Genomic DNA, 144,179 nt, shown 5'->3' on the forward strand with positions numbered 1-144,179 from the left:
ATATATGATATAGTACTACATATATAGTTAGATATATTCAATTCACCATAGACAAAGCAAAAACTGTGCAGTTTTAGAGATGTGTGTATAGATGATTTTAAACTACAAGGCAAAGTAACTGATTAGCCTATAATTCAGGATAGTGGGTATTTTTGGAGGAGAGGGGTTATGATAATTTAAGAATACACAGGGGTCTTCTGGGGGATAGAATATTTCTATTTCTATATTGAGGTATTATTAACATAGATTTTTGCTTTCAACTACTTTGACTATTGGAATGCACTTTAAAAATGAGACTCTATGTCAGGAAGGACTATGTGATCCAGATGTTTACGAGATGTCTGGAACCCAACTATCTTGGCAAATGTATCCTTAAAAAAATCAATGGGTCTTCAAGACCTGCCCAAGAATAAACCACCCTGAAACTAAGTTTTTTTAAGTCATAAGTCTGTTTCCTAAGACTGTATGTTAAAGAAGATAAAACCTCAGGCCTTAATATAAAGCTTATTCATGCAATCAAATTTAAGTTGTGATGTTTTGTTCAAAATATTGGTTTGCAATTGTCTTTTAACTAAGAATATCTTAAGGGATGTATGTACTACTTATACTGAGGTGGTCCTGCCTGTTGGTATGTGGCTGTCCAACTTCTAAATGTGGCTATTCCCACTAGGAGCTAGATCTGTGCCCTTGCTGGCTTATGTTGGGAGGGAAGGTGGCTTACTCTCTTGAATAGCTCAGGACTATAGCACACACACCTGGTCTGTGCCTCCTCTTCAGTTGCCCCTGCTGAAAAGCATTGACTTAAGCATTGGTTCTCCCTGGCTGGACAAGGAAAGGCCTTGCAGGCTATCAAAAAACCAAGATCTCATGACTTCCTTTTTTTCCATCAGCAATCATTAACCTTAACTAGACTCTTCAGAGACCATCACTTTAAACTGCTTTTTCTCTTCATTCATTTATTTGCTCATTCATTTATTCATTCAACACATATTTATCAAATACCTACATTGTCATAGAGCACTGATTTTAGAACTGGGGGTATATAGATGAGCAAAAAAAAAAAGAAAAAAGAGAAAGAGATAAAAATTCCTGCATCAATGGAGCTTATACTGTAGTCAAGGACCCTTCATGTTATTTCTCCATTGCATACAAAGGGGGCAGAAAGCAGTGTTAAAGTTTGCCTTGTAAGTCTATGTGAAAGTCTATCTTATTTAGAAACAAAGAAAGGAAAAAAAAAACAAAATAAACAAAACCTGCTTCTGATTCCATACTCCAAACTAGATAATTAGTTCTAAATGCATTAATACATGATTCCCATGTATTTTATATTATTCTTGGTTTTAATTATAAAATGTCTGACAGAAAGAAAAATGATCAGGTCATGAATGCTCACAATCAACAAGATGGCTAAATCATGGAATCTGGATAAATCATATTTATCTGGTTCTGAATAACTTGAATTTCAAGCCTTCCTCCACTCTTTATATCAGAGTCCATTTCAAAACATTTTTCAACTTCTTCATACCTTGGAAACTTGGAATCTTCAGTGTCCAGGACATAAGATTGCCCTGAGGAATAAACAAAATCGTGGAGGTAAAGTGTATAGTGCCCAGGGCACATGCTGTTGGTAGCCTCAACAGAATCTGTTCCCTGGATTCCCATTCCTAAGAGAGCCTCCATGGATTTCACAGTCACTCTGTTTTGAGAGGTTTGACATCCATCTCCCGGGGCAGAATCTGGCCCTGATTAGCTTAAGCCTCTTAATGCATCTTGTTTCTGTGGACAAGGAGATTGATTTAAAGATGGCACAGGATACAGTTTTGGACAGTGATACTCAAGAAGACATTTTCTGTGGGTTCTGTGAGCTTCAAGAATGAAGATTTCTTACTCTTCTGCATGAACTTCCCAGAGAGATACTCCTTCCCCCTGCTGGAGGTGAATGGGGAAGGTCAGGTGTTGCTGGCAGCCATTGTACAAGGAAGCTGATGACCTGAGAACTGGAGAGAAAGAATACAATTCAATTTTTGTCAATGTCATTGAGCTGCTAGACCAGATATCTTCTGTGAATATGTTAATTATATGAACCAATGCATTCTCTTTATTTATGCTGTTGATTTCATTTTTTATATCTGATAAAAAAAAAGCCTGAGTACCTCAATATATAATAGCTATTCATTAAATATAACAATTATATTTTGAGTCAAATGGCAAAATGTTTTTAATTTAACTGAGAAAATTATTCAAAATATCAATGAATTTTTAAAATATAATAGACATTCTGGTACCTGGTATTTTAGCATAGGGCCTGTAAAATTTTACTCAATGTTTTAATTTCTCTTCTGGAATGGACTATGAAAAAAGAAGACCTGGAAGGAAATACATGGATTTATATTCTCTAATTTACCATACAAATTAAAAATTTACACATCTAAGTTTAATCTTAGTAAAATTTAGCTACCTTGCCTACCTTCCTTCCTGCTGCCTTTTATTTTACTATAGCTTGCTCTTTCTTGCCCCCGGAAAATGCCTCTAAATTCCTGAACCTGTCAGGTTTCACAAGCGTGTAATTTTACTTTAGCTAAATTCTAAACACCAGCAAGAGGTGAATTTGACAAAGGAACTGTGAAAGAGTCTTATCTACAGTGACACAACTGCTACCACACTAATATCTATTAAGTAGTGCAGAATTATGGTGTAACTCTGAAATTGCTTGTGACATCTGCATGAATACCAAATAGATTTGTTATGTTCAGACTTATTACCAAAAGCACTTTCTGAATTTTAAATGATTAAGACTCTCACAAATTAAAAGTTATCCAGTGAGTTACTTTCTAGTGTGTGTGTGTATGTGTGTGTGCGTGTGTGTGTGTGTATTATTTCAAGATCACAGTTCACTTAAATGTAGGTAATGGCACATGACACAGTTTTGGACAATGAGACTCAAATACTATTTCCACTTACTAGCTAGTGTCACTTAGAGCACTATTCCTAATTTTGAAAGCTTTCAAATGGCATTATTTTAAGAAAAGTACACCCCTCACTTTAAGTGCTACCTGTCATTCATCCTGTCTCCCTGGGGATGAAGAAAAAATACAGAAGGGAGAAAATGATAAATGTCCATATTATGGGAAATTTGCCTTTTTGAAATCCCATTCCCCATTGCACTAGCTGGAATTTCATAGAGATGTAAATCACAAAGAAATAAGAAGCCTGTAATGAGATAGAAGTATATTTGAAATATGGATGCAAATTCTTGCCACCTGCTGAGCAAAAGCAGTCTGCAGAGACTGTCCTGGAAACCAAGGTGCTATTAGCATCTTGTAAGCTCTAAATTTGCAGCAGAAGAATAGAGGAATTATGCCTGTGAAATGCCAAAGGCTGCCCTGATTTATCTCTCAGCAGAATGTTTCAGCCATATCTACATAAATATTTTAACAGGAATTTAATTTTCATTTTAGTCACACAATAAATCTTTTTATTACACACCATCATTTTGTTGTAAATGAGTTGCCTTTTTCATGCAATTTGTGTTCATTCATTTTTTTCTGTTTGAAAAATATAATTTTAATATACAAAGGAACAATGGTTTTATTTACACAAGAGCTTTGCCATGGGCTGTTTAATCTTAGCCATGAATTCTATTTATTTTAATATGATTTATACAGCAGCTACCAATTGACTTATACATAACTTCGTCATTTGTTCTAGGGCCCTCAGGGCATTAGGAAAATAGGGGCTGTGAGGAGGTGTGGAGTTCAAGTAATGCTACAGGTGGATGTTCTGTTTGGATACAGGCTTAGATGCATTGGCTGTAAAAGTATACACACCACTCCATTTTCCGTCTTACTGTCAGTGTGTTTTATCAAGTAGAATGTGAGAATTGTGGGCAGTATGGGTTTGATGGAATCTCACCTTACTTAAGTTTCATGTGTCAAATTGTTTGCTTGACTGTGGTCACATTGTTAAGCAATAAAAGTGATGGTCAATCCTTTTGAACCCCCCAGGAGGAAAATAAAAGATATGGCCTTTCATATACTTGTTGAGAAAGCATATGGCACTAAGCAGACTCATCAATTTGATGCATACTGGATGTTTATCCTGGAACCAATTCTTCAACCAAGTCTGACAGTTGCAGTCAAGATATTAAAAGTGCTATTTGAAAATGGGTCAGTCAGCTGGTATTTTGAGCAATCATAGTCTCTGCTTATATCATCTCCTCTTAAATTTTGTTTGAAAATACTTTATGCCATAACTTTTTACCTTAAAAATGTAGACTGAACTGAGAGCTTAATTTTGAGAATGGGGAGTCTGAGAAAGCATGATACAAGTATAAAAGGACTACAAATCTTTATGTCTCTATCAGAACTTGTTGAAATTGAAATTAAGTCTAGGTGAGCAGGATGAAAGATAGATTTATATTTTTTAGGAAGAGGTAATATATTAAGAAGAATTTAGGATATATGCATCTTTTTTTAGCATTTCTATTTGTATAGGAGGAAAAGGTAGATATTTTTTCTGATTAACTCCTATTTACAATGAAAACAACTCAGTATAAATGATAAAAATTAAAATTAATTAATTTTTTCCCCAAGGCCCCACATATAATTTTTGCAAATATTTGCTTTTTTTTTTTCTTTTTCGTTTTTGTTAGTAGTTTATTCTATGGTCCTAAGATCTAACAAATATCTTTGTTGTCATCTGTATAACAAAAATGAGTGTCTCCCTGAAAATACATGGTGACAACACAGCAATGAAACTGTATAATTTTTAATAAATGGACATGGGATGAGTAAAATTGATCAGCTCAGGCTTATTGGTTCACTTATTACTTACAGATGGTACTCTGTAAGTACCCTTTTTAATTTTTATTTTATATCTTACTCTATTGTTTAAATTTTCTACAAAGAATGTCTGTTATCTTTGTATAAAGGAGAAATGTTTTCTATCATTTATATACAATAGCCTAGTAAACTCAGTCTTGTTTATACTCTTCATTCACTCCATTAGCTCTGAATATGCTCTTCTCTCTATTATACATGTGAATCCTAGCAACATATTGAGACCCAGTTAATGTACTACCTTTGATTGTTCACATTTTCATTCATGCATGTATTCATTCACCATTGCTTATGATGAACCATGCACACTTCTAGAAACTATGGATAAAGCTCTAAAGGACACATCTCTCTCTTCAACTTCTTGGAAACATCTCATGCTCTTTTTTTTTTTAGTATTTCATACTACATTGCAAGCGGTTCAAAGCACTAATCTGTATTTGATTTATCTTTTTATCTCTAACAATTTCCAAGAGAGTGCCTTATACACACTAAGCACTCATAAATGCTTATTCAATGGGTAAATAAATTACCTTGTACTCCCTGTGAGGAAATGGTTTGCTAAGCGCAAATAATCTTAGCACAAATCTTTTTTTTAAACTAAGTTAAATTAATAAAATAAAGATAAATTTGATTTAATTGTACACAGGAAGGTTGTGTTATTGGAAGTTACAATGTCACAAGCTTCCCTTTTGCATATGTATATCTTTATACACAATATTTAAGTTATCTTAAGGTACCTAGCATCCTGATTACAACCCAATTTGTCAGGTTTAATATTCACTGCAGTGTTTGGGGTGTCACATGATTCTACAGTGAGAATAAGGTAAATAGCCCTTCTTATGATCACATTCCCCATTATGTTCTTTTATACTAGAAAATAATAATCAAAAATATGTATCATTTGCTTTTGTTAAATCTGAGAAAACTACCTTTTCTATTTTTTGATTACCAAATCTTCTGTTTTCTTATTTCTTTTCCAAGAAGTTGAAAAAGATGTTGCTCTTTAACTAACAACGGGAAACCTGCATTGAGCTCCAAACAGGTCATATTCCTGGAGAAAGGTGGCTGGGAACAGTAACAATATTATTGAGAGTTTCTTAAATAAAAAGTATGATGGAAGTGTAAAAGGTTTTGCCAGCCTCTACCTTCAGCTCTCTATTGTAGTTAAGTGAGACTGAAAGCAAGTGTTTTCATCAAAGGAAAGGTTGCTGTGCACTGTTTTCATACTCTTCCTCTTTGGGTTGTGGTCTGACATCGGGTAAAGTCAGAGGAGGAAGACATGCATTATAGAGCAATTATTGACTCACTAAAAAGACTTTAGTTTCCAGAGAGAGCATTCAAGAGTTTGACTTTTGGTTTCCATTCTTTATTTCACTTTAAAATGTAAAGACATATATAAAAATGTAAAGCTAAAACCTTCAGTTGGTCGATGTTTGAATGGGTTGGATTTTATGAAGTATGTTTTGCCATCTCAATTAATTCCTGTTTACCCATGTTCCAGGGCCAGGATGCAGAAAAACTGGTCTCATCATTTAGAACAGTTTTTCAACTTTGACACTTTGACATTTCGGGTCAGATATTTAATAATCCTTTGTTCTGGCAGACTAACCTCTGCATTAAAGGATGTTTAGTGTCATCCCTGGCCTCTCTCCACTAGATTCCAGTAGCACCTCCTCAAAGCTGTGACAGCCAAAATTATCTCCAAATATTGTCAGATATCCCCTGGGGCATAATCACATCCGGTCAAGAACCACTGATTTAGAAAAATAATGAATCTACATTTAGTAAGTGCTAATTATATTCTAAACACTGGGCTTGGACCTTTACATTTAATTTTCATAACAGCCCTGAGAAGTAAGGGTTATTGCTTTCAGTTTTATGGATGAAGAAATGGAAATCCAGAGAGGTTAAGTAATTTTCCCAAGATTACACAGCTAGAATGATCAACTTTTTTTTTTCTTTACTATGTTGTCCTTTCTGATCCTTCTTTTGACATAGAGACAAATACTGAATCTTACATTCTCAGTTGTAACAATAGCAAATTATGAAAAAGGAAGAGGGATAAATAGATTTCATATAGTTCCAGTTTACGTTATAGAAAGAAAAAATATTTAAAATATTGTGGCCATTAGGAAGTATAAAATGAGAATGAACATGAAGGCTCCAAGATAGTATCACTAATTAATACTTAGTTCATTTCTGGGCTCTATGTTTGATAACCATTCCTTTCAAGACATCAAATTTCCTTCACTAAGTAGTTCTTTCATCATGCAGATTACAGAGACACAGGGGACATGAAAACTAAATTCAGTATGAGATCTTAGATTTGATCCTGGAGCAGAAAAAGACTGGTGGAAAAGCTGGTGATATCTGTGGTTTATTTCATAGTACTGTTCCAACATTCATTTCTTAGCTTGATAATTGTTATGTTATACAAGATGTTCATATTAGGGGATGATGGGTGAAACATATATGGGAACTTTCTATACTATTTTTGCAACTTATCCTTAAGTATAACATTTAAAAATGTTAAAAAATAATAAAAATACAGAAAATGTAATACATTACTAATGAAACCATATTACATTAAGAAGCAAGAGATCTGGGTTCTTACTGCTCTTCTACTTTCTACTAGCACTTTTACCTTGGGAAAATGGTTACAATCTATACATTTTAGTGTTCCAAATATGGAAAAATTATGGTCATAATAACCAATTCGAAGGTGTGGGACTGTTTACCAGATAACCTTGTAGGGTTGGTTGCTTCTCGCTCTGACAAATAATTATCTATCCATAATCTATTTATCTAATATGTAATATCTAATTACCTTTCTCTCTCTCTCTCTGGCTCCATCTAAAACACATACACACATGAACACACTCATAGAGCTTTCTGCTAAAAAAATTCAAATCCAATCTTAATTTTGGTTTTAAACTGTAAAGTGTGAAATGAGTATTTAAGAGCAGTGGGGGTCGATTTTCACTGGTCAAAAGGATTTAGTACCACATTACTCAGCCATCACATTACTACTGCGGGTTTCTTAGGCAGATGAAAGATTAGGAGGTTGGGTGTTCATCATGAGGATGAGACTATGTATCTAATGTTCTAGAACTGCCATTAGGAAATGCAAATATATCACTGTTCAATTCCGCTGAGGTATTTTCCCTTGTAACCATGTAGGAAACTTATCTATAGATGAACTTTATTTGAAAAGTTTAGGATTCCTTCCTTAGCACATCATCTATCCCTGAATGTCCCAGCATCTGTTCCCAAAGTTTACATTAGAGGTACTACTACACGATCAGCACAATACCGGATACATTTACGTAGTTTGACGCACTTAATATCTGAAAGGAGGTTTTAATGATAAAAAGACAGGTGTTAGGTGTCTGCAAATAGTGAATGTTGGTTTTAATTAATCGTGAGGCCATCTGGATCTTCTCACAAAGTTCCTTGGGAAAGCCCTTACTAAAAGGTTACTCAGTATTACATGTCATCATATAAAAACACGTTTAAAAATTGAATGTTATACTTTAGATTGTGGCCAATATCCTTATTTTAATTTAATTTAATTTTATTTTTATTTTTATTTTTTTTATTTCAGCTCATTATGGGGGTACAAAAGTTCAGGTTATATATATTGCCCATGCCCCCCATCCCTCCGAGTCTGAGCTTCAAGCGTGTCCATTCCCTAGACAGTGCACATCGCACTCATCATGTAGGTATGGACCCCTCCCCTCCCCCCACCCCATCCCCCCCAGTCAGAACTTCAAGCGTGTCCATTCCCCAGGCAGTGCGCATTGCACTCATCAAGTAGGTATACACCCATCCCTTCCCCCCAGTCCCTACCTCTGTCCGATACCCAATTGGTGTTATTCCCAAATGTGCACTCAGGGAAACCAGTTTGCTGGTGAGTACCTGTGGTGCTTATTTTTCCATTCTTGGGATACTTCACTTAATAGAATGGGTTCCAGCTCTCTCCAGAAGAACCAAAGAGATGCCATATCACCATTATTTCTAATAGCTGAGTAATATTCCATGGTATACATATACCACATTTTGCTAATCCACCCATCAATTGATGGGCATTTGGGTTGTTTCCACCATCTTTGCAGTTGTGAATTATGCTCCTATAAACATTTGGGTGCAGGTGTCTTTTTTATAGAATGACTTTTGTTCTTCTGGGTAGATGCCCAATAATGGGATTGCTGGATCGAATGGTAGGTCTACTTGAATCTGTTTAAGGTATCTCCACATTGCTTTCCACAGGGGTTGCACTAGTTTACAGTCCCACCAGCAGTGTGTGAGTGTTCCTGTCTCTCTGCATCCACGCCAACATGTATTGTTTTGGGACTTTTTGATAAAGGCCATTCTTACTGGAGTTAAGTGATATCTCATTGTGGTTTTGATTTGCATTTCCCTGATGATTAGAGATGTTGAACATTTTTTCATATGTTTGTTAGCCATTTTTATATCTTCTTTTGAAAAATTTCTATTCATGTCCTTTGCCCACTTTTTGATAGGGTTGTTCGATTTTTTCTTACTGATTTTCCTGAATTCTAAATAGATTCTTGTTATCAATCCTTTATCTGATGTGTAGTATGCGAAAATTTTTTCCCATTCTGTAGGTTGTCTGTTTACTCCTACAGACTGTTTCTTTCGCTGTGCAGAAGCTTTTTAATTTGATCAGGTCTCATTTATTTATTTTTGTTGTTGCTGTGATTGCCTTAGGAGTCGTCTTCATAAATTCTTTGCCTAGGCCAATGTCTGTAAGAGTCTTTCCTACGTTTTCTTCTAGAATTCTAATAGTTTCCGACCTAAGGTTTAAGTCTGTTATCCACCGTGATTTGATTTTTGTGAGAGGTGAAAGCTGTGTGTCCTGTATTAGTCTTCTACATGTGGCTATCCAGTTTTCCCAGCACCATTTATTAAATAAGGAATCTTTTCCCCAGAGTATGTTTTTGTCTGCTTTGTCAAAGATTAGATGGCTACATGAGGATGGTTTTATATTTGGATTTTCTGTTCTGTTCCACTGGTCTGTGTCCTTGCACTTGTGCCAATACCAAGCAGTTTTTATAATCACAGCCTTGTAGTATAGTTTAAAGTCTGGCAAATTAATGCCTCCCATTTTGTTTTTGTTGCTTAAAATTACTTTTGCTAAGCAGGGTCTTCTCTGGTTCCATACAAAGCGTAAAATTATTTTTTCTATATCTGTGAAAAATGATGTTGGTAATTTAATAGGGATTGCATTGAATCTGTAGATAACTTTGGGCAGTATAGACATTTTAACAATGTTGATTCTTCCGATCCATGAGCATGGTATGGTTTTCCACCTATTTACATGCTCTGCGATTTCCTTCCTCAGTGTTTCATAGTTCTCCCTATAGAGGTCCTTTACCTCCTTAGTTAAATATATTCCTAGGTATTTTATTTTCTTTATTGCTATTTTGAAGGGTATTGAGTCCTTAATTTGGTTCTCCGTTTGACTGTTATTGGCATATATGAATGCCTCTGATTTGTGTGTATTGATTTTGTATCCTAAGACTTTGCTGAATTCATTGATCAATTCCAGGAGTCTCTTGGTTGAATCCTTGGGGTTTTCTAGATATAACATCATATCATCAGCAAAGAGTGAGAGTTTGATCTCTTCTGTCCCTATTTGGACTCCCTTGATTCTGCTCTCTTGCCTGATAGCTCTCGCAAGGATTTCCAATACTATGTTGAAAAGTAATGGGGCCAGTGGGCAGCCTTGTCTGGTTCCAGTTTGAAGTGCGAAGGCTTTCAGTTTTTCCCCATTCAGTATGATGTTGGCTGTGGGTTTGTCGTATATGGCTTGTGTCATTTTTAGATAAGCCCCATCTATGCCTATTTTGTTAAGTGTTCTTATCATAAAAGGGTGTTGAATTTTGTCAGATGCTTTTTCTGCATCTATTGAGAGGATCATATGATCTTTATTTTTGCTTCTATTTATGTGGTGAATTACATTTATAGATTTGCGTATGTTAAACCATCCCTGCATCACTGGGATGAAGCCCACTTGCTTGTGATGGATTATTTTTTTGATAAGCACTTGGATTCGATTTGCTAGGATTTTATTGAGAATTTTTGCATCTATATTCATAAGGGATATTGGTCTGTAGTTTTCTTTTTTTGTTGCATCCTTTGCCGGTTTTGGTATCAAGATTATGTTGGCTTGGTAAAAAGTGTTGGGAGAATCCCATCCTTCTTGATATTGGAGAATAGTTTATGTAGGATGGGCACCAGTTCTTCTTTGTAGGTGTGGTAAAATTCAGGTGTGAACCCATCTGGTCCAGGGCTTTTCTTTTTGGGAAGGTTTTTTATTTCTGTTTCGATTTCAGATCTAGATATCAGTCTATTCAGGAATTCTATTTCTTCCTGGTTGAGCCTGGGAAGGCTGTGTGTTTCTAAAAATTTGTCCATTTCCTCCACATTTTCTAATTTGTGTGCATAAAGATTTTTGTAGAATTCATAGATGATATCATGTATCTCTTTGGCATCAGTTGTGATTTCTCCTTTCCTGTTCCTGATGGAGGGTATAAGAGTTTTTTCTTTTCTGCTCTTGGTTAGTCTAGCCAGAGGCGTGTCAATTTTGTTTATTTTTTCAAAAAACCAACTTTTTGTTTTATTAATCTCCCTTATGGTTTGTTTGTTGTCCTTTTCATTTAGTTCTGATTTAATCTTAATAATTTCTCTCCTTCTGCTGGGTTTGGGGTCGGTCTGTTCTTCCTTCTCCAGCTCTCTTATTTTAATTTTATTGATAGAGAAATTGCAAGGAGACAACCAGATACAGATACAAAATGAACAGTTAAGGCTTCTTTTGCAACAGCAGAGGGTATATTTCCATATGAATTGGCAATTGGTGATGATTTGTGCAGTTGTAGCCTTGATACTGTGAGCAATGAGGGATTTTTATATTTCATAAACATATTACTGTTTGCTGTGGCTCCTGAGATTGTGAGCAGTTTCATATTGATGAGGTGAGCTATTTCTCTACTCTTCCCCACAAAGCAAACATAAGAAATGTTGCCTGTATTGGAACAGTCATATTTTACCCATTAATTTACCACTAGGAGTAGGTGTTATCCTCCTTGGCACTGGCACTCCATTTTCCCTCTTAGCTTTGAAAAGATTTAATTTCTTCTTATAGTTCTTATGCTCACCTTCTCCCATAAATTTCTCCTTGGTATAATTCTAACATTTCTTCAGTTGAAATAAAAATTGATATTTTACTTTTCATAAGGAATCAGAGGAAAAAAAACAGATCAAAATCACTTAGTATTAGTTTAGGAGAAGAGCATCCCCAAAGAGCTTGTGATTTTCTTTTTCAACCAATATGAATGTATAATCCTCTTCCCCCACCTTGAGCCAATTTCCAGGTTATTTTCTCTTTGAAACAAACATAAGTCAAGAATGCAGAGCCTTTTACAAGTCTTTATAGGAGCCCTCCACCCACCCTATCTTTGTTTCTGGCTTTAGTACTACTAATAGAGTTTCAATATTCTGAATGAAACCAAAGGAACAAGTGAAACTGCCAAGACCCCCACTCCCACAATCAAGTTGTTATCCTATTTTTCCCAAATGGTCAGTCTAATGAGAGAGGCTTCTTAGGGAATGCATTAAGCAAGTGGGTTTTAAAGAGTTTAGAAGTGATCCTGAACCAAGGTGGGTGGGGATCTCCAAAAGTAGGTAGTCACAAGCACAAGGAACAAACAGGGTCTCAAGATTAGTGAGACATTTATTGATGGCACCATAAAACTACATCTTACAGCTTTCTGATGTGGTTATTCTGGTAGAAACCAGGTCTGAGCCACACCCCTGTGGATAAGAGATAGAGTCATCTCTGAAAAAAGGAGATATTTCTGATATCAGTAGTCCTGGGAAGAGGTGGGTCCTAAGATAGAAAATAGAGGTTTGGGAGGTAAGCTGCAAACAAGAGAGAGAGTGTGTACTTTCTCTTCATAGAGTGTTCTTTCTTATATTTGGATTCCAAAGATTTTATGATATGTTCAAGGGTGAGTTCAGGTGGTCGAGGAAAGACGGTTTTTGCTCAGTGTAGGTTGCTGCATGCTCAACCCAGCGTGAGTGGGCTAGGCCAGGTGGGCTTCTTGAAAGAGCTATATGTACTTGTCAGATTAATAAAGTATTTTTGCCTCTCTAGATTTGTCCCTGTTAGCCTCAATCATTAGTAAAGTCTGGTTTAAATTTAAAATCATTACCAACCGTACTGCTGAGATTTAAGAAAAGGATCATTTCATGCATGGAATGATCCTGGAACCATGAATATTGTGCCTAGCCAAGAGCAAGGATCATAAGATCTAGCTGCCCCTTGCTATGGGAGATTCTTTCTTACTTGCTATCTTTGGAGGAGAGAGGTTTGATTCTGTCCATGGTGCTTTAGGCTTCTCATAATGAATAACTCCAGAGAGAATTAGAAAACACCAGTTAGCACATCTGAGCCCCTTCTCAATATACACTAAGAGAACTCTTTCTTGTCTCTGTGATGAATTAGGACTCAAGTTCATCCCGTCAATTATTTATATTTCATTCTATATCTTGTAGCTTTTCTTGAAATAGCATTCTATTTCTTGTTAGGCTAGGTGAAGAATTAGGCTCTTGAATCATAGGCAGAGGTTAGTCTAATTAGGATAATTAAAGTTGTTCTTTCATCCTCAAGTTTTATTCAGGGACTGAGTCTTGTGTCTTGTCTCCGCTCTTTCCCTTGCAGTTTGTATTGGAAAACACTGGACCAAAGATAGAATGAACATGCATGTCATAGTTCACCAATTTTTTCCTCATTTTTATTCTTTGTCTTCTGATATCTAAAAAATAATTAAGAGAGAACAATCTTTGTACCATCAATAACTCCATATAACTTGACATTTGTAGTGGGTGCTAGAACTGGCGGGGTATAAAGACCAATTGGCAAATATTCAGGAATTTCGCAAATAAAAACTATTAGTAATTTGAAATTGAAGGAGTATTTACATCACCAAGGAAACTGACAATCACAGATCTTTCTCCTTCTTTTATCCAGAGAGCGCATTTACCAATGCACCACTGAATTAATTCAGTTGTTGGCATAACAGATGTGGCATAAAAATTACTTTATTATATTTTAAAGTCTATTGATTTCAAGAGTAGGTAATTGTTAGAGGGAAATCTCAACTTTCTTAGTGCAAAGGAGAGATGTTGTACGTTTGTTTTGCTTTTAATTGTTTCATGTTTTTTGAAATGGATCTCTGAGAGGAAAGGGGTTGCTTCCAGGGACAACAGAAAAGCAGCAAAAATAGGGCATAACAGGGCCTAAGTTCTGAAGAAAAAAACGCTATATTTTGTCTTTACAAATAAATTCCTACCTGATGTTTATTATATAAGCAGATGTCCCATTAAGATACTGAAGTTAATATCAGCCCCAGGAATTAGCCTTTTAGGGTTAACTTGCCTTCTGCCTTCCTGGAGGTAACAGGCCAGGGATTCTCTGGCATTGGCACTGTTGCTTAGCCCTGTTGATAAAAGTTAGTGTCCTGTGTTTGAAAAAGTTCAGTCAAGTAATTGAGTTCTTCTGCTTTAACAAACCTGAGGTTTGTTGGGTTCCTTTATTCTTTATATTTCTCCTCTCAAGTCCTCATTTTGGGCCAAGAGGATAGAAAGGGGTTGGAGGGGATGTGGGGAGGCAGAGAAACAGCTGGAGATGGGGCTTGAGTTGATGAGTGGAGTTACTCACATTTGCAGTTCACCTATTGTCCGCAGTGGGCTCCGGATTAGTTTCCTATTGTTGCTATAAGAAAGTACAGCAAACTTGGTGGCTTAAAACAACAAGCATGCTATTCAGCTATTTAAAAAAATGGTGATCTCTCATGTCTTTTGTAACAACGTGGATGGCACTGGAGACCATTCTTCTAAGTGAAGTATAGCAAGAATGGAAAAGCAAGCACCACAAGTACTCAGTACTGAGTTGGAGCTAATTGATCAGCACTTATGTGCACATATGGAAGTAACACTCAACTGAAATCAAGCATGTGGATGGAGGATGAAGAGGATAGGTAAATTCACACCCAACGGATACAATGCACACTATCTGGGTGAAGGGCACACCTATAACTCTGACTCAAACTGTAAAAAAACATATTATGTAACCAAAACGTGTGTACCCCTGTAATATTCTGAAATTAAAAAAAATTATTCTGTTAAAATTCTAGAAGGCAGAAGTTCAAAATTAGTTTCATTGGGCTGAAATCCAGGTGTCTGCAGGACCACTCTCCCTCTGGAGGCTGCAGGGGAAAATCCATTTCTTTGCCTCTTCCGGCTTCTGGAGCTGCATTCCTTGGCTCATGGGTCCTTCCTCTATCTTCAAAGCCATCAGTACAACATCTTTCTTCAGTCATCACATTGCCTTCTGTCTCTTTAGTCAAATGTCCTGCTGTCTCCCTCTTATAAGGACATTTGTGATTATTTTAGGACCCATCCAGATAATTCAGGATAATCTCTGCATTTCAGGATCCTTAATTTAATTGCAGTTGCAAAGTCTCTTATCACATATAAGGTAGATTCACAGATTCCAGGGGTTAGGACATAGATTTCTTTGGGGATCAATATTCAGCCCATCCCAGGCCTTTCGGTGGATGAGCAGACAGCATGATATTCCTACCTACTCCAGAGACTCCATGTTGTACTCTAGAATGGATAGGAATTGCCCATAAAGCTGTCCCATTTGGAGAAGGCTAGCTTGCTTTAAAACTTTATCTTTAGTTTCTCTTTACCACGTCTGCCTATCTATTCCACCTGCAGAGAACAGAAGCCAACAAAATTTCCTGTATTAATTCGTGTATTAAACCATACAGAGACTAGGCATACTTTCTCTTTTCTATGTGAAACAATGCTGGGAGCAGGAGGAAGGAAAAAAAAAAATCTTAGTTTGCTTCCTGTGGGAAATACTTGTTGCTAGAAGATAAGAATTCAAATGGAGTAGAATAATTTACTTACCGACACCCGCTCAGCAACCTCACCTGGATGTGTTCATCAATCCTAAACTCTTCTGTCATCAACTCTGACCAATCTCAACCAATTTTCCTGCTTGAATGGCTCACCCAAACACTGAGCCCATTCGCTAAAGCTCCATAAATACCATCTCCTAATTTCTTCATTGTGAGACACTCTTAAGACTCTGTCAAATGAGTTTCTTAACACTTTTGCTAAGTAATTAAACTTACCAAACAAGGCATGAAAAAAGCAGCTAAATAAGCTTATAGCCGAAGAGCAGGCACCCATCACACAGGGAAGAAGGAAACTGCTGAGAGTGTAAAGTGTCTCGGATCATCCCATGTACAGAAATCAGTAAGTCAATGAAAAAGCGTTTATTGAAGTTCAATATAACAAAGAAATTGGGATCCTCCTATATACAGATACATTTTGCATTTGACATTTTCTTTCACTTTTAATTATATTGTGATTGCATTCTCATATCATTATTTCTCAAAAATGTCATGTTATGATTATATTGTTTTTCAAATAAAATGTATCGATTCATTATTATTGCACTTAGATTGTTTCACATTTTTTCCTTTATAATGCTGTAAAATAACTTTGTATAAAAATTCTCAGCTTTCTGATTATTTTATGATATTAAATACATTTTCAGAAGTAAAATTAATAAGTCAAGGTATGTAATATTTTTATTAATAACTTTTAGAACATCAAATAATTAATGCATATAAATTGTAAGAAACTGAAAATCTACATAAATAAAATTAAAAAGATAAATTACTATAATCCCAGAGATAAATACTATAAATATTTTTTATATTTTGTGTTTTCTACAATATCAAAAAATTAAATATTGATGTATCCTTTTTTTGTCTTTAACATATTTAGTGAAAAACTTTTCATGTCAATTAAGAGTCTTCAATAATATCATTTCCAGTGATTTGGGATAATACCCATGTGATGCCCATTTCATAATTTTATAAGATTTCTATTGTTTTAAATTTGCTAAGGTATGTTTTATGGCCCTGAATGTGGGGTATCTTGTATTGATATCTTGGTGAATGCTCTATGTGAGCTTGAGAAGAATGTGTATGCTGCCGCTGTTGGATGAAGTAATTTATAAAAGCCAATTAGATTAAGTTGATCGATGTTGCTGTTCATTTTGACTATATCCTTACTGATTTTCTGCCTGCTGAATCTATCAGTTACTGAAAAAAAGAGTATTGAAGTCTCCAGCTGTTAATAGTGGGTTTGTCTATTCCTCCTTGCAGTTTTATTAGTTTTGCCCACACATCTTCCCGCTCTGCTGTTAGGTGCATACACATTAAGGATTGTGATGTCTTCTTGTACCATTGACCCCTTTGTCATTATGTAATGCCCCTCTTTATCCCTGAAAATTTTCCTTGTTCTAAAGTCTGCTTTGTTTGAAATTAATGTAAGCTACTCCAACTTTCTTTTGATTAGTGTTAGCATGATATATCTTTCTTCACTGCTTTACTTTTTTCTTCAAATATGCATTTTTAAATATTGAGATGAAATTCACAGAACATACCAGTAACCATTTTGAAGTGGACAATCCAGTGACACTTAAAACATTCACAATGTTTTGCGATCATCATCTCTGTCAAGTTCCAGATGTTTTCATCACTGTAGATGGCAATTTCATACCCATTAAGCAGTTACTCCTCCGTTCTCCCTTCTTTTCACCCCTGGAAACCATCAATCTGTTTTCTGTCTTTGTGAATTTACCTTTTCTAGAAGATCAAATGTAATTCTTCTCCTTGTTCCTCTATAGGTAAAGTGTTTTTTCTCCTGGCTTCTTTTCAAAATTTTCTTTTAGTTTTTGGTTGTCTGCAATTTGAACATGATAAGCCTAGGTACTATTTTTTTTTTTTTTTTTTTTTTGGTATTCCTCTTCTTTGGTGTTTTCTGAGATTCCTGGATCTGTGGTTGGTGTCTGTCATTAATTTTAGAAAATTCTCAACCATTGTTACTTCAACTATTTTTTTTTTTTGTTCTTGTCTCTCCCTCTCTCTCTTTGCCTCCAGTATTCAAATTAGTGTGTATTACTCCATTTTAAATTGTCCCATGATTCTTGGATATTCTGCTATGTTTTATTCTTTTTTCTCTTTGCATTTCAGTCTGGTAAATTTCCATTGACATATCTTCAGTCACACTAACTTCTTTGGCCATGTTAAGTCTACTGATAAGCCCATCAAGGGCATTCTTCCTTTGTGTTGCTGTGTTTTTGATTTCAAACGTTTCCTTTTGCTTCTAGAGTTTCCATCTCCTTGCATATATTACCCATCTGTCTTGCATGTTGTGTACTTTTTCCTTCAGAGTCCTTAACATATTAATCATTGTGACTTAAAATTCTCTATCTGATAATTCTAAAATCTGTGTCACATCCGAAACTGGTTCTGATGCTTGCTTTGTTTCTTCCAACTGTGTTTTTCCTTGTCTTTTAGTATGCCTTATAATTTTTGTTGAAAGCTAGACATGATGTATTGGGTAATAGGAACAGAGGTAAATAAGCTTGTAATGTGAGGTTTTATGTTAATATATTTGGGAGTTGGGGCGTGTTTATTGTTTACTGTTGTTGTAGATACCAAAGGCTTTAGTTCCCTCTAGTGTTTCTTATATGCATCACCAACAGGTCTTTGGGTTTTCCTAAGATCTCCTTCTTGAGTAAAGTTCGTGTATTGTAGTTATTTCAGCTGTAATCTGTTATTGTTCTACTGGAGATCTGTTGGTGTGGTAATAAGATGTGGAGGAAGAGAAGCATTCTCAGGTTTCAAAGTGCCTGTGTCACCTGTATAAGTGTTTCCTAACTTTTTTTCCTCTCCTAGGTGAGGTGGGAAAGCTACAGGGGCCTAGAGTTGGATAATTAATTGCCTTTTCCTCAGATTACAGAAAGATTTTGTAGGTCTTTTCCTTTGGATAGTGGGCCTTTATTATGGTGAAGGCTCTGGACATATTTCAAAGTGATTACTTTTTTCCTTCTCATATAAACACAAGGAAATTTTTCTTCAATCTTTACTGTGAGACCTGTGGAGTCCCTGGAGGTAAAATCCCTGAATGTGTGAACACCCCATAAGATTAGCCCCTTAGTTCTCACTCTCAGTGTAGTCTCTTCTCAACCTCCAGCAAATGGCCCAAATTGCCATTTAACTGTTCCTATGAATTTATAGCTACAGTGGCTTCTGCCCCTAGCTTATCTTGGCTGTGATTCTCTGTATTCACCTGTCTCTCCAGATTTTGAGGTGGCAGTTTGCCCTGTGACTTTAATTCTTAGATGGGGCCAAGCTTAGTCATACATTTTCAGTTTGTTTAGTTTTTTCTTGTCTTAAGGATGGGATCAATGACTTCCACATTTTTTACATGTTAGAGCCAAAACCAGAAGTCCCTCATAATTTTTATTTAACAGTTCTAGTTGCATACTTCAGTTATTTATAATTTTTCACTATCAAAAGATATTGACAATTACATTATATTGCTCTATTCCTTCATTCACCCATTCTTTAGGATGACAATTTTGTATCTTTTCCTGCCTTCCTGAACCTTCAACATTTTATATCCCATCCTTATTCTCAGCTGATAAGAGTTTCTCCTGTTTTACTGAGAAAATTGGAGCAACTAGAAGAGAACTTTCATAAGCTTTTGTCTCACCTTTGAACCAGCTACCTGTATTGCCAAGTATTTCTTTCTTCCTCTTACCATAGATAAAATTTTCACCCTCATCTGTGGCTAACCCATCCTATTTCATGCAACCCATTTCCCTTCTTGCTTAGTCAAGGACACAGTAGTACAAGAAATCCTCTCTTCCTCCTGAATCTTCTCTCCTGAATCATTAATTTTTACTACCTTCAGGATCATTTTCATCGGTACAAAAGCAGCTAATTTTGTTTATAAAACAAAAAGACCTTCCCCCAAACAAAACAACTTCCTCTCCTCCTGCTCCTGCCTATGTTCTTTGTCTTTGAGAACAAAGTCATTTATGCAACTTTCTCAATCTTTCCAATTCCCTCTCCTCGTATTCTTTCTAAAACACACTTACATCTGGCTGTTGCCTTTACCATTCCCGTAAAACTACTATTGTCCCTTTAACAATGATAGGGGTGCATTATTTGCTCACAATTCTTTCTTCTTTTTTCTTCCCTTTTCATGGCTCAGTCCACTCCTTTGCTGTTGGTCTTGGCTAGGTGGCTTACTTTGACCAATGGAATGTGGAAGAAGGGACAATATGCTGGTTTTGAGCCAAGGCAAGTTTCTAACAGCTCCCTTGAGGTATGAGGAAGGCATATCCTTGGTAGCCACAGCTCCTTCACCTCCTTCAGTTCTCTCCCAGGATTAAAATACGTGGAGTAAACCTAAACCAGTCCTCATATATGGCTTATGAGAATGAGTTTTGAGTTGCTTAATCTTTTCTGTATCTACTAGCAGTATTTTTATACCCACTGTCTAGTTTCAGGGATCTGAATCCTATGAGAGATCACTTGGTATCTGTAGAGAACAATAGACTTGCCTCTATAATATAATAATCTAATTTTCATATGCTAGATTTTTCTTAGAACTTATTTGAAATCACATTTTGGAATATGGTGTGAATATATGTAAAACTAATTTTTAACTTTAGCTTTAAAACTTTTCTTTTTCTATGTAAAAAAGGAAAGTCTTCTAGAATTGCATATATTTTTTCTCAGTTGGTTCAATAAAATTTCAAAATATTTGGTTCATCTGACATATTCCTTGTGATTTGTTAGGTGATAAATGAACCAAAAACTATTCCTCATTAAGCTATCCAGGCGAGAATAGCAGAGACACTGAAGTTTGTCTTGAATAGGGTAGTAAATACCGGGCAAAGCATTGGGAGACAAGTGGCCAAGTCCTAATTATTTTGCTAACTAGCTATGTAACTTTAGGATGATCAATTAACCTTCCCTTCCTTTAGTATTCTTAAATATAAAGTAAATAATTTAACTTGTTGAGATTTAGTGAAACCCTGAAATTTTATCAATAGTAAAAAAAAATACTTTTCATTAAAATAGAGATGGACAAATAACTGTTAACTGCACAGGATGGAAAGGATATTAGGAAGTTTATAGAGTGAGAAAAATTGACACTTCACATTGTGAAGAGAGGAAGGAAATGGCATCAAATGGGATAGTTACTGTAAAAAGAGTCCATTGAAACAAGAACATATGGAGGATAATGTCTGCCATGTTCAAATTAGTGCCAGATTTTTGTGGTTTGTTGGAAGCTTTTCTATAGACTTCAGAAGGAAAAAGAATACAGCTGCAAAAACTCCCCTCTTCACCTTGGCTGAGGAACTCTTCAAGAGAGCAGATGGTTCTGAGTTTCAAGCCATGAATCATTGTCAAGGGATCTCCTAAAGCTGCCTCTAGCAAGAAGAGTTGACAGGCCTCAAAGGGTAATATTTTTATTACTATTGGTGCCAGTCACATCAGTGCCCTTGCTGCTGGGATCAGACTTATTGTTAATAAAGCTCTACAACTTGGAAGCAAAATAGTGAGAGTCAGCAAATTATTTCGATTTAATGTGTAATGGATGTTTCAAGGCCTTAGTATTCCTCTAATATTCATTAGTGAAGAAAGTACGAGAGGAACCATTTCTTTCTATTGATTTATTTTTGTTTGATTTCAAAGCAGACTGGTGGATGAACATCTTATATACTGTTATGCCTTAACTAGCTAATTTTTGAAAGCCATTATTACTAATAGTATTAATATCTTGCTAGTTGTGGTATATGATCTAAATTTGTCACTCTATTATAATAGGTAGATAGTTGTGAGTTTGATTTTGATCTGATTTATAAGGTTTTATTCTAATGCTGTGGTTTATAATTATTTGAAGGAACCATGGTGAATTAATTTTAATCTACTCCAAAATCTTGGATCAGTCGACTCTACTTGTAGAGTAGAACCGGATTGTATTGGCTTTCTCTATGAAAACCCTAAAATACTTTTTGTTGTGTTAATTGGATACTATTTCAGTCACTGTAGTTACTTTAACTAAAGTCACTTCCAATAGCTTTAGCTAAAATTATGCCTAGAATATCTTTGCTATTTTTTATTGAATTTAATGATTAGAATATGCCTCAAGGCTTGTTTTTAACATTTTAAACAGAAAAATATCTTGAGCCATTTTGTTTCAAAACTAGAAATCTAATAAAAGGATAAAAGTGGTTCAAAGTAGTGGTTCTTTTATGATATGAGCAAGTCTATATTTGATGAATCCCAAATGACTGCTGTTTCTAGTTCCTCTGAATTTGGTCTTGAAAATAGTTTTATGGTGCATGTTTGGAAGAGCATAACTTTTTCTGACATGAAGGGTGGTGTGGTCAGGTGCGAAGGGCAGAGGGGATTTGAGTCAGCCAGACTTGCTCTATCCCTTCGACTTGTGTGACCAGTTACAAATGCCTCGGAGTCACTTTCCTCAACTGTAAAATGGGGAGAATAATATATACCTCACTAAATTGTAGTGTTGCTATGAGAAGGAAAGCCAAGTTTCTAGAGTCCTTGGATTGTATCTAGCATGTGGTGGGCACTTGGTAATGATAGCCACTATTAGGGTTTTCTCATTGTACTGTTGGCTAACTCAGCTGTCATCATTTTAGCACCTATCTAATGTGCCGTAAGAAAAATAATGCCAAAAAAAAAAAAAAAAATCAGAGTTGGATGAAGTATTTAGAAAACAGGTGTCTAGACCAGGCTCTGTCACTTGAATTTTATGACTCTGAGAAGCTTCACTTGTCCTTTATATACCTCAGTGTTAGCTGTAAAATGAAGATAATGAAATGAGATTAGCTTTCTGAACCATGTTGTAGAGAATACTGATGTTGATAATTACTCCTAGAATAAAAGAGTTCCATATTAAATTTAGAAAAATATCTAGACATATTAGAGCTCTCTTGGAAATTTATTATACCTTGCTCATTAGCATACTAAGATATAGTTTACTATGGTTTTGGTAAAGAAATATATTGAATTTGGAAAAACCCAATTTCTTAAACATTTGACATGAGCATCCCTTATTCTTGAAAAAACCCATCTTGCTGAACCCTTTCATGGAACTTAATTTGGAAATGCTATATGGGATGTTTCCTGTGGTCCCTTTCAACTCAAATATTTCATGACTTTGTGAATAAGCAATTGCTCTCAAGGACCATGTTAGGTGATGATTTAAAAAGAGTATTACTTTTAAAAATTCATTTTATATAAAATATAATTTCTGATTAAACCATTAGAGGGACATTTGTGAATTACAAGTAAGTTTATGAGTGAAATTATATTAATTTTTATATAAATGATGGGTTTACAGAAGAACATGTTCTAATTGTTCATATTTTCTTTCATACTTTGAATTAAATTTATCTCAATAACATTAGCCAATTTATTATACATTCTCATTTAATGTAGAAATTATTATTTCTAAAAAATATGTGGGCATAAAATCCTGCATAGTAACATAGTATATATGTACAGAAAACATATGGAATGTACCACGTTACTGCTGGAGGGTTTAAATTTATTCACTGTGATGGCACCATTGCTTTTTTTTAATATATACCACATGTTCCTTCTTTATTTAGCTTTTAATTCTGTAGAGAGTGTAGGGATATAAATTGTATGAAGGATATGAAATATAAGACATTCCAACCAGGGGTATTTGGCATCCTTACTTTGATATTTGCTAGAATAATTTTCATCTGCCATTTTTTCAAAGTATGATAGAAATCTTTCCTTGGGTTTATGGATCTACCACATGTGTGGAAGAATTTTTATGTGACCTCTTACTGCTTGTTGTAGAATGAAATACATCCAAGAGCAAGATAGGAGTTATAGCTGCCATGACAGGCACAGGTTTCTCACAGATTGTATGCCTTTTGGAAATCCACAGCCTGGGTGTGGCAGTCATTCCTTCCTGGCAATATAGGTTACCTGAGGGAAGTTATAACTATTGTCAGGTTTTAGCTTGTCTTCATACATATGACAATGGCTACCCTCCCTGTCAATCCCCAATATTCTTGGTACAAAAGGGAAAAGGGAAGTGACCGGTTCTGGTATATTTACTGTGGTAACTCCCTCTTCTCATCTTCTACCTCTGATCAGTTAATCTCTCAAATGTATTCATGTGTTTGATTCTTGGCTCTATCACTTACTAATTATGTGACTTTGGTCAAATTCCTTAACCTCTTTTGGTCTCATTTCCTCTTCTGTGAAATACACTAGTTGATGTTTTAAACATTAGGGGGAAGTGGTGGTGTAGTTGTTGAAAGCAATTCAGTAAGATATATCATGCCAATGCCTGGTGTAGAATTTGGCACAAAGGGAATACTTTGGAAATATTTGCTATCTTTATTATTTATATTGTTAGTTTAGGTTTTCATTATTTGTTGACCCTTCACTGGTCTCTCTGACTCCCCTCTCCTAACCTATTCTCCATAATACTTTCAGAGTGATCTTTTAAAATAGCAGATCAAACTATCTAATAAGTTCCCTGTTTGAAGCCCTATAATGGTTCCCAATTCTTTGTAGCATGGAGTCCAAACTCTACAGTATGACTAACTGTGCCCTCTTGGACTTCCTGTCCAACACTAAGCTCCAGCAAGGACTAAAACACTTGCAGTTACATTTTTGTATTTACATATCTTTGCACATGCTTTTCCTGCTGTCTCAAATGTGTAAGAAAATGTGTTCTACCTCAACCCCTCACAGCTGCCATGCTCTGTCCTTCAAGTCCCATCTGTTGAATCTCTGAATAGCATTCACTATTCCTCTGTGCCACACTGTCTGTATCTATGTCCACTTCTATCATAGTGCTCCCTGCACTGTGTTACGGTTAGCTGTGTTCATCTCTCTCTGTCTCTCGTGCTCTCTCTGTCTCTCTCTCATGAGACTGTGCTCCAGAGGGCAGGCAGTGATTCTGATTAACCTCGCTGCTGTAGTACCAGAGGTGATACTTGATAAATGCTTGTTGAATGACTGAATGAATGAGAGCCATGATGGAACATAGTATGTCTTCTCTCCTGAATGCCTAAACAACATTAACACAACAAAATACCTTATCCTTGGCACACAGTAGGTATTCAATAAATAACTTTGAATTAACTAATTTGTTTATATTCCTACTTATGATCTGTGAAGTAAAAGGAGATTAGAATCACATAATCAACAGTACCAGAGTTAAAGACAAAAGAGTTGAAAATAGGACAAAGTCACTCTCTACTCTCATCTGTTATTCTATTTTACCACATTTTTCTCTGATTTTTTTAAGATATAATTTAGGAGTCATAATTCATAATTACTTAAAAATATGAAGTGTACTTGCCATTCTTTGGAAAGGTTAGTGCTATCATAGGATGCATAAATCTTTTATAAAAAAGATGACAAGCAAAATTATGATCCAAGTCAAGGTTTTATAAAGCATTGTGCTTGCTTTTGAAGTAATTTTACTTTAATCCCTCATTAGAGATTCAGTCCTTATTTATGTAGGATTATCAAGCTGATAATATTTAGCGTCATTGATGAATGGACCCATGGAAATAAGGTCAAATTTAGAATTTTCTTCTCTTTAGAATCACTGAATATTTTACATCCCACATTACTGTTTTATAGACTTTCAATGACTAGATAAATAGGGCTCTAGGTTTCACATTTATGAAGATATAAATAAATGAGCATAGATGTACCCAGATTGCCTAGAGATAAAGGATGTAAATGGAGATATAACCACAGGAAATGTAGAAGCAGAGTAGCCCACCCACCCCCAATGAGCACTAGTGGTAAAAGAACAAATCAACCTTGATAAAGTCTCAGCTTTTGGCTTGTTCTAGATGGGACCAAAACCCACAATTAAAAGTGGAAAAACAAATCTATTTATCTGGATATTTTCTCATAATTTTCCCAAACAGTTTGTGTTTCCCAATCTTCAGCTCTGCAGTTTGCACACTCAATTTCTAAGGCTGCATTTCTCTCCCCATGTTACTGTTTCCCATGTAATCTTTTGAGTCTCTTTAAGTCTGAGATTATCTTTAATGGAATATTCTATTATATAATACTCTGAGGGGTGACTGGAGCCTACGGGTTCTTTTGGTTAATGTAGTGCAGTGTCCCCAAGGCACCAGATAGTACGTACTGCTGATCTCAGCAAAGGTTGACACAGGCAAAGCTAGAAAATGATCAGAGGAAATTTGTGGAATCATGGTCGAATGAATGTGGTTTTCTGCCTTTTGCTACCATTTACAGGGAGTGGCAGAGAAAGCTTGGGCAACAGAGAACTGCAAACTAAGGCAAAAAAAATAATCAAAGGAGAATATACAGTGTAGAAAAGAGCTTGGACTTTAGAGGCAAATACAATTGGATTAGACGCCCAGGCTTTGGCCAAAGTTACTAACCACACTGAGTTTCTGTGTCCTGTCTCCTCTATGAAATAAAGGTAAGACACTATGTCAGATGCTGCCAGGGCTTCACTCTACTCATGACTGATGGGTGCTGGAATGTGGGAGGCCAGCTCCCTTGATTCTGGTTGGGACACACTTGAGGCATTCATTCCCCCGTGGGCCAGGCTGAAGCAACTGTCTGAGGAACTTTGCCTCATACCCTGCTCACGGTTCGCTGCTTCCATATACACGCCTTGCTTCTTCTGCTCCCTGAGTGGTTTTGGAGTGCAATTCGTTAATAAATTTACATGCAAATCCTCCTCTCAAAGTCTGCTTCTGAGGAATGTGACCTAAAAAGATATCTATATACTTTGAAAAGTTCCTAGTGAGGATTAAAGATAATAGGTGTAGGATGCCTGCCAGAATATAAAGGATGAAAAAGATACCAATGATTATTACTCCCTTACATAATCTGATTGATGGTTTTTCTTTCTGCCTATGTTTTTACTCTGCCTAATTCTATGCTTATTCACCTTGTAGAGATTTAAATTCTAAAATCCCCAATTGTATTATACTGTAGGCTAGAAAATTGATTTCCATCACAAACCATAGGGGTGAGCATATTTTTATATGCTGCTTACTATCTGGTAGTCTGAGCCTCATGCTAGTCAATATGTAGATGAAAATTGAATCAGTTCTAGATTTTAAATTATTGCTTCAACCTAGTAGCCATCTTGCAAAGTATCCAGTAGTTAAGAAACAAGCTTAAAAGTCAGATAAAGCTGAATATGAATTTGTACACTTTCTGATTCTCTATAAAATGATGACACCTCTCGGTTATAATCAAGTAAGAGCTTAGGTCAGGGCCTGCCATGTAGTTAGTGCTGAACAAATGGTAGATTTTTACTATTCTTGTATTTTAGTTCCATCCCAAGTTCCCAATAGGCTCTTACATTCACATTTGGATGAGATTTTTTTTCAGATATGCTGCTGTTCCACTATGGAAATTCATCCTTTATCCAATATGTTTAGTGACCTTCTACCAAAGGAAAGTTTGGGAAGCTTATAAACATTTTTTTCCAGGTTTCTGAAATCTCATTTAGTGAGATACTGTTTCAAAGGACACATTAAGAAAACATTTCCATTTGTCATGGCAAATATGTTATAATAGCAATTCAGTTAAACTACAATTTTGCAGACTGTGCCTTTGGATTATTTTTACTAGAAAAATGAATTATCTGAGCTATTTTTCTTCTCTTTGTGTTTTTCAGATCTGGACTGAAAGTTGTACAGTTATAGTTTATATTGCCAATGAACATTGATAATATTCTCTTGAAAATTGTAAGAACATGATAGATAATTCTCTTTATATAATGGTTTAGATTAAGTCTTGCTTAAAGGCAAGGACTTGACCTAAAATAATTTTTATGACTTCTTGTTCTGTTATTCTAAATTTGTCATAGTGACCTTTCCAGTAATCCTGAGGTAGGAACATTCAAATCATTCAAATTTTCCCTTTTATTTTGATTATTTTATTATGGCCTCTAGTTACCTCTCACTCTCTCTCAATTTAAAAAAAACATTTTTCTTTTAGGTGGAATAAGATGCCATTTTCTTAAAATATGAACTTGTAATTAAAGAAAAACTTGCACGTTTCCTTGGGAAAATATTTGCTATAAATGATTTTTTCTTGCCCCTGGGCTTCTCTTTTTTCTTCTGTGGGAAAGTGTTCTTGAGCTAGACTCCTGAGTATCACAAGAGCATAGGTTAAAATGCTTTTGAATGCATGATGTCTCTCTAGACCTCTGGTTGAGCACACCCACTGAGCTATCAGCAGGGATCTGCTCAGCTGAGATTTCTCAAGACTTCTCTAGAGCATTTTTTCCTTACACATTTTCTCCACAGGGGACTAACAAACAGATCAGAGGCAGACAGTTGTTAGCTATTATGAATTTCTTTTGTCAGTTGACATTTCAATGTGTCTTCCTTTCTGTCACTGTGCATTATGCTTGCCTTATGTTGAGGATTCCCAGAGGCAATAGATTGTTTGTATATGTATCTGTTTATGTATGTGTGTATATGTATATATAACTGCATATACACATATATGTGTATATAGCCACACAAACACATGTGCATTTATGATTCCATCTTGTCCTGTTATTCTAAATTATCTAAATTTGTTATATAATATATATATATGTGTGTGTAATTTTCTTGATGATAACATAACTGGTCATAGCACAACCTCCCAAAACTCATTTAGTGCTTTGAATTTCAGGAAGAGAGGGAAAATATTATTCAACTTGGAGATTACTTAGTATTGTTACCTGTCCTTCAGTTTTAATATTTGTAAACAGTGAATAATAATGGCCCCTACTTAGTGTGGTTGCTTTGAAGATTCAATCCTTACTGGAGGCTCCTTTAATGTACAAGTTTCTAGGTGTTTGGGTTAGATTGGTGAACAATGCAGATGAAGATCCATGCTTTTGTGAAACTTACATTCCAGGGGTGAGGGGCAAAAATAAATAATAAAATTGTTTTAGTAATATTTTGCTGTGTAATAAATTCCCCTCAAATAACATTGTCACTTAAAATAATGACTTTTAAAAAAGACAAGTGATGGCAAGAATGTAGAGAAACCCAAAAGACTCATACATTCATTGCTAATGAGAATGTAACACGATGCAGTCACTTTGGAAAACAATTTAGAAGTTTCTTAAAATGTTGAGCATCAATTACCACATTACTCAACAGTTCCATTCCTAGATTAATGCTCAAAGTGGCATCATCTTGTAGTAGCTAAAGAAAGGAAACAATCCAAATGTTCACTAACTGGTGAATGGGTAAAAGAAATGTGGTATATCCATACAATGGAGTGCTCCTCAGCAATAAAAAGCAATGAAGTACTGATACATGCTACAACATGGGTGAACCTCAAAAGCATTAAGCTAAATAATAGAAGTCAAATACAAAAGACAGAATATTATATGATTTTATTTATTTGAAATGTCCATAAAATGCAAGTGTATAGAGATAGAAAGTAGGTCTGTGGTTGCCTGAGGCTGGGGGTGGGAATGGGAAATGACTGCAAATGGGGATGACAGATCTTTTTGATGTGTTGGAAATGTTCTAAAATTGGACTGTTGTGATGGTTTCACAAGTCTGTAAATTTACTACAAATCATTTAATCACACTTAAAAACAAATGGAAAGCCCATAATATTGACTGGATTGAGGAAACTAAAATTCAGGCAGGATTTGGCAGAGAGAATTCTTCTCTGCTCCAGTTGGCATTATCTGGGGCAGCTTGAAAGGTGGGATTAGAATAGTCTTGGCTTTCTAGGGCATCTCTCTGACTCTGCATACTCTCTCTGTGCAGTCTGTTCAGTGTGGTGATTTCAGGGTAGCTGGGTTTAGGGTTCTTAAGTTGCCTGCCCTGAGAGAAAAAGAGACAACAGGAAGTTATATCACCTTTTATGACCTTCCTGCAGGAGGCATTCCACTGTATTCTTATTAAAAACTCAAGTAGTATATACATATAATGGAATATTAATCTGTCTTAAAAAAGGAGGAATCCTGCCATATGCAGGATGAACCTTAAGGACATTGTGCTAAGTAAAATAAGTGAGTCATAGAAGGACAAATGCTGCATGATTCCACTTATATGAGGTATCTAGAATAGTCAAACTCATAGAAGCAGAGAGGAGAATGGTAGCTTCCAGGGGTAGGGGAGAGGGTGGGAGAGTAGGAAGTAAAGGATGTTGCTCTTCAAAAAGCACACAATTTTAGTTATGCAGGATGAATAGTTCTAGACGTATGCTGTACAACATCATGTCTATGGTTAACGTACTGTATTATTCCCTTAAAAACTTGTTAAGAGGGTAGATATCATGTTAAATGTTTTTACCAAAATAAAAAAAAAAAACCAAATAAAAAATTTGAGTAGCTTTAGACACAGTTTATCAGACATTCTTTTAGGTACTAGGTACTTGGTTTCTATAGTGAAACAGAACAGTCACAAATCCTCGTTCTCTTGGAGCTTACATTCTGGTTGGGGGAACAGACAATAAATTGTAAATATACAGAAAATAAGTACAATTGGCTTTTGAGTCTCCTTCATCAATAAACAAGGAGCTGTTTATAAAGACACTGGTTTCATTGTTCAGCATGGGTTTGGGGGAAGCAGGTGAAGCTCATTTAGAAAAAGAATACTGACAGTTGCCAGCATGTTTGAACATGACCTTTTATGGCAAGAGGTATCACTTTCAATGATACATTTTTAAGTCACTCACTAGATCTGCTTATAGTCAGAATATAGCCTATACTTCTTTAAGGTCAAGCTCAACTGTTAAGTTCCCTATGAGGCTTTTTCTGAATTCTTCTGTATGTTGAAAATTTTCTGTGAACTACTAAGGCACCATCCTGGTCTCTTTATTACAATTCTTACTTATCCACCTGCATCCCTTCACTCAACTTTAAACTCAATGGTAATAGACATTCTCTTGCTACAGAGAGTAGTACTTTAGACAGACTTGGCACTCAATAACACTTGAATTAAAGGGAAAGCAATGAAATACTTATTTTGTTAGAAAAAGATTTTGAGGTCATGTCAGAGTAACTTAGGTTTCTACAATGCTTAGTTGAGCTTTAAAGAGCTTTGGAAAAAGGAAGCTGAATTGGACAACTGTATTCTCAGCTAGCTGTTCATGAAATATTTTATGCCTATGGGGGAAAAAAGAGGTAATACATGAAGTCAAAAATTAAATTGGGAGCTGATTAACTACATGCTACTCATTCAGTAACTAAGAACCAAACATTTTTGCAATATTTCTGCTTATAGACTATGAGTTGTCATCTCTTAACTCCATAAGTTTTCAAAGGTTGGTTCTATGCATCAACAGCAATTTACTAATAATATTTCAGTTCACTGGATGGTTTTTCTATTTTTTAAATTAATTAGCTAGCTGTTTTGTTCTTGTTGAAGCCTAGGCTGAGCTACCCATTATTGCTTATCATGTCAAATAATGAAATTCATGAAACTCCAAAATAACTCAGTCATTTGGAATTCCAGGCTATCTACATTCCCAAACAGATTATTAGACATACACAGATTTCTGCCTACCACCATTCTTGAGGTTTGAAAGTAAACTTACTGTATGTGGGAAGAGATGGGTCTGATTTGTATATTTTTCCTATGAATTAGATATAGCCCTGGTTTAAAATTTACCTTAAGACATTAGATAGATAGATAGATAGATAAATAGATACCCATACATACACACAATTTTTTAATAGGCAGTTTGCAAAATATCTATGTTTTTCCTCACCAAAGGAAATTAGAAGAATTCAGATAATTAAAATTTTGAATAGGCTAGACAGTAGAAATCAAATTGTTCAAGATGGAAAAATGCCAGCCAAAAAGATATTGTATCCCACACAATCTATAAAGTGAAAAAAAATCCCACCCACACACAACACAATAGATGAAGATAATTATAGATACATTAAAATTAATGTAATCTATATTACAGTGTACCTCCTGGTAGAGTTTCATTATTGAGTATAAAGTTATTCTGATGCTATCCTAAACTTCAATGGTTAACTCAGGTTGCAAAATCTTCTATCATGTTCTACATAGAATTCCACAGTGCATTTCCAGCATACAATGAGCTCATGCAAAATGTTTATTGACTTTTGCTCATTCTACTCTACATTTCACAATTTACTTCTGTTTTCATTATGTTTCTCTGGATATTTTGTAGATGGTTAATTACAAGTTCCTTGAATATCAAGAACAGTATACTTATATCAATAAATGGAAGTCATTACCTATTTTGTTGAGGCAAACAAATTTAATTAACTTCCTAAAATCTTTTCTAAAATTCACATACTATGGGCCAGATATTATGTGGAATGTTAGAGATACAAAGATTAATTAAAAAAAAATACACTTGGTTGTTGCCCTCAAGGAACTGATTAATTCCATGCATACTATATTGTTCCATTAGGATCGGTCTATTTTATGGGATCTTTTAAAACAACAATATTTTTTCCTGAGCTTATGACTAACTCCAGGACAGCCCTGGAAGTCTTCACATTTCTATTGAAATGACTGTTGCTGAACTTATTATTTCACACAGACATTCAGCAATTAACCAGGAGATGAGCCCAGTTGTTCCTAGGTGAGGCTGTAGCTTGTTTAAATAAAGACATGAAAGCATTAGTTTCGTTTGAACCTCCTTTCCTTCCTGCATGAACCTTCCCAGTAACATTGTCTTGAAAGGACATTCCTTAGCACTGGAGTGATTAGGCAGGCTATATCAGGCTCCTGGAGAGAGCAATCACACCAATGCTGCATTCATCGGTTTCCCTTTATGTTCCATGTTTAAAAGACCATCAGCTTAAAAATGGATTTCTCCTTTGTCTTGTTGCTGTGGTGCTGAGCAACTGGAAGCCCTGTAATTGGCATCCATGGAAACCAAAGTTTTGTTCAATCCAGAGAAATGCCAGAAAATATTTATTGTTGTATTGAAAGGCACTGACATCTTATATTTTTAATTCAATAGGTTATAGCTTGACTGAAGAATGAAAGGGATAAGAAAAGCCTAATTACCAAAATGTAAATCATTTCTTTGTTCCAATTCTGTATATTGCTCAGGCAAGACAAATGATCCTTCAAATATTTCAAACATTCCTGATGTTATCATTAAAATTATTTACGATTGTTGCCCAGCATTGGAAGTAAGGCTAGCTTTAAACTAAGTGTCTTGATTACTAAATGGAGTTCTTTCACTATTGTGTAAAATTCAATGTGGAATAGGAGGCATCAATATATAAATGATGAATTATTTTACAACTACAATTAGATGGTAAATAAAGGCATAGTGAAATGGCAAAATCATTAAGTTAAATGCACATGATTTTAACACTTGTGTCATAATATTAGGGAAAGATCTGTATTATAGGCTTGATTACATATCATTGAATAAGTTATCCTTTTCTCCTAAATGTCATTTTTATAATTTTCCATTGCATGATATTCAGCACTCAAAATCCATAATTTTTTTTCTCACATTTGGCCTTGAGAAATTTTTTTTCTTTTTGGTCATTATTGACTTAAAAGAGGAGGTAAGAAGGGAATGAGTTTTTCAAAATTCTTCCTTGTTTATATTTTCTTGAACATATTGTTAAGTTGATGTATTAGCACCTTTCTGCATTAGCACCTTGATCTAAGTAGCCAGGCAACCATCTATTATTAATTTTTTAATATATACACTTTGCTCTAAAATATCTGACTTTTCTAGCAATAGTGAAATATTAATGACAAGCAAAGCAAATAGAAATCATTTAAGAAATAGTGTTAAGAGAAAAATGTATTAGAAAATTTGGATGAATTGATTATTATAACTTAGCCCTAAAGGTTTGTTCATCAAAATTAAGAGGAAAATATGATGCTATGTATTAAAATTTATCTAACAAGGGGTGGCCAGCAGACTCTAAGATGATCTTCCCTTAAGCATGGCCTGGAGTAGTAACTTGCTTCTAACCAGTAGAATATGGCAAAGATGATGGGATGTCATTTCCATTCTTTGGCTGTACAAAATTATGACTTCCATTTTGGTGGCTGGCAAGCTTTTTCTCTCTTGCTGGATTTGATACAGTAAGTTGCCATGTTGGAGAGGCTTACATGGCAAGAACTTTAGGGCAGACTCCAGGCAAAATCCAGCAAGGAACTGAGGCCCTCTGGCTAACAACCCTTAAAGACCTGAATCCTGTCAGACAACCATATCAGCAAATGTCAAAGGGTATCCTTCCTCCCATGGAGCCTTCAGATGAGACACCAGCCCTGGCCAACACCTTGACTGTAGCTTCATGAGAGACAGTGAAGCAGAAGGGAACCATGAAGCTAAGCTGTAGGTAGATGCATGATCCACAGATATTGACAAGTAATAAATATATTTTTTTAATTCACTAATTTTATGATAATTTATGTACCACTAGATAACAAATACACAAGTTAAATTATTTTTTGAAACTAACACTTCCTATAGATCTATATGCTGTACAGCATGAACTCTTTGCAAACAAATTAGTAGGAGTTAGAGAAATATGATTTAGTGAATATTTTCTATGAACCTTCTATTAATATAAAAGCTAGGTTCATACAACTGGACTTTAACTCAACAAAAACTTTAACTCTTGTCCAGTATCATAGTTTTATATATAGGAGCCTAAGCATACATTGATCTTGCTTCTAAACCAAAATGTTTGTTACCACCTAAATTTCTAATGCATACTTCTCCAGGTGTTTTTCTTGGTTCTTCTGAACAACTAATTTCTGATAAATACTGGTTAATTGAGAGTGGTAACTGTGTTTTAGATTTTTGAGCTTCCACTATGTTACTAATGTTCTGTCTAATTTATTTATTTTTTTTTTTGCTTTTCCTGGCAGCTATATGGTAATATCTGTAATTTTGTATTAAGTTTAGTGTTTTTCCAACTTGTATATATTTCTGTTTCCTCTATGCACAGTGAATTTGGGGGCAGCTAATGTTTCTCAAAAATAGTCATTTTTTCAAAAGCCAGGCCTGAGAATAACTCCATCTTCCTTCAGGGATAATTTTATTTTACCTGAAATACCTACCTTTGGGAGAATCTTGCAGAGTCATTGCCTCCTTAGTTTCTATTGGCTGATATGTGTAAACGGGCAACCCTGCCAGCTGACCCTTCACATTCAGAAACATTTTCTGAGTTTTATTAGACATTTGATGTCATTTACATCTGATCTTTCAGTGACAATGTATTCAGAGGTACATGGGAATAGTTAAGCACTTAGAGAACACAGATTTATTTTCAATATCAAGCTTTTACAACTAAAACCATTTTTTTAAAAAAGAATCACATTTCAAGGGATAGTTAAAATTACCTTATATCACTTCTTATCCTAAGATTTAAGTCTGCTGAATACACTCAGTTAATATTTTTACTGAAATTTTTGTTCTCCACTAACACAATGTCTCCAGCTACTACATACATACACACCATCAGAAGCAAACCACAGTTCGTTGCTAAACTTGAAGAAGATTACTTATGAATAAAACAAGAAAGAAAAATGGTAGAAGGGAGATGAGTAAATTATCTTTATAAGAGGATTATTGTTTTTGAAGGAGATGGGTAAGTAGGTGACTGTTAGCAACACCAGTATGTTTCTTTGCTATTTTTTCTTTTTTTAAACAGACATTGATAATCTATGTTTGTTCCATCTAGGGAAGTTTATTTCAACAGAGGAATATTGAATGAAAATGAGTCTAGTGACATTAATACTTCCTAGGAAATACAGTTTAAAAGAAGAAGCCTAAGAAAATTTAAGATAGTCATATCAACTCGATATAACTCAACCATATATATATATATATTTTTTCTGGTCTACAAAACTACAGTAGTAGGAAAGAAACTGTGTTGATATAGGAATGCTTGAGAATTATTTCTTTATTTATGTATTGTTATATCCATGAGATCACTTCTTTTTAAAAGGGATTTCAGTTATTGCCAGCCAAGGTTCTTCATTTAAGCTTTTGAAAATAATGAGGCAGCTTAATTAAGAAACATCAGCATCAGTATGATCATTTAAAAATGCAACATTGTAATCTTCAAAGTAAGCATTATCTGATAAAGTCAAACTGACCAAACTATGTGATTGTTCCCAAAGCTCGTGGTTTTTCTCATCTGTGGAAATTTTGGGGGGAAAATGGTTAATAAAATAATGGATAATAGTTTTTTAGCATAATTTTCTTTTTCTTTTCTTATTTTTTTTTGTTTGACTCTTGATAAGGTCTTCCATAAATGAGTTATTATGGGAATAAGTAACTGGGGTGAAGGAGCAACAGCTTGTCATAGATTAAAAACTCCAGAAAGGAGTATCTTCTATTTGAACGGAGGAAGGTTAATGGGAAGATGCCCTGGGATTGCGATAGGAAGCAGTACTGCTTGATGTATGTATTAATAACTTTAAAGAAGTAGTTGCTGGACTCTAACAGTCTCTCTAAAGAATTGAGACCTGGGCTCTTGACAATTCAGTCCACGATTTCCTGTGCAGACTTGTCAGCTCATCCATATTTTCCTCTGCTTGGAAGAAAAGTTCCTAAGTTATATCTGTTTGCCCCAATTTTAACTGCTGCAACATTATTGCTTCTAGAGGATTGCTATCTACTTCTCTTTGACACAGAGGGTACTTAAGGAGCAGATAGAAATGCCATATCTGTTATCAAGTGCAAGACCCTGAGTAGCCACTTTCCTATGATGGAGTTTTGGAAAGAGCTCCGTAAACCAGTAATATTTTGAGAGGGAAAAGTTTAGCAGGGATGAGGTTTAAGATTTTTTTTTTTCACTATCAAACACACACATACATACCTACATATACACTCACTCCCATGATAGGATTTTTTTTTGGTCATGGGAAATAGGTTAATGTAACTAAAATAGAAATAATATCATAGAAGAACTTATTTTGATTAGGAACATCCATATGCAAACAAACATATGATAACCTTGTCCATCACAGATGTTTGATTTCACTGAGTTTTTTCAAATATTACTATGGGTCATCAGGAAAAGATCAATTAGTGATTTATGTCCTTAGTGTCTGTCAACGTATGATGTTGCCATCAAGAATAACTATTTGAGTGTTTCAAGTAATCAGTCATAGCCATTATCTCGTTGGAGCAACCTGGTACATGTGGGGTAGGCGTGATGTGTGTCTGTGTATATGTGTATGTATGTTTGCAGGGGAGGTGGTGGAGATAGGCAACAGCAGGTATGGACATTTTCAGAACTGAGGTGAGAGGAGAGTGGGTGGGATGATACCAAAAGAGTCATAGGGTTGCATTTGTAAAGCTAGATCCAAGGGGGTTCTTCAAAGAGACAGAATACAACAGCTGGTGGCTTGCCATTGGCTAGCGATGCAGGAGCTGAATTGCTAGGTGGGAGGAAGTCCTGGCCCATTTCTGGGCACACTGGGAGGGTAGGAGGGTAGCTTTATTTAAAGGATAATGGAAAGAGGTGATAATCAAGAAAGGCACAGGCACTGTATCCATCTATGGAAAGTGTGTGGAATAGCTGAAAACAGTGATTTTTGCTCTACAATGAGGGCTTTAGCAAATACTTTTGTATATTAACTTCCATACTCTAAAATCCTAGCCCAAGAGATGATGCTAAATTTTGTGATGGTCTGGTGCCTAGTAAGTCTCTACCTCATTTCCTATTCCTCTTGCTTCCTTTAGTCCATTCCTGAGGAAACGGCATTCCTTCTGTCTCTTGATGTTCCTCAGCATGTTGCTGACTCGAGCGTTTTCAATGGCTGCTCCTTGCCTTGAAACATTTATTCCCCAGATATTCACACGGCTAGTTATTAATACTTCCTCTCATTACCATCTCTCATCCAAATATCTTCTCTGATCATCCTTTCAAAATAACATCGGTCACTCTTTATATTGGGAATAATATGAACTCTATAAGGGGAGGGCTTTGTTTGTTTTATTCCCTACTGAACCCCTAGCACCACAAAATAGTGGTTGGATCATACTAGGCACTCAGAAATATGTGAAGACATGAAAATTGTTACATATTAGTATTAGCTGATTCTCCCGCTGTAGACTAAAGACAAGAGGACTTCTCAGTCAATACTCAGTGAAATGTGGTGTTTCTTTAGTGACTCTAAGGAAATAACAAGGAAAGACCAAATTTTCTTTTTTCTCCTTCCCCACTCTCCCCAACTCCCACCTCTTGCTCTCCATTCCCCATTTCAGATTAGCTGCAAATTCATTCTGGTTTATTTAGCCAAGGGAATCATTCACAAAGCAGCATTTATTCACAACTCTGCTAATTTTATCCTCAAGCCTACTTTTAAATAAATTCTAGCAGTGGGACAATTTCAACAAATCCTTGAATACACTTTCTTCTTCTGCATCTTTGACATTTGCCAGTCATCTCTGCTTCAGCATTCTGCCAGTCCGTGACCTTGAAATCATTATTGCCCTATCTTTGCCAGATGCCAGCTCATTACAGTTTCTCTCTGCCCCATAGGCGATCTGACTTTGTGAAGTTTTAAATGGGGAAGTTTCTCTAATGAACATGACTTAAATTACAAGGCCCTATTAATTTGGTACTGTACCTAGAAGAAAAATGAAGTCCTTTCTAAATTTTTTAGGGCTGACCAAAGCTAAAAAACATTTGGCCTACTTCAAAGACTACCCACCTCCTGCTGTCCGATTTCACTAGCATAATTGAGTTTCTAGAACACTTGCAGTGCTGTTTGGAAGCCCATGGGTAAGAAGCAGATGGATGAATCATTAGGGCAAGAGTAGCTGAATGGTGAAAGAACAGCCACCACCTATCAAGTTGACTATAGCCAATATCTGCCACTGAGCACTTGAACATGTTCCCCGAGTTTTTGTAGGGTTGCTGCTTGACAAACAAATTCCTCTGTCAGCTTTCTAATCAGACCTGCAATGTGTAGGGCTGGGAAACTGACATAGAGCCATTTATTTTCTCAATTGTATCTTACGACCCCAAAGTAGATTTGATTTCTAAGACTTACCACCTTATGAGAATTATACCTACTTTCTGATCTTTAGTGAAAGCAAAACTGCTTAGTTTTGATAATTATTGGAAATAGTTCCTTTGTATTAAAATAGTCACATAACTTATTCAAAGTAGGATGCATTTAAAAATGAAAGAGACCTCTAAAAATAATTACAATTATACATATGAATATTTATTAACTAAAAATTGGTTTTATTATACTAATACTCATAAAAAGTCTCACTTAAAATTATTCAATAAAACAAAATTCTTTATAAAAATTAATGTGTCAATGTCCATTAAAGGAAAATAAAAAGTTCTTCATATCAATGATCTGAACATTAAAAAAACCAAACAGAATAATTATTCTTGCTATGTGTTCATGTATTTTAATCAGTCTTTTAAAGTCTTGTCTCTTTCTCATAATGCATCATTAGTATTTTCCTGAAGAATAAATTTCCTACAATAGGATCTTATTTTTTAAATTAAATTGACTGCAATAATTTTCAAAGTTGCATTTATCATTAACACATTTGATACTGACATCTTTAATTGTTTTGTCACGTTTTCAGTTGAGGAAATGCTTTCTCTGTAGATGCTAATATACCTAATAAGATCAAATTCTATTAAATGGAGAATATTCTTAGTACTCTTTTATTTTGAAATGTGAAAATGTGCCTGTATAAATATTTCTATAGTTACTGTTTTTCTTTACTCCATTCCAAGTATCTTGCTTTGAAAATTATTTCTAAAGTCAAATTTTTTCAAATAAATTATAAAATTCTTATTTTATGTTATTTTTTTGAGACAGGGTCTCACCCTGCTGCCCAGGCTGGAGTGCTGTGGTATGATTATAGCTCAATGTAATCTCCAACTCCTGTGCTCAAGCAATCCTCCCTGCTTTAGCCTCCCAAGTAGCCAGGACTACAAGTGCACACCACCATGCCAAGCTAACTTTAAAAAAATTTTTTTTATAGAGACAGAGTTTCACTATGTTGTTGCCCAGGCTGGTCTTGAACTCCTGACCTCAAACGATCTCTCACCTCAGCCTCCCAAAATGTCAGGATTACAGGTGTGAGCCACTGTGCTTGGCCAGAATTCTTAATTTTAATACCATGTTGATTCAGAATATAAATAATTTCAATCAAAATAGAATCTCCATATAAATGTTTTCACCAGAATTTAAGATATTCCAATGTTTAGTTATAGAATTAAAAAATTAAATTTTATACCATTTAAAATTTTACCACATAAGTTTTAAGATTTCCTCCCTTGCTTTGAGATAAATTTCAATATCTTCCTGTTTGCAAGAAAGCTTCACTATCAATATTTACAAATTGCTAAATGCTTCAAAAGCTTGTATGTATGAGTATGTGTGTTCCATCTATTAAAATACTTTGATTAAAAATTTACAACTGACATTAGACAAAAGGCAATTTAAATTTAGAGAACCCTTTAGTAAAAGGTTTACCTGTATAGCAGTGGTCCCCAACCTTTTTGGCACCAGGGACTGGTTTCATGGAAGACAATGGGGGGCGGTGATGCAAGTGATAGGGAGCTGATGTAAGTACAGATAAAGCCTCACTCACTTGCCACTCACCACCTGCTGTGTCTGCCCCCATTTCCTAAGTTTTATGGAAGACAATTTTTCCATGGCTGGGGGATGTTGGCGGTTTGGGGAGGACAGGGAGGGTGGTGGAGATCTGTGGCCTGGGGCTTGGGGACCACAGCTGTATAGGACCTTTTTGTTTCAAATGTACTTCTTTAAAGAGCAAATTTTTTTTTTAAAGTGGTACTGAGCAATCAGAGAGAAAGTACTACCACACAAGACCGTTTTTTGTATTAAATCTCAGCTCCTGCATACAATTTTGTATTTTATTTACTCTAAACCCTTGCACATATTTGTAAACTTTTGACAACTCTAGCTTCTATTTCAATTTGTAGAATATCACAGCTGGCTCAGCAACCATTTTAAATTATATGTCCAACATAATCAATTTTAAATACATTTCTTCTTCATCAGTTTCTTAATGTATTGGTTAGCTATTACTGCATAACAAATCACCCCAATACTTCATGGTATAAAACAACTTTGTTATGTGCCCCGGTTCTGTGTGTCAACAATTTAAACAGGGCACAACAGTATGAACTTGTTTCTGCCCCACAATGTTGGGGCCTTAGCTAGAAAGACTTAAAGGTTTGAAATAACTCAATGGCTAGGGGCTACATCTGTCTGGATGAGTTGTCACTCATATAGTGGATAAAGCTGATTGTTAGGACCTCTGCTGAGCTGTTCCCTGGAACATCTACATGTCACTTCAACAAGTGGTCTCCTTGAATAGGCTAGAAAACATTTGGGTTTTCTAACGGCATGGAAGATAACAAGAGCAGGTGTCCCAAGGTAATGAGGCAGAAATGCATGGCATTTTGGTCATCTAGACTTGGAAGTCATCTAATAACACCTGCCACATTTAAGACAGGGGTCATGGACCCTAACAACTTCATGGGGTGAATGTCAAGGTCATATTTTGAGAAGAAAATGTGAGAGGGAGATATTGTTGCATATATTGTTTGACAGAAAATATGATCTGTCACAGTTAGTAAAAATGTTTTTGTCATGACTATGCTCCATCAAAATTTGTGTTTATATTATAATAATAGTTTTATCTTTACTGCTAAATTTTTAACTACATTTTCGAAAGCATTGACAACAACATCAGATCTTTCACTGTTAGGAGAATGAATTTTGAAAAGTTTTACGTTGGTTTCATAAATTGGATTTAAAAAAATCAAACCATTATTAGAATTTATGGATTTCCATTTAAAGCATCTGAGGCATTGAAATAAAACTTATATCATTGAACTGTTCACAAAGTGCATTTTCTGTTCTCAAAGTGAATTGGCAGCAATTTATTGACTTTTTATTTGTGTGTAAGAAATCTTGGAATTAAAAATTAGCAAAATAAATTTAAACAAACAGTTATTTGACCTAAATGAAAATCCATGCATCACAGGGTGATATGTAACACCTTTTGCAGCTATATATTTTAAATTGTTATCTTGGGGCACATTTAAAATATTACTGTTAATTTTTGAGATAGATGTTTCTTTTGCATATTTGTATCTTTGTGTTTAGATGGGATCAATCATATCACTGTTCTTCCTATGATGGAAAGTAAATGTTGATAAATATTTTCTGTAAGCTAAGCATTTATCATCACCTTTCTTTAAACAAGGAAATTTAGTCTTTAATTTTTCATTTATAAATGATTTTCTTTAGTTTTTAGCTCACTGCCTATGAAAGGGCTTGTTGCAAACTCAAAAATCATTGTCAAACAATCAAATAGTCTTTGAGGTATAGCATTTAATATGTGACAGAACAATTGTAGCAAGAGTGTTCAGACCACTATCTACAGTTGGACTGCTCAGCCTCTATTTCCTGCCCATGCTTCATGTACACCTAACCAGTAATTTCCCATGTTTTCCACTGGCCCCATTGGTATGTAACCTGGAAGCCTGCTACATCTCATAGTCCACAGCAAGAGCCACAGAACAACTATCTGGAGTAACAGATTCCTAGTAGGGACATCAAATACTTTTCCACCACCATCTGGGATATAAAGAGTAAGCTGACTTTCCCTACTTGCATCTGAACGTGCTTTGATTTATCAGCGAGTGTGCAGTGTGCTCTCTGTGAAAGGGATGGGTTAGTCAGGAAAGCATCTGGTGAATGAAAGATGTATTATCTATGGTCTCTTTTCAGATTTAACCATGTGTTAAAATGAGAAATATATTTAATGCACATGTGATTCATATTCTATTAGATGGCAGAAGCTACAAGTACAAAATTAAGGTTACGGTAATCATCCTGGCTTAGTTTAATGCAATTATTATTAGTGGTAATTTACTAAAATTGAGAGAAAATCTTGCATACATGCTAATCTGGATGGGATGCTATGGCAATATAAATATATCATGAGTGAACCCTGACAAAACTTAGGGTCACCATATGTTTGTATCCAGGGTGGACTTCTATACGGCATCTTTTGACTTCTGTTGCTCTCCAGAGATTGTCAGGTTGAACAATAGTAAAATTCAGTTGTTTTGTAATTTATTAGCTATGCTATCTCAGGAAAATTATTTGCACTTTAAATCTGTTTTTTTTTTTTCTATTTATAATGAAGTTCATAATACCTAATTCTCAGAAACATTGTAAGGATGTTAGAAAAAGCTTAAAATTGCCTGGCATAAAATAAATCACTCAAGTTATGATGGATTTCTTAAACTACCTATTATATTATTAATATCACAATACTAATTATAATATATAAAATATGTGCAATTATAGTTTTATAGCTTTGAAGAAATTTGTATAAATATTTTGCTACCACAAAGAACTGTATAATGGAGGGAATATTGAAATAGGGACTGTTGAACTGTTTGAGAGTGGAATTGCTTCTTTGGAGGCCAAGTTGACAATGCAAATCAAAATATTTAGGCTTATACACAGTATTTAAATCTATGATTATCACATTTTTTGTGTTTTTTCAAAAGTAATAAGCCTACATATGGCAAAGCATATAGCTGCAAAGTATTATACTGCTATTTAGACAGCAAAAAATTGGAAGCAATGTAAGTGTCCAAATATAAAGGCTAGCTTTAAAAAATTATGGCATAAACATATAATGTAATAATATAAAGCCATTAAAAATGATGTGATTGGAATTCAATAACATGCAAATATATTCATATCGTCATCAATATAACAGCTTCCAAAACTGTATGTATTATTGATTCTCAACTTAGTTTTAAGATGTTTTTACTGAAACACACACACACACACACACACACACACACACAAACGGTTGGGAGTCTCTAAACCAAATTGCTAGCAGTGATTATTTCTGAATAGTGAAATTTCAGAAATAATATTTCAGGTTATTAATTGCACATAACCAAAAAGAATTGAAAAAGGCTTTAAAATAAAAGTAATGTATTGGCTTATAAAATAGAAAACCTGAGAGTAGAGTGCCCTTCTGCACAGTTGCTTCAGGGTGGAAGTTCTGGTTCTTTGAGATTTTCCCAGTCCTGCTTTCTCATCTGTGTGATGTCCTTCCTCATCCTTAATAAGGCTTGCTTCCTGAAGCACAATGGCACCTGTTGGTCTAGCCCACACATTTGCACACCAAACAATGCATTTTAGTGTAGCCGTGGCTTTAAAAAAAGAGTCTTGAACTGGCCTGTTTAAGTTCTTGGTCTTCATTTGATTTGACCAACCAGAGTCAGCAACTATGGTCAGAGAAACACCTTGAACTGAATGATTTAGGTTGATTAGCTGTTGCTGCCCATCCCTGGGCCAAAAGTAATGGCAAAAGAAGCAGAAAGCTGATATGCTTACTTCAGAGGTCAACCCTGGAGAAGGAATGAGGTTAATCCCACATAAATTCTGTGGTTACTACACAATGGGAAAGAGATAGAACCGTTGCTAGAGGAGATGACACATCTCTTTCCATGTATACATTTCTACAAATGAATACATATTCGATATAGTTATAATTTATTTAAAAACCTATCTTTTTAAAATGGTAACTATAAAATATTCATTAGGTAGACCTAAATTAACATAACCCTCAATGATTGGATTATTATTGTTACTGTTATTGCACAAGTTTTAGGATAAAGTAGCATATAGTAAGAAAACCATCCAAAAGCATAACTTTCAGGTTCTACTTTAGGAATAAGAACTGATCTGTCAGAATCTTACCTTCTTTATCTGTGTTCACAAATAATGTGACTTCAGGTTCTAAATGGAGACCATGATATATTTCATTCAAGTGAATATAATTGTATTTTTCTTCAAATTATTTCCCTAGGGCAAAAAGGGGTACTAGTCTTTTTAAGACACAATCTCATTAGAACGTATTGAAACAAAAAAGTATGTTTTTAATAAAAGCAACCCCACATCAATTACTCAGAAATCTCATTCTAAAAGCTTCAGGTGAATTGAGATGTAATTTTATATGGATCTTTTGAGTGTTTTGCCACCATAATTTGCAGCCTCCTCTACATTTGATGTGTTCCTCAAGTGGGCAATGAGCTCAGTGGGGCAAAACAGAAAAATCCTTATAAGAGTAGGGCAGAAAATGGAGTTCTAATCTCAATTATTCTACTCAACTACTTTTAGGCAAGTCACTTAAGAACTGTTACCCACTATCTCCATGCTTTTAAATTGAGATGATTGAGCTTAATATGTCCTAAGTTTCTTTACAGTTTAAATTGGGAAATTTTATATAGGATTATTCTGGACAAATAACAGAATCATGTTTCTTTTCACACTGTGACCCTGCCCCAGAATCAAAGTAGAAGTAAAACAGAGCTTTATTTTTAAAACAGTATTTTATTCACAGAGCCTCATTCATTTTTCACTGTTGGATCTCTGAGTCTGTTTGCAAAGGGATGTTTAAAAAAATGAAACAGACCATACTGCCTTGTCCATTTAATGTTCATATAGCTGTTACACCTTTCACCTTTGTGAGCTTACCTTTTGTGTTAGTTTTTTTCTCTTTCTTGTTCTCTTTCTGGACATCAGGTGGAGTGCATTGAATTAATCACACTCCTTAGTTCAAGGTAAATTATTATCATTTGTCTTTGCAAACCCTTTTCTTGTTCTCTTTTTCATATTATTCATATTTAACAGCTAGGTCAGTCCTGTTCCCTCTCCTCTTAAATATTCTTACATGTTTACTATGTATTTTATTGTATGTACCCTAGTAAAATGCATTATTTTATTGTATATAATTTACAGAAAAGGAATTGTATTTTAGATCTCATTCTGTTTCTTATTTTTAAACTTCAGTATTATGTTTTTAATATTTATTCATTTTTCCATGTGTACTCCAATCCATTATACTTTGTGACTGTACAATGCATCCACCATATTTTATGTACCATTCTCCTAAAGGAAACCCAGACTGCTTCTTACTACTTACCACTACATGTGATATTGCAATGAGTGTGCTCATACTTATTCCTTTATGAACCTGTGAGAATTTTAATGGGGCAAATCATCAGGGCCTGAATTTCTGGGATGGATGGTATGTATATCATTACATTACCTAAGTCATTCTGAATTGCTCTTCACTATGGCTATGTGAAAGAGTGCACTCTGGATTGTTGTTGTTGTTCCATACTATGCCTGTGAGATTTCCTGATTCTTGTGCACAGCAGTATGTGTTGCTTTTCACTGATGTATAATGTTTTAATGTTTGAAAATACCACCTTTCATTTATCTCTTCTTGAGTTGACTACATTTGGGTTGTTGGCAGATTGGAGCTATTATGGTTAAAACTGCTATAAAGATTCTTATAAATATATTTTAATTTCTTCAGATTTTATAACTAGGAGAATATTGCTGAGTTTTAAGGTAAACATACAATTAGCTTTAGTATGTATTGCAGACAGTTTTTCAAAGTTCTGTACATTCCTACAAGAAAGGTATGAGAGTTCTAGTTGTTCTGAATCCTTGTGAATCCATTCAATTGTAGACATTCTGTTGAGTGTGTAGATTGTTTCTCATTGTGGCTTTGATGTTACTCATCATTCCTTGATGAGTAACAATATCAAACATCTTTTCATATACTTATTAGCCAGGTGAATACCCACTTTTTTTGTAAAGTGTCTGCTCCAGTCTTTTCCCCAGTTTTGGTGTTTTAAAAATCTAATTTGTAGGGACTCTTTATTTTTTCTGGACATAGGTCCTTTATGAGAAATATGTATTACAAATATGGTCTTTAGGTATATGGATTTGGTTTTTCATGCTCTTAATTGTATCTCTTTATAAACAGAAATTCTTTATTTCCATTAAAGCCAGTTTATCAATTTTTTTTATAGTTTGTGCTTCTTATGTCTTGTTCAAATAATCCTTGCCTATTCCATAGCCATGATAATATTCTCTTATTTGTTCTAAAAGTTCTATTTTTTTTTTAACTTTTTATGTATAAGTACATGATTCATCTTGAACCAATTTTTTTTTGGTATGCATGAACTGGGGTCAAGGTTTTTTGTTTGTGTAAGTATTCAATTGACAACATTCATATGATTCTAATGAAGTAAATAGGAAACATGAAAACAAAAATTGTGTTTTTTTTTTTTTTTACTTCTAGAAAGAACTGAGCTATGGCTTTATCCCTGCATCATGTAGCTGTTTAATTTTTATTATCTCTCTTCTCTGTTATCCCATTTTTTTCTGTTATAAATCAAGGCCATAGAACTAGAGAATCTTTATGGGATTTTGGTCCTCTAAAACCCTATAGTTATGCTATAATATTAAGAACTAGAAAATAAAATCATGTGCTATACTTTTTCTCTTCCTCTAATCTCTCCTGTCCCTCCCCATTTTCTCTTTCTTCTCTGTAATTTCCCTCACCTTGCCAAATATGCTTCAAGAATTGTATCTGTTTCTTTGGAAATCAGAAGATAAGGGTGATTGCTATTCCAAATATGGTAAACAGCCAAGATTTGTGTGGGTTTTTTTTTAAATTGTTTTATTTTCCATGGCTTTTATTTGTAGCTGCTTTTAAGATTTTCTCTGTATTACTGCTTTTCAGCAATTTGATTATGGTATTGCTTGGCATGATCTTCTGTAGTTTTGTTCTATTTAGGTTTTATTGACATTCTTGACAAAGTTTTTATTATTATTTCTTCCAATATCTATTCTGTTTCTCCTCATTCTCTTCTCTTTCTTGGATTCCAGTTGTGTGTATGTTAGATTAGTTGATATTGTCCCTTAGGTCACTGTTGTTCTTCCAAATCTGTGGACTTTCTCTCTGTGTTTAATTTTGGGTACTTTCTTTTGCTATGTATTTGAGTTCACTGATTTTTTTCTTTTGCAGGATCTAATTTGTTGTTAATCTCTTTCAGTATATTTTTCATTTCACATTTTTTATCTCTAGATATTGTATATAGGTCTATTTTTAATATCTTCCATTTCTTACATTATGCTTATGTTTTCCTTTACCTTCTAGAACATATGGGCCACATTTATAATAGAAGTTTTAACATCCTTGTCTAATATTTCCATTATCCCTGTCATTTCTGAGTCTGTGTCTATTGGCATATTTCTCCTGGTATGGACCACAATATCCTGCTTTTGTGCATACCTGGCAATTTGTTCACTTGATACTGGACATTGTGGATTTTACATTGTTGAATGTTGGGTTTAGTTTTTTCCTCTCAATAATATTTGATTTTTGTTCTGGTACACAGTGAAGTTAAATGGGTTCAACTTCATCCTTTTGAGACTTGCTTTTAAGTTCCTTTAAGGTGGGTCCAGACTGGGTTTTAGCCTAGGTCTAATTGAGCTCCGAAGATAAGGTATTACCTTCTGAGGACTCTACCTGATGCCCCTTGTAACAAGAAGCCTTTCTACCTGGCTTAGGGAAGCCTAAATTATTTCTAGTCCTGTGTGACCTCTGGAAATTGTCCTGTCTACTCCTTTCCAGTAGTTCTTTTCTTAGTCGCAGCTAATTTCCTCTCGCTTATACACAGTAATTTATAGAGGATAAAAACACTCAGCTAAAGACTTGTGGGGATACTTGTATCTGTGGATAGTTTTCTCCACTCCACTCCACAAATTCTAGTCACTTTACCTTTCATGAACACTAATTTTTGTCTTTTTTTTTTTTTTTTGAGACAGAGTCTCACTTTGTTGCCCAGGCTAGAGTGCAGTGGTGTCATCATAACACACAGCAACCTCAAACTCCTGGGCTCAAGCAATCTTCCTACTTCAGCCTCCTAAGTAGCTGGGACTACAGACATGCGCCCCAACATCTGGCTAATTTTTCTATTTTTAGTAGAGATGGGGTTGCTCAGGCTTGTTTCTAGCTCCTAAGCTCAAGCGATCACCAATCATCCTGCGTCTGCCTCCTAGAGTGCCAGGATTACAGGCATGAGCCACTGTGCCTGGCCAATTTTTGTCACTTCACACAGTGAAACTGCTAGGTTCTGTTTGGGTTCCCTTTCCCTTCCATAGAGCATGGAATCTTCCTTCAGGCCATGTAATAACCTGAAACAATTGTAGAGCTCATTTTATTTCCCTTCCCTCAGTTATCACAGTCCTGTATGTCCATTGTCCCATTGTCTAACATTTTCAAGAATGTTAACCATTGATTAACATATCTGTCCAGTTTTCTAGTTGTTTAAGGCAGTAGGGTAAATTCATTTCCTGTAACTACACTGTGGCTATAAATTGGATTCCTTCCCTTTTATAGAGAAAATATCTATGACTATTTAGGGGGCAGGGGTTGCCTCTTTTTTCTCATCAGGACTGTTTTTGTATCATGTTTTAAGGTTATGTCATATATTTACAGGCACATTTTCTCCAGAATCATCCTTTTAAATATTCTCACTATGATAAGGACCTTGGCATCTTCTTAACAAAGTGGATTTGGTTCACTCTCTGTAATGTGCTAGTTTTGTGAACCCAGAAGCTAAGTTCAATATTACTAGTTTTCTTTTTTTATTGTGTCAGAGAAATGTAGCATGGTTTTGTATCTAAAAGGAAAGAAAAAACTGTAACGATATCACACAGATAATTAAATAGACCACAAAGCAAAGCTTGAAGAAATACAAACTATTTAATAGGTTTCTCAGTAAATCTCACAGTTAGGAAAGTCACAAGGCAGAAAGAATTCTCCTGTGTCTTGTCCTTCCAAGTATGACAAGTATTTAAACCTAATCAGATTTGGGTACTGTCAACTACAAACCTCATTTTCTTTAGGTGCTTACAGAAAACAAACAAACAAAAGCCCCACCAGTCCTATTTGTACAGTATCAATTTTCAAATGAACAAAAATATGACCACAGTCTTAACTACTCCATTCAGTAATTTATGGAGGATAAAATATTTTGGGTGTTAAATTTTTCATGCTACATGGAAAAGGAAGCAGTTGGTTAATACCCATACTGGTTTATTTTATATTCAGAACAAGTGTCCAAGACACTTAAGAATGATAGAAATATTTTGCTAAAGCTAATTGCCATCTGAAAAATTTATAATCTATAAAATTCAGTCCAAAACTAGGTTGCTGTGTACTTTTGGCAACTTTGAGTTTAAAAAACGCACTATATTAGGTTGTTTACTTTTTTCCTTCCCCTGGTTTTCTGGGCATATAGGTTTTGCTAGAAAATTTAACATTAATTTTTTTTTAGACAGGATATTTGTAATGCCATATGAATAACATATGGTATTAAACAACATATGAATTTAAAAGAACATTTAGCTTAGCTGGACATGTGAATTTGTCTAATCATTCTGACAAATATCTGCATATCTATCCATATAAATTACCTGTATTATTATAACATTTGTAGTTATTTTTAAAAGGACTAAGAGAAGTAAAACTGGTGACGTTGAAGAGATTGAAGGATTGAATTTTTGTCTTGGTTTAAAAAAGAATAAACAAACTTCAAAGTAGATAATTTGGACAATTTAAGACAGTTACTTTATTCAATATTTTCTTCACATCTATGTTTACTTCATTTACTACAAGATTTGATAATTACTAAAGTGGTTTAACATATATTTCAGGAAGTCTTTGTATTGGGAATTAGGATCGTGTAAATATAGCTTGAATTAAAGAATAATCATTCAGTGATAAGGCATAAATTTCTTAAGTTTACCCTTAAGTTACTAAGAGCCCAAGAAAACAGAGCTGTGAAAGTCAACATTCTTTAAAATATTCTCCTATAAACAAAACAAAATGAAAAAGTTAGCCTTAGAGATATTAAATTCCTACTGAGTCAATGGAAAGGTCAAGAGAGTTTGCTCTAGATATTTGAGTAAGTAGATTTTGGTAAGACATTGGAGGTTAACAGATATTTATCAAGGATCTTCTGTGAGAACAGTGGTGAACAACATAGGATCTTTGTCATCATGAAGTTATATTCTGGGAGAGGAATGTAGGCCCTAAAATTTTAAGAAAATAAATAGGAATTTTTGTTATTTTTCATTGCTAGAAGGAAAATATAAAAATGTAATATGGTAGAGTAATGGAGATGGGGGCTTTCTGCTTAGTGTGGCTGCAGTTGACCTCCCTGAAGCTGTTCCATTTGAGTTGGGATTCAGATGAAGGGGAGGCAGCCATGCAGAATTTTGGACAGAGAATATTTCAAGTGAAGGAAACAGCAAATGTAAAGGCTTGGATGGAGCATCAAAGGGAGAGTAGAGATGAAAGGGAAATGAAGGCAAGGTCCAAATTAGGTGGAGCCATTAGGTTGTAGTAAGTAAGAAGTAAGGATGACTACAAAGAATTTAGGAAACAAATAGTTTTTACCTGAACATTGGGTGGATAGTGGTACCATTAATATTGATAGAAAAATCTTGGAAGAGATTTTATTTTATTTTAGTGCAAATAATTAATTCTGTAGGTTAGTTTAGGGCATGGTAAGCTTGAGTGGGCAATGGAAATGTAGAGTAGGCAGTTGCTTAAAAATCGGGTATTTAGAAGAAAGCTCTGGGATGGAAAATGAATGTTGACAGCCATCAGCTTATTTGTGATATATAAGGTGATAAGACTGATGACATCTAGTTTGAGAGTCAAACCAGAGTTAGACACAAAGGAGAAAAATTCCAAGACAGACGCTTAAAGAAGCCCAACATCTGCAGGGCTGCTGGAGAAAATGAAATCAGTGACACAGACTGAGCAGGGCTGATCAAAGATGTCAAAAGAAAATGTATCAGATATTTTTATTTCCATTAGTACTTTGTTGATTTCAATTTCTATTTACCGTCACTAATATTGCTGATGTCTTTTGTTTGTCAAAAATTATTTTCCCCTGTCTGTTTTTATCCCCCAAGGTGTACATCTAAGGAGATTGACCTTATTGTCACAAGGATTAGGTTAAATATAGACTCAAATCACTGCATTCAACTTTCCAATCCAGTTTATTTCCAATATTGTAAATGCAGCAAGAATATTTATAAAGATCTCTTCTTTCTGTGGGAGATTGTTTGCAAAAAGGTACTAGTCTTCTCCTCCCTGTATCCATGCTCTTAATATCTGAGTTGCATCACCTCTCATCAAGGTGTGGAATCTCTTATTTTCCATTTGAATATGGGCTAGTGTTATGACTTGCCTTAGTCAACAAAATGTGACAGAAATAATATTGTATAGGTCATGTGCCTAGGCCCCAGGAGGCCTTGCATGCTTCTACTCTCTCCATGAACTCTGCCCAGTCACCATGTTATCAAATCCTGTCTAGGCTGCTGAAGGATGAAAGACCATGTGGATCAGAGATGAGCCATGCCAGCTAAAGCCATCTTAGATTGACCGGCTTCCAGCTGTCCTGGTATCTGATCACAGATATGTGAGTGACTACAGATGGAATTAGAAGAACTATTCATCTGAGGTCCATCCAAGTTGCCAACACACAAAATTATAAGCTAAATAGATAGTTGTTGTTAACTATTAATGTTGGGTTGGTTTGTTATACAGTGATAGCTAACTGATATATTTTGTTTTCATTATTATACTACCTGATAAAGATAGAGGAGTGGGGCCGGGCAAGATGGCTCACACCTATAATCCCAGCACTTTGGGAGGCCAAGGCAGGAGAATTGCTTCAGGCTAGGAGTTTGAGATCAGCCTGAGCACATAGTGAGACCCTGTCTCTACAAAAAAGTACATATAAAAATATTAGCTGGGCATGGTGGCCTGTAGTTCTAGCTACTCAGGAGGCTGAGGCAAGAGAATTGCTTGAGGCTCCGGGAGTTCTAGGTTACCGTGAGCTATGTTCCCATCTCTTAAAAAAAAAAAAAAAAAAAAAAAAAAAAGAAGAAGATAGCGGAGTGGAATGACAGTGCTTCCAGTAAACCTTTGGAGTGTGATGACTTATACAAAATTGTCAATAAATCAGTGTGACATTTGGTCAAGAGCCTTGGACTAGAATTAAGAAACTTGCGTTCTAGCCCTATCTTTTCTTTTTTTTTTTTTTTTTTGAGACCGAGTCTCGCTCTGTTGCCCTGGCTAGAGTGCCATGGTATCAGCCTCTCTCACAGCAACCTCAACCTCCTGGGCTTAAGCAATCCTACTGCCTCAGCCTCCCGAGTAGCTGGGAATACAGGCACACACCACCATGCCCAGCTAATTTTTTCTATATATATTTTTAGTTGGCCAGATAATTTGTTTCTATTTTTTCGTAGAGACGGGGTCTCGCTCTTACTCAGGCTAATCTTGAACTCCTGACCTCAAGCGATCCACCCGCCTCGGCCTCCCAGAGTGCTAGGATTACAGGCGTGAGCCACCGCGCCCGACCCCTAGCCCTATCTTGGATACTAAATGCACTAAGACACTTTGAATATATCACCTCTCCTCACTGATTCTCTTTATTCATATATTTCAAATGAAAGGTGAAAATGAGATTCTGAAAATTCCCATTTAACTTTATTATCCTTGGTGCTGACACAGATAGCTCAAGAATCTTTGAGATTTATCACAGGTGGATGAATAGACTTTATCAATTAAGCTTCAGAGATCCTATCATGACCCTGACATGAACACATTTTTTGCTTCCACATTTTTGGATCCATTTAACCAATCACTCAATTTATTCATGTCTGTATCATTGACCACTTCCACATGAAACCATCTGACCCTGTGACAAGTTGTATAGACAAGCAATGGGTCTAAAGAGAGGCCTCCATACTGAATGAACAAGACCAGCATTTGATTTGGATGTTGCTAAAAGCTCAACTGGCAAAACAACATTCACTTTGTTTGGTCATCTGTCAGTCATACTTTAGGTCTACAATTTTATTTCCCCCAATTCTCTGTTTTATTGGTTTGTCCCTTGAGGACAAGAACACACAGAGGTAGTAGCAACCCTAGATTTCTTAGAATGTTCTAGTCCAGAGCTTCCACGCAGGCTGCCCCTGAGCTGCTGGTTGAGATGTACTGAGATTATTCATCCCCTCTGTCTTTAGGGCAGGCAGGCTGGGCCTGAGCTGCTGGAACCCCTAGGATGATCACCTCTGACCATGTATATCCTCGTATCTTTACACCACTATGCAGTCCCTGTGTGGTATAAATGCCTTTTTCTATATGTTCCATGAAACAGAAATTTTGTAGGAACACCTTGGCTTATGAGATTCAATGAAATTATTTCATCATATAATTCCTTCTTCTTGCCCCCCCAGTTTTCCTTTTGAAAGACTCTCCAGACATTGACTTTCTCTATATAACTAACACTCTCTTATTACTCCCCAACAGAATATCTTAAATCTATAAGGATGATATTTTTTAGTACCTTTTATTAGGTTCTTCCTTTGGCCTGACATGGCCTTCATTTTCTTCCAAATTTCACTCATTTTTTAGGGATTTTATCAAGTCCTAACCCTTCTATGAATGTTTTCCAATTACTTTACCCTGTGCTGTGTTATCCTCTCTCTTAATCTGAACTCTGAGGCATTATATTGCCTAACATAAAGCCAACATTATTTAATGACAGAAACTACCATATATTCAACTCACACAGAACTTTACTAATTTAGTTTTTTCCCATACTGTATATCACTGAGCTGGTCACATAGTCACATCTCAATTAAGTACTTATTTACTGGCTAATAAAGCATAAAATCAGTCCCTGATAAAAATAGACAGTTGTGTTTAAAAGTTAAAAATGTGGAAAAGGGAGGAAAGAAGGTTTTCAAGTGAGGTATGATGTATTTTAGAAGGCAGATGTGAATGAGGGACACAGAAATGAATACTACCAAGATGCAATTTAAATATACCAGGAAATCAGTATTAGTGACCAGAACATAGAAGATCATGTGCATCAAAGAAACGAACTCAATATTAAATTTTGAGTGAACCTAAGTATTCTCAGTTATAGTTCTTTGAAGTAACTGTGGTCTTTGCACCAAATATGACACAAATAGTTCTTAGATTATTGTCTTAATAATATATATTATTTCACAATTCAGTAAAAGTCTATGTGTTTATGAAGTACTTACTCTGAGCCAGGCTGTAGTATGCAAAATACAATTATAAGAAGACACATTTATAGATACCCATAAAATTCTATCTACTAGAGTGTTCATAGAGCATTCTTTTACATAACAAAAATAATTTAGCTACTTAGTACTGAGAGAAATGGTAAATAATATAATGTTTAATAATTATATAACATACTAGATGTAAATATATCATTTACCAATTAATATATAAATACATTAACATAATTTATATACTATGAATAACAATACATTGATATTCAGACAATATGATTATTTTGTAGAATATTTGATAAAATTACCAATATATTATTAAATTTTAAAATGCAGTTACAATAAAATGTGTTTAATGATCTAACTTTTAGGGGACTATATACAAACATACACATCCATAGACAAACACATATATAGGAAAGTTAAGTTGCTAGCAGTAATTTTATTTAGTTGATGCATTTTTTTTCTTCTTTGTGATTTATTGTGTTTCACCAATTTGTACAACAAATATAGTTTTATATTCAAAGATCATAAAACTTAAAATATATGTTTTTAAACTCAAAGTATAACATTTAAAATTAATGGCACATGCGGTTTTTGGTTATGATCACATCCAGTTGACGATAGATGGTCTCTTCATGAATACAGCCTTAAATAACCCCTTGTATGGTGTGGAGGAGGGTTCTATTTGTAAGGATTCTCTAATGGTTTTGTGTGGGGCAGGCTTTCCCCAGATGTAGGTAAGTCATTAGCTGTCGTTAGTTCAGTGAGACCTCAGTTATTTCTATCAATGTAAGAGATGACATATGAATTTATACTATGAGGCATGGTATACAAGGAGTGAACAATTCCAAATAGAGTTGCTTGTCTCCACCATGTTCCTATAAACAAATTAAGAAAAATCCCAACAGAGTAATTTTCCCAATGAATATACTTCCTTCCTTTGTAACTGGATATGAGTGAATATTTCCACTATAGCAGGAATAAAGACTCTGAGCTCAAACTGGCATTACTCACATCAAGTACTGAAATCCAATTTTAGCACCTTTGACTAAAGAAGGCTGAAACTCAGCCTTTCTTTTTTTTGGTTATAAAAATGACTTCACATTTCTGTAAACCAGTGTCATAAGCTCAGCTGTGTTATTGGCCAACAAGATAAAATGATGATTAATAACACAGACTTCAGTGTCTGATATATGTCTGATACACATGGGTTCACAGTTCAGTTCCATCATGACCTCTGTGAACTTGGAGGAGAGTGGTATTCAACTTTCTTGAGTTTTAGGTTTTTCATTTATGAAATAGGAATGATAAATATGCCCTGCTTTATATAGTACTCATGTATAATAAATAAGATTAATATACACAAATTGGTTGATGCATGCCTGGCATTTTAACATTATGAGTAGTTTTCAGCTAAAAATATTTGCATAAGTCTGTAAAGGCACTGCTGTGTAGGGCATCATACTGACTTAGAAATCAGAGAAACTTAGGTTAAAATTATTCTAGCCTCCACTAACTCAAACCAGTGATATTAGTTTCTTTCTCTAATGGATGAGACTAAAATGATTTGACATTTTACTTCCTAGCATTATTATAAATATCTAATAGAACACATTCACAAAATTTTATTCTTCTTTCACTATATTTATTTTCTGTCAACTTTATACCAGATAATATTATGACATTTTAAAATAATAATCATTAAACTGGTAAGTTATAAATAGATTAGATCTTATGGATTTTTCTTCATTTGTATAATTTCTAAATAATATATCCATTTGACTCTCATATATACTAAAAGCAAGGATATTGTTATATCTTACGTTATGATGAAAAGACCTGACAAAGATTCTTCAGACATTGGACAACCAGAGAAAACCAAAGAAAGAGAAATGAGACAAATTTTGGTAGCTTGCAATAGAACACTTTTTCTCATTCAGAGTATTTTTTGCTTTTTAAAAATCCATTACAAGGCAAGGCATTTCTTGAGATTAATACTTTGTCAGATGTTAATCTCATTTTTCTTTTTGTGAGAGAAAAAGTGATATCTAGAGTTACATTTCTATAAGGAAATGATGCCCAGTCCTAAAATGATAAGCAATATTAGTAGAGCATTATACTTTCTCATCTATAGGTGACCTTTAAGAGAATTGTAGTTATTATCTTACAATATTCCTTCATTTATTACCTGTCCCTTTCCTGAGTTCCCTTGCTATTTTATAGCAGAAATATAGATGCATGGCTTGAAAATAGATAAATATGATTAAACCATTATGATGGCTCAAGACTCTCAAGCTTAATTCAATTTTTTTTCTCATTATATGTGGGGGTTTGAATCTTATGGTGGCTGCTAGAACAACCAATTTATGAGAGAATTCAGACAACTTTATCTCTGACCATTAAGTTAGTTATAAAGGGCATTTTATTTTTCAGACTTGGTGGAAGTTCATTAAAGTGATTGGATGGGCTTCTAGGATTGCATTATGAGATATTATTCTTGGGGAAATTACCTAGGCCATAAGTAAAATGACTGATATAGATAGTAAGAAATAAGATCATTTCATTTTTCCCCTTATTCACCTAAATCTCCACTATTAAATATTAAAACAAAATAAGACAAAAACACTAGGCTGGCTGATGAAAAAAGAAAGGAAAAAGAAAGAAAAAAAATCTTGTCATGTAACCATGATTGGAGTCCGACAATAAGCCAGTCTAAATCCCTAGATGGAAGAACATATAATTGACTTTTAATCCTTCCTATTGAATATTGATTGAAAATTTATGTGCAAGTTCTCTGCACTCTGGAGGAGGCAGAGATAAGATGTTAACTTCTCATTTACTATGAACCTTTCCCCATTAGGGTTATGAATTCAAGCTGATAAAGCAGTTTCAAATCACTACCTGATAGTGACTTTCTCATTTTCCTCTTTTTTTAATAACTTTTCTCCCATCCCTAATTACTTTTAAATGCTATATTTTGGTTTTCCCTAAAGAACAGTTGTTTTCAGGAAAGTGGCAATATTAGAAAGACTACTTACTGATAAAGGGAGAGTGCAATTTTATGTTCATCTCAGCTGGAGTTCAAAAAATTACCTTATGTTTAATGTAAATAGACAAAAATTGATCTGAACACCATTGAAAGAATATGTGGTAACCCCCTGAACATTTTATTCATCATTCCATCTCACAAATTAGCTTAATCCTACCAACGTTTTTAAGGTATCAGGAAAGCAGGGAAAAGTAGAGATCACATGGCATGTGCAGGTCATTTTATTTGATGTTTTCTATATAAGTCACTGTGATGAAGAGTAAGTTGACCCATGTAGTTAAGCATATGTTCTAGTTACACAATGAATAAACTGGGAACTGTAGTTCAGACTCAGTCTGTAGAATTATAGGATATATTTCTCTAACATAAGCCTTGAATCTTTATTAAACATCTCTCATTATGTTTTATTACCTCTTTTAATTTTGATCAACTTAGAAATTTTAATTACTTTTCTAACTTAATTGAGGAGCTTCTCTGCTCAGTTGAAGAAGGTAGGTCTTTCTGTGACATTAATGTAAGATCCTTGATTCATTACTATGCAACATTGTCAATTCAGAAATAAATAAAACATTCCAAAAGAAAAGAGCTACCTAGTGTAATATGAAAGAAATTTTAAATGTAGATTTTATATTAATTATTTAAAGCAATTCAAAATCTAATCAGTCCAGATCCTGTCATATTATAACTTTGCTTGAATGAACCTTGTGGTTTTTTTTTTTTTTTTTTTGTTTGATTTTCATGAAGATTTTCTTCTTGAGGCTGGTATAATTTCAATAAATTGTATAAATATTTTCTCAAGAGCTACTTTCCTATATCAAAGATTCTGAAATACAGGGGAAAAAAACAACATATTTCTTCTTAATTAGTTCAGTGGCAGAGCCAGTCCTGATGAAGAGACTCCAGAATTAGAAAGAGACATTCTCGTTACAGAGAAGCTGGTCAAATAACCCAGAAGCCATCTGGCTAAATATTGATACTTTCCCTAGAAGATATACAGACTATTCTTCATTACTTTGCCTATTTCTCCAAAGCTACCTTTATTTCCTGTGAAACTGTAGAGAGAACAGCTGGGAATATTGGAAATATTTAGCCTGCTTACATTACTGGCCACAGAAGCAATCTTTCCACTAATCTGAAGGGACATTATTTGATTTAATTGCCCTCCTTGCTTCTGGGATGATGTTGACATTTAAATCCAATAAGGAAGTTCCCCTTCCTCCCTTATCCTGCCCTTGAAAAAAATTTTAGCTCGTATTTCCACAATTCAATGGGACTGGCTTCAGGAATAGTCTCCAAGTCTCTTTCCTTTCTTGCTTGTGCAAATTGATTGCCAACCTTAGAAACTATACTTGGAATATTGTCCAATTATTATAAATGTATCTAAAAGAAAAAGCTATAATACATGTTTTAAGAATTATCCAATATGAATCTTCAGTAAGAGAAGGGAACTAAGATTATTTTCACTTACTGTACTCCATGTAGTATGCTAAGTTCTTTATGGTATTATTTTCTAAATATTTACAGTCATTCAGCATAGTAGATCTTTTGCTCTCTACTTGATACCTGAGAAACTGAGGCCCAGAAAGAAGAACAAATATTATCCTGATTCATAGGGCTATTAAATGGCAGGAAAACTTTCCAAAGCAGTTTGATAATTAAAAGCCACTCTAATAGATTGAGCACAAGATATACATTCTCCTGTCATCAGTCAAGCATTGCCATAGGAATTCTGTCTATCCTACTGAGTCGTTCATCAAGAACAATATTTGTCATTGCAAATGTATTTTATTTGAGAACATAAATCCCTGGTATGTAGTTTACTTGTTCTAACAACATCTCTACCTGTGAACTATGTAATACAGCTGCTTTTTCAAAATGTACAACTGAACCACCACCATCAGCACCTCCTGAGAAAGTTAATCAGAAATGCGAATTCTCTGGCCCCTCCCTGAACATGCTGATTCAGAAAGTCTCAGTGTGGGGCCCAACAATCTGTGTTTTAACATACACATGTTAAAACATGCACATAAAAATTTGAGAACCACCCACCTAGTTATTAATTTACACAGTAGAAAATCACAGCTGCATAAAGTTCTGAATCTCTTGTTTTAGTGGGGTTATTTTGTCCCTTGTACTGAAGTCAATCATGCAATACTGCATAAGGCTTGGGACTGAGTTTTTCTACTTATTATATAAAATAGGTTAGAGATTGATCAGAACTCTTCTTTTGGAAAAGTGGAGAGAAAAACATAAAACTTGTAAAAACATCTGTATTGTAAGCTTGAAAATCTAAAAAAGGAGCCAAACTCTTTCTCTCTGTCTCTGTCTCTCACTGTCTCTCTCTGTCTCTCTCTCTCTGTATGTATATATACATACACACATACATACACATTTGATTTTCTGACCTGAGCAAACACAAATTCAAATATCTATATTGAGATAGCAAAAGGAAGATAAATAATACTACTAGGAGAAATCATGTTATTTTTTTGACAACAGCTGTATAGTTGCAATAAAGAAAAAGACGAAAGGCTGCAGACTAGAAATAGCATAGAAAAAAACACATTCTGGATGGAATTTGACACATTAGTTAATTTTCTTCTCCTTTTGATTTCAGAAATGCATTAAAAAATAACAAAAACAAACTCATCGTTATTTGAAAAGAAAAGCATCTTGGGCATCACCCAATGATCAATCCAATGAGAAGTATAGAAGGGAGGAGTGAGGACAATGAATTTTCAGTACACTGTTTCGTAGAAGCTGCATCTAGAATCATAAAAGATGTTAAATTGGTTTCTTTTTATACTTCTTTGCATGTAACTTTTCACTATGTTTACCATAGGGCCAACATTTTGAGGAAAGTTTCTTTTATTGTTTCAACAAAAATCCATTGAGTTTCTTCTGCATGCCAGGGAACTATGTTGGGCAGAATGAAAAAACGCTGGGTGCAGTGGCACACACCTGTAATCCCAGCTACTCAGGAGGCTGAGGCAGGAGGATCTCTTGATCCCAGGAGTTTGAGTTCAGCCTGGGCAACATAGTGAGACACCCATCTCAAAATAAAATAAGGTAAGATAAAATAAAATGAAATAAAATTGTGGAATAGATTCTAAGGTGAGAAATATGAATGATGTTGACCTTGTAGTAGATGCTTTATAGTAGGGTTCAGTAGGCTACAAAAATAAGCACCTCATGGTTTTGCTTGAAATGAATGGAAACAATTTGAAGCAATATAGGGCTTAGAGGCTTGTCAGACAGTTGTCTTGTTTAAGTGAATGTCTGGGTTATGGTGTGTTTCATTTACTTCCTAATATTGAGGCATGTTAGGACTGACTAAAACCTCTAAGGGATTTGGATGTTGGATGGTTTTACTTATTCCCTATCAATAGATCCTATGCTTACCATTGTTAGGAGCCATTTTATCATTTCAGAGAAAAGGGCAGAAAACCTAGACATGGACCTTTATCATGGTCAGCAGATTTATGACCTCCTTTTTTTTTTTTTTTTAGCAAAGTCATTGTGATCTCTTAATAATTTTATGACTTCTGAGTGGATAAGAGAGATAACAGTTGTCCTGGACAATTTCATTTATGCTTTAAATGTCATCTAGGACATGAGATCACTTTGTATCCCCTTCTTCTCCCTTCCTCCAGGACAGGCCTCTGAGGTCTCATTCTCTTCTGCACCTACTACACTTAGCTATTCTCATCTTATAGTAGACAATAAATAGTTGTTGTTTGTGGGTATATGTGTTCAACTGGTATAATGTGGTATTATCACTGTTAGCTTCATCTTGATGACATTGTCCCTATTTGAGACATAAATAGTTATTTTGTGTATTTCAGTGTCATTAAGATTTAAAGGACTTTTTAGATCTAAAATTCTCAATTACTGAATTATCACAAGGTTTTAAACAATATGTTCCTCCAACATCTAAGCCTAAAAAGAGACTGGAAAAAGAAAACACTTTGTCTCAAACTTTACTGAGAACTGGGGCAGTTCTAGCCAGGCCTAAAGCAGTAGTAAATAACCTAACCTCTAGCTACTCATTGTAAAACGGAGTTTATTCCAGTTGTGATTCCAAGGGGGTTATTAGCAGCCATGATATGCAAATAAAATGTATTATTCTCCCCTTTAAGATGGAATCCTACTCTTAAACTAGTGGGCTTTCTGCAGGAAGAAAAAAGGAAGTCAAAGAAAGACCTCAGAAAATTTTATAATCTTGTCGTCTCACTTTTGCATACACCATTACTTACTACTGTAACTTATTGGTGGTTCTTAACTATTGTCTCTCTCATGATATGTTTGTCCAGATTAACATGTAGATTTATACACATATTTGTAGGAGGATATTTCATAAGATCTAAGTTGTTTATCTTGTTAGCACATGGCAGGCAATCAATTAAGGTAGTATACACTAATCCATACCCTTGTGAATATTGTGCCAGGGAGGTTAAACAGCATCTGGGTCGGTTTAGAGGATTTAAACTTGATACCCTTGCACAAACAGAAGTTTGTGGAGGAAGAGAAGAGCTTCACTTTAGAGAGGTTTAATTTGAAGGCATGCTGTGATATCTAAAGAAGAAGGTGAAAGTGAATGAGGTCTGCAAGGGTGTGAGAGTTGGGAGGAAGGCAGTATGGTGTTAATTAAGCTCATGGATTTTGGAGTCAGATTTATAGTATAGCTTTCTAATTTCTCTCTTCTCTTTTTCTCCTCCATTAGATGGGGCTAATAGAAAAATAATTAGGATTAAATGAAATAATATGTCAATAACATGTCTGCATCACTTACAGTGCCAGTTTCTTAATAAGTGAAGAATAAAGAGTATATATTATAAAATGTATCAAAATGCCTATACAAAATATCTATGTCCACTATGTACTGGGGACTAGGTACTGATTCGGATAAATTGGTACACAAGACCCTCATGGTTGCTGTTATATAGAATTTAGAATAGTCACATTGAAGGGATGAGGACTGAATATTGGTGAATTCATGGAAAAGAAAAGAGGGCATTTAAAAATGTTTTTTCTCTATATTTTTCTAGAAGATGTCATTAATGTCCTGCACATCCTTTTGGCTCTCATCTCCCTCGACTCTGAAGGTCTTTTTCTGTGAACACCTGTGGCTCTCTGTGCTCTTTGCTTGAGAACAACTTTATTTTTTTGACCAAGGGGATCACCCTAGGTGAATATGGCAAGCCAGAAATGCCAGGGAGCTAATATCCCAGTAAGCACCCCTTAGCTCAGGAAAAGATTGGGAGTAGGAGGAGAATAGCTCAGCTTCCTCACTTCTCTTTTGGACAATTCTAAGTTGTGTTCTACTTTGTCTCCCAGATTTCTACAGTGAGATCAAGCTCCAATTACCCAAAGCCTTGTGGCTAGGTGACACATTCTCTATTGGCCTCCTTCTCTGCCTCTCTTGTCCCTTTCCCTAACATCACCATCCACACTACTACTTACACTTGAATCCATGTGTCAAGGTCTGCTTCCCAGGGATCCCAAACAAGACAAGCACAGACAAGGTTATTGGACTTAGTATTTATAGAATTACCCTCTATCTGGGGTAGATACTGAACTAGTCACTTTACTTGATCTCATCATTCCCTAAAATCATGCAATGTCGTAGCTACTGCCTCATTTTGTAGGTGATAAAACTTAGGGTAAGATAATAAATAACTTGCTAACATTGCTATCACTGGTAAGTAGTTACTGGGACCCCGTAAAGACTCCAATTCTCATATCCTTTCTACTATATTCAGTCACTTAACTTTGACTCTGAAGTTGAATATTCAATGAAAAATCAATTAAATAAGTAAATAATTTTACTGTGTATTAGACTTTGGTAGCCTTTTTTTGCCTAAGATTCTATGGTGGTTATATTTGGCTTGGCTGAAGTTAAGTAGTATATGCCTTTTAAAATAATCTTCCTGTGAGGCATTCATTTTTGTATCCAATTCAGCTGCAAGTGATACTGTGTGTGTATGTGTGTGTGTGTGTATGTGTGTATGTAAAGAGGAGAGAGAGACAGACAGAGAGAGACAGAGACAGAGAGAGAGACATGGCCAATTTTTTAAATAGAATGTTTTAGACATAGCTTATTTTCTGGCCTGATTTTATTAGTTTGAGGTCTTTATAATTGTCACTGCAACCATGTGTCCAGTTAATTCAAATCTCATGTTAGCCCATTATAGTTCTCTAAAGATAGCTCTGAGATGATATTATGTAGTTTTTCCTCTGAAGGCGTTATAATGTAGCCCCACTAACTTGTCTTTCTGATGTGTCTTAGCTCAGGTTTGTACCCTGCAGAGCCTGAGCCACCCTCCACATGAGGAACCTAAGACAGAATGTCAGTGCTGCCTTCTAATGATTTCATCTGAATTGCAGAGCGCTGGCTTATGGCCTCCTTCATAACTACAGTTTTAGAAACTACTTTGTATAACTAAGAATGACTTCTTCAAAGGATGCAATAAAAGGGATGCTATGATAACAAAGAGCTGAAAAACACATGTTGGGTGACTTGGAGATGTGATGCTTGGTGTGAACTGGAAATTTCAACCATGGTTTCCTCCTGCCACTCACTTATTCAAGAGTCTATGATGGGTTTTAGGTTGCCAAATGGACAGAAGCAACATGGGATAATGAGAGAGTGCAGAGTCTTTGGAGGGAAATGGATTTGAATTCAAATACTGACTATAATAACTCTGACACTTTTGGCACATAGTGGAGGCTCAAAAATGTTTGCTGAATTCCTGTTTTCTAACATAAGCTTTTCAAGCCTCAGTTTCTGCATCTGTAGGGTAGGGATAATGCCTACTTCCTTAATAAGATTGTTGTGAGCACTAAACAAACTCCTGTATGGAAATATTAGAGTAATGCCTGGCATGAAGTAGATAATTAGATAAAGAACACAAATTGATCTACTATTCCATTTAGACACCTAATTAGACATTATTTATTTATCCACCTTTCTCTTAAACCCTGCATAAAATCATGTTGGTAATTTGGGGGTGCAACCATTCAGACCATAGAATTCTACACTTAGACCCCCTGAGCTTATGTCCTCTCTTGCAAAATATATTCATTCCATCCCAATAGCCCCATTTCAGCATTAACTTTAAAGTCTAAGTCCAAAGTCTCATCTTAACATCCTCTAAATCAGACATGGGTGAAACTCAAGGTACAGTTGATCCTGAGGCAAATTCCTCTTCAACTATGAACCTGTGAAATCAAGCATGTTAGGTGCTTCCAAAGTACAGTGGTAGGACAGGCATAGGCTAGGTATTCTCATTCCAGAAAGGAGAAACGAGAAAGAAGAAAGGGGTAACAGTCCCACACTAGTTCAAAACCTTAAGGCTGGAGAATAATCTTCTTTGATGCAAGGTTCTGTCATCCAGGCCACTGCGGGTTGTGACACATGTGTAGCAGCTGTGGAGCCCAGCATTGGAATGTGGGGAGCAGAGTCTTGTCTGGCATCAGGCAGATAGCACTGAGGCCCTGCCAGTGCCTATGGCTGCCCCTCCTTTGAAATCACTCTGTCTCCCAGGCCCTGGCACTCTGGGCCTGTGATAGGCAGAGCAGCCCGGACAATCTCCGAAATCCCTTCAGGTCATTCTTCTATTATCTCAATGAGTAGCTTCTATTGATATGGCAGATTCATGCTAATCTCCTTATCAAACAGTGACACTTAGCCACACACTTCTCTCCTCCACATGCTTTCCCATTCCTTTTAATATGAACTGGCTGAGAATTTTCCAAATTTTCACATTCTGTTTCTTTTTTGATTAACAATTCTATCTTTATTTCTCTCTATTTGCATTTTGCAATAAACACTCAAGAAAAAATAAGCTGCACCTTAACACTTTGCTTAAAAATTTCCTTAGTCAAATACCCAATTATATGGTTCCCAACTTCTACCTTCTGTAAAACACTAGGGCATGAACACAATTCAGCTGAGTCTGAGTTCTTAATCATTTTATAACTGTGGTGGCCTTTCCTCCATTGTCCAATAATGTATTCCTCATTTCCATGCAAGACTTCATCAGAATGGCCTTCAATGTCCATATTTCTACTAACATTCTGATATTACCACTTAGATATTCTCTAAAAAGATTAAGGCTTTCTCTATAGCTCTTTTCTATTTCTGGACCCATATCAGAATTGCTCTTAATGGTCCATTCATAGCAATAAATTCATTTTCCACATGAACCTCAAAACTCTTCCAGCTTCTATCCAAATGTCCATTTGGCATTCTATAACAAAATATCATAAACTAGGCATCTCATAAATAACAGAAATTTATTTCTCACAGTTCTGGGGGCTGGAAAGTCCAAGGTCAAGGTGCCAGCAGATTCAGTGTCTGGTGAGGGCCCACTTCCTTCTTTATAGATGGCTGTCTTCTTGTAACTTCACTTGATGGAAGTGGCAAGGGAGCTCTGTGGGGCCTCTTTCATAATGACACTAATCCTATTTATGAGGGCCCTGCCTTCCTGGCCTAATCACCTCCCAAAGCCCCACTTTCTAACACTATCACATCTGTGATTAGGCATCAATATATGAATTCTGGAGGGACATAAACATTTAGAGTATAACCCCAAATGTTGAGCATATATTAGGTTTTCAAGTGTTTATCACTGTTGTTATCAATGTTCATACATTCATATTTATTTGATTGGTTTGTTTATTGAAAACATTTATGATCCTCACCAAAACAATAACCTTATTCATGTGTAGTGAGTTTATGAAATGATTTAATCAAAATTAAATTATGGTAGTTGAAATTCTTGCCACAAAATCAATTTATTTACATGTGCATGTATTCAGCAAACATAGTAATTTAGCACCTACTATGTGTAGTTGTTAAGCATACAATAATGAATAAAATTAGTCAATAATATATGCACAAATAGTTATAATATTAGTTTGTGATGATGACCAAGTGGGACAGGTTAAAAAAATTTCAAAGAAAGCATGACTTAGTACATTTTAAGGGAAATAGGAGGGCTAGGTTTAAAAGACTTTCTGAAACTGAGGATGTGTGAGCTGAAACATGGCATCCAGAGTGTCTTGGGACAAGATGATAATCCAATAAAAATGTACTAAGGCAGAAAATCTTGAAAGGGCATGTGACATTTGGGGAAGAACTTAAGAGCAAAAGACATTTGTAATTACATCCTAAGTAATAGAAAAAAGAGAGAGAGACAGAGATGTCTGGAGAAGTCATTTGGAAATTATTTTGTGAAAGGTTTTTTAGGCAGGGAGACAGTATGGATAAGCCAAAGTTGAGGACATGACTGGGAAAAACACAATTTGTGGGAAGGCAAATGGCAGATAAAGGCTAGTTAGTGAAGCTTGTTAATGTAGATTCTTCTGGTATCATTTTTGGATGATAAAGGTCCAAAGTTGTGTTCAGTGGTTAATCTTTGTTCTCCCAGGTAAGTAGGAGGGTGGGGGGCAGGATACCCTATTGTCTTTGTAAATGTACATCCTGCTTAGGCAACTAGAGGGAGGGGGTAAATCTGTGTTGCATCTGCTTCTTCTTATTAATAATTACCTTCAGCTCAACAATCCTTCATATTTGGGGATGACATCCTCTAGTCACAAGATGTCTGTTAATAACATCCCTGACCTCTACCCAGATCCCAGTTGCACCTCCCCAGTTGTGATGCACAAATCTCCAGATATTGCCAGTTATCCTTGGGAGTCAAAATTGCTCCTGGTTGAGAACCACCGAGCTCATGGAATATATTCCATTGTTTGAAGTAATATATTTGGTATTCCTTTGAATCTTTAGGATTAAAACTTAGTAAATAATTTTGTGTAGGAAATCAGCTAAGCACGAAGCCTAAATCAGCCTTTTAACTTGATTTAAAAAAAAAATTAAGTACTAGTACAAGTTTAAGGTCTTTACTCCTAAAAATTAAGAACGTCATCATTTTAGCCTGCTTTTTGTGTTGTGTCTTGTAGGGAGACCTAAATTTTAACTGTCAGCTCTGATTGCTGCATCATGCCACAAGATTGGAGATGGCTTTGTTTATCAACTATTTGATTTAAAACATAGTAGATAGTAGTAAAGCTTGGTCAGTATAAGGACAAATGAGCTTATTAAAGGCTGTAGGATCTTCATCTATGGCCTAGAGGTAAGGAAAATGGAAAGGAGAAAAAAAGCTTTGATGTTCTTTAAGTTTCAAGTTTATAGTGACCTAGGAATAAATCTAAATTGGCAAAATTGCCAACTTTGAAGACATAGGTATGAGCCAAAATAAAATCATAACTCCCCCCACCCCCCTGACTGAAAGGACCAAGGGAACCCCAGAGAAAACTTAAAATTGAGTTCCCAGCCTTGACAGGATGGGAGCTCAGACACACCCATTATACCCTCTCCCTTGCTAATGGCCATCAAGATTTTTTCCTCAGGGCTAAGCAGAACCTAATCTTGTGACCCAGACCATCATTCTTTCCTGATAAGAGACCACCCACCAACCATGAAGTGGTTTTAACCAGTCTACAAAGCATGCTCAGAGAGGGTTTTCACGTCCCTTCTTCACCTTTTGACATAAGAAGGTTGCTGTTTTCTGAACAAGGACCCCATAAAGGGACATTAAGCTTGATTGTGCATACCATGTTTCTCCTTTCATAAATATTCATGACTCCCCCTATAGCTTGTTAAATACGTATATTTGGCCATCCATTCAGTATAAATTCCTGTTCCCATTGTCCCTGCCTTGAAGTGTGTGTTCTGGCTTCCTGCAAGGGCTCTGCTTCCCAGCCTGTTGGAATGGCCACCCACAGGCTGCAACCTTTTACGAGAAATAAAATTCTCCTTTCTGAATTTATGAACCTCATCATTTTCTTCAGTTAATGTACATACGAAACCTAAACTATTGAAATTTTGCTAAGAAGAAGGACCTTGGGCAACTTAAAGAATAATCAATTTTATAATGTATATAAATATACACATTTAAAAATTTGTCCTAGACAAATAATTATGTAAGAGCTACAAAACTTATAATAATAACAATAGTAATAATAAAAAATCTTAGGCTCTAGCTTCTTTTTCTGAAAATGACTTGAAGAAAAAAAATTCTCCAAACTTAACATGGCCGCATGCTGTGTAATTATCTTTAAATCACAAACACAGCCTAGAAGATCTCTCTTTTAAATGCAAATGAAAGTCCAAGCAAAAAGCTTTAAAAAATAAAAATCTTCCTTCCAGCAGTAGAGCATCTTTATGGTCATTGTCCTTGTAGAAAAGAAAGTAAAGACAGCATTGAGTTCTATGAATCTATAGAGTTGTGGGATACACTCAGATCCCCAGAACTGGTATGAAGATTATTTTAAAGTGGAAACATTTGAGCTACAGAAGATGCAGAAAAAAAAAAATCTTATCTGAATTTCCCTTTATCTGACTAAAGCAGAGCCTCCTGAAAATACAGCTGGCATTAACCCCTCTCTAAGGGAGTTTTCTACAAATTCAGCTGCCACGGAGACAGACTACCCATTTCCATTAGCATCAGAAAGCCCAATAGAACCTTCCATACTCTCCCGTTTAAGCCCTACCCCCCACCCGCCACCTTGAAGTTGATATTTAAATATAATCCTTCATTTTGGGCTATTCTAAGATTTACTTATTACATATGCACATGTAAATAAACCTTGTCTTTTCTGCTTTGGTTACTCTGTTTATTGTCAGCAGACCCGAACCACCAGACTGGAATAGGAAAAAGTTTTTCCTCATGACAACATTGTCTATAGGCTTTAGTTTTGTCAGTGCACCAATGAGAAGGTTAAATAGATTGTAATTCTCCTCACAACATATTGTCTTCACTATGTCTGCAAAGATATCTGATTGTTATTTACTATATTAATTATAGATCGCTAGAGTTGAAAGATAACATTCCTCTCTTTATGCCAAAAAGGAAGTGAAACCCTGACAATTTTAAGTGATGGACTCAATGTTGCATGACTGAATTGGAAGAGTTGGAATAAAAACTGAGTTTTTCTAATTCTTAGACAAGCATAACTCGTGGTTCAGTGCAGCCAACCAAATCAGACTTGGATTGAGGGGAGGGCAATGAAGGATGTGCTGGGGACAGGAAACTTTCTCTGTAGAGCACTTTTTCCATTTAACAATGAAAATATTGTTGGGGCTCAGAAAATGATACTCAGAAGGATGGTACGTTGGCATGCTGATTACTTTGAACTGATAGAGATTAGAAGAGCCTCAGAAGCAGGAAATTTTCTCTGAATTTCTTGCAGCTTCCTTTCTCCTTCCTCCATTCCTCTGCTAAAACAAATCGTGGAAACTAGAAATCCTCTTCCTCAAGCCCCCCCTTTAAAAAGCCCTGTATTTCTGCTTAAAGGTGGGAAGGCCGTCTTTGGAGATGCTAGTCTGCCACCCTCCTTATTTGCCAGCAAATTAATAAACTTCTCTTCCCTTTTCTTCAAACCACTTGTCCTCGTTCTTCATTCCCACTGATTCGGCCTCAGGGATGAGTACCGAACTTTTGGTGGTAACAAAAAGCATCTGAGCAAAGAGGCTGTGCTGAGTTTCCCTTTTAGTTTATTAACATTAGATCATAGCTTTTTTGTCCAATCATTTCTACACAAGTGTGCATTCTTCATCAAACCTAAGCATAAAAATAGAAATTTTCCCTGGATCTTTGGGTTTTCATTTCTGAAGATGCCCATGTCACATAAAGCCTTGATTAAATATGTTTGTTATGCTTTTCTCATGCTAACCTGACTTTTGTTGTAAGGGTGTCGGCAGCCATGTACCTTGCAATGGATGAGGGAAGGATACTATCGTTTTGCCTCTCCAGCATAGAGTAAGATCCCCCCTCCTATTGATGATAAAGTTTTTGAAGCCAAAGGCAATACATGCCCTTCATTAATAGAAATAGCATGATGTTACTGACTTTCAGACCTCAGGATACCTGATGTGGTTCCAGAATATAGGCTAATTTGAGGAATAGGAGGTACAGTAGGAAAAAGTCAAACCCACTTTAAAGTGAATGTTATACTAATTTTAAAAATATTTTGCATAAATTATTTATAACAGCTTCTGGGGAAGATTTTTATTCACTTCTTTCTTTCTACTTTGTTAAAGCAACACATTTTAAATAGGCCCACGAAACTAATCTAGCCAATCTCCCTGTGATAGAAGGCTTGGGATTCATTATGCTACTGTGTTTATGATGTTTGTTGGCATGATGATCCACGTAAAAGTAATTATGATACCAATTTTATTTATCTAGTCTCAGGTTATTTGACCTATTCCAAATAAATTCTTGTATTTATAATCACTTAAAAAGGGACAACTCGGCTGGGTGCCAGGCTTATGTCTGTAATCCTAGTACTTTGGGAAGCCAAGGTAGGAGGACTGCTTGAGGCTCAGAATTTGAGACCAACCTGGGCAACATAGTGAGACCCCATCTTTACCAAAGATTAAAAGTTTAGCCAGGCATTGTGGCATGTGCCTGTAGTCATAACTACTCAGGAGGCTGAGGTGGGAGGATCACTTGAGCCCAGGAGTTGAGGCTACAGTGAGCTATGATCAGGCCACCACCCTCCAGTCTGGGTGGCAAAGTAAGACCCTGTCTCTAAAAAAATTAAAAAAAAAAAATTAAAAAAAAGGAAAAAGTAACTCCCTTTATAAAAAAAGGGACTAGTAAAATGCACTTGTGCACTAAGTAAAATTAATGGCTCCTAATGTGCCTCAGAGATCCTGGGCCCATAACTTTTCCTCCAATAACATATTAGGATCTTCATGCAAGTACTTTTATTTTTTTCTCACTTAAACATTTTATTTAAACTTCCCTGTGATAAAGTTGGCATGTTTGGGAGATGGAATTGACTAAATGCCAAGTAGAATTCTGATGTGAATTTTATGGAGTGAGGCTATATAGAAATCTGTGCATGAACAGATTGGCTACGAAATGTACCACGCAACCCAGTAACACGCTATATCAATGTTGTCACTTTTCATAGTCCCTGAATCAATGGTTTTTGGCATCTTAATGACTTGTTCTGTCCAGTGGTTTAGTTGGACACTGTTGTCAATGCAATCCTTGTAATAGTATCAAAACACTGAATCAAGTGTTTTCTAGTTTTTTTTTCCCTTCCTCTCCATTTTACAAGTGAAACTCATATTGAACTTAATTTGCTTTCTGAAGGAAGCCCATTGTTAATTTCATAAACTCCCTCCATATTATAAAAACAAAAGAGTACTAAAAAATTATTACATTGAGAAAAGAAAAAAATAGGTGAATACAATTGTTTTGTTCCTATTAGATATTTTTTTCTTATTGAAAAAAATAAGAAGAGGTATTTTGTCTCTTCTCCTTTTCTCTTGGACATTCAAAGAATTATAGAGTAGATGAGCAGTTTTTGTATCATATGTTGACAATGCATTGAAAAGAAAATAACCTTTTTATTATCCGAGATCACCAGTTGCTCAACATTTGGAAAAATCCTGGGAAAAGTGCTAAATGGATTGTCAGTGGGGGTGTTTTCAATTCAGCACAGTTTTCTGTATGCCTTCTTAAAGGCATCATTTTAACCAATGAATATTTGATGCTTTGTGCCTAACCAAAGAAGGATGGACTCAAACAAAGGAAGGGTGCACTGGAATCTTCAGAATGTCTTGCTTGCCTGTCTGGCCAGCTCTTCTTCATTAGGAAACAGGACTGTTGAACTTGTAATGTTGCATTCTGTTTTTCTCCTTCACTCCTGTTGATTAATACCAGGGCATGGGCAAATATCTCCTCACCAAGGGCAAGTGTAAAAATGCTTGCCACAGATCCCTAATGAATAATTTAAATCAAACTTAGAACCTTTGTCTTCCCTTATAGAACATTCTTTGCTGAGATTTTTTTTAATGACATTCAGACTAGGTGATATACATGTGAATTTCCAACAATATGATTTTTCAAAATTCAGTTTCCCATTTGGCAATATATGTGGAGTAGACCATCTTATTATTATTTCAAAATATTTGCTGCCTTTTCCTAGGGAAGGATGAAATTCTTTTCCCCATTGGTTAACAAAATGGGAGTGGCAGTTTTTATCACCAAAATATGGGTTACCAAGTTCTTCCACAATAACCAGTAATGTTCCAGCTAGAGTGCTCTCTCAGCATCAGACCTGAAATGGATATAAAGTTTCAATAAGGAATTTTATTTTGTTGTTGTAAGCTGCTAAGATTTAGGAATATTTGTTACCACAGGGCAACCCAGTTTATGCTGATACGCTGTCTCTTATGGAGACCTGAGGGAAAGTAAAGGCAAACTATTATTTGACAATGACTATTATATGCCAGGCAATTTTCATATTCCAATTCAATAAGTTATCACTAGGAGAATTACTTAAGTAATATGCATAGTTTAAATTGTAGTAAAGTGTACTTGGGATCAGAATAAATATTTTCCCTTTTTCAGGTCTCTAAATTCAGCCGAGGATTAGCTCTTCTTTTCCTGAAGAAAAATGACTGTTTGCCTTATGGTTATTTCTTTTTATTCTGTGCCAAGGCTTGCTGATTTTGATTAGGGCAGTTATACTTATTTGAGTAAGGGTAAAAGGAAGAAAAGCCAAATGTACTTCCTCGGCATAGTGTGTTTATTATTCTTAGACATGGTGTGGAGCTGAAGTACCAAGATTTCTAGATGAGTATCAAAAAATATTTACAAGGTACATAATGGAGGCAGCCACCCAGCATAAATATCAGTGAACTGTGGATAATGCTCTCAGTGGCAAGATGTGAGAAGAGGTTTTCCTGCTCATAATAATAGGAACATATTCATTAGACTCTCAATTGGAGCTCAAGCCCAAGAAGTTTCAAGTATGATTGAAGCCAGGTCAAGGTTAGCAGAAAAACTTGGGTAAGCTTCCAGAGAAACTTTTGTTAGTTTTGTAATAACTAAAGGACAACATTTATAGCCCTGCACTGGGGTTACTAATTTTGTTTCAGTGGGACCAGTTCATTAGGGTGGTCCTTCTCTCTGTCACAGAAGGAACTTTGATTACAAATGTCAGAAACCCAATCTCACTAACTTGAACTAGAAGGAGAACTTATTGTTCATTTACCATTAAAATCATTTAGTTTTAAATGGTGGAGTTATTTCACAAAAGCCTACAAGGGTAATGTTTCAGCAATGGCTCGATTTAGGAGTTTACAAATCATTGGAGATAGTGTCTGCTTTTTCCCCTTCTGGTCTTTTTATCTTTGTGCTGGTTTTCTCCTCAAACAAGCCCTTGACAGGTGGTAGGAAAAATGGCCACTAACAACTCCAAACTTAAATTAGCCATACAATTTGAAATTCCAGAGAAGGCAAAATCCTTTTTCCAAAATAGGTAAAATCAAGGGAGAGCCTCTAATTGAGTCATCTTGGGTTATGTCCTAATCACTGTGGCCTGGAGATGGGTCAATGGGTCACTCTTGTCCAGACTGGTACCATGTGCCATACATTTAATAATGGGAGAGGGGACAGTCTCAGCCAAGCTGTATGGAATGGATTTTCCACATGAAGAAGGATGCTGTTACCAGAAGGAGAGAGGAAGAGAAATATGTTGCAAAGACGAAAACAGTGGCTAGACCAGAATACTACTCATATCCCCTTTGGTTGGGCAATCTTGTGGCCAGATGGAGTTATAGTTTGTCTTTGCTCTTGTCAGCAGAAAAGAACCCAAACTCTCTAAAATAATTTAAAGAGGTTTATTCTGAGCCAAATATGTGTGACCATGGCCTGGAAAGCTACACTTCAAGAAGCGTTGAGCAAGTGGTGGTCCTACCATGGTTGGGTTACAGTTTGATTTTATACATTTTAGGGAGATAGGAATATCACATAAAGTCATAAATCAATACATAGAAGGTATACATTGGTCTGGCTCCAAAAGGCAGGATATGTCAAAGCAGGGGATTGCAGGTTTTAGGTGAGCTTAAAAATTCTTTGATTTGTATTAATAGTTGGTTAAATAAATGAAGCTTTGTCTAAAGGCTTGAAATGTTTTCAATTAAGATAAGGAAGTCTGCTAATCATAGACAAGCCAACAGGCATATACCAGGACTCAAATGATCTGTTAAGTAATTGATGACCTGCACGTATGGTTTAACCTTTGTCTCACATGGCTTTTAGGCTTGTTAATGATTTTGTATCTTATTGTTACAAAGAATAACTTCAAAAAGGATAGAGCATATCTAGGCATGTCTGACGTCCCTTCTCATGGCTGGCAACTCAGCTTTAAGGTGTTTTCTATTTAGGGTCCCCTTGGCCAAGAGGAGGTCCATTCAGTTAACTGAGGGGCTTAAGATTTTATTTTAGTTTACACTCTGGAGTTTAAATATTCATTAACAGCATGGGAAGTCTAGTCATGTAAGCACAGGCATTGTTGAATATTGCTTTCTCCAATATCACAATCTATTGATAAGGCAAAGATGAGTTTATTGTTTACCTTGGTAAGAGAAAACACCACTTCCAAAGCTTTGATAGTGTTTCAGAGAGGAAAATATCTGGTTTGAATTTACTGATAATTGGAAGTTAAGGTGTATCTTTCAATACCAGCATTGTAGGGCAGAGGGGTTAATTAAGATTGGATACGAATCATGGTGTAACAGTTTGAGATTGGTGAAAGCTGCAAAGCAAGGATTTTGAGGCAAAGGGTTCAGAAGATTCTTAGGGCATACCTGTTTATACTTTCTGTTGAATAGTGATGGATCTTTCAGGAGATTTTTGTAATGAGTAATCCAGTTATTTGCTTGAGCAAGAGACTCATAGAATAGTAGTTATGCTAATGAAGCCAATAGAATAATAGTCATGTTAGTGTAGACAGTAAACTCTATGAGGAGAAGTAATTTTGTTCCTTAGTGTCTAAGCTGTGTGTTAGAACAGATATTTTTACTTCTCAGCATCTTTTGACCTAGAAAAAGTATAATGGTAAAAAAATGTTTTTAAAATTCTTTAAAATGGTAAACATTCATTTAAGATGATAAAAAGGTAATTTAATTTATTTAACAGATGTTAAAATGTGAATAAGATAAGATAAAGATAAAGTATTAAACTTTTAAATGTAAAATGTCTTTTTAAAACTTAAAGAAATAAATATGTTTTCCATTATTCTTCACCCAGCTATTTTAAACAAAGGTTATTATAATATTCAGGATGGTATTAAAATTTAAATACACTTTACTATTGAGAAGAAGTGTTTTGAACTCATTTTGATTTTCCTCCTAGTTTTGAGGCAGCCTGTCTTCTGATTGCTCTTATCTTTCTGGAGCAGCTTCTATCCTGGAGCTCTATTCCTTGGTGTTGTTGAGAAAAACCCTTTATTGTTTTTGTTTTTATCCTTGCAATCCTCTGTTCTTTGGGTTGAAGGTTTGATTCTATCTTTTCTCTTTCCTATTGTTTCCTTTTGCTACAACCAGTAGCATATGATACACCTTGATTTAGGTAACCTGAATTATTTTAAAGTGTCCAAAAGCTTAGGATCACAACTATTTTGATACTGCTTATGAGTGTCTTTATAGATATGCTATATTTTGAAACTCTGAGAACAGAATTCAGTTGATGAGTAAATGTCAAACGCTCTATAAATGTAAATTGCAGTGTGGATTTTCAGACAATCTGGAAGTGTAACTACTGTGTAAAATACACAGACCTATAGTGTAAATGGAGGTAACTGTGTTGGAAATAAAGTGCCTCTAATGATGTTTTGACTGGCTTTTCTGTAACGTGAGCCACCCATTGTCCTCATTGTCATCTCTGTGTATGTGTGTGTATTTTTTTTTTATTTCTCTGTCTGCCATACCTTTCCCAGGCTCCCGGTCCTCCTATTTAGGCACTGACCTGTTAACATCTCCATATGGCAGCCGGTCAAAATAAACAAGGGATGGGCTACTTCCTTCCACCAGGCAATTGTCTCTAACATGGAATTTCAGTTGTAACAGAAGCACTAAAATTTAATGAGACACCCAAGAAGGTTCTGGTTCTTTCCTGTGTTTGAAAAAGTGCTACCATCCTCCCTCCCAGAGGGTACACTACACTCAGAAAGCAGTACTCTTCTCTTCACACTGAAGTAAACCATATGACAACTTTTGACCCGTAAGAGGAAAAACTCCTTATCTACAGTGTATAAGCATCTCATGCTAGAAGTCACAGAGGAAAGCTTGAGCAGTTTAGACTCAAGTATCATTTAGAATGCACTTATTGCACTTATTGCTCAGATGGAGTTTCCCCTTCTCTGGATAAAATGTATAAGCACTCACATAAGCTCCCCAGACACCCCCCCCCACACACAGGTAGGGTAGGGAGAAAGAAGAAAGGAAAACCCACCAGCTCATGTATGAAATTGCTTTCTTCAGACAAAACAGTGACAAAATCAGATCTATAAGGAAAGTCCTTATCAAAGCAAAATTGCATCTTGACAAAGTTAAACAGGAAAGGAAGACTTTAAGGCTATTGCAGTAGAAGAAGAGGCCCAGTGCATGAGCTCAACTCTACTGAAACAAAATGCTGGAGAGCTTTTAAGAGCTGGGGTCGTGGTGGGGAATCATAGTCCATCCTTGTTTGCTAATTGGCCTTACCCATAAAAAAAGTTAATTTTCTATCTTCAAGGCAGGAGGTAGTTTTGCAACTTAGAGCAAGACCACCACCCTCTCACAGAGACTAGGAGATAGGAGTCCTATTTTCCTTGATGATTGATTACTTTTCTAAATGATGGTTCCCAGGTTTTTGAGAAAGGCATTTCCAGAGTTGTAAAACTGGCAAGAGACTGGGCATACACTTCAAAGGGGCAGAGAAAGAATTTACAACTACAAATTCTCTAATTTAAATGCTCTAAGGGAGGGGAGATCAGGGTCCCAGAGACAGGAACATGCCTATCTCAAGTTTTGTCAAGCTGAGGAAAAAGTTAAGGCCATCTTGGTCGGATGTCATGGAGGTCACTTCCTGTATTCATCTGGAAGTTTCTTCACAAAAAAAGATATCTTCCTTGGCATTATTCTGGATGTGATATGGCACAATTCACGTATATGAAATAGGCTGATGCCTATGGAGATTGAGCTGGAACTACTGGGACTGCTATTGCTGCTAACTTTTTCCCCATTTAGCCTTTTATTCTCTTGGGTTAACCTTTTACCTTGGGGTTCTCTTCTTATAAGCAAACATATTTGGATATGTATATACATTTTTATATTTACTTGAGTATATATCTATATTTATTTGAATATATATTTAAATAAATATACAAACATCCTCAGTATCTGTAGGGACTTGATTTCAGGAACCATTGTGTGTGCTAAAATCCATGGATGCTCAAGAATGGCGTAGTATTTGCATATAACCTATGAATATCCTCCTGTATACTTAAATCATCTCTAGATTACTTGTAATACATAATACAATGCAAATTCTATGTAAATAGTTGTACTATATTGTTTATGGAATGATAAGAAAAAAATCAGTAAAGAAGAAACCATCTTTTTAAAATATATTTGATCTGCATTTGGTTGAATCCACAGATGCAGAACCCACAGATGTGGAAGGCTGACTGTATGTTAATATATATTTTATGTGTTTATTGAAACATAAATTTGAATATATATGTTTAAAGCAAAATGACCTTCAAGGCTTTAGCACGTAAAGCATAAAGAGGATTAAAATAGCACAGGAAGAAGGGGAAATAATTTTTGTTATATTTTTACTATGAATCATGTAGTCTTAAGCCCTCTGCTGTTCCTCACTGATCACAACAAACTTATGAAATATGATGGTCCTCGTTTAAAATGGAAGTGAACCCAGAAAATTAATGTCACTGAATAAAGTCATGCTGCTAGTGAGGGGTAGAGCTGGGATTCTAACACAAGACTATAATAGATTTCTTCATTTTTGATATGTGATCACTGACAGCTTTGAGGCACCACCTTTACATTTTTCCCTTCTGCTTCACATCTGAACAAGCCCATAGAAAAGGGGAAGCAGATCCTACAAATCCCCACAAGGAGGAATCCTCACCCTGGTCCTACCCCTAACCTCAATAAAGACCAAACATACTTGCCTCTTCCTTCACTCAAACTGCTTGGGTGCCTGCCCTGCTCTATTAAAAATGAAATCCCATAAGGTGATTAATTAACCTTTTTATACACTCTTGGTGATGTATGTTGCTATCAGTCTTGATGTTTGTATCACTTTTGGGTATGAGATTGATCCTTCCCTCTGCAGGCAGGACAACTCCAAAGCAAAGGCTATGAAAAATGAAGAGGGGAGACAGGCCTTCTACGAACACACATCACCACTGCATACTTCAGTGGCCAAAATTCTTCATGTGCCTTTAGCCACATGACCCCTCCCCAAGCCATAAACAATTCTCAGGCAGAAAAAGTACCAAACAAAACAAAACAAAACAAAAAAGAAAACAAACCAAAAAAAAAAAAAAAAAACCTCATTTGAAAGAAAAGCAGTTTAAACACAATTTGCAATGATTGTATATTTGAATTTTGGTTCATTTTCCTTTCCATATTCTTTTGGTTCTAACAATCATAAATTGTAGTCACGTGGATAGTAGGAACCAAAGTAAACTTTGTTACGATAAAGGACTATGGTTTAAGGCTTAGTTTTCCTTTCTTTGTTCTGTTATGAATATAATGAATTTTTTAAAAATAGAGGACCTGGTGGTGAGCTAGAAGACAAATGCTATGTAGCAATAGTAAAGGCAGAACATCTTATGCATCTTCTAAAAGATTTAGTCAAAGAATTGTCCCTATGGGTAGTGAACATCTGTTTTATCTAGCTTCCCCTTTCCAATTCTCTGATAACAGAACTGATTTTCCTCTGAGGAAGCTGTTCCATATGTTTCAACAGAGCTAAGTTCTTTAAATTCATAACATTTTTCCCAGACACAGATGTGGTCACATTGAGCTTGAGCTACGAAAGTACTTTATCCTCTGGAACCTAATAGTAGGTTTAGAAATGGGCACAAGGCTCAATTCAGGCCAACCAGACTCCTCTCTGGGAATCTTTTGCCAGAACCTTTAAAATTATGGGATCTCTCGCTGAGATTGCTAGGCAGGTAGTGTGTGTACCTAAAGTGCAGTCACAGGTGGTAGTTTTCATTCTCTGAGGGCAGATTCATTTGAGAGACAGAAAATGACACCAGGCTCTAAAACATAATTTCTAAAACTGGTTGTCTTTGGAAGTTTCAGTTACATAAGCCAAAGAACTCTCCCTTTCTGCTTAAGCTAGTTTGAATTGAATTGAGTTTCTATTACTAGTGATCAAAAGTCTAAACTATATATGTGCTATTATACTATGCCGTGAAAGAAGTACTATGTAAAGTGACTGCATAATTTATTGTCCAAATCAGCACATTTTTGCAAGTGAAAATGGACACTACTCATACTTACGTAGGACCCAACTAGGACATATGGTAACCTCAGTAATCGGGGCCGTACCATATTATATCACATATTTCCTAACCTTGTAATAGCTGCTTCCATGCCCATAGGTGTTTTAACATATACTTTGTGTGTAGGAAAACAGCTTTTAAAAATAACTGCCACTGAAGATTGTGTCCAGGCTTTAGCTCTCTACCTGTGCCTGTCTGTCTGTCTGTCTGTCTATCTATCTATCTATCATTCATCTCCTTTAAATGACTTATAAATTGAGGGAGAGACTAGTTTACAGATAAATTACCTGGAGTAATAAACAAAGATCATCTGTCAAGGTGGGAGTCCCAGAGTGGAGAAGAGACAGGTAAGCAGCCCTGTGCGGCATATGTGTGATCGTGGTGGCATGCACTCTGCTTTGGCCTAACCAACAATACTTCCTTGTTTCTTTCTCTTTACAGAACTCTTCTTTGCTCTTTATATAGCAATGTGCTTAGGCACATGGGATTAAATATAATTGTTCTAAGGCAATTTTAATAATTTAATTCCCCTTTGTTAATGAATGATCTTTGGAAGGCCTTTTGTCCATGTATAGCCAATGGGATGTAAAGAGAAGTCTATTGGTGATTCCTAGCAAAGTTTCTCTTTACTGAGAGAGGCAGAAGAAGATACATTGTTTTGCTTTGCATTCCTTTCCCACCCATATTTCTGTTTTGGGTACTATGCATTAAACTTAATGACTAAAACTGTGGCAGTGATTTTGTGTCCATGAGGCAGTAAGTCTGGGGGTAGGAATCAGCATACTGTGGATGATGGTGTGGAAACATATAAAGTTTTGGGGTTTCCTTAATGGAATTGGTAAGTTGTAAAATCATTCCTAAGATTCTTGCCTCCAGGCTTCTTGTTAGATAATGAATTTATGTTTTATTGGTCAAGCCATCATCAGGAAGATATTCTGTTACTTTCACCTGAAAGTATCCTAATTAATACAGGAGGTGCAAATTTGACATCAGGCTCTCAGTGTCCCACATCATGATCATACACTACAGATCGGCAAATTCTACGATAATTTTCACCTGAAGTCCCACAGCAACACAAATGTTGCCCCTGTATTTTTCAAGAAAGCTAGAACTGTCTAGACAGGACTCCTATTGCCCACATAATAAAATCTCTCTCTCTTTCCACCTCTCTCTCTCCCTCTTCTTCTCCCCCACCTCCTCTTCACCTTCCCTCTCCTTTCTCCCCTTCCCATTCTCCCCTCTCCCCCTTTTCATTCTGCTAGGGCAAATCATTTCCCAAGTGTAGATATGGGAAAAATTCAATAAACATGTATGAGAAAGCCACAAATATCTCCTTGTATACACTTTTTTTGTTTTGACATCCAGTCTCTGCATTGACTTTATAATCATTTCCTGACTAAACGTAAGAGTAACGAAGAGTACTATTGCAAAGAAACTATTTAATAGATTGAATGTTCTAAAAAGCTTTATAAACCCTATATAACTTAGGGCCATTGCCTCTCTCAGTGCTTGGCAGATAGCAATATTACCTCATTGTATTGAACTTTCCACATACTACTGCCTCCAAACTTCCATTTCCAAGTATCACTTTGAGACCACTGGATGGTGATGAAATGAGCATTGGTATAGCCATTCCGAGGCATGGGCTTTAGTCACAGCTTTGCTACCAGCAACACCTGCCACTCAAGGCAGCTTGTGGAAGCCCTTAGGAGATTTCAATTTTGTAGTCTTTTAAGTGAGGAATTCAGATGAGAGAATTAGATTTCTAAAATTTATAATCAGAATTCAAAGAGATGCCATTTCAGGAAAATAGGTTGCATAGCACAGTACCATTGTCAGAGGTGGCATGGAAAGTTGTGTTGAGAAGTGTATGGACTAAATAATGGCTCCCAGAGATATTGAGGACCTAATCCCTGGAACCTGTGAATGCTATCTTATATAGCAAAGGGTCTTTGCATATGTGATTAAGTTACAAATCTTCAGGTGGGGAGATTATCCTCAATTAGTTGCATGGGCACTAAATGTGATCACAAGGATTCTTATAAGAGAGAGGCAGATTTGGCTACAGACGAGAAGGATAAGTGACCACACTGCTGGTTTTGAAGATGAAAGAAGGGACATGAGCCAAGGGATGCAAGAAATGTAGCTTTAGAAGCCGAAAAGGTAAGAAATGGATTTTCTTCTGAAGGCTGGGAGCACAGCCCTGCAAACACCTTGATTTTCCGTATCTGTCCAGAACTGTGAGAATTTTGTTTTGTACTGTTTTAAGCCACTAAGTTTGTGATAATTTGTCACAGTGGCATAGGTAAATAATCCAATAAGAATGGTGAAGTCTTGACCTTAGCAGAGATGTGGACCAGGATATATTTGAGATTTCCCATTCTTAATGGAAATGAGTGGTGTTAATTGCTTTACTGTTTATCTGCAGTTTCTGGCTTAGAAGACAATGAATCTAAATATGTAGAAATAGCTTCGTAATATTTTCTGATTTTATCTGAATATTACACTCTTATGTAGAGCCTTTGATATGTGCCTATAAGTTGCTCTTCAGTTCTAAACAAGCTTTCCTTCTAAGTTACAGTTGTAGACAATAGCAGGCTTGGTGTGCCTAAATGTATGAATCAGTTTTAACATTTATCTCACTTAGTTGGTGTTTTTTACAGTCGCTTCTAACCTATGACATGTATCGAAACAAGGAATTCTTAAAGGCACATACCTGGATTTCAACCCTATGTAACCAATCAGAATTTCCTTAACATGTTTATTTTTAAATTCCTCTACAGAGTTTATAAAATACACAATAACTTGGAAAAAAATGACTCGCTGAGTCACTGCCATTGACTGATACACTTTGAAATACTCAAAATATTTCCTCTTGTGTAACAAACACATTTAACACACTTGCAGCTCTCCCTCATGGTATCCGTGTTCCTGTGATCTTAAATATATGTGAAATCACACCAAAAAGGCTCACAAATGTTTCTTAAAAGTGCATTAAATAATGCTAAATATGAGATTTATTTCTAAAATGCTTTCTATTTTAGGAAATTATTAGTCTGCTGTAGGCTAGATAGCATCTCATTAAATTTAATATAATCCATTGCAGACTGGAGAGACAGAAAAGATTGCTGTTCTTTCCCAGTTTACAGAAATACTAAATTAAACCATATGAAATTACTGTTTTTGAAGGGCAAAAATGTTTGAATGCTGGGATTTTCATATGGTTTAACCTATTAAATAAATTCATTAATAAAGGAACTCAAATCAAAGAAACTAAATTGTGCCAATAGTTTAAAAAATGAAATATAATAAATAGGGTAAATAGAAGTGTTAGGTAGGTAGTTAGGATCTCAGACTCTTCTTGGGACTCTGTTCTATAAGATAACAGTAATAATTCCATTAGTACTTTTGTACCTACTATCTAGTTTAAGAAATGGAACTTTACCATTAACTTCATACTGCCAATGAGTCTCCAAATTTGTGTTTATAATTTTTTGGCTTTTATTATAATTTATCATATGTAGATCCTTAAATAAACAGAAAATATTTTGCCTGTAACAACTGATTAGGAAATCCGGCTCTGTCAATAATCAAGTGTTCATTCATGCTGTGGGGAAGTTGGGGAGGGGTTGGTCTTGACCATTGACTCATGGTGCACCATTGGTCAGTTTGCCTTTCCCTGTTCCAATATCACAGTTTTAGTTATTATAGCTTTGGAATTTTTATACGAGTTCTTGGTATTTTAATATTTTTTATTTTTTGTTTTTTCTCCTCTGCATTTCTCTGGTAGAATGTCTCCATTTTATCTTCCATTTTACTGAATCTATTTTCTAAAGGTCAGTTCTGCTTTATTTAGCCTCCAATGCATACTTTAATTCAGCTATTGAAATTTTCATTTCCTTGCATTTTTTTAAAATCTGACCTTGTCACCTTGCCCCATAATTTCTTTGTAAAAAGAAAAGTCATCCATGACATAGGAACAAAAATACCCACTAAGGAAAATAAAGGAAGAGTGGTTTTAATAGAAAGAAAAGAAAAACATTATTCCTCCCAAATAAATATTCTGTTTAGGATGTCCTGCCAAACATCTACTAATAGATGATCTGGTTCCATTACTAAATTCTTATTAGGGGGTCTGTACTCTTAATAAGGTGTCTTTGGGGTGATTTGGCAATGAAGCTATGAAACAAACCATTTATTAGGCTTAAAACAACACCATTTATTAAGCTCATATTCTGCTGGTCAGAAATGGATCTGGGCTCACTAGGACAGTCTTCTTTCTTGCTTGGCTGAGCTCATTCATGAGATTGCTGTCAGGGGTAGGTCAGCTAGGGCTGGCTGGTCTAGGACAGCCTTACCCCAGACAGCTCATTTCTGCTCCACATGGGTCTCTCATCACCCTTAGCTAGCTTGGGCTTGTTTACATGTCGAGTAAAAGCAGAAATGTGCAAAGATTCTTGAGCTTTAGGCTTGGAACTGGCCCAACATTACTTCCACTACATTTCATGGATCAAAGCAAGTCAAAAGGCCAGCGTTGATTCAAGGGCAGGGGAAAGAGATTCCATTTCTTCAAAGTCACATTGCAAAGGACGTAGATACAGAAAGGAGTCAAGGATTATGGTCATTTCTTATATTCTGTCACGGGCAACGTTCTGTTTCTGAAGTATTGATGTACCTTTTGAACAAGTTCCATGTTGTTTATTTTTCTATGTTTATTTTGAGGCTAGGAAAGGTCTAGGCAGAACTATTGGACGTGCAAAAGGATGTTTACATTGCCCTTCTTTCTGCTCACAGTCTAACTTCTCAACACCCTAACTTCTCAACAACCTAACTGGACCAAAATTTCTTCAAAATATTCTTTCCTTGAGAAGACTGGAATTCCTGTGTTGTAATTTTTTCCCGAAGTTTTCCACTACTATTTTGGTAAGAAGTTGAGACAGCTTTCATCTGGTGTTTCTAGCCATTTTAAACTAGAAGACCAAGCTTGATATTAAGATTGCTATTTCTTATTCCAGGTCAGAAGGTTGTAAGTAATATTCACTCGCTCTCAAAATAACTATCATAACACAATGTTTTGACTACTCCTTACTGGAACTTAATTTTCTAACAAGTTCCTTGCATGCCAAAGAAGAATTTCTTGAGTTCAGTTTCTAACAAGATAATTCATCTTTGTCCCGTGCTCCTTACTACCTGCACTGAGACCTGCTATTGTTTCTGAGCTGGCACTGTTTGAATTGCTTCTTGTTTACCCTTCTGAACCTACATCAATCAGGCTGTCAGTATAGACATCCACATTTACATAACTAATGGCAATCCTGCTTGGTGTCATTTCAGTTGGTGCTACAACTAGAGATCTCATTTATACACTGGTGACCTTCCAAATTCCACTTCTGTTAATTTTATATGTAGGTCCTTCAAGTTCAAACTGCAAGCTTACTGAGAGTTTAAAGAAATGCTCTGAAGACCCTTGTCCATTCTAGTTTCTGCTATCTGGGTTTTTTGTTTTTTTTTTTGGCTTTATTCATTACCTCAGCTATTCATTTACTATCTTATTGATTTAACAATTTTTTGTCTGATATTTTAGCATCCTTGTGGCCTCACTTTCTTTTCTTTCTTTTTTTTTTTTTTTTTACTGTGGAATCTAAGAAAGCCCAAGCTATATGTATCAGACTACTCTCTACTGTTTTTCCCAAGCGAGTGCTTGTGCCCACACTGTGCCACCAAATTGTTTGTTTTGATGGCATTTATTAATCATTCAAGGTAAACTTTCATTCTTTTTAGTGGAATAAATAGATTTTACTTTTTTAAAAAGTTAATTAAATTAACTGGTATTTGACTGGATTGATTGTACTTTCTATTTTTGGTTTCCTATTTTATCAATAATAATCAGAAAAGCCCAGGTTGCAAATGTTATTAGGAACTAGTTGGGTTTTCTTTACCATTTCGAAGTTCATTGCTTTCTCTAATTAGCATGTCTAGGTATGAACTAAATTAAAAATCCTAAGCCCCGCTGCTGACTGAACAGACCTCCTCCTGCCTAAGGGGACCGCAGAAAAACCTTAAAACTGAGTTCCTGGCCATGAAGGGAAGGGAAGTTGGACAGCTTTCCTTATATCCCTCCTTTTGGAGTTTAGATACAACAATTGACCAGCATTAATGTTAAACAGAGATCACTAGACTGACTAAACAGACTCTTTGTGATAATAAGATATTAAATTATTAACGGGACCTACGGCCATGTGGGGCAAAGTTTAAATCACCTGCAGGCCATCAATTTCTTTAACAGATCATTTGAGTTATATTTTGTATCTTGTGTCTGATTAACATATTTCCTTATTTTAAAACTTTCTAACCCTGTAGACAAAGCTTTATTTCTTTAACCAATTAAAAAGCAAAGAATCTTTAAACCCACCTAACTACCTATAACCTGTAAACTGCCCCGACTTTGAGATATCTCACCTTTTCGGGCCAAGCCAATATACACCTTCCATGTATTGATTTTTGATTTTACCTGCAATTCCTATCTCTGTAAACTGTATAAAACCAAACTGTAACCTCAGGACCACTTGCTCAAGACTTCTTGGGCGTGGCTCCCTGGCCATGCTCACACAATATTCAGCCCAGAATAAACCTCTTTAAATTATTTTACAGAGTTTGGTTCTTTTTTCCATTAACACAGGGGAGGTAAAATAATTTTCCCTTTGCCATTCTTCCTGCTTAGCTGGGATGTCCTGTAGCAAAAGTCAGATTAACAAGAGAAAAACAGAAGTTATTAACATGTATACCTCATGTATATATGGGAGATATTCAGGGAAAAATGAGTAAATCTCTCAGAGGTGGCTTAGAATTCAGGCTTAAATACCATTTTCAGCTAAAGACAAAAGAGAAACGGTGTGGGAGAGGTCAGTTATGGGAAGCTGATCAGGAAAAGTACAATAAACTCGAGTGAGACTTGTTATGCAGACTTAAATCTTTGCCTTTTTCATGGATAAGAATTTCTTATGATTTAGTCATCCTTCTCTTCCTGGTAGAGAGGAAGACACCCTTACAAATGAGGATTTCCTTTATTGATGCAGATTTTCTTTACAAAAGGGTAACTGATTCTGTTTTCAGAGCTCCTCCTGCTTCTGCTGTTTCTCAAAATAATCCTTAAGCCAAAGAGGCATATCTTGGGGCGGTATATTCTGGCCTCCTATACATTATTTTATCCCCTGAAATGTCCTTGCCATTCGAGTCCTTGGTGTTGAACAAGGACTTCAGAGTCTGGCTCCTGCTTCTGTCACTCCTGTTTCTGTCATTTATTATGTTTTTCATCTGTAAACCATAAGTAATATTCACTCAGAGCCATAAGGGATGTAATGTTACTGAAAGCTTGGTACTTGTCCCTTGCCAAATCAATGGAAATGAAGAACAAGGACGAGTGGGTTTGAGGACAAAGGAAAGAGAAGTTTATTAATTTGCCAGCGTATGAGGAAGGTGGTAGACTAGCAACTTAAAGACCACCATCTTTCCTTTAAGCAGAAAAACAGGACTTTTTAAAAGGGGGCCTTGGTGGTTGGGCTTGGGTCTATGTGGCCAGTGTCACATGTTGTGGCTTCAGGCTGCTGTTGCTTATCTGTAATCAGTGGTTTTGGTCTTGGGTTATCTTGACCTTATCTCTGGTGACAACAATGTCGTGACCCTTGTCTGGAAAATTCTGTTGAGCCATCTCCTGTAGTTTAAGATAATAGAAAACAAATAGCAAAGAACATTTTTCTGCCTCTTTGATCACTGGCCTCTAGAAGGAATGAGAGTTTCAATTCCCAAAAAAAGAAGGATTTTAAAGTGACAAGTCTTGAAACATTTCATTGCCTTTTTCAGACCTTTACCTCTGTTACAGTAACATGTAAAATACTGAGAACCATACCTGATAGAGAGGAAGCACTTAGCAAATGCTAGCTGGCATTCCTATTTCACTCTAAATATGGGGTGAAATATATTGAAACGCAGAAAAGATGCCCATTTTGATCCCACTGAGGACTGCCTCTCTGAGATTCTTCTGCACCCCCTTGGCCTGTCTAGCTTTGCTTCAGGCTTCCGAGTCTACTCTTTTGGCCCACTTTGGGTTTTTCTTTTAGTGGCAGAAACTCCTGCTATTTGGAAAATGTGAGCAGCAGAGTTTGTAGCAAGAGCAAGGAAAGGTAAAAGTGACTTCCAGTCTGATAGATGTGCCAGGCTCAGGGCTTCACTCTGGGGACTGCCTGATGCAGACTTTCCAACTTAGACATCAGAGCAAAGAGTATGTTTCCACTCTGAATAATAAAACTGATGATAAACTCAAGATCACTCAGAGAAGGCTGCTGCCAGCATTTATAAATTCAAGAAAAACATGATTTGTTGGGGGAAGATACCAGGAAAAGGAATAAAGGAATAGAAAGAAGATAAAAATCTCCTCTTTTGATGAAATTATTTTAGCTTGAATTTGCTGACAAACACTTTATTAGGAGGAGCATGGGATGGTGGAAATAGCACAAAATCAAACATTTATAGAAAAAGGGAACATGCAGCTAACCACTGAGTACACGTGAACAAGTTATTTCCCTTCTTTGAGACTTAGACTTAGCTTCTATTTTTATTTATTTATTTATTTATTTATTTATTTTTACAGACAGGGTTTTGCTCTGTCACCCAGACTGGAGTGCAGTGGCATGACCATAGCTCACTGCAGCCTTGCACACCTGGCCTCAAGTGATCCTCCCACCTTAGCCTCCCAAGTAGCTAGGACTATAGGCAAATATACCACTACTGCCTGGCTAATTATTTTAATTTTTAATTTCTTTTAAGTGACGAGGAGTTGGGAGGTGGGGAGTGGGAAAGGGAATGTCTTGCTAGGTTTCCCTGGTTGGGCTCAGAACTCCTGGTCTCAAGCAATCCTCCTGCCTCAGCCTCCTGAGTAGCTGGGACTACAGGTGTAAGCCACCATGTCTGGCAAGACTTAGTTTCTATATCTGTAAAATTAGGGTGCTGATTTATGATCTCTAAGTTGTCTAACTGCTCTGACCTTCCACAATTTTATTCTGAAGCACAGGACTGTGTTACCACAGGAGGTATCTCAGGAAAGGCTATAGAAAAATTGTGGAACCCATTCAGCACCACTGTTGGCAGAAATTGTGATGAGTATGATTTAGCATGCTTCCCAGAGCTACAGAAAAAGAAGTTGAGCCAAATTCCTGGGGCATCTGAACCACTGCCTGGCAGTAATTTAGGCCTTCTTCCAGAACTGCTAAGTGGTGCCTTTGTGACCTGACTGTGTTAATCATGAGTTGGGCACTTTGGGAGGTATATTAGCTCTTTGATACCTTTGGACTGAGATCAAGTTTGCTTTGTGGGAATAAGTGGACATGGGAAAGAAATTTGTTTCTTCATAACAAGTATATGAATCATTATATGCCACACAAATGTGGTAGATATCCAAATCAAATTGTATCCCCGAAACATAAACATACATACATGGGAAGAGTGATTTCAGTACATAATTAGACAATGTGGTGGATATTATTAGATCAGCTCCATGTCAGCATGTAAAGGAATTAGATAGTAAGTCCTACTCTGTGGAGTATAAACCAAAATAACTTGACATTTATCCTGTGCTTGTCCTCTAAAAATAATTTTTTTATTAGCATGAGTGTGACCTATTCTGTTCAGATTCAAGAAGACGGTTCTTTCTTACTAGGAGAGAGAGCTTCTGATAGTGTTTATAATAACTTAAAAAACATAGGGCGGCCACTTAAAAAATGCTACAAGGAAAATATGATTATTTCAGACAGGGAGCTTACGCTGGAAATATGCAGAGGAAAATTGTCTTCACACAAGTTGCTATATGGTTACCATTCTTCCAACACACACACACGGACACACACAAGCTAAAACACATGTAAACATACACACACTTGTACTCACATGGCCACAAGTGTTCACATGTATACTTGCTTTATTCACAACATAGTGTAGCAGCTAAAGCTTAGAGTTTGGAGGTAAAGTTAAATTGTGAGGTTTGGGACCTTGATTTAGCTAAATAATTTCTTGGTAAATCTGAGATGTTAATAGTATTTACCTTCTATTTATTTATTTGTTTATTTTTAGAGACAGTGTCTCACTCTGTCACCCAGGCCGGAATGCAGCGGTGCCATCATAGCTTACTGCAGCCGCCAACTCCTGGGCTTAAGAGACCTTCCTGTCTCAGTCTCCCGAGTAGCTGGAACTACAGGCGGGTGCCACCACACCCAGCTAGTTTCTATTTACATTAAAGAGTTGTTGGGGTGCTATGTAAGATAATACATTGTATTAGTCAGGGTTCTCTAGAGAGAGAACCAATAGGTGTGTGTGTGTGTGTATTTTTAGAGATAGTTTTGCTCTGTTGCCCAGACCGAGTGCAGTGGCATAATCATAGCTCACTGCAGCCTTGCACACCTGGCCTCAAGTGATCCTTGAGGATGTATATACATATACAGAGAGAGAGAGAAACAGAGAGAGCCAGATAAAAAGAGAGAGACCTTAAAGAATTGACTCACCAGGTCATGGAGGCTTGGTAAATCCAAAATCTGCAGGGTAGGCCAGCAGGCTGGAGTCCCAGGGAAGAGTTGCAGTTTGAGTCCCAAGGTAGTTTGCTGGCAGAATTCCTCCTTGCTCAGGGGAGGTGTGTTTTTGTTCTCTTAGAACCTTCAACTCATTGGATAAGGCCCACTCACATTATGTAGTATGTATGCTTTACTCAAAGTATACTCATCCAAATGTTAATCTCATCTAAAAATACCTTCATGGAAACATCTAGAGTGATGTTTGACCAAATATCTGGATAATGTGGCTCAGCCAAGTTGAAACATAAAATTAACAATCACATATGTATAAAAAACTAAACGCTGTGCTTGACTCATAATTAGTACTCATGAAGCACTAGCTGTTATGATTTTAGGTATAGTAGTCCATCCTCAGGGGTTAATTTTGAGACCCTCAGTGGATTTCTAAAACTGTATTGAAACCAATAATTATTGCCATAATTTGGAACACATTTAATGTATTCCACCCTCAAATTTAATGCCTTTTCCATCTTAACTAAGCACTTATCACACACTGTGGCCATAACTTTTGTAGTTTGAGGCACTACAGCAAAACCAGTACGAATTTCTTTTTCCTTTTTCACAATTTCACAATAGAAAGTTGGTTCTTACCATAGATCTTACCAACCTCAGCATAGGATTTATTTTTTCCTTAAGTCAAGAACTTTCACATTTTTACTTAAAGGAAGCACTTAATATAAGCTTTTCTTTGACACACCAGAATTGCCAGCATCACTATTCTTGTGCTTTGGGGCCATTGTGGTCACCCAATAAGGGTGACTTGAACATAAACACAGTGATACCCCGATAGTCCACCTGATTACTGACACAGCTACGGAGTGACTAATGGATAGGGAACATAGACAGCTGGATCTGCTGGACAAGGGTATGATTCATGACCTAGGGTGATGGAGCAGGGCAGCCCAAGATTTCGTCACACTATTCAAAACAGCACACAATTTAAAATTTATGAATTGTTTATTTCTGGAATTTTCCATTTAATATTTTTGTGGTTGCCCATGAGTAACTGAAACTTTGGAAAGCTGATAAGGGGGCACTACCATAGTCCCCCTGGGACTTCATTTGACAGCAGTGTTGTCTCAGACTCTCTATATAGTTCTGGTCCCCAACCCCCGGGCCACCCGGGCCATAGACTGTTACCTGTCTGTGGCCTGTTAGGAACCAGCCGCACTGCAGGAGGTTCATCTGCATTTATAGTTACTCCTCAACGCTTGCATCACTGAATAAGCTCCACCTTCTGTCAGATCAGCAGGGGCATTAGATTCTCATAGGAGTGTGAACCCAACTGTAAACTGTGCATGTCGGGGCTCTTGGTTGCCCGCTCCTTATGAGACTCTAATGCCTGATGATCTGAGGTGGAGCTGAGGCAGTGATGCTAGCACTGGGGAGCGTCTGCAAATACAGATTATCATTAGCAGAGAGGTTTGACTGCACAATAAAGGTAATGCGCTCGAATCATCCTGAAACCATCCTCCCCCTGCCCCCTGTCTGTGGAAAAATTGTCTTCTGTGAAACTGATCCCTAGGGCCAAAAAATTTGGGGACAGCTGCTATATAGAACTAGCAGAAGAATCAGAACCAAAAGATATAACTTCAATTGGAATTGTTAAGCTCTTTGAAATCATAGATTAGAAATAATTTAAACTTGTATATAATGAACCTGCAGAGTTGTAGCAGGCTGACCAGGGTCAATTGGAATTTGGGGTTACTTTCCTGCCTTTCTACTACTAACTACTTTCTCTAAATGGTTTAAATGTAATTTGATGTTAGTTCTTTCACTTGCTGCATCTCTCATAGCCTTGGAGTTAGACAGTTCTCTGAATAGGCTAAAAGGCTGGTTTTCTTTAAAAATATGATTATACTCATTCTAAAATATGAAAACTAAGATAACTGGGCAAAGTGATGATTAAGTCTTAACACTCTTGGAAATCACCTTGATGATATATAGATAACCATTATATCCCTTTATTTCTCACTTAAGTTGAATCAGACCAACAATAGCAAAAGCAAGCATTGAAAATTATTGATCTGGTAATTTTTGGATTTTTTTTTAGCAATATTCACTAACCTGTCCAACTCAGTAAATCACTTGAGCAGGCATCTATTTCTAAGGCATTTGCTGAAAATGAAAAGTTAATGATTAAAAGGCTTAATCCTGAGCTCTTTTCGTCCTTATGTAGGGCTCCCCTATATTACTAGCTACTTGGTAGAAAAATGATGAAAGTGATTTTTTTTTTAAATATATCAACACCTGCCTCAAATCATTCCAAAGCCTTCTCATCAGTGTCTATACAAATGTCTTAGCAAATGTTCAACAATTTTACTTTAATTTTAGCATGGCAAAATCTTAATTACTTTATTTAAAAGAAACTTATCATAATGCCTTTGTACTATTAAGGTCTTTGTTGATGTGTAGACTTGACGTGAAAGGAAAAGAAACGTTGCTGAATAGTATATCTTCTGAGGTTAACAGTTTACATATGTGGATAATGGTCTTCAGTAAGAGTCAGCAATTCCAACCTTAAATTTAATCCTTGAATGGAATGAAAAGAAAAATTAGGGCTTGGGTAATAGCCACAGCAAATAGCAGAGTAATCACAAAATAATTCATTTTACATTCAAGACAAATTGTTAATTGTAGCACTCTTAGATCTTTTAGAAATATGTGCAGTGTGAGTGGGTGATCTGGTGAGGCTTGATGGAAGTTTTTACTCAAGGGAGAGCCAGCTCAGAGAACTATTGGTGCCGAAGGTCCCATGAGCTATAAGGAATGAGGAAAGCAGTGTTATGGAGAGCTGCAGAACTAGAGTGATCTAGAGGATAAGCGTAGCTTCATGATTAAAGAAGAGAGCTGGAGCGACCAACTCAAAGAAGCCTTATCCAGGTGGGGAGCTTCAGGGCCAAGTAACAGAATATAATTTCCAGGAAAGCTGAGATTGTGAGACATAATGGTCAGGATGGCTAGATGGGCTTTGCATAGGATGATTTGAAAGGGGTTGACAAGTCCCAGAGCTCAAGTGTTTTGGGTGCCAGTGTGTTTGTTTTTGGTTGCAAGTGTTTTGGTTGGGTTGCAGGGGTTAAATGTGCAATGTCAGATCAGACGCAATGGAAGCCTAATCTTACTTTAATTTACACTTAAAACTTTAAAGACCATCAGTACTTGGTTACATAGTTTTCATCAACATGTAGTCCAGAAGGACACTGCATTGTTCTTGAATCTCTAGTTCAAAAGCAGAGGAATTAGTCTATCTGACTTTCTTAAATAAAAGAAATAGTATTTTTGTTTTATTTTAAAAGAGTTATAAGGACAATTATATATTTAAAAGTCATAATTCTTATGAAAAAATAACAGTCTGTTTCAAAATGTTTTGATATAGTATTAATAACTTTGTAGCTATGTGATTACTGGAAAGTTTTAGATTTATCAAATTAGGAGTCAGAATCTTATGCTTTGAATGCAAATATGTAAAAATATAATATACCATAACTCATCACATTCAAGATGTTATTTCATATATATGTGATAATATGTAGTTTCATATACATGAATATATACCTTATCCATATAAAATATCAATAGAATTATATTTATATAAGTAATATTTACATATAAATAAATATGAAATACATATGTATTTTAATATGTAGTTTCATAGATACATATTTGCAATATATAGTTTCATATAAATATCCCAAATAAGTTTTCTAAAATTGGTTTTTTAATTGTTCTGATGTACACTTGAGTTTTCTTTGGGAACATCAATTACACATATATTGAATCTTTTTCTACCTAGTCTATTTGATATGTTTCTCAGCTTATTTAATTTTTTAATTTATTTTATATTTTTATAGTTTTAAACTTATTTTCAACTTCTATTTGTCTTTAAATATTGTGTGTGTGCATGTGTGTGTGTAGGTGTGAGAGAGAGAGAGAGAGAGAGAGAATTCATTTGTTCTTGTATTCCTTCTGGTTTAGCCTTCATTTGTGAATGGAAGTTTTGTGGTTTTTTTTTTTTTCAATATTTGATTTTTTCCTGAGTTCCAGAAGTCATTTCTGAGTTTTCCTATTTATCATTTATGTTGTTCTTTCATATTTTGTATCATTTTTCTTGATATATTTTGGCTTATTTAGCCATAATGAGTTGTAATTTTCATCAGTTTCTAGGCAGATTTTCCTATCATGACTCCTTTGCCGGGATGTAATTCTGGATCCTATTCTTTTTTAAAATTATAATATATTTTTATGGGATTTTACTACAATTTTTTTGGTTGATTTTGTTAAAATAAAATTTATAATCCTGATGTTTTTAGAATGGAAAATTGGTCATAATAATTTTTTTTTAAACATCCTGGGTCTATAAGTACCTCTTCTGTTATTTTGTGAAGTCTTAAAGCATTTGTTCATACTTTCAGAGATGTTCTCACTCTTCCTCACCCTTGTTTTTACCTGGACATTCTCTTTTTCTTTTTCTGTTGCCACTGTCTTGTCCAATTTCAAATCAATTTTCAGAAGTTTCCCCTTGGTTGACGTAGAACCACTACTTAGTTCATAAGCTTAGCCCACTATTGAGAATCTATTGACAATTTTCAGGTTTTTCTATTCTCCGATTTATCAGACACTCATTTGCTTCCCTCTGTTTCCTCCCACATGGACGCGATACCATACAGATATTATAGTTGGTGGTGGTTTTCTACCTGTCACATTATTAAGTTGTGGAGGCTATTTTGCCCCTTAGTTTTGATATACTTTTTCCTATAGGTTTTTGGTTTTATTTCATAGTTACTTTGATTTTATGATAGGATTCAAGAAAATTAAAAAACTTTACCACTACTGCTATCTACCCAATAACGATCGATCTTATCAATATCTTATGCAAATAGTGTTCTACAGAAAACACATTGGGAAATACCAATATAAGCTAGTTACTTCAAATTGATTTTTCAAAGTGGTACCATTCATAGTTCTTTATTTTTTTCATGAAGACTTCTGCAACTATCCTATTTGTTCTCTGGGAGTTAGGATTTCATTACAGTATAGAGTTGAGAAAATATATCTATATTTAGATTGTGGTTCTACTCTGAGGAAATGTGTGACCTTGGATTATTCTTTGAGCTTTGCCTTACGTAGTAATAAAATGAGATGATTTCTCTAAAGTTTCTGGCACAAGGCATGGAACATCCTAAAATAGTCAACATTTTTTATATTGTCTTCACATTTTATATTTCCTTTTGAATATTACTATGATTTCTTTTCATACCTGAGTTGGATTGAGTGCCCTATAAAGGCAGATAATGCCCCTGCTATACTTTTGCTATATTTTCAGGGCCTTGCATAAGATGGAACATAGGAAACACTTAGAATATATTGAACGAATTAATAGAACTTATAATTTTTTTTGTATTTTTCTTTTCTTCTTGAATACTAATAGTAATAGCTAACATTTAATGAGAACATGCTAACTTTCTAGAGCAGTTCTGAATACTTCACATGCATTTTCTTATTTCAATGTCACAACAGACATTAAACAACAGATGATTGGTAGGTACTATTATTGTCTTCACTATACAGATAAGGAAGTTGGGGCACAGAGAAGTTGAGAACCTCATCTAAGTTAATAAATTGCCCAAGTGAGTGGACAAGTTAAAGAGTGAACTCTTTTGAGGCAAAGTGTGTGTATTATTACATTTTATATACACAGTGCCTAACTTAGAATATACCTAAATGCTTACATGAATGAATGAATGAATGAATGAATAAATACATGAAATACAATTCCATTGCAATATCGTATGTTGACTTGGTCTTAATGATTCTTAATAAATGCATCAGATGATTATATCATGATATTGGCATGAATAGCTAGAATTTTTACCTGAACTTGATAGTGTGATATATACTTGAAATAACTTTGGGTAAATTGAGCAGATACTAAACCACTTTAAAATTACAAGGTTGAAAATTGCATAATCTTCATTATGAATCACCAAGCCCTACCTCATTAAAACTACTAAAGTATAGTAATGATAATGAGAGTCATACCCTGCTTTTTTGTGCTGTTTTTTACTCTGCATTGTTCAAGAGAGCAGAAAGCTTACAATAAGATGAATGACATTACACCTCAGTAATCTTATATAGGAAACAACATACAATTAGCTAAAAATTGTATAACATGCTGCTAAATGGGGCATAGCTGAATACACTGTGGAGGTATTTAATGTGAGAGAAAAATTTATTATGTGGAAATTGTGGGCATTAAAAACTAATATTTCTACTTAAAATTCCCTTTCCTTTTTCTACCCGCCCCTCCCCAGCCAATTAATAATCTGTCAAGTTAGGGGTACTGGAGAGGAACAAAAAGGGGTGGGGCAGGTTTGTTCACAGGATTTAATCATGGACAAAAGTACATTTAAACTTTCTTTGAAATTTTCTTTCTGGGTTATTTTCTTGGTGCTTACAAAATAAAACAAGTGACAGACATTGTGAGGGTTGTGGAGACATTTGGAATTTAATGTTAGAAAGAACATAAAAAATATGCAATGCATAATCAACCTGCCAAATACAAGCTTTATTACTCAAGAGTTGTACAGTAGTGTCTGTGATTTTTCTATAACGTTATTTGCCTATTTCCAATGGGTCACGTCTGTGACCTTTATCCCTAAACTGATTAGGTAGAAATCAGATCTTTAAAATACCAGTATTTAAGCATAATAAGTTGAAATAAAATTTTACTCATTGCATGTATGGTATCCTTATATAATTCATGCTAACTATCCATGATATGATGAATATTTGTTGTTTCCATTCCTTCCCACTTATCTTACCAAGAGGACCATGATTTTCCTTTTGGATGTCCTCCTTTCTTCATCGACCAATTGGCTAAGGTGGAATTAACCCCAATCCAGTTCCAGAAGTAGGAAATCAAGCCTATACCATGTGATGTACTCCATTCCTTCAACCTAGCTAGGAGGTTGTATATAAATAACAGATAATGAGTTGTGAGATGTTTGTTTAGACTTCTGAGAAAAAGGAACTTTCTCTCTTCCTGCAGATACTGTAATTAGAGCAATTGGATTTTGTGAGTCAATAAATTCTCTTTATTTTTTAAGCCAATTCCAGTTGAGACATTTACTTGCAACATAGATTCCTTCATGATACCTACGGGCAATCTGAAAGAACATAATATACAGTGAGCAGTAAACCAGTTAATGGGAAGTGCCAAACTAAATTGAGGTCATAGATTAGGTGAAAATAAGCCTGATATTTTAATTTCTGATGGGTTAATTCACAAGGATAAAATTTGAAATAGATGACATGTAGTATAGTATATAGATGCCTTCATATTCCAGAAAGAAACACTCACAGTCTACTCTGGCATTGAATGAAATGACATATTGCCTTTAGTTTGCAGAATACTTCCCTTTGTTTGGGTATTGACACATTCTGTGAGTAGTCAAACATGTACAATGACCTGTGTGTTTCCATCTGATGTGTCTCTCTAAAATATATGGAATAGTAATGATAGAATCCTTGGCTAGTGGTCTTTTATTAGTTAAGAAAATTTTGGCTGCAAGTAAAAGAAACAAAATCAAAATAGATTTATTATATTATATAACAAATTAGGTGATTCAAGATTTGATTTATTCATTGGCTCACTTATATGATCAGAAACCCAGGTTCTTTTCATTTTTTCTCTCTTCCAACTTCAGAATGTTGGCTTTTCTTAGATTAGCTTCTCTCATAGCCCCAACATGGCTTTCAGCAATTCCAAATATCTTGTGCGGATAATTTCATCCAGAGGTAGAAATTGAAGTCTCTCTTTATAGATCTCTTTAAAAAGTTGAGAAAACTATAGCCTTTCAGGAGAATCACATTGTGCAAAATGATATCACATACCTATTTCTAAACCAATCACTGGCAAAATAAAAAAGAAATTATCTTTGTTGGCAGAGATACATAGACATTTACTCCTCACCTGCTTCAGGGTGAGAAGGAGCTTCATCCCTGATCAGTGGCTGAATGGAAAGGAACTGCTCTTAAGGAACTAGAATTCTGCCTTCAAAAAACAAGGAGAGATAGAGGTAATAGATTTGTCTGCTTCTATCCAGGTTTTTTTGGGCCTACTTAGTAGAGATCATGTGAACCTAATTGTTCTCTGATTCTGAGGCAACAGCCTCAGTCTAATATAATTTCTTTTGATAAATGCCTATCATTTGCCTCTGAAACTGAAATGAAGCAAACTTTTTGTGACAGTCTTGTTACACACTTATACTATCCCAGAGAACCCAGGAGTGCAATCCTTTCAGAGTATTTGTTGCTTTAATCCAATTGTACTCTAACTTGCCCTCTTTTGGATGGATTGACAGCAGTGAGGGGGAGGGGCTTAGCCAGCTAATCATCACAAATCAATTAATTAGCAAACTCCATTTTGCAGCTGGCCAATTAACTGACCCAACCAATTCCCCCATATTCCCCTCCCTTCCCTGACAAATGGGACAGTTATTTGAGTATTTGGATTTAATCGTTTTTGAATCACTGTGCCGCCTTTGCTAGGCAGCACTTGCAAATGACATATTTCTTAGAAGGTTGCCAAATTGCTTGAGAAAGACTGCTAACACTTTCAAAATACTGAATAAGAATCTATTTAAATAAAATATGATTCAATTCTTTGCTATACATATTGATATTTCTTGTCCTTGGTGGGGAGGCCATGTTTCTCAAGGTAATTTTAAGGGGATGAAATTACAAACTCTATTAAATATATACTGTCCTTGGCATTCTTATGGCTCATATATTGTAGTGGGGATATTTCTCAAGTAAATGTAGTTAAGATCAGATTTTTATCAATATGTATGCACTTAAAACAAGAGTGACCTGGTATTCTGGCTGCAGATTTTGCTGATGTACTTGGAATAATTGCATCTACTTGTTCATACAAGATTTAAATTTGATTAGAAAGTGCCTGATGTTTCTTTCAAACTCCTAGGTTCATTCAGAAAAGCAGTATGTAAAGGGCAGACAGATGGATTTAATTAAGGCACCTAGTTAGGTTTTTTGAGTTTGAAGGGTTAAGGGATGTCCTTTCACCTGGGCAATTCTTCCGTTCATAGGAGGGAGGGGCCACCTGCTGCTTATAGAAATTGTCTAATGGGAAAAAAGTGTGGGTTTGAAAGGCATTACTACTTTATTTTTGGGTCATCTTGCCTTCTGTTTCTGACCTTGGATGCTCATATTTACCCTTTTTAGGATCACATAATTTAGAGCAGTTCTTCACCAATTTAATGTGTATATGAATTTCTTAGAGATTTTGCTAAAACTGATTCTAATTCAGTGGGTCTGAGTGTTCCCTGAGATTCTGCATTTCTAACAAGCTTCCAGGTAATGCTGATGATGGTGGTCTACACACCACACTGAGTAGCAAGGATCTAGCTTTCCCTGACCCCTCTTTTAGTCCTAATAGTTCTATATCTCATGCCCTCAGAACCCTGGTAAATAACTAAATGTTATGTGGCATTATAGTTGGAGCTATACTTCAGCTCAATTAATGCTTTGAGTTTTTGAGATTTTCTGTATTTTTATTTGGCAGTGATTTACGGTGGAGTGAGATACAGAGACTTGTATTTTTGCCCAGTAAAGGGCTGTTACTGTAGGTTTTTCCATGTTCTGTTATTTACTCTTGCCCCCAAAGAAAAATAATCAAACATCAGCAAGGAAACAAAATGATATTGTAATTGGAGGGGGGGTGTAGACAGTTACAGTGTTGTAGTAACTATCAATCCTGTCTCCATATTATAATGCTCTAGAGAACTTAAAAAAAAAAAAAAAGACTGCTAGATAAAATATAGGATTCCCAGTTAAATTTAAATTTTAGGTAAACAATGGGTATTAGTATATCCCAACCAATATTTGGAACATATTATATAATTTGTTCATAACAATGAATGCATTGTATTAATTGGCTTAAAATATTTTTTTTCTGACTCAAAATTAAAATTATCTTCATCCAAGGCTAGCATTTGGGCCGCTTTAAACATGGCAGCTTCTATACCAATTGGCTGTCACGTGAATCCTGCACTTTCAAGGAGCATGTTTCTGTTCTGTGAGGGCAAACTAATGGATTTGACAATAATAATTTCTTCTTTTACCTCTCCTGTAGTTCATTCATTGCAACTTAATTATTTTCTGGTTGAAATGAATTGTCCGTTGAGGCAGTGAAAAATGTGCCAAATCCTCCTAAGATTTGCTGTATCTAAATATCATAGTCTGGGCTATGACCTAAATTTCCACAATAGGAGAATCCAAGTATTTGGGGAAAACTCTTAAGTTCCTTGTAGTGTTTAGAAAAATCTTCAAAAATCATCTATTTGCCCTTGATTTCTTTCCCCCAGAAACATCCATGAATATCAAGAGTATCTTTGGGAAAATTACCTTTTGGGTATAGTGTGTACATTATTTGGGTGATGGGTACACTAAAAGCCCAGACTTCACCACTATGCAGTATATTCATGTAACAAAACTCCACTTGCACCTCCTAAATCTATTGAAATAAAAATAAATAAATTTTAAGAAAAAGAGTGTATGTGGGATTTTGATGTTTTGAGGAAAAACTTTCATTTACCAACTTAGATCCAAGTGTTTGGGGCCTGTGAGTTAACTGACAATGGACAGATTCACAGGAGAAATGCTTGTTACCCAAGTGGGAGGAGTACTTAGCAGTGAGCAATTGCAGAATAACCAGAGGTAAGACTTTATATTTCAGCTTAACAAAAAGAAGGTAGGGTTAAGACTTCCATGGGGAAGTGCAGAAGGTTCTGCTGGGCCTTTTCATTCTGATGCTTGTAATGTCCCTAGCTGGAAGCACCCCCTGGAGGGGGCCAGCTGAATTCACATCTCCCATGCTAAGGGTCCATCTTCTTCCAAACAGGAAACTTCCTCCTGAGGTGGTAGTGCTGTTGGTGGGGTTAATGGTAGCTGTATTTTAGGAGAGAATCCAATAAGGGAAGCAGTTTAGATAAGATTTTTTTTCTTTTCCTTTCTTTTTTTTTGAGACAGAGTCTTGCTCTTGTTACCCAGGCTAGAGTGCAGTGGGGTCATTATAGCTCACTGCAACCTCGGACTCCTGGGCTCAAGTGATCCTCCTGCCTCAGCCTCCCAAGTAGCTTGGTCTACAGGCAGGCACCACCATGCCTGGCTAATTTTTCTATTTTTAGTAGAGGTGGGGTCTCACTCTTGCTCAGGCTGGTCTCAAACTCCTGAGTTCAAGTGATCCTCCCACCTGGGTCTCCCAGAGTGCTAGGATTACAGGTATGAGCCACCATACCCCATCAAGATTTCTTTCTTCTTATCCTTTCAGTGATCTTCAATTATGAGCAACTCATAAAGACACACCATTTTAGGATGATGATAAATATTTCAGGTAATGGATCTTACTAAACAAAAAAAGAATTCCAAAAGTTTGTCATTATGTAGTATCAGAGACATTGTGTGGAACATAACTTTAGGAAAAGAATAAGGGACAATGAATAAAAAGGTGGGCAGAAAATGACATTTTCTCCCCTCACTTTCAGGGTGGATTCATGAAGTTTTAAGGGAGCAGAGCAGGTGTGAAGGACTAGATAACGGCCATATTTTGAATAAAAACCCAGATGGTACTAAATAGATGCTTGCAGCTGTATGCTATTTCATTTCTATCTCCAACCACCCATGGCTTTCAGCAGTGACAATTTATGAAATTAAGTAGATCTAACAGTCATTTCATCTATAAATTAAGTTTGTGTGAAGATTCCTTCTAATTAGAAGAATCCTCAGGTATTAAGAAAGGACTGAGGCAAGAAGAAGTTAAAAAAAAAAAATAGACAATTGAGTATAAAATTTAACTTGAAAGAAATATTTCTCCTTTTAAAATGTAGTTTATTCATTTTCCATTGCCTTCCACTAAATTTCTAGGAGGAACTTTGGCAACAATTATGAAACAATACATATTGTTACCCCTACAACTGTGTCATCATAAAAATGAGTCTTTGTTTATAATATAAACAAATATTTTCATATAAATGCTCTCTCCTCCCTAGCAGCATAACCAGTAATGTTTTAGCATATTTCTAGTAGCCTATAAAAACATAGGACATAATGAGCAGGTACAACTTAGTGTTGTAGGAGAGGAAAAGTATCTTTTTCTTTTTACATGGGTTGGCTGGGGCCCCTGTAACAAAAGAAAGATTAACAAGAGAAAGCATACACATTTATGTAATATAAATTTTATATGATACAGGAGCCTTCATAAGGAAATGAAGACCTGAATAAGCTACTGCACCCGGGCGTTTTTATACTAGGTTTGATAAAATGTGGAGAAATAATGTAACGAAGGGGCTATGAGTTACATGTAATAAACTAGGGGAAACTTAGCAAGGCCTGTTTCTTCAGATTCCCGTCTGTGTTCTGTTGATCTTTGGAGATAAAGATGCTCCTTTCTCCTGAATATAGAGAAGGGTGCCTCTCACGGGAGTTTCTCCTGACCTGCTTCAGGTGGGAAAGACCTGCAGAAGATCAGAGACAGCTTGTTTCATCTGTCATTTTCTCAAATTCCTTCAGCTTAAAATACTTAATATGCCAAGGTGCCACATTTTGAGGCAGCATATTCTGAATCCCATCAGTGGAATTATAGAAATTGATTATGACTTTATCCACCTTGGCAGGAGTGATGGGAAAAGGAAACTCCATTTTCCTTTTTTGCCTGATTACATTATCATAGGCTGTTTTGATCTTCATTTTATAAAAGTCAAATATAAATGAGATAAATGGACTAGTTGAGAAATATTTTGTTAAAAAATTATGAAAAGGTTAAAATTTGAATTGTAAATCATTGAAAACTATCAAATTACTGACAGTATTTTGGATTAAATATTAAGAAGTTTTCTCTTGAGAAGGTAGAATAAGTTCTTGCCTTAAGAACTATATATATACATCATTTATTATCTGTTTGGGGTTTGATCTCTGTGAAAAATCTGCCTGTTGTGATTTTTACCTAAGAAACTAATTCCTTCTCACTAACCCACTCCATGCCCAGAATTTTATAAGATATTCTTTTAGTATTTTATTGAGACTAAGGGGTTTTGTTTTTTGTTTTTTTCCTTTCTGGACTTAAACCATTTTTAGGGTATGCTGCTAACTTGGGCTTTTGTTTAATTCTGTCTTCAAGCTAGGAAGGACTTTTGGAAAGTTTACCCTTGATATTTGGCCTAGAACCTTTGATAGACAGTTACTATATTGATTAGAGATGAAAAAAATTCAGGACTCTAGATGCTAGGCATTATCTTTATAAAATTCTATATTTTTGGTTAATGGTTGACATATTCCTTGGTTGGCCCAACTTTAGTTAGGCTCTTGAACCTTCTTCTAGGTTCATCAGCATATTTCATTTGAAAATTCAGTGTTAGTAAAGAATCCCGCTAAGTCAGCTTAGAATAAAACCCCCACCCTTGATGTCTGATCACTGTTGATATCTGATTGGGTTCCTGATCCTTCATCACCCCCCAGGTGATGTCTGGTCACCCTGGCCTGTCTTCGACAAGAATCCTGTTAAGTTGGTTTTAGCCAGATCCCACATACTCCTGATGTTAGCTCTTAGTAATTTTCCATCCACTGTTCCATGGCTACAAATTTCCACTTTTTCATGCTATATTTGGAGTTGAGCCCAGTCTCTTTCCTCCACTGCAAAATCCCATTGTCATGGTCCTGATACCTACTGCAATAGTCCTCAATAGAGTCTACCTTACTATGCTTGGTACAAGTGTCAATGAATAAGTTTTTCTTTAACATGGTAGACTACATAATCTAGGAGAGTTGGGAACTTGTTGATCATTTTTAACCAATGTGAGCCTCTGAGTGTATAGCACACAAGAGATGCTCGACAAGTATTTGTTGAATAAATGAATGAATGCATAAATGAATGGTAATATAAATGAAAAGAGAGAATTAGTAATTGTATTAATCGGGAATCATTTGGTTTCCCTTTTATCGTGCTATTAATTCATTTAAATGTGTTCTGTCTTAAGTTACATGTAGCTGTGAATAATATAACTTCCCATTTTTAATGATAACAAGAAATCAGGATTACATGCTGACAAGCAGAGTTTATTATATCTTAAGCCACCCCATGATTATGGTCTACAGAACAAGAGTGAGCAGAGCACTGATTAATGGAATTGTTAATGGTTCTTTCCTACTGAGATCATTAGTGTAACTAAGGTAAGTATATTGCTTCCCATTGCTTTAGTAAGCAATTGCTACTGAGTCTTATTTTCTTCATTTCATATTTAGACACACTGGAATTCTGGGTCTAGCTCTTGGAACAAGAACCTGGCATAACTGTGAGATGAGTCTGCTTTGTCAGGTTTTCTTCCTTCACTTGAAGTGTCTTTCTGCATTTTAACTCTGAAAGGCATTTGTTATGGAGTATAATCCAATGCTGTAATTGTGAGTTTTAAAAACTACTGAGGCCCATTTCTAGAGATTCCAATTTAATTGGATTAGGGTACAAGTGAGAATTGCCACTGTTGAAAGTTCCCAGGTGATTCTAATGGTTCAATCAAAGTTGAGAATCACCAGATAGTTAAGAACACAGGCTCTAGAAAATCCACTTAACCCTTCAGCTCCCTGGTTTCCTCCTCTGTTACATGGAAAAAATAATAGAACCTACCTCATAGGCTACGAGAGGATTAAGTCAGTTAATACATGTAAACCACTTAGATCTTTGTCTAGTGCACAAACATAGACTACTGTTGTTGTTTAGTAGAAAACAAACCCATCATAATAATAGAACCTTCACTGAGCATATACTATGTACCGTGAGTGTCATTCTCAGTGCTTTTTTATTATTGTTTTATTTGAACTTTATCACAATCATGTAAGGACAATACTTTTATTATTCCCATTGTACAAATGAGGAAACTGAGGCATAGAGCTTTTGGTAATTTTTCCCAAGGTCTTAAAACTTCCAAGGATTTTTCAAAGATTAAATCTCAGGTGATCTGAATTCAGAGCACATAATAAAAGCCATGAATTGCAAAATAAAATGTGTTCTGATAAGTATGGGACAGTTATATATTTCAAGTGCAATAAAATAAAAAAATTAATAACAGAACAGTTCCCTGTTGTGCCAAATAATTACCAGATCTGTATAAGCATCTCATTTCCCTTATATTTCTTGCCATGAAACAAGAATTTTCAAAATACTTATTGGCTTTTGACAGACATTTTATTTCCAGGTAATTGACTGTATGTGTTTACCATATTCCCACTTTCTCTTCCTTCTGTTATATTACTAGGAATATTTGCATAAAAATAAGATTTCATTTGAGCTGAAGGTTTGTTTTTACCTTTCTCTTCTGAGGGCATAATGATTTTTACAGCTGTGAGGTTCCAAATAGAGGATTATTTCTTCAAGTTGGTAATGATACAAGAAACATTTGTGACAAAATTTCTCTGCAAATGTTCATCCTCATATTTAAAGAGAGAATAGTTCTGTGGAGCAGAGAAGGAGATGTTTATCACATTCTCTAGCTAAAGTGCTATTGTAACTGTTATAAGCATTTCCGCCCCCACAATGGCTAAAGCATTTATTTAAATGTCACAGCCCTGTCATTCCCTTTGTTTCAGATTCAGTTCAGAGCAAGAACTTTCTAAAACATTTCCACTACCTTTTGACTTGTTAGTTATGTTTGAGTCTCTGGCAAACAGTTTCTCTTCCTACAGCTGTAATGATTCATAGACAATTTCACTTTTCTTGGACTTCCTGTGATCACATTTTCCAAATTCCTATTTCAACAAATTTAGAGAGTGCTTAAAGCATTCTGATGCTCCACAGGTTAGAGTTGGTCCTTGAACAGTGTCTGTTTGACTTATACACTTGACACTTTCATATTCTATATTGAAACTTCTTTTGGTCCCAATTTGACTTTTATATATTGGCTCATGCAAGATGGATTAATCGTTCAATGTCAGCTGTGTTGGTTAAATTATATTAATGTTTATTGCTCTTGCCCTTGTTTTATTAGCACAGGAGAAAAATGGAAAGCAAAATCAAACAGCTAATATTAATAGCAGTATGACTGAAATAAAGAAGGAACACATTTGGCAGTCTGAATATGGTTCATTTTAGCCTCAATCTCATGTGAAATCTTTATTTATGTGGAAAAAAAAACAAATTAAAGAGCTATTTGAAATGTTGGAAATGTATCATAAAAGATCATCTCAAGAAATGATAGGGGTTATATACTGCTCTTCAATCCATGTGGCACAGAGCCCTTCCTACCTGCCTTTTTCTTTGAGCTTTTGAATATTTGGTTTATGAACATTTTCAGGAACAAAAGAACAATACCTAGAACAGAATACAGCTCTCAATAAAAATTTATTGAATTTTGTTGACTATTGCCCAATAACCTATCCGTAAGGCAAAAACCTTAGAATTTATTGTGCAGAACAACTCAATAGGTATTTATTAAGCAACAACTTATGTGTCTTAAACCTTGACTTCTAAGCTCAAAAGTGTGAATGAGAACATTAAGAGTGGCCACACAGTTTATTATAAGACAATCTTGATTTATTTCTCAAAATTGTTACTTCAATACTCTTTTCTTTCATTCCATGATATCTTTCATTCATTTGTTCTAGTGAGGATGCTACAATGAGGACAAAATACTTCCTATAGTGAAACAAATGCAAACGTTTTCTCTCAAGATCTTTCTATAGTACTTGAATTGATAAAGGGAAAAAAAAAAGACAGAAAATAAAAAGCAAAACAGAACACCAGAAATATTTCTACCAACCTATAAAATGAATTCATATGTCACTATAACTTACGTGATGAGTGCGATGAGCACTGTCTAGGGAATGGACACGCTTGAAGCTCAGACTCGGGGGGATGGGGGGGCATGGGCAATATATATAACCTGAACTTTTGTACCCCCATAATGAGCTGAAGTAAAAAAAAATAAATATAAAAAAAATGACATAGGATCATTATAAGAGAAAATTCAAGCTGTACATGAAATTGCAAAGCAACAAGTTGTCCAGAATCCCACTACTGTTAATATTTGTTTTATATCCTTCCAGATATGTCTCTTTGTATGTATGCATATAGAAACAAGGACATGTGCATAGATAGAAATGTTTTTTGTATTAAAATGATAAGTTTAAATTTAGTTGAATTTGGCAAAAAAAAAGAAATAACATTGAAAATGGAAAAATTAATGAAGCTTAGCTAATTTTTCTTTCAAAAAAAGATTAATTCTATTAAGTGGTTATGATCCATTGTGATTTTTAACTACATGTTTTATTTTGAGGTAGCATCAATGAATTCCCTACTTTGGGAGAAGCGTAATTAGCATTCTTGCACTTTCTCCCACTTCTCTGTCCCACATCTTCCAGTATTTATTAGTTATATTTTAAACTGTTAGAGTTTATAAAAATTTACCATCTGTTCTGAAACCACAATTCCCCAGATGTTCAGTCATAGCAAAACATTTACTGGATTTAATGTTCACTGCCAGCCCTTTTATTATACATTTTTATTCCTTACATTTTATTTTTATTCATCTCCTGGTTAGTTGAATTACATCAATTTGTTTTATATAAAAAAAAATTCATAGGTGCTATATTTCTAGGGTTCTATCAGGTTTGAGATGTATGTTTGCTGTCTGTATTTGACTGGTACGTTATATGGGTAGAATATTCCTGGGTGAGACTTTTTTTCTCCTCTCAGAAGTTTGTGTTCATAACTCTTGTATCTTATATCATTGAATGTGGTTGTAGAGAAGTCTAAGGCCAGTCTGTTTTGTCTTGTCAGTAATTTGGTTTCCTTGCCTATATACTTAAGATTTATGTACTTTATTTATCAAGTTTGATAACTTACCTGGTATATATTTCATTGTTGTTCATTTTTTTTCCTATTGTATTGCATGCTCTTTTGATGTGCACACTCTTATTTCAGGGAAAATTTCCTGCAATATACAGACACCCCCCCACACAGAGGCCTTTGTCCTCCATACATATAACCTTTTAAAAATTGCTTTAACCTTTGTTTTCTCCGCAAACATGATGTTCACCTGAAACCTTTTATCCATAACATTAATTGCGTTTTCAGACATGCCAGTTTGTTTTTAGCTTTTCTAACTTATTACATTTGTAATAATGTAACTGAATATTTCCTTAGTTTTACACTCTCACTTTTGATGGAATTCTGTTGTTATAATCAAGTCATCATTGATATCTTTTTAAATTAAATTTCTTTTTTATTTGAAATCTCATCTTTTCAAGTTCTTCTAGAATCTTAAGCCCTTGTAGTGCGTGTGCTTCCTTTCCTCGGGCTTTTTTTTTTTTTTTTTTTTTTTTCCCCAAAACTGAGTTCTCTATATTTGCACATTATATTTCCCTTCTTCCTCCCGTGCTTTCCTCTGTCCACCTCCTCTACTTCTTCTGCCTTCTTCTGCTTCTTCTTATTCTTTCCTCTCTTCTTTTTCTCCTTTTCCTCCCTCCCTCACCATTCCCTGCCAAACCCATTTGTCATCTCACCATCCAACTCTGGTAGGTATGATTGCAATGTCATATCTTTTATTTTCACCAAACTTTATCATGGACATCTCCAGATCTTCAGTTTTACCTGATGTAATCTCAGTGCACTTTTCTTAATTCAATGTTACCTTCTTTTTTTTTTTCTTTTTCTTAACCATCAATTTGTCTTTGGCCCTTTGAACTACAGTTTGCACTTTTGGTATTGCTTTTCAAACATTTATTTCTGGTTTATAGGTATAAAAGTGGGAGAAGGAGAAAACCAGTATAGATCCTGTGACAAATCCTGTTCCAAGACTCTTTATATCCCTCGTCCAGGGATGTAGTTCACTCCCGTGACCTAGCTCATGCCCCTAACTTAGAGTCTCCAGATTTAGCAAATAAAAATACATGGTGAACAGTTCAATTTTAATATAAGGTAAATATAAAGTGAATGAATATATATGTATGTCTACATTTAATCTAAATATGCCTCTTGTAATATTGAGGACATACACATACTAACATATGTGTGTGTATATATTTATATTTATTGTTAATGTGAAATAAGAATTTGTGTAGTGGATCACCTCAGTAATCCTAGTACTTTGGGAGGCTGAGGTGGGAGGATAGTTTGAGGCCAGGAATTCAAGACCAGCCTGGGCAGCATAGCAAGGCCTTGTCTCTATAAAAAATTAAAAAATTAGCTGAGTGCAGTGATGCATACCTGTAGTCCTAGCTACTTGGAAGGCTGAAGCAGGAGGATCACTTCAGCCCAGGAGTTCCAGGATGCAGTGAGCTATGATTGTGCCACTGCACTCCAGCCTGGGAGACAGAGTGAGACCTTGTCTATAACATAAATAAATAAATAAATGATAACTAAATAAATAAAAATAAAATTTAACCAGGTTTTGTGCATTTTATCTGGCAATGTTATTTTAACATAGCATACTGCCCTGGAAGATGACAAATTCTGATTTCTCTTCTTCTTTTATTGAGTTCTTGGCATGAATGTTTTCTTGGCTATTCTTAAGGTTATTTCCTGATCCTCCAGGTCTGCCTTTCCCCATGTAGGAATTTTATTTAGTCCTCGTCTTATTCCTACTTTGGGCAGGTAGGGGCTAAGGTGGAGACATGGTTAAAAGGCCCATCAAACAATACTTCAGATAATCATCCAACTCTCTAGTTGAATCTAAATTTTCTCTTTAGCTATTGGTGGATACCTTGTTTTTGCTCTATTTGTCTTTGACTTTTTCTCTTCTCAAGTGTTAGAAGGAAATTCTGTATTTTCATTCATCCTTCTACTTTTATAGACTGTGAAATTTTTGATAAGTCCACCTAATATATCAATTTCTTCCTTCTCTAAACTCTAGAACATATAGTTAGCTCATTAAGAATTCCATGAACTATTATTGAAGTTCTTTTTTGGGTTTAGCTCTAATGACTTTGGTCTAAAATAAAGGATAACATCTATTATCATGTCTCACTTTTAACAGATATGAATTTTTATGAATGAATGAATCAATCCACAGGGAATTCTAAATTTCCATTCTGATGTTGCAATGGTTAGTTCAGGTCAACTTGGCTGAGCCATATTATCCAGATATTTGGTCAAACATTATTCTAGATTTTTTTTGTAAAGGCATTTTTTAGATAAAATTAACATTTAGATTAGTAAACTTCGAGTAAAGCAGATTACCCTCCATAATGTGAGTGGGCCTCATCTAATTAGTTGAAGGCTTTAAGAGAACAAAGACTGACCTTCCCTGAGCAAGAAGAAATTCTGCCTGCAAACTGCCTTTGCATTCACACTGCAATTTTTTCCTGAGTTTCTAGCCTGCTGGTCTACCCTGCAGATTTTGCACTTAGTGTGCACAATTGCATGAGCCAATTCCTTAAACTCTTTCTCTCTTTGTATCTGTATCTATCCATATCTTTATATCTATATCCACATCTGTATATCTCTACCTATTTACATATATAAATAAATATATATACACATACACGCATATCCTTTTGGTTTTGTTCATATGCAGAACCCTGAATAATACAGATTTATAACCTAAAGCTTGGCCCTTTATTATATATATTGTTCTCTAACATATTAAATCTTTGATAATGGGCCTCTTAAGGCCATAAACATTTTCCACTATTTTGTTGTCTATAATGCCTGCTATAGCATTTGGCCTCTATGAAAAGAGATCTGTAAATTCAAAGAGATAGATTATTTTCAAAAATTGATGTTCAGAGTAGAAATATTGCTTTTGTTTTTATTCTTGGTTTTTAATTGAAAGCTGAAAGACAGAACAATAAACACTATGGAGTTTAAAAGAGTGGGTTGATGTGACAAAAGAAAACTTTTTGTTGTTCTTCCTACCTTCAAACAATTATCAGTGCTTAAGTTTTGAAGAATTATTAGGAATATGTTATTTGAAAAAGATGAGTAATACGTGCCGAATAGACGAAGTGGCATGTGTGAATCCCAGAGTAGTAAAATAGGGCCAATTGTGAAAACTAGATGCCAAGAGAAATATTTCTCAGACTGGCCTGGCAGCCACCTGTACCAGAATCCCGCAGTGTGCATGTTAAAAATGAAAATATGGGGAACTTATCTTAGATCTGTTCAGTCATATTTTCAGAACGTGTCACCCAGAGTTTTGTATAAAAACAAATAAAACCTCAGGGGGATTCAGGTGGGAGTGTTTTTTATATATGCTCAAGTTTGAGAACGACTGCATTAGAATTTTTGAGTCTTTGTAGAAAAACTGGGAGGGAGCAGATTATGAAGTGCTTAGTTTGCCTAGTTTGCCGTTGTAAACAATGTGGACTTTGTCCTCTGGGCTGTAGAAGTCCATGGAGGAGGTCTCAGCAGATAAATGTTCTCATCAGATTTGCCTTTTGAAAGATCACTAAGGCAGATGTGCAGAGGACTCACTGAAGGTTTTACTTAGGCTTTTGGTCCTTTGATGTTTCTGTTTTCTTCTATTTTTTATATATTTAAAAATATGTACAATGTTCAAATATGTATTTTATAATGAAACACTAAACAGCAACCTTTGTGTTAAATTACCCTAATTTTAAATGTCATGAAAGACATGTGGTAAGAAAGGAATAGCTTGAAGAGGTACACTATAGATTTCAGGCGGTCAGGCAAGACAAGGAATACTAATCCGAGACGATTCTCTCAACTAGTTTACCATCACCACACCTATGGAGGAAGATCCATTTTATGGTCTTGTTAAAGAAAAAATTATCCTGACACTTGTTAAAATGGTAAGGCAGACTATTCAGGACTATTGAGAATAGGTGTAGGGACTACTGCAGTGGGGTTTTACAGTAGGGGGAAGAGACTGTGCTCAACTCTGACAAGGGAAGTTGGGGATTTGTAGCTAAGGAGCAGAGTAAGTGGGTCTGTGGAGGAAATGTCAGAGGCAAGCTGGGATTCTGGCTAAACTGACTTGACAGGATTCTTGCTAACACTGGGTTCTTAAAGACATGCCCAATAAGCATGCCTAGAGTTCGGTCAAGGAGAGCATTTTTATCAATGTAGCAAGATATATATATATGTGTGTGTGTGTGTGTGTGTGTAAAAGTGAAAAAGTAAGAAATTATTATAAAATGGGAACCAAGGATTGCCAAAATATTAATAAAGTTAAATTTTCTAAATTTTTTTTCTTTTTAATTTTCTAAAATTTAATCATAAATATGAACTGGGGAATATACAAACAAAAGCCCTTATTGGATTCGTTGTTGCTAATCTTTCTTTTCTTTTTTCTTTTCTCTTCTCTTTTCTCCTTCCTTCCTTCCTTCTTTCCTTCTTTTCTTTTCTTTTTTCTCTTCTCTTCTCTTCTCTTTTCTCCTTCCTTCCTTCCTTCTCCCTTCCTTTTCTTTTCTTTCTCTTCTTTCTTGTGGTTGTCCTACTTCTGTTGAAATCTAATTGTATTTATTTCTGTCCCAGTAGAAGATTAGTTAATCAAGAACAGGCTTAGGGGCAATCAAGCTAGAGAGGTATGAACACTCTTTTGCCAAGAATTTATCAAGTTAGTGTGGCTGCTAGGTAATAAGACAAGATGTAAAATCATGCTTTTTATTTTTACCCTCATCTAAACAAAACGTGTTGCTATCATATAAATTATGTACTTGTATTCTTTAGGGAGCAGGATGTCAAGAGAATGAGTGTGTTTGAATTAGTAATAAACATTCACAATCCACTGGGACCCCTCTCCATAAAGTTAACTACATATTTAGTTGTCAAATGCAATTCTTCCAGTTTTTTTATTCTGTAATCAAAAGTCAATTTTCTCATCCAGGCTATTACCTCTTGCACAATTATTGCCACTGATTTGACATGATTGCTTTGCTTTTCCTTTCCCTAAGAACTAATTGATTAATTGCAGTATGATCTATTTTCTGTTATTTTTCTTAATCTTCTTAGAAATAGCTTTTGCCAAATATTTAGGCATTATAGAATTTAATGCATGTACAGAGATAGTTACCTAACAGTAAATTGCCCAAATCATAGCAACTCAAACACTAATCCCTGTTTATCAGATATTCTTGAAAATCTGTTAGCTCTAGTCAAGTTTAGGCAACTAGCTCCATCAGTAAACATTAACATTACAAAAAGAAGTTATGAGTGACAGAAAAGAAAGAAAGTGAAGGAATAATGTATGAGGATCATGGAATCTGCCTTCTCTTTATCCTAGAGGGAGCTTTCTATGTATTTGTTATTTGAAAACTGGTATTTCAACTTACACAGATTTGAATTAATTCCAATAATTTTTGTTAGGAAGGAAAATGAAAAATTGCACAAAATTATGTGCATGTTCATTGCTTTGAGTGTTAATAATAAATTTAAAACACAAATGACAAAATAGATTGAGTTATGAAGTAGTCTGCCAAACACAGCAATGCCTTTTTTGGTTTTTTTTTGCAAAGAAACAATTTCAGCATCAGAAGCATCTTTTTTATAAAAAATATTTTATGTTTAAGATAGCTTGTTGCATTTGGAAGTTGCATAAATGTGGAAAATGCTCCCTATGTGAGCATGTTAAAATCTATTTCATATTGCATCCCCATCTTTCTTCACAATGCACTGAACTTGTAGAGGGATATATCCCCAGCCACAGTGAAGCTTACATTTAACATGCTCCATAATTGAGTCTTTATTCGTTTCTTTGTAGGATTACTTATAATTGCAGAGGGACTCTCAGTCATTTTGTGGAGACCTAAAGAAGAAACCATGCATCCAATTGAATTAAGCAAAATGTTCACTGGCAAGAAAATTAAGTAGAGGAATTAAGTAGAAAATGGATAAAACATTTTATTAATGCTGTGCATGCCCTCTGAGTTTAGGTCATTGTACAAATGACACACTTAATGAGTAACAACATGCAAATATGAGAAAATAGAATAATTGGGTGTTTTAACACAGCTTTCTCCAGTACACACCTATGCTTTTGGTCTAAAAAATAAAATTTTCCAGGGAAGGCTTTATCTCAAAGTGAAAGCAATGTGCATCTTTATTATTCTGTGAACGAGATGTTGCCTTCTCTGCATGAGATTCTGTAAGTCTGTTGAAGGTCAAGTCTGGAACTCTGAGGGCCTAAGTTTCAGCAATCAGCTGAGAGAACAATTTCTCTTTTCTGTGATTTCTGTGGCCTTCAGTGGTAAGGTGTTTTGCAACTTTCTTCCATTCTTACAAATTTGAGAAGAAAATAAGAATTTAATTTAAAACTTCCTGGTCTTTTTAATCAATTTAGTTAAAGGCACAGAAGGAATAAGTGTTTCCCTTATTTGTTCACTTAGTGTATGTTTACTGATACCCACTATGCACTAAGTACTGCGCTGGAGACCAGGGGCACAGACATGAAAATCTTGCCCTCAAGTTGCTCACAGTCTAGTTAGGGTAAAGAAGTTCTGGGTTGCAAATGGTACAATAAAGGCCAGCATAAGAAACTAAGAGACCACTAAGGGAGGTCACAGAACCAGCTTCAACCTGGATTGCTGCTTTGATTCTTGTTCTGGAGGCAAAAAGATTATGTAGCAATTTGTTTTATTTATTCATTTTGATTTTGTCTGTTCCTTGTCAAACCCCATTTTGTGAAAAAACTCTTCAAGCCTAAGTGAGAGTCACTAGGAAGTGTAAGACTCCTTCCCAGCTCACACCCTACACAAAGGATAAAATGCACACCGGGGAGGTCAAACACTACAAGTCGGAAGAATGCATGTAAAGGTATGTGAACTGGCCCATTCCCTTCTTTTTCTACTTCTGATTTTACTAGGCAATGAGAATTATATATATAGCTGAATTAATTCATATTTTGCCAGTTAAACAAAACCCAATACAGTCCTAGGTATAATTGAAGGACTGGTATTGAATTTTTCTTTTTCCAGTAAAAATCTATAAAACAGGACAGAGCATATGAGGCAGTTCTTTTTAGGCATTTACCAATAGGTCACACTGTAATGTGATCCTTGAGAGAGGGTAAATATGGCTAATAGAATCACATTTGTCTATTCTCTGCCTAGAGCCATTTTCTAGACCTGTACTGTCCAACATGGTAGCCACTAGCCATATGTGGTAATTAAAGTTAAAGTTAAGTAAAATTATCAATCCAGTTCCTCAGTCAAATCATACACATTTCTAGTGCCCAGTCTCCATGTGCACCTAATGGCTTCCATATCGGACAGTGTAGAATAGAACATTTTCATCATCACAGTTCTTTTGGACAGTGCTGTTCTAGCTGTTAATATAAGGGATTGAAGTCCAAGCAGAACACAAGGGTCTCTTTGAGTTGAAGTTCAAGGATGATGAGTTCTAGGATGGTTAAGCATCTGGTTTTGGTGAGGCATTATGTAGAGAGGGACTGCCAGATGTCTGCATGAGGGAGAACTTCTGTAACACTGGGCTGCACTGAACATACATGGGACAAGACTCCACAAAGAGAGTGGCTACTGTGTGCCTGAGATCTGAACAGAGACACCAGGGGCCATGCAGTGCTGGAAGTACCTTGAAGTTATATCCCAGCCAGAATAATCTTAGTCTACAAATTTCTTATTTCCTACTAAGACTTGAACTGAAAGTGAAACTTTCTAAAGACATGCTTGAAGTTCTTTGAAATTTAGTTCGTCTAGAAAATGTACTCAGTGAAACATGTAGCTGGTCCTAAAGATATTTTACTTATCTGATTTTCTACCAGTAGTCACATAGAGCTAGTTTATACTGAGTAGTTAAATATTCCCTTAAAAAGCAAAGGCTTATGCTAAGAAACCATCTTTAAATAGTAGGAAGATTTCAGGAATTTTTCCTCCAGAAAACCTGTTTCCAAGTTTCATAACTTCTTTTTCTGGTATTACCTTGGGAAAATTATTTTAACTTTTGGAGTCTCAGTGTCCTTATTTGAAAAGTTGGGAGTCAGCCTTCAAGGATTTTTCTGAGGATTAAATTAAATAAAGTATGTGACATAGCTGATAGTGAATAGAATTTGTTACCATATATTAAAATATGCCATGAGATTTTATTCCTACTAAAAATGCAGGGGAATACAATGTGTAAGGATGTAAAATTCAACCTGGTAAAACAAGCACTAAACATGTTATCATTTTGTGCCTCAAAAGTTCATGACAACTTCTTAATTTCCACATGTGTCAGGTGTCCAATTTTTTGCTTGGCTTTCAGCACTCACTGTACTATACTCCCTCTCTCTCTCTAATCTACCTTAATTTTTCTGTACCTCCTCCCAAAATTATAGGGTGTTCACCATTCTGCTCAAATCCCAAATTTTCCTCAGATTTATTTATCCATTTACTCAAACTTAATTCATTGGTTTATTCATCCATCCACTTATCAAAGCATTTTTTTCAAAGCTGTTTTAATTCAGCAACTCCACTAAGCAGTATAGATAAAAATGGTGAAAAAGATAAAGCCTATTTCTTTTTTTTTTTTTTTTTGTGAAGCTTATACTATAAGAGTAGAAGGAAATAGCAAACAAGGTCTTAACGTAATTAAATACAATCATGCTATAAAGGAGAAATATAATATGAGTGTAAACACAAGAGGGAATAAACACATTACCAGGACTGGATACATAACAATTTGAAGGGTCCCATGCAAAATGAAAATTCAGGGCCTCTTGTTCAAAAATTATTAAGAATTTGAAGATGGTGACAGAGGAGCAGGCATAGGACTCTGTGAAACTATAAAGGTTGCATGTCCATGAAATGAGTTCTGCAAACTATGGAGGACTAGGATGGCTTCCTGAGGCAGTGTTCATATCACCTGAGACCTAAGGGAAGAGTGGGAATTAGGTAGAACATTTCCATTTTCATTTGCCATTCCCATTTGAGCGTAATGTACTGTTATTTTCTCTACCAAGGGATGATGCAGCTTTTTCAGGCTTGGTTAGGCTGTTTGTGGTAGAGATATACAGTTATCTTGCCAGGTCAAGTTTCATCACATGTATGAGTTGAAAAGCAAAAATTAAGGCTAGGATTTCATGACTCAGACTTTTGAAAAAATGTGTAAATAATTCTCATTGTTTCTTAAATATTTATTGGAGTACACCGGCCTGGGAATTTGGATACCTGGGTTGTTGTCTTGGATCTGCCTCTGACTTTGAACAAGGTATTCTGTAGATCAAAGCTTTCTAATCTAAAGAAAAAAAAAGAAATTATTAAGGTTTCCTTCAGCCTGAAGTTTTAAAGTACTGACAATAGCATCTTACGATTTTCTTTAGTAAAAAATTGCAGTAGACCATTTTAACCTGGTCTACTTTTTCTGGACCATAAAGTCACAGTGTTGGCTGAATCGCTGACAGCATAAATACAGCAATATCTGCCAAAGGCCACCCTCAACAGGCAATCTTTTTTCTTAAACAACCACATTAAATCCCTAAGGTGACCAGTGCTATTCCATTCTTCCGTTAGTTAAAGGTCACAGCTACTGGCAACCAATTTTTGTACCTCCCTGGGGTAGATGCTTAAGACTACATTGTCTATATTAACTTCTCTACTTCATCTCTTAAATATCAAGGTAATTAAAGACTTATATAGACATTGAGTCACTTTATTCTCAAGAAGAGACTGGACAAAGAATCTTCACATGATGTAGGCTCTGAAAGGTGAAAGTGAAGTACTTTCAGATTTCTGAAAACTTTCTTCCTTGTTAAGTTTATTAGTGCATTTTGGCAATTCAAATACCTTTGGTAATTGAAAATTTGTGCTCTATTAATCAAGATAGTTTAGGTTATTCTGTGATAACAAAGAATTCCGAAATCTCAGAGACTTAAAATAACAAAAAGCTTATCTCTTGTCAAAGTCTCTGTAGGTATGGACAAATGTCCCCCATGACATCACTCAGCAGTACAGACTAACAGAATCTAACTAACCATCATTAGCTGTACCTTCTACATCATGGGAACTCCTTGATGCAGCAGGGGAAGAAAGCACTTAAAGATCTCTCACTGAAATGAAATATTTAATCTGCAAGTGACATACATTATATTTGTTTACAAGCCATTGGCTAGAAATAGTTATACAGCCCCACCTAAATGTGTGGGTTCAGGGAAGTATAATCTTCTGTGTGCTCAGAAGTGGAGGTGAACTCTAAGACATTTCTATCAATCACATTTCCATGCAATAAAAAGCTGTTTAGCAAAGAAAAGTGTGTCTGGAACTTTTGGCTTTCTTAGAATTAAGTTTACATCAAAGCATATTAATCCTAGATGGATTCTAGTAGTCCAGATGGCTAAGAATGCACACATCAGTTTTACCAAATCTTTTTTTTGGTGGGGGGCATAATTAAAATTTGCTTTAAATATTTCTTTGGGGATGGGGACACCACACTTCTACTCAATGAAGAGAAACATTTTTACAGTCTAGAGGTCTTTTTTTTTTTTTTTAATACCTATCATGCCACGAATTCATAGGGGATAGGTTCTAGCAGCTCAGGCTTCATTCCATTGGTTCTCACAGTGTGCTACTTTGGGTGAGGCAGGCTGGCACTTCAGTTGAACTGCCTTTATCTTTGCCTTCCTTCTTTTTCTGATCATTTTCCTTCACACATATTAGGAAGCTCTCTCGGCTATTAGAGCGCTTAATATGCTCAATACCCACAATAATCCTCTTGGCAAGAATCTTGCCCTTAACTTCATTGTTTACAAGAATGCCAACAGCATACTGAGTAACACTGTAGACTCTTCCAGTTTTGCCATGCTAACATTTGTGGGGCATTCCTTCTAGAACAGTACCCATTCCCTTGGTGTCTACAATATCACCTTTCTTGTAGATTCACGCACATGTGGCCAAAGGAACAGCTTCATGTTTTCTAAGATGCCTAGAGAACACATATTGGGTGCCTCTTCTCTTTCCCTTTGTGTTGATCATTTTGGCTAATTACTAGAAGATGACGGTTCTGACCAAAAGGTGAACAACTCTTAATATAATGTCTTTGGTTTATGATCCTGGTGCTTGATTTAGTTGTCTTTGCATGTGTATGTGCTTCTGTTTCTGTAATGCTGTGTTTCCTTCTTTTATTATGTACATGTTGATTGAATTCCTACTGTTTTCCAACAGATTATAATTAAAGCATGATCCCTTTCTTCAAAGAATTCACAGTAATCTTTGAACATCAGTTGGGCCCATAAATAAACATAGTTCCCAAAATCACACATTATAGTGGTACCATATTGTTTCAACCATACATAAATTGACCTTTTGATAGCATGTCTTTAAATTTTTAGTTATACACAAATTATATTTTCCACACTTTATGGTGCATGAATATATCATCTAAGCTGAATCTCTGCCAAGATATTAAAGGAAATTCAGAGCTCTTGAATAAGAAAATAAGCTTTAGTATTATTCATAGCCACCTCTGTAACCCCCTGTCATAAACAAGTAGGGTATTTCTTATATCAGGGCAAAATTTCACGACTAGATTTTCTGCCATTACTAAGTATGATGTCTAAAGCATATGAAGTGCTTTTTGATTAGCAATATAGAATTCTATGTCTTTAGTAGATTAGAAATATGGCAAGGTATTTAGAGATTTGTGGGTGAACCTATCTATGCGTTTCATTATCTACAGTTTATTATTTGTTGAAACCTTTGTAAGCCATCTGTTATTTAAGATGGTTGTCCATGGAATGTATTTATGCACCTATTCTCTGTTTGTTCTTTCGTTCAGTATTTTTTGATGTCTACCATGGAACAGGCACTTTTATAGGTATTCAATAGGTAATGCAGAATAAAACACAATTCTTAACTTTCTGAAATTTTCTTTCAATTGGAGGAAGTGCACATTTATAAATACAGCATAGTAAGTTGTATGCTAGACATAGTAGATGTTGCTAGAGGAGCTCAGAACAAAAGAGCTTCTCTCTATCTTGGAGGAGTGTGTGTGTGCATGTGCACATATGTGTGTGTAAGAGATGGTCATGGAATGCATATATTATAAATCAACCAAATTAATGAGGGAGAAGAGAAAATGTCCATAAGAAGAAGCAACACATGGGAAGACTGTGATACGTGACAGAATATAACATGGTCAAAAACTGAAAGAAATTCAGTGAAGACTGTAGAATGTGAGAGGGGAGGCCTGCAAAATGAGGACATAGGAAGAGACAGGAGCAGAATCACAAAGGCTTTATTAAGTCATTAGAAGTTAAATATAAAGGGCAAAGGCCCTGAAAGTGTTGAAGGAGGAGGGTTACACAATCAGATTTGTGGTTTGGAAATGTTATTCTGGATATGGCAAATTGGAGAGGAGAAAAGAGCAAAGGTAAGAATATCAGTTGAAACACATTAATCCAGGTGGAGAATGATTACCTTGGATTAGAGTATGAGTAACAGAGAGAGAGAGAGAATGAATGGATCAAAGAGATCTTCAGGAGACAGAATGAGCAGGACTCAGTGATTGATTTTATGTAGAGTACAGAGGGAAGGAAAGAATTCAAGAGTGACTCTTAGGTTCCTAACATGGACAACTGGGTAGATGGCAACACAAGTTACTAATATGGGGAAAGGAAAATAATGGGAATATGGAAAAGGAAAGGTAAATATAATAAGCTTGATTTTGACAAAGTTGAACTGGAGGTACTTCTGATGTCCAAATGTCTAGAAGCTGAAGGAATGAGCTTTGGCAATGAAAATAGATTTGGTAATCTTCAGAATTCTTCTAAATACCACTTATCATTAATTCCCACTTAAAAGGTGTTCTTGTTGGTTGTTTTGCAATTTTCGTGTAATTTGTTTTTTTAATAATATTAAATTTAAAAATTGTACCTCTGTTTAGAAAAACAGATCAGCAATTACGATAAATTTATACCCATGATTACATAAGCTATTGAGAAAAATTGAGAAATACTTAAAACTGATTAGTTCTTTTAGAGTGAAATTGTCTTTTAGTGAAATTTCAAGGTGGATTCCCTAAAATGAACTCAAAAAAGAGGGTGATAACATGACCCCACTATAACTGATTGGTATAGAGTAACCCTATCTAAGAACTATAGTTTCTTCCTCTTTGCTTATTTAAAATGTCTCATTATTTTAGAGATTCAAATGAACCTAATACATGATGTTTACACTGTAAAAAAAATTCTGAATAAGTATTATAATAATGAAGTCAAGTTTTTAGATATTTTCTTTTGTTATATACTAATTAAGAAAATTTGCTTACCCCAAATAAAGGTATAGTCCTATGTTTCCTTCTAGAAATTTTACTACTTAACCTAAGGTATTTAAGCATATTATTTAACTTGAATTATTTGTTTTGTATGACAGGGATCATGATTCATTATGGTTTATCCATAGAGTAATCTTTTGGCATAGTATCATTTATTGAGCAGGCCATGATCTGCCATTGAATTGCAGTGCATCTGTGTTGTAAATCAGATGACCATATATATGAGGAAATCTTGATAAATAATTTAGAGCAGTGTATCTGGATGCTTTGAATTGATTACAAAATCTGCATGATATTTTAAAATGATGATGATGATAATAGTTAATATAAAGCAGAATTTAGTCATGTATCACATAACAATGGAGATACATTCAGAGAAATGTATCCTTAAGCAATTTTATCGTCTGAACATCATAGAGTATACTTACACAAACCTAGATGGTGTAGTCTACTACACGTCTAGGCTGTATGGCATAGCCTATACAGGGTACAAACCTGTATAGCATGTTGTACTAAATACTGTGGGTGATTTTAACACAATGGCAAATATTTCTGTATCTAAACATATATAAATATAGAAAAGGTACAGTCAAAATGCAGTATAAAAGATTAAAAAATGGTACAACTATATAGGTACTTAACATGATTGGAGCTTGCAGGACAGGAAGTTGCTCTGGTGAATCAGTGAGTGAGTGATGAGTAAACGTGAAGGCCTAGGGCATTACTGTATATTACTATAAACTATATATAAACACTACATACTTATGCTACATTAAATTTATAAAAAATATTTTTCTTCAATAACAAATTAATCTTAGTTAGCTGGAACATTTTTACTTTATAAATTTTTAATTTTTAAAAAATATTTCACTCTTTTGAAATAGCATATAGATTAAAACACAAACACATTGTACAGCTGTACAAAAATACTTTCTTTATATCCTTAATCTATAAGCTTTTTGCTATTTTAAATTTTTTAAATTTATTTTTTACTTTTTGAACTTCCTTTGTTAAAAACTAAGAGACAAACACACGCATTAGTCTAGGCCTACTTAGGGTCAGGATCATCCGTATCACTGGCTTCCACCTCCACATCTTGTCCTACTGGAAGGTCTTCAGGGACAATAACACCCATGGTGCTGCCACCTCCTATGATAACAATGCCTGCATCTGGATACGGTTTTTTTTTTTTTTTTTTTTTTTTTTTTAGTAAGTAGAAAGAGTACACTCTAAAATAACAATAAAAAAGTATTGTATAGTAGATACAATAGTCATCTGTTATCATTACCAAGTATTATGTACTGCACATAATTGTATATGCTGTATTTTCTACAACTGGCAGCGTAGTAGGTTTTTTAGAACAGCATCACCACAAACAAGTGATTAATGTGTTTCACTATGATGTTAGGATAGCTACAAGGTGATTCAGATGGTAGGAATTTTTAAGCTCCATTATAATCTTATGGGACCACTGTTATATACACAGTCCTTTATTGACCAGAATGTTGTTATTCATAGTGGTGCATGACTGTACTTCAAAATTCAAAAAATGTTGTGTTCACTATGAACATACTTGGATTTTCCCCCTAGACCTTTTAATGCAATGCTTCTTCAAGTGAGGTACGAAGACTATCTGCATGAAAATCATCTGAGGCACATGTTAAGCTGTGAATGCCTGAGCCCATTCCTGGGCTTATACAGAGTGTCAGAATCTTTGTGGGTGAGAACTAGATACCTTCATTTTTAACATGTCCTCTTGGTAATTTCCATAAATTTAAAAGAGAAGCATACTCCTTATATCTCAGAACTTCCCTACTGTTTGAGTATAGAGGCTGAAACTTTCAAGAAACACTGGCTTAGTTACTAAGAATTTTAATTCAGTACATATGATACTACCTGCTTTGTTCTGTGTTTTCCTTTGCCTTTTCCAGCTCAGTATTTGACAACTCATGACTCACTCTTTATGCCTTGACAATACTGGGTTATGTGATTCCTTTTTTCCACTCCCCACCACATACCATAGTTCACAGTTACTCCTCATTCTACTGTCTCTCCCGATCCTCCCAATTCTAGTCTCTCTTTTCCCCTGATTGCAGATCTAACCACTCTTATCACTTCGGTATAATCTTTATTAGTTTTCTAGGGTTGCGTAACAAAGCACCAAAAATCAGGTGACATCAAACAACAGAAATTTATTATGTAACAGTCTGGAAGCTAGAAGTCTGAAATCAACGTGTCAGCAGACCTATACTACCTCTTATACCTGTATCGGAATATTTCCTTTCCTCCTTATAGTTTCGAGTGGTTTGTTGGCAATTCTTGGCATTCCTTGGCTTATATAAATGTATCATGCCAATCCTGTGTCTTCATATGGCATTCATCCTCTTTGTTTTTATCTCTTCACATGCTGTTCTTTTTACAAGGACACCCAATCATGATGGATTAGGGGCTCATCCTACTCTAGTATAACCTCATTATTTTTTAAAAAACTAATTATTTTAATTAATATGATCTGCAGATATCTTACTTCTAAATAAAGTCACATTCTGAGGTATGGAGGGCTTAGGGCTTTCATATATCTTTTCTTGGGGGAAAAAAATTCAACCCATAACAGTATCCTTCAAGAAGTTTTCTCATGCTTTATCAAGAATTGCTGAAATGACTAAAAATAAAAGCATAATGATAACAGTATATATTTATTATTTTGGGGAAAAGAAGATTATTTTTAATAAAAAAAGCCATAAGGGGAAAAATTGATAAATTTGTATAAAAATGAGAAATTCTATATGAAAAAGAAATTTTGCAGCATGTAAAACCAGATGGAATATTTTCATTTCCAGGAAAAGACTTTCTATAATTCAATACAAATTAAGCCAATCAGTAGAAAAATGGGCAAGAAAGATGACATATCACTTTCCAGATGAGGAAATACAAATAGTCATAACAATGTGCTTTTTTTCCTAGCTTTTACTCATGTAATCTCTCCCCTGGGCAAGCTATCTTCCTATATTCCCCTTGTCTCTTGCCCCAAACCTGTAACCAACCCTCACTCTGTCTCCCTAACTTTTATATCTTTTTTGACTCCTCTCAGGGACAGCGTCATGGAGCTCTTTTACCCCCATCGTCCACTCCCATAATGTTCTATGCACATCTCTATCATTGTCATTTTCTCGTAACATGATCTCTTTGTCTTCCTTCTTAGATTTCTAGTTCCTTGCCCACAAAGATTGTGTGAAATTCATATTTAAATCATGAGAACAGAACTTATACTATTTAATAGAAATGTTTCAAGTTAAAAACGAATTGTCTATTGTGTTACTCAAAGTCTCATATAAAGAATAATTTATTTAATAAATTCACCCTAAATTTTGGTGGCAGAAGAATGTAAATAGGTCATTTTATTGGACATTAACGAGTAGATCACTGAACAAACTTATCACTTTTCCTCATTTGTCAGGAAGTTCTGAACTAAATGTGATGCTGAATGAAGCAGTAACTTATTCCTGAGAAGTTATATTTATTATGAAAATTTTAAAATAAGTTTTTTAAAAATATGATTCCTCCTTCTTGAATTTAATTTAGAGTGGGGTATAATTATTAACAAATAATTATAATCAAATATTTCAAAGTTTCACACTTTCCCATAATCCCATATTATATTCCAGAACTTTTTTTGTCTCCTGAAAACAGTAAGGAGATAGAATTGATTAATTTAACTAGATATCTATAAATCATTTCAGCCAGCAGATATATTTTAGTATCAAAGAAGAAACATTAGAACATCAGAAGGGATTCAAAAATTGTTCAAGTAAAGAGAAGAATAGCAAAGCAAATGTGTACTTTTGTAGCTCCTTTCTTCACTGAATAAAGATTAAAAATATTATCTGATTATGAACTTCTTGTTCTTTACTCAAAGAGTAATGACTCACAGACATTCATTTCTATCTTGAAATTTTTTTTCTCCCATTCTGAATTTTGCATCCTAATTTTGGTGAAGTTGGCCATTACATTCTAGCACACACATGGATTGGAAATTAGTCTTTGGCTATGCCTATAATCAATGCCTTTTGCAGTCATATAAATATCATGGAATATTTGTTCCTCTATCTTTGTAAACAAAGTAAGTTGTAGTTTGAGACCCATGGGAAATTAAATTTTCTACTTTGTAGTTGCTTTGGACATTTTATTATGGTCTAATAGTGAAGCAACACCTACCTAAAAAGATTTTTTTAGATTTCTTCAGAAGGACTAGCAGCATTCAAAGATCAAACATCAACCATTCCAAAAGAATTAAAGAAAAAAAAAAAAAGAATATATTTCATCCCAGTGTATGGTAAGACATAAGGAAAATAAGATGTATTATCCAGGATCATAAGTGATAGTTACTGCTGTTATGGTTGACAATTGCTGTACCAATTGCAGTATAATTATTTCCTTTCCAGATGTTTGCTTACCAAGACTCTTTTGGGGACAGAGGGTTAAGGTGGATTTTTTTTTTTCTTTTGAACCTAGGGAAAACAAGAATGAGCATTTCTTTCCTTATCATCACTAAGCTTCTTAATTTCAAGAACTCATTCCAGCTAAGGTATCCAGCTGGGCTACATTGGATTATAAGGCTTACACTAATTCACCTGCAGCATCTTGATAAACATCTTTAATGATGGATGAAGGGAATTTAGTTTTTACCTGACAGGAGAAGCAAGTCTTCAGGCTGTTGTTAGTAAGTGCTACACAAACTAAACTGCAGTTAGAGAGAACTGTGAAAATAATACCTAATATATATGCCAGAGCCAACACTTGCCTGGAAGCATATAGAAGAAAAGATCCTCTTAATTCAATCATCATGTCTGACCTAATATCTCATTAATTTGTACCAAATGGGCAATAAATTTTTGAAAATAAAATTGGTATGAGACTTTAAGAATAAACAGTCATAGTATTTGCAGTATTTCTGTAACTCAAATTAGACTAAAAATATTGCAAGTTATGTGTCTTTTAAAGATCTTGGTTTAATAAAAGAAAGCATTTTTAGCTTGTATAGGAAATACTCATAAAGGACATGAAAACTAGTAAGATAACCTGTCTCATAATCATATTTTCCCTTTTATTCTACCCAGTGAAAGCCTTTATTAAGGAAAATGCAAAGATAAACCCCATGTAAATGAGGACTGAATTATCCTTTTAAGTCTAAAGTAATGATTCTTCACTTTTTAGAGAATCATATATTAATACAATTTTAATACCATTTATTACATCCCAACACTTCTAATAAAGGTTTGAAATGGCTGACAAATAACAGCAACAAAAAGGCTTGTTGCTATCATTGCAGTTTAAGTATAGAAAAATAAATGTAGTAACTATAGAAGCTATATAATAGCTCCTGATGGAACTTAAAACTTTACAGTTTTTGGTAGTTCAAGAAGATTCAGAAACTACAATGACTTGTAAATGGGAAGCAGAAATTCAACGATTGTTTAGGAAAGGCAAATGGTTGTCTGAAATAGGCAGTAGACTTCTAACTAGCAACACTGTGATCTAGGGCTTAATAAATAATGAAAAGGAAAATATCCTCAGTTGTACAACAAGTGGAAATATGCAGGAGATGCAGAAATGAGTAATAATGATATCTACCATTTATTGGATGTCTTCTATGTATCAGGCCCACATTAGTTATATTGTGTTCTTCCTAACGTCCCACATGGAACAATTTACCTTCATTTTGTGGTCTAAGAAAGTGAGATTCAAGAACCTGGCTTTACAGCTATTGAGGTTCATTTTTGGTTTTTGTTTTTTCCACTGTCATCCAAGTCCATAATAATCTATGCAAGTAATTGAACATAGGTATGATGAAGGCAAAGCTCACATTCTTTTCCTCACACCATTAGCATTTGTTGCTTTCAAGAAAAGTACATCCTTGAGTCCCTAGAGGTGCCCTTAATGGGCTGGGGGTACAACTATTGGGAATCCTGTAAAGAAAAGTCAGAGATTGGATGAGAAGTTAGAAATGATGATTACAGGTGATTTCTACAGATGAAACTTTAATTAAAAAGAAAAAGTCAAGTAGAGAACCCTGAGGGTAAATGGGCCAGTGATTGTCACTGAAAACACAAAACATAATCAGCTACCTGATTTGCCAGCTTATCTTTCTTAACTGGGTATCAGTTTGGGTACATTATACTGTTTTTGTTTCTATAACACAGAACAGCAATACCTTAGTTGATCTCTATAGTTTAAGCTTTTACTAAGCCAATATGCCAATTCATTATAAAGTATCTGTATTCCTACCTGTAAATTAGCAATACTATTTCTTAAAAGCAAAACACCACTAAACTGCAAAACAAACACTAGATACCAATTTAGCATTTCATATATTTCCACTATTTAAACAGAGAAGAATTTCATATTTGAACTTAAGATTTTCACCAAAAGTGCCCAAATATACAACTATTCTAAAAAGAAAGGCATACCATTTAAGAGTATCTACTCAACCTTATATATATCAATTTTATATATATGGACTTAAGTACCATAAAAATGTTTTCTTTTATGTGACCTTTATAGATCCTGGCCACCAAGATTGTTGGCCTGGAAAGGAAGTGGGGAAGTGAGAGCAGGAAGGGAATATGGCCAATAAAGTGTAAGTTATCAGGCAAATTAATATTATGGGCAACTAGGACTTGATGCTAGTGTTGGGGTCAGAAAACAATACCCCAAAATGAAGGCCTCATAAGCAGCCTCAGAAGCAAAACTTTTTCTCTGACCTCATACTTCCGTGCTGCCTTTCAGTCCCATTCTCCCCTGAGGCTAACCATAGAAACTAGAATCTGTCTTTTCCAAGGCAGAATACATCTTTTCCAAGGCAGGTCATAGAAACTAGAACCCTTTTTTTTAATTTCTGAAGCCAGCCATAAATCCTAAAATATTACTCTAACTTTTCCTCTCCCTATCTATTTAAATACTGGCCATAAAGAAATTATCTAACCTACCTTGTTTGACTCTAGGTCACTTACAAGATCCCCTATTCCAGAGAGGTATCTGCTCCATACCCAGAAAGAAGGAATGCATGCTCAGAGAGGACAAGAAGAATCTAGACTGACAGGCCTTGCTGGGTTTCCCTACTCAGTCTGTTAGCAGTACATCATACCTTTTTGTCCAGTCATATTTCTACAGCTGTCCATACTTTGTTAAACCTAAGCCACAAAAACGGACAGTTTCCCTTGTACCTTTGGGTCTTCATTCTGAAGCCTCCTGTGTGTACACATTAAGTAAATTTGAGTGCCTTTTCTCCAATTAATCTGACTTTTGTGAGTTGATTTTCCATAGAAACTTCAGAGGGCCATGGAGAACTTTCCCCGTTGGCCCCTAAACTACTAAAATCTCTGGGAGCCACTGTAAAATATGTATTTCAGAGTATCCAACCAGAAGGATGAGAAAACTTGGGTATTTATAGACCATCTCCTACTATAAGGTCTATAAGGTAGTTAACTGAGGCCTCCTTTCAGGGAATATTCATTCTTAGGCAATTCTGGCCTGCTTATGGGTACAGACAGAGCAGAATTCGAGGCCAGGGATTGGTGAGAAGTTGCATATATTGGCAATTGAAGTTCCTGGAATGCAGTAAAATAAGACCTGAGTGGATATGGTTGTGATGCAGACTCATTTTTACTTTTTATAGAGGTGATAACTTTTGGAGCTGTCAACAAGTAGAAAACATTAAATACCATGTGACTAGATTAAATCCACAAAGTAGGGCATAAAAATGAAGACAAGGACATATACTGACACAAGAGGCATTTCAACATTAAGGGATCAGGCAGAAGAGGAAAGACCACAAAGGAGTCCAGGAAGGAAGGATCAATAAGATAGGAGGGAAACTAAGACAAGACAATAGTGTCCTGGAATCAAAGTGAATTAAATGAGGGGGAATGATCAGCTATATTACATGCTGCTAATAGGTCAGAAATGAAAAAAGACTTGGATTTTACAGTGAGTTTAACAACATGGATGTTAAGGACCCTTAAGAAAACAATGTCACTGGAACGATGGTATCTGAAGCCAGGATAAATCAGTTCTATAAAAGAATGGGAGGAGAGTGGGAGGGAAAAAAGGAAGACAGGGAAGAAGAGAGAGAGAGGAAGTATGGCCAACTTATTTGAGGATGGTGATTGCAAAGAAGAGAAAGGAAATGAGGCATTAATTGGTACGATTATAAGAAGGCATGTGCAGAGGTGCCTGGCACACATCCAGGAAATATCTGGTGAATGTATGGGCAAATAAATGGTGAATTAAGTGAAGGCCCCTGTGTCAGATGCCTTTAGAATACAGAGAGACCCTGAGGAGACCCTATTCCTCCTGAGATACCCTTCCCTTATCCTCAGTGAAACTCAGTGGGGAGGTATATTGTATCGATGACTGAGGGACCCCTTGAGGGTGCAGTCTCCCAGGAGAGGAAGTGAAGAAAAGACCAGTCAATGAGGCAGTCATCTTGAGAAGGAAGGCTGTGTACAAAGAATTGGTTTGGGAGCTGGAGAAGGTGATATTGGAGCTATAGCTTGGTACCCAACCAAGATGAGTCTCCACTGCCAAGCTCAGGAATGGGTGCTTTTTTCTGTAGTCATGGAGAGCCAAGATCCTTTATGTTTATGTCTGCACACTGGACACATCTTGGTTGAGAGAAAGGCTGGTTTGTCTCTTCAGATTAGTCTTAGTCTTACCCCATGGAAGCCAAGAATTGTGAAACAGAGTGTTTCGGCATTTACAGTCTGGCCAGGAAGGAAGCTCAGAGTAAACCTTGCAGGCAGGAGTATGGGTGAGTGCCAGAGATGGTCTTACTGTATGGTTATATCCTGTTGTGTTGTTCCATCTGTGCTTTGAGTAATAAAACAGCTTGAGGAGAGGAGACCTAGTTCTAGTGTTTAGTCTTCACCTTACATCTTGTGTGTATTGCCTTGGGGAAGCCATGTAACATGTTTGATAATATAACATAGAAGAAAGGGAGAAGGAGGAGATGAATAGAAGGGATAAAGATATTTTTCTTCTTTTTTAATATGAGAGATATAATCATATGCTTGCTTATATGCTGATGGAAATTGTCTCATAAAGTTGAAAGTTTGATTATTTTAGTAAGCAGCCGCAAGAGATTGCCATGAGCAGGCAAGTTTAGAAAAAATTGTATTAGACACTTTTAATGAACTAAACTTATTTTATTATTAAATCAGGCTAGTTAAAACCTTAATTTTTCCCTTTTTCCATCCTGCCTTCTTTCTTCCTTTCCTTATATCCCTCCTTCCTTCCATAATAATATATGAGTGCATACTATGAGGCAGGGCCTGAACTAGGGACTAGTACATAAAAGGAGGTCTATGACAGCTCATTAAGGAGATTGAAGTTCTATAATAGCAAGAACCAAGCAAACAAAAATTGAAATAAGTCATTGAAAGAAATGATTAGTGCTCTGACAGCCAGAGGAGGACAAACAAGTCCATTCAGAATGTAAGGACTACAGAATTTCTTCCTAGAGGACATGCTTTTTAAACAATAATATTTAACACTAGATGGGAATTACTATTGATCACCTATGAAATAACATTTCTTGAAACAGTGTTTTTAGATAAATGGAACATAGCTAATTTGTTTCAAAGCTTCTGTTGATCTCCCATTGTAATTTGTATACAAGATTAATGAGATGATCTGATTTGAATGACCTCAGTTTTCAAAAGACTAATTCATCATCTTCTTGAGCAGCCTTAATTGTAATGCCATGCTCTTAGGATATGAAAGAGGCATATTCCAGTGAGTAGCATTTTCAGGAAAAGCATCAAATAATGTCCAAACAACTCTCAGAAAAATCAGCTGAGAGACTACATTCAAGTCAATTAAAGAAGGCTACAAATCCCTTGGTGTTTTCAAAAAACTTCCAAACAACACTTTTGTGGAATGAGGATGATCTTAATGAACATTGTTTCACACCCAATTTGTTGTGCATAGTATATCCTGCCTTCCATGCCAATTATACTCCAAAAATGCTTCGTGTGCAGCCTAGGAGAGGTATAAATGAATTAAATGCAAGCTTGATCATACTATATGGTAACTGGATCTTTGCACTTCACCATAGCCTCATCATGGATGTGCATATTTTCCAAGAGCTTGCATTTTGAGTAGGTATCCCATTCTTTTCAGAGTTGGTATGGCCGTGCACTTGATTATTTTCAGTTATGAAATATGTGCTTATGAAGAGCAGTAAGTTCAGAAATGGAGGGTTTTTTTTGGTTTGTTCGTTTTTTTAATTCAATAGCACATGGAAGACAAATTGGTGATCTAGAAGGCTTGCGATTATGGCACACATCTGAGCTGTTGAATGTTTTTCAGTTTCCATTTGTAATGATGTGGCCAGGAAATTAGCTATGTTGTACTAGTCTGAGGCATATTTATATTTAAGTCAAATGGTAGTAAATAATCTATCCAGGTAGTACCTGTCTTATTAGTTTCTTTAGGCTGCTATGACAAAATACCTTAAATTGGATGGCTTATAAACAATAAAAATTTATTTCTCATAGTTCTGGAGGCTGGGGATTCCAAGATCAAGGCACTGGTAGATTTGATGTCTGCTAAGGGCAAACTTTCCGGTTCAGAGATGGTGTCTTTCCTCTGTGTCCTCACATGGTAGCAGGGGTGAGGAGGTCTTTTTTCATGACCTAAACACTTCTCAAAGCCCCCACCTCCTAATATCCTCACCTTGGTGGTTAGGACTTTAGCATATGAAATTGGGGGGACATAAACATTCAGACTATAGCAGTACCTTAACTAAAATAACTAGATACATTGTAGTAATTTTATTGAAGATCATATTTTGTTATACATATCAAAGCATATGAACCTTTTAAGAGAAGGGTATTTACTTGTTTTGTTCAGTGCTTTTTATTGCTTTTCCCAGTATCTAGTACAATGTTGAATAGTGGAAGGAATGGAAATATTTGCATTGTTTTCAATCTTTGGGCTAAAAGCTTTTAATGCTTTACCCTGAAGAATAATGTCAGTTTTTGGTTTTTCATAGGTGTCCTTCATCAGTTTAAGGACATGTCCTTCTATTACTAGTTTGCTGAAAATTATTTACATAGATAGAAATTGAATTATTTTGCATGCTTTTACTGTATTTATTGAGATGATATGACCATATAAATTTTCTGCCTTATTCTATTATGCAAATGGATTAATTGGTCTTCAATCAACAGATAAATCTTGTATTGCTGAAATAAACTCTACATAGTCTTGCTGTATCATTCTTTGTACAAATTACTAAATTATTTGCTATATTTTGTTAAGAATTTTCTGTTTATGTTCATGAGGGATATAGGCCTGTAATTTTATTTTCTTATAATGTATTTATGTATTTGTCTATTTGCCATATTTTAGAATCAGAGATTCAGGGACCTAGCCTCTATTTTCTGACAGTTTTTTGTATCACGCACATTATTTCTTTTCCAAACAGTCAACAGAATTCACTTCTAAAGATATTAAGGCCTAAACATTTTTTTGTGTGTGTGAAAAATTTTAATCACAAATTCAAGTTTTAAAACAAATATAGGGGTATTTGGATTTTTTATTTCCTCTTTTGTCAGTTTTGGTAACTTTGTTTTTCAAGGAATTTGTATGTTTCTATGTAAGTTGTTAACTTCATCGGCATAAAATTGTTCATAGCATTCTCTCATAGTCTTTCAGTGTCCATAGGATCAGGAGGAACTCAATAAATATTTGTTGAAGGCTGAATAAATGAATAAGCCATAGAAATGTACCCAGCTTTTTTTTTTAATTCATCCACTGATTTTTAAACTTTTTCTAAAGCAAAAAAAAAAAAATCCTTTGATTAGACAAAAAACTTCCTCAGAAACTTTAAACCAGATTAAAAAATAAGGATATGAATAAAGGGAAGATAATTTTTAGAAAACATGAGTTTCTTCCACCTCCCCCCTCCATTCTCCCAGAAGGTAACCCAGAAGAACCTCTCCCTTTTATGAAAACTTAAAAGCTCTATTGAATACATTAAATCACTGAACTATACTCTAAGTTTATTAAATGCGGAATGAAATCTTATTCATTTTTGCATTTTCTATAATACTTAGTATAGTTATGTGCACATAGTGTTCAGTACATGTTTTATTAATGAATTAATTGAAACAAATGTCTTTGAGCTATGTCAAAGAAATAAAAATAATCAATTTTTAGAATAAAGCACACTTTGTAACATACATAAAATCTAAGTTAGAGTCTTTATATAATTTTCAGAGCTTGAAAAGAGCCCAGCATGGTAAATGTACTTTGGTATTTATATAAACATGAGGAATATTTGATGGAGTGTAATATTTCTGCTTCGAGGTATGACCTATATCTATGCTAATTTCCAGACACCATAACCAAGAAGTAATTAGACAGGCAGGGGGCCATTAGAAGGTAGTGCATTTCTCTTTCCTCTCATAAATTTCTGATGTGATCAGTTTGTTTATCAAATGAGGAGCCAGGATTTGCTGCATTATTAATATACTGACTTAGGCTTTGTATCACAGCATGAACTTTCTTTCCTTCAGACGTATGACAATGACAATGACTGATGAAAAGACTTGAGGTTCTACTGATAAACAAAATATTTTATGTTTACCTTGTAACGTGGTCACAAATATGGCTGTATTTCCTTTAAGGGGTTCATAAAGCTATTTCTAGCTCTAAAATGTTGCAATTTCATTTGCATGGGGACTAATTAGTTTTCCTTTAGTCTCTCTTTACCCACTAAAATGACAAATACTTATTGTTTTTGAGCTCCAGAACCAGACTCAGAGATCCTTACAAATTATTCATCCTTCTTTTCTTTTGACTGTATTCTCAAAATTAAAGGTGCAGTGAGACTTTCAAGTGGCATGGCAGTCACATAAATAGGCAGTTTTAGGCTACAAAACATGTGTAGTTCTCTGACTTAAAATGTGTGGAAGACATCCCTTTTGCCACTTCTTTACCTTCCAGTGTGTCACCCTGTTGTGATTCAAGCAGGTTTGAAAGCCCTCATTGATTCAATATTTAAAAATGGTCTCCATAAGAATTATTGGCAGATTTTCTCACGCTTAAAACAGTTCAAAATAAGGCATTTTTAAGGAAAATTTGAAACAGCCAATTAAGGTATTTTTTTGTGTGTGTCATCCTGGTAACTAATGACTTTTACTAGACTGGTAGAAGTAAAACTTCAAACCAAGCATCATATGCAATGACAGAGTGGATTTATTACATATTATAATCCATGTTATTAATCTTGTGATTGACCTTGTAATAATAATTACCATAGATATGATTGTAGTGGTATAAATACTATTTGCTACATAACTCATTTACCCTAAACACTTTCTTATACTTCCTGCTCCATTCAATTCCTTTCCTGCTTCCTGTCCCTCTTGTTTCCAATTTACCCTACTCCCACTCCACCCTCTTTTAGGAAATAAATATTAATTACTGACAAGGAACTCAGCTTCTTCAGAAATACCAAGTCGTCTTTTGTCTTTGAAAACCAGAATCTTTCTATGGTTAGCCACTACCATGTTACTGGAAACCTGAGTTGTGTTAAACTGCCTTTACGTTGCCTGTTGATCATGATCCTGTGATATTCTCCAAAATCATATGACTGTTTTCCATTGAAAATGTGGGAGACCAAAGGAATGCTACATGTACTTAGCTAATATCAGTAGGTGTCATCTGCACAAATGCCAGGATTCAGACTTTTCTCTGGTATTATTTCCCGTAGGGTATGAATCTCCTCAAAGGAAGTTTCTTACTGAAAAGTCTTTGTTTCTTAATGTGATCAATACCTTAAAAGTGGGAGGTGAAGCTCTCCTCAAGAGCTTGCAATTAACTGTTTTTAAGAGAGTTAAACTAGTGAATCACATTGTACATGAATTATGGATTCATATCTTATTTCTAGCCACTTTCTTACTGTATATACTTGTGCAAGTTACTTAAACTTCCTTAACCTTACTTTCTTTGTCTGAAAATGGGAATAATAACATTTCACAGGGCTGCAGTGAGAAATAAATAATGTGGTGCTGATTTAGAGGAAAATTAACCGGTTCTGGTAAAAACAGTGAAAATGCTATCTATAGTTATCATTGCTATTATTATTTTCATCATCCCTGTTATAACCTACCTGCCGAGAATTCCTAAATTGATAAATTCTTCCAAGATCCAAGTCCAGAGGAGTACAGCTGAGATGTTGCCATAGGTCTGTTTTCCAAGGAAATAGAATCTGAAATGGGAACTTGTTTGAAGGAAGTTTACTGAGGAGTGCTTTTCAGCAACACCTGTGAAAAAATGAGTGGTCAGAAGAGTTTGAACTGAGATGCAGGTACCTATGACTTCAGTTGAATATCTAGGGAGTTCTGGACATGTAATGGCCCTTCATAGTTGACCCCAATTGAGAGAAGGGAAACTAATATTTATGGTCTCACATTGACCAGTCATGGGATGTGGGTTGGTCCAAGGCGAGGGAATGAAATCTTGGGTGAGATAGCTTTGCTCATTTGAAAGCAAATCCTGAGGAGGCACTCAGCTTTGATTGGTAAGCAGCCAATACTGCAAGTATCTGGGGGAATGAATTCTCTGTTCCTGAAGGCAGTAATCTGGTAGAGCATCATAGCTTCCATTATAGTAGTGCAATCAGTAAAAGAATGTTGTAACCATTCACCACTTAACCTCATGTAAGAAAAAGAGAACAATCATTTATTTTCTGACTCTTTTAGGTATATGGAAGGAGGCTTGTAAAATCACAGTCATTTTTTAAAAAGATAGTTCTATACTAGGATTACCATCCATTGAATATCTAGGGACATGTAATGACCCTTCAAAGTTGACCCCAATTAAGAGAAGAGAAACTAATATTTATAGTCTCAAATTGAACAGTCATTGGATGTGGGTTGGTCCAAGGGGAGCGAATGAAATCTTGGGTGAGATAGATTTGTTCATTTGAAAGCAAATCCTGAGGAAACTCAGCTCAATGATGAAATTTCAGTTGAGTAAAGGCCCTAGGATTTCTGGTGGTCTATTAATTTCCATCTATTCAATAGCTGGGAGTCATCCCATGCCAGTCTGACCCCTAAGAGCTCCAGTGAAGAGGCCTTCATATCTTCTTCATTGATTTGTAACCACGTAATCTAGTCTCTCAATCAGCTTTTCTTCTCTTTAAGAAAAAGCATTCCTGACCTTGACAATACATAGTTGCCCAGTAAGGGTTGTATAGGGAGATTTTTATATGAGAAAAGGGACGTAAGTATGTGTGGAAGGGGTATAGGTGTGGAGGAGTGAAACCCCTGAATTAGATTTACTAAAAAAGATATAGTCATAATGTTTTTCCCCCAAATTTGGAAGTAAAACGTTTTTCTAATGATGAAAATTTCTGTTTAGCAATTATGAACACACTTTACAGTGGACCCCAAATTACCTCCACATCCTGGTATTCATGACCACATGTAATTCCTTCAAACTGAATATGGGTAGGGCCTGTGACTTGCTTATAACCCACAGAACACAGAGAAAGTGATAGACTTCACATCTGTGATTACATTACATGAAATTGTAACTTCTAAGTAGCAGATTCTCCCTCTTCCTCTCTCATATGTCACTTTCTGAAGAAAACTGTCATTATTGTGAGGTGCCCTCTGGAAAGGTCCATGTGGCAGGGAACTGAGGGTGGCCTCAACTGTTAATCTGCAAGGAATTTAGGCTCTCAGTCCAATAGCACTGATTGAACTGAATTCTAACAACAATCATGTGAGCTTGGAAATAAATCCTTCCCCAGTGGTGCTTTCAGATGAGATCCTAGTCCTGACTCACACCTTGATTGCAGGCTTGCTAGAGACTCTGAAACAGAGAACCAAGTTAATCCATGGCCAAAATCATGGTACACAAAAGATATGAGAAAATAAATGTGGATTGCTTTAAGCCACTAAATTTGTGGAATTTTTAAAGTCTAAAATTCCCTGTGCTCATTGCTGATATATAGGAAAGCAATTGACTTTTGTATATTAACCTCCTATCCTGCAACCTTGCTGTATAGTCAGCCTCCTTATTTGTGGGTTCTGTATCCACAGATTCAACCAACCATGGATTACAACATGATAATAAAAATAATATAATTTTTTATAATAGAGTAAAACAACTATTTATATAGCATTTACATTGTGTTAGATATTACAAGTAATTAGAGATGATTTAAAGTATATGAGAGGATCTATGTAGGTTATATGAAAATACTATGCCATTTTATGTAAAGGACTTGAGAATCTTCAGATTTTGGCATCCACAGAGGATTCTGGAACCAGTCTCCTATGGATACTGAGAGATGACTATAAATGCTTATTAGTTCCAGGAGGTTTTTTGGTTGATTCTTTCAGATTCACTACATAGATGACAAATGTCATCTGCAAACAAAGACACTTTCGTTTCCCAATATCTATATCCTTATTTCCTTTTCTTGTCTTATTGCATCCCTTTTGCTTCTATCTTCTGAAAAAGATTGTATAGAATAGGTATAATTTCTTTCTTAAATGTTATTAGAATTCACTAGCAAGCCCAGCTTGGTCTAGTGCTTTCTGTTTTTGAAGGTTATTAATTATTAATAGTGTCATTACTAGATGTAGGCCTATTCAGATTGTCTATTTCTTCTTGTGTAAATTTGGCAGATTTTGTATTTTAAGAGCTCAGTCCATTTCATCCAGGTTATCAAATTGTGGACATAGAGTTGTTCATAATATTTCCTTATTGTGCTGTTAATGTCTGTGGAATCTGAAGTGATGTCTCCTCTTTCATTTCTGATGTTAGTAATTGGTATCCTTTTTTTTTTTTTCCTCAGTTGGCCTGGCTAGAAGTTTATCAATTGTATTCATCTTGTCAAAGAACTAACTTTTGATTTTGTTGACTTTCTCTGTTGATTTCCTGTATTCAATTTCATTGACTTCTGCTCTAATTTTTATTACATCTTTGCTTTTTCTTACTTTTGATTTAATTTACTTTTCTTTTTCTGGTTTCTTTAGGTTAAAGCCTAGATTATTGGTTATTGTCTGTCTTGTTTTCTAATGTAGGTATTCAATGCTACAGATGTCTCTCTAAGCACTGCCTGAATTGCATCCCACAAATTTTGATAAGTTGAGTTTTAGTTTCATTTAGTTTAAAAAATTATTATTTTTTCAAGATTTCTTTGAATTATGTGTTATTTAGAAATGTATTGTTTAATCTTAAAGTGTTTTAGAATTTTCCCTCTATCTTTCTGTTATTGATTTCTAGTTTAATTCTACTGTGGTCTGAGAGGAGACATTGTATTAGTTCTGATTCTTTTGAATTTGTTAAGGTGTATTATATAGCCCAGAAAGTGGTTTGTCTTGGTATATGTGTTATGGGAGCTTGAGAATAATGGGTATTCTGTTGTTGTTGGATGAAATAGTTGATAGATATCAATTATAATCAGTTGTTTGATGGTACTATTGAATTAAAAAAATACGTCCTTATTTATTTTCTGCCTGATTGATATGTCCATTTCTGATAGAGGACTGCTGACATTCCCAACTATAATAGTGAATTCATTTATTTCTCTTTGAAGTTCTATCAGTTTTTGCCACATTTATTCTGATACAGTTGTTAGGCATATATACATGAATGATTATATCTTCTTATAGAATTGATCCCTTTATCATTATGTAATGCCCCTCTGTATTGCAGATAACTTTCCTTCCTCTGAAGTCTGCTCTGTCTGAAATTAATGTGACTACCCCTACTTTCTTTTGATTAATGTTGGCGTGGTATATCTTTCTTCATTCCTTTATTTTTAACCTATAAGCACATGTATATTTAAAGTGGGTTTCTTTTAAACAATATATGTTTAGGTCTTTTAAATCTATTCTAACAATCTCTGTCTTTTAATTACTATTTAGATCATTTACATTTAAAGTGATTATTGATACAATTGGATTAATATTTACCTCTGATATTGTGTGATGTAAATTTGGACTTTATCTCTGGCACACAGCTCCTAAAACTCTTGGAATCTCTTAAGTGATAAATGTCTTTTTGCATGATAATGAGATGAATGATGGGTAGGGCTCCTGGATAGCCTCATAATGGGGGGTTGGTTGCCAGGCAAACCAACTATATTATTAGAGGGTTAGAACTTTCTTTCCCAGACTCCAACCTCCAGGGAGGGGAGAAGGGTTGAAGGTTGAGTTGATCATCAATGACCAGTGATTTAATCAATCATGCATATGTAATAGAGCTACCACAAAACCAAAAAGGACAGGGTTTGGAGAGCTTCTGGATAGTTGACCATGTGAAGTTACCTAGAAGGTGGCACACTTAGGGAGGGCATGGAAGTTCCACGTCTTCTCCCTTCCATAGTGTTTCCTATGCAATTATTTAATCTGTCTGTTTATTTGTATCCTTTGTAATATCCATTATAATAAATGGGTAAATGTAAATAAAATGTTTCTCTGAGTTCTGTGAGCTACTCTAGCACATTAATTAAAACTAAAGATTGTGGGAACTCTAATTTATAGCCGGTTAACAGAAGTAGAGGTAAAAAAAAAAAAAAAGAAGTAGAGGTCACAGCTTGAGGCTTGTGGCTGTCATCTGAAGTTGGGGGAAGCCTTATGGAAGTGAGCCCTTAACCTATGGGATCTGACATTAGGTAGACAATTCCTCAAAATTAAACTGAATTAGAGAATACCCTGCTAGTGTCTGCTGGAGAATTGATTGGTTGCTCATGGGGAGAAATCCTCACACATTTTGGTGACCAGAGGTGAATTATTTTGTGCTGAGTGTACGAGAGTAGGAAAAGTAGTTTGGCTTTTCCTATCTCTTTATACTACCGTATTTGTTACTATTTTATATTGATTGCCCTTGTTTGTCCTTCTTTGTTCCTATTTTTGTCTTCCACTTTTTTTCTGCCTTTTGTGATTTAATTGAATATATTTTATGATTCTTTCTCTAATTTCTCAGCATATCTATCATACTTCTTTTTTTCATAGTTGCTCTAGAGTTTGCAGTATACTCTTACAACTAATCCAAGTGTCCTTTCAAATAACACTATGCCATTCATGGGTAGTACAAGTACCTTATGATAATAATCCTAATTTATCCCTCCTGTCCTTTTGTCTTATTACTGTCCTTGATTTCACTTATATATAAACACATGCAAACATATATTCACACACAGACACAATCAAATACATTGTTGCTATTATTTTGAATACACTGTTATCTCATAAATCAGTTAAAAATAAAATAAATAAAAGTTTTTGTTTTACCTTTACTTGTTCCTTCTCTGATACCCTTCTTTTCTTTATATAGATTTTAGTTTCTGTCTTATATCGTTTGCCTTTTGTCTAAGGACTTATTTTAACATTTCTGGCAAGGCAGGTTTCCTGGCAACAAACTCCCTCAAATTTTGTTTGTCTGAGAAAGTCTTTATTTCTTCTTTACTTTGGTGAAGGAGACTTTCACAGAATATAGAATTCTAGGTTGTTTTTTTTTTTTCTGTCAGCAATTTAAATATTTCATTCCACTGTCTTCTTGCCTGCATGGTTTCTGAGAAGTTAGATATAATTATTATCTTTGCTTCTCTATAGATAAGGTGTTTTTTTCCTCTGCTTTCTTTCAGAATTTTTCCTTTATCTTTGATTTTCTGAAGTTTGAATATAATGTGCTTAGGTGTATTTTTCTTTTTTTTTTCATTTATTTTGCTTCTTGTTCTATGAACTTTCTGGATCTGTAGTTTGGTGTCTGACATTAATTTTGGGAAATTCTCAGTCATAATTGCTTCAAATATTACTTCTATTCTTTTCTCTCTTAATTCTCCTTCTTATATCTATATTACATGTATGTGACACATTTTTTTTGTCCTATAGTTTTTGGATATTTTTCTCATTTTTCTCTTTGTTTTTCAGTTTTGGACATTTCTATTGCGATATCCTCAAGCTCAGAGACTCTATTCTCAGTTATGTTTATGGGTGAGGAAATGAGCCTATTAAAGCCATTCCTCATTTCTGTTACAGTGTTTTTGATCTCTAGTATTTCTTTTTGATTCTTTTTTTTTAAATTTCAAAATATTAAGGGGGTACAAATGTTTTTGGTTAAGTGGATTGTTTTTGTAATGCTTGAGTCGCAGCTATAGGTGTGCCCATCACCCAAATAGCGTTCACTGTACCCATTAGGTAGTTTTTACCCCACCCCTTTTCCCCCCTCCCCTCTGCTTGATTTCTTCTGAGTTTTATTTCCCCCTGTGCACATGTGTACTCATTGGTTAGTTCCAATTTAATAATGAGTACATGTCATGTTTATTGTTTCCAGTCTTGAGATACTTCACTTAAGAGAATGGTCTCCAGTTCCATCCAAATTGTTGCAAAAGGCACTAATTTATCATTTTTTTTTACGGCTGAGTAGTACTCTATGGTATACATACACCACATTTTATTAATCCACCCATAAATTGATGGGCACTTGGGGTGATTCCACATCTTTGCAATTGTGAATTGTGCTGCAAGAAACATTTGAGTGCAGGTATCTTTTTGATAGAAAGACTTCTTTTCCTTTGGGTAGATAGCGAGTAGTGGGATTGCTGGCTTGAATGGTAGATCTACTTTTAGTTCTCTGAGGCATCTCCATACTGTTTTCCATAGAAGTTGTACTAATTTCCAGTCCCACCAACAGTGTATAAGCGTTCCTTTCTCTTCACATCCACACCAGCATCTGTTGTTTTTGTACTTTTTAATATAAGCCATTCTAATAGGGGTAAGGTGATATCTCATTGTCATTTTATTTGCATTATTTTGATTCATTCTTAGGATTTTCATCTCTTTGCTTACATTATCCATATGATCTTGCATGTTGTCTATTTTATACATTAGAACTCTTAGCATATTAATTGTAGTTGTTTTCAACTCTCAGTCTGATAACTCTAACATCCCTTCCATATCTGATTTTGATGCTTGCTCTGTCTCTTCAAACTGTGTTTTTTGCCTATAGTGTACCTTATAATTTTTTCTTGGTAGCCAGACATGATGTACTAGATAGAAAGAACTGCTGTATATAGATAGACCTTTAGCAAAGTGGTAGTGAGATATGGGGGAGGGGAAACATTCTATAGTCCTGTGATTCAGGGTGGGTCTCCTAGTGAGCCTGTGCCTCTGGACTGTGAACCTCAAAAGTCCTTCTCAATTATCCTTCACCCCCTTTAGGTGTAATTGGATGGTCAGAGTAGTCTAGAATGGGGATATTTGCCTTGCCCAGGTCAGTTAGGCACTGAAAAATCTCAGTAGCTTAGGCTCTGGTAAAATAATTTCTCTGGAGGGCATGCCTTGTGAAAAAGAACAGAATACTCTGGACTATTTCAAAATGGTTACTTTTCCCCTTTCCCTGCTGGAAGCATGATTCTCTCCATAGTCACTAGGAGAATCTGATTGAGCTCCTGGAGGAAAACACACAAAAGTGTGGGAACTCCCATGATACTTGGTCCCCCAGGAGTTTTTTAACTTTCAAACTTATTCACACTGAATCTCCAGAAATTCATCAATTACAACTCATGATTTCCTACCCCAGTAATTGTTCTGTGGAGGTTTCTGCTTGTGGGTTGCTCCTCCAGTAAATTGTGATTATCTATTAATGTATTGCCTGACCATTTCTCCATTTTTAGAGGTAGTGGTTTGCCATGTGACCTCATTTCTCTTACCCATCTAAGAAGAGTTGTTGATTTTTTTTTGGTTTGTTCAGCTTTTTACTTGTTAGTATGAGCTGATGACTTCCAGTCTCCTCACATGCCAGAGCAGAAAACTGGAGGAAGGACAGCCTTCCAATTGTGTGGAGTGGTAGAAATAATCTGGTGACTAATTGCCTCCCAAACAGCATCCATTCAGTGCTCTTTATGTTAATTTCCCATCTGCTTTTCCTCCCATTTCCAGGGTATCTGGCGCTGACAGTGCCTGTGGCTTTTGAGAATTCCTTGATAGAAATGGTTTTGCTTATCCCTTTTTCTCACCAAATATCTAGA

Source organism: Eulemur rufifrons, chromosome 6 (assembly GCF_041146395.1).
Source record: "Eulemur rufifrons isolate Redbay chromosome 6, OSU_ERuf_1, whole genome shotgun sequence".
Lineage (NCBI taxonomy): Eukaryota > Metazoa > Chordata > Mammalia > Primates > Lemuridae > Eulemur > Eulemur rufifrons.